General features: G+C 41.7%; 2 protein-coding genes across 5 annotated transcripts; one reads left to right on the top strand and one right to left on the bottom strand.

Moving 5' to 3' along the window:
- Positions 1-34,437: 34,437 nt before the first annotated feature.
- LOC131204944 (rho GTPase-activating protein 20-like) lies at positions 34,438-122,573 on the top strand. 4 transcript variants are annotated; one of them, XM_058196639.1, is made up of 15 exons: positions 34,438-34,765; positions 80,460-80,542; positions 92,131-92,301; positions 92,677-92,826; positions 95,117-95,158; positions 95,608-95,692; positions 96,660-96,737; positions 97,658-97,724; positions 100,521-100,709; positions 101,876-102,051; positions 102,574-102,735; positions 113,256-113,365; positions 114,084-114,273; positions 116,579-116,696; positions 117,636-122,572. In XM_058196639.1, exons 2-15 carry the CDS (start codon positions 80,463-80,465, stop codon positions 119,315-119,317), a joined length of 3,300 nt encoding a protein of 1,099 aa, XP_058052622.1. In that variant the 5' UTR covers positions 34,438-34,765; positions 80,460-80,462; the 3' UTR covers positions 119,318-122,572. The 4 variants fall into 4 exon arrangements, with proteins under 4 accessions (XP_058052622.1, XP_058052621.1, XP_058052623.1 ...); XM_058196638.1 differs by having other exon boundaries at positions 92,128-92,301; XM_058196640.1 differs by lacking the exon at positions 92,677-92,826 and having other exon boundaries at positions 92,128-92,301; positions 117,636-122,573.
- A 1,659-nt stretch (positions 122,574-124,232) lies between these two features.
- Positions 124,233-134,410, bottom strand: LOC131204948 (uncharacterized). Its single transcript, XM_058196658.1, has 2 exons — positions 132,682-134,410; positions 124,233-127,926 (listed from the first exon to the last, which is right to left on the bottom strand). The coding sequence occupies exon 2, from the start codon at positions 125,327-125,329 to the stop codon at positions 124,427-124,429; it is 903 nt and encodes a 300-aa protein (XP_058052641.1). The 5' UTR covers positions 125,330-127,926; positions 132,682-134,410; the 3' UTR covers positions 124,233-124,426.
- Between the last annotated feature and the right edge of the window lie 9,769 nt (positions 134,411-144,179).

Raw genomic sequence — 144,179 nt, 5'->3', positions numbered from 1 at the left:
ATTTATGACACCCATTTTGCTATCCAAAGTGACAACAGAAGTAATTGGATTGTGCAGAAGAAGAAGAGATCCATTTTGATTATTTGATGTTGGGACTAATTCAAGGACCTTTTGGAAGATGTTTGACAAATATTAACTGAGGAAGTTGTTGTTCTTTTGTATGACACAGTTGTTCTCTCCATTTTACAGCAAAACCAGGAAAGGACCTCTGAGCTAAGAAAGGCTGAGAAATGCCATGCAGCTCAAACTTGGGAGTTGGATCCCTGCCCAGAGCGGAATGAAGACTTTAATTCTTTCCTGGATGGATGGATGGATGGATGGATGGATGGATGGATGGGAAGGAGTTAACATGGGAGGGTTTTGGAATTCCAGAGATGCTAAGTAATTATTGGCAGTACATTATAAAAATAACATTTTCCATCTGTGCAAAAATTCAAACATGAGTTCTATTTATTAGTATTACCTGTTAAGACTATTTGAATTGAGTATTTTTCTTTTGCTTTTACTAAAAAGATAAATATTTGAAAGTGGTCTCTAAAGCTCAGGACTCAGCCCTGCTCAAGCCTTCCTCTTACACTTAGAGAAATGGGAGGGGTGGTGGTGGTGCTCTTTCCACTGGATGTGTTCAAGCAAAGGCAGGAATATCTCTGAAACGCTTGACTCTCTTCCGAAATGGCTCTGCATTCCTAGCCAGCATGGCCCTCCCCTTCTACAATCATAGCTTCCATATGGGAACAAGGGGCATCAGCCATTAGGACATCATTATGCAAATCACACAGAGAGTCAGTGGCATCAGCAACTAATGAAAATCATTTATGCCATGTGTGTGATACTGTCTTAAGGCTACGCATACCCAATTGCCTACTAACCCTTGGTGCCCTTCTCTGGATCCCCTCCAGCTGATCTGAATCTTTCTCCAAGGGTGCCATGGAGAAATAGCTCAGGCTGTTAGAGCCTACACAGTAGCCTGCAATTACTGCAGGTTCAAGCCCGGCCCAAGGTTGACTCAGCCTTCCATCCTTTATAAGGTAGGTAAAATGAGGACCCAGATTGTTGGGGGGGCAATAAGTTGACTTTGTAAAAATATACAAATAGAATGAGACTATTGCCTTATACACTGTAAGCCGCCCTGAGTCTTCGGAGAAGGGCGGGATATAAATGTAAACAAAAAAAACAAAAAAAACTGAACCCAGTGCTTTAAATAGAATCTGTGAAATGTCCGTTTTGTCTGTAGAAATTCTCAGTCATCCAGGTCATAGTTGTCCCAAAGGTGCTTTTTCAGGAGGCAACTGGACTTTCTTGTTTTTTCCTTTGAAGATGTTTCGCTTCTCATCCCAGAAGCTTCTTCAGCTATCAACTATCCTATCAGAGCTGAAGAAGCTTCTTGGATGAGAAGCAAAATGTCTTCAAAAGAAAAAACAAGAAAGTCTAGTAGCCTCCTGAAAAAGCACCTTTGGAATGTCCGTTTTGTCAAATCCCAATTTTCTCCTTGCTGCAGCCACAGCTGGCTGTGGAATTCTGGACATTGAAGTCCACATGTCTTAAGGCTACTGAGATTGAGAATCCTGCTGAAGTCACACTACTGATGACAATTCCAAGATTTTTTTCATACTAACTTGAGCCAAGCCGGAATGTCTCCATCCTAACTTTTCCTGTCTTTATCAGATCCTGGAGGAAATATAGAGGGGAAATGATCTATTTAACCCATGGCTTTCTTTTTTCTTTGGGAGGAGAAACTCCATTTCCTTCAGGGTTCTAGGGATTTAGTATTTATGTAAAACTCCACATGCTAAATTGACATGACTGCAAGGAGGATTCGTACAATTGTTCAAAACTCAAAAATTCTTTTTTAAAAATTCCAAGGTCTTCATATTCTGCAAGGGCACTGCTGATATTTCTGCTGTCACCTGCTGAGATTCAGAAGCAGAGGGAGTGGCCTGGCATGCCCCCTCTCCCTGCTAATTTCGGTAAGTATTCTGATTGAAAAGCCTTTGCCAACTTCTAAAAATGTATTTCTTGGCTTTGGCATTCCAGTGGCCACATTATTGCTGAAGTGAAGCAGAGAAATTCTCCCAGATTTTGGTACTTGGAGAAAGAATTTGCTTTGAGAATTTCTATCCATAGTTATGATACTTGGGGGGAAATTGTCTTGACTAAGGAGCGATGTCCCTCTGTCAGAGTTTGTTGCAGCACATACAGTCAGACACAATTAAATGAACTTCAGCAGGATTTGAATTACATAAGAAACTTCTTTATATACAATACCATACAGGAGAATTCAGCATACAATATCAGGAACATAGAAGCAATATTCATAGAAGCAAGTCATTACAGAGTAGAGAGATACAGAGGCTAATATATTGTACAGAGATTCTCATTACAGAGGCCAAACCAACTCTTATATACACTTCACCAAGTCTAAGCCATCCCCAGATTCCAAACTGTCTCTTATGGCCCCATACAAACAAATACTATGTTTCAGTTGCCAAACAGCCCTCATTGGCTGACCCAGTTGCCATGTCCTATTCCAGTTCATGAATATAATGTGACATCCTGCCATTATTTTGTCATTTTTTAAATAGTGATTTTATTGAGTGGTTCAGTGGCCTGGCAGAGAAGATCTTCCCCGCCCACTTGGAAGGTTGAGGGTTTAATCCTAGGTAGCTGAAGATGTTTCTCTCCCTGGGCGCACAGAAAAAAACATCTGCTGTAAACTCTTTGTCAGTGTTGGGAAGGGCATTCAGCTAGTAAACGGTTGACTCCACCCACTTACCCTGAATCTACCCCAAATAAAGGGATTGTGGGTTGTATAAAAGGAAAAAATAGTAATTTTATTAAAAATTACAATTAAAAAAATAAAAACTAATACAAATTAAAGAAAGAGAAAAAGAAAAAAAATGAAAGTTTTCAGTCCTGCTCAACAAAAATCCATTATGGGTTATCAGAGATAATAACATATTTTATTTTAATCTTGATCAACTTTGTATTCCTCCCTTTTACTTTTAACAGTCTTGATCTTTAGTCCCTTCAAGTAATGTTCTAGAATTTGATTTACTTTTATTTTTCCTTTGTTCTTTCTCATAAACTTCTTCAAAACTTTTGTAAATCCAATACTGTAATCTTTAGTTCCTTCTGATACCATCTAGTGTCCATGTTTCACTCTATCATGTTTTTAAGAGAATTAAAACAACAGCATTATGACTAATTCCAAAATCTTATTTTAAATTCATCTGAACTCCTAGTCCAAAGGTTCCTAATAACTAAAAAGCAGTTAACAAACAATATCCAAAAGTGAATAGAAAGTATGCAACTCAATGTCTTTTGAAGATACCAACCATGATTTTAGCAAGATGGTTCCTTGTCTCCCAGAGTTCTAAATCTGCTGGAAATGTGGTCTTCTCTTGATGAGCAATAGTCTGGAGAAATTATGGGTGATCTCAAGTTCTCTTTGTCCATAGAGGAAGTATAAAGAAGTGGTCTGCTCACCGGTTTCTCATTGCATTGAAGTTATCAGCTCCACTTTTAGCAAAGTCATATTTAGTTTGTCACTTCTTCCCCTGAAATCATCCCTGACATTATAATGTGAAAAGGTAATTGAGTGCCAACTCACAATGTAGACCATACCAGGAATCAACTCCATATGAATGTGAAGACTACTTTTATAGAGAGTGGTTGTCATGCCCCAGCTTATAATTTTTATATATACTATTGTTGTTCTCTAGCCCCATTTAGTGGCCAGAGGGGTAACTATCAATCTATATTGTTTTGAAGCTGACCCAGTCCCCTTACCTCTCAAAACAAATGCATGTTGGGAAGCCAGACTCCAATTTTCTTTGGCATTTGGAGGAGGCAGAAGCACCAGGAAGAATCCAGCCTAATCTGTGGCACATGTTCATCCGAGGACAAACCCACATCCCCCACCCCCACCACCGCACAGCATCACTGGTGAGATTTAGATTACTTGTATTTATTACTTGTTTTTTTATTTAAAAAGTTTTACAATAATTTTTTTTTTACAATTATCTCCCCCCTCCCCCCTCTCCCTTCCCCCCTCCCCCCGAGACTTCCCAGAGCAAAATACAGGGTGTAACATCTAACAAGCATACGCTAGAATACTACAAAAACCATAACCCACGATCTCTTCTCTCCCTTTGCTCCCTTAACTCCCCTTTTCCTTTTAAACAAATACACAAATACATTACATTTCCTACAATCACTCATAAACTCTTTGATACTTTTTGGTCTGATACTTATTTTGAATATAATCAATCCATTTTCTCCATTCTACTATATATCATTCTTGTGAATGATCTTTCAGGTACGCAGAAATTTTTGCCATTTCTGCTAAATTTGAAACTTTGAGTGTCCATTCTTCAATTGTAGGCAGTTCTTCTTTCTTCCAACGTTGCGCCACCAAAAGTCTCGCTGCTGATATTAAGTTCAATATTAATTTAGTCTCTATTACTGTACAATCCGTAATTATACCTAATAAAAACAGTTGTGGGGTAAACTTTATCTTCTTTATCAAAATATTCTGCATAATCCACCATATTTTAATCCAAACCGTTTGATTTTTTTACAAGTCCACCATATATGATAATAAGTAGCATCATCACAATCACATCTCCAACATTTAGGGTGCATATTTGGATACATACATGCCAGTTTTTTAGGGTCTAAATGCCATCTATAAAACATTTTGTAAAAATTTTCTCTTAAATTTTGTGCTTGAGTAAATTTAACATTCCTAACCCAAATTTTCTCCCATGTTTCCATCATTGTAGGTTGTTGAATATTTTGTGCCCATTTTATCATACAATCCTTAACTAATTCCATTTCTGAATCTATTGCTATCAATACATTGTATAACCTCTTAATATGCATTTGACCTTGATCTCTAATTTGTTTTACCAAATTTTCCTCAGTTAGCACAATACCAATTTTCTGGTCTATACTCTATCTAGATTGCAATTGTCCATACAGAAACCATGTATAATTGTTCCCTTCTTGTTTCAATATGTTCAAAGATTTCAATTGTAATTTACCCTTTTCTACAAAAAGAAGCTCTTTATAAGGAATCCTCTCTTGTTTTTGTTCTATATTTATATTCTCTATCGCATGTCTAGGGATTGCCCATATAGGTATCTTATAGTCTAACTTATATTGATACTTTTTCCAAACCCTTAAGAAAGCATTCCTAAGAATATGACTTTTAAAAATATTATCTATTTTCTTATCATATACTATCAGATAAGCATGCCATCCATATAACAAATCATAACCTTCTATATTCAAAATTCTTTCTTTTGTTAAATTAAACCAATCACTAATCAATGACAAAACAACTGTTTCATAATATAATTTCAAATTAGGCATTTTTAAACCCCCTCTCACATATATCCTGCATTATTTTTAACTTTATTCTCGGTTTTTTACCCATCCAAATAAAGTTGCTAATCCCTTTCTCCCACTCCTGCAAATTTACATCTTTTTTAAGTACTGGTATCATTTGAAACAAAAATAAAAACCTAGGCAAGACATTCATTTTTATTGCTGCTATTCTTCCCAGCAAAGATAATTGTAACTTCTTCCAATTCTCCATTTCCTTCTGTACCTTCTGCCACAACACCTCATAATTATTTTTATATAATTTCACATTTGAGGCTGTAATATATACTCCTAAGTATTTAACTTTTTTAACACTTTCATATCCTGTAACTCTTTCTAATTCTTCTTTTTGATGTATGTTCATATTTTTAGTTATCATCTTTGTCTTCTGTTGATTAACTTTAAAACCAGATACCTTACCATATTGATTAATTATCTCTTTTAAGTATATAGCTGACTGAATAGGTTGGGATAAAGTAACAACCAAGTCATCCGCAAACGCTCTTAATCTATAATCTTGCTGTTTAATTTTTATTCCCATTATTCGATTTGAACCATGTATTTTATTTAATAAAATTTCTAAAATTAATATAAACAATAGTGGAGACATGGGACATCCTTGCCTTGTTCCTTTTTCAATTCTAAAAGATTCTGTTAAACTACCATTAATTATTATTTGCGCTTTTTGTCTCTGATATATTGCTTTAATTGTTTGTATAAAATAGTCTCCAAACTGCATCCTTTCTATTACTTTAAATAAAAATTTCCAGTTCAATCTATCAAAAGCTTTCTCAGCATCCAAAAAAAAGAACGCTGCGGGACTTGGCTATTCCTTTCCAAATATTCCAATAGATCTACAATCTGTCTCATATTATATCTCATTTGGAATTGGTTCGGTTCTGCAACCCAACAAGAAAAACACAGACTTCAGAGGATAATTAGAACTGCAGAAAAAATAATTGCTACCAACTTGCCTTCCATTGAGGACCTGTATACTGCACGGATCAAGAAGAGGGCCGTGAAAATATTTGCAGATCCCTCGCATCCTGGACATAAACTGTTTCAACTCCTACCCTCAAAACGACGCTATAGAGCACTGCACACCAGAACAACTAGACACAAGAACAGTTTTTTCCCGAAGGCCATCACTCTGCTAAACAAATAATTCCCTCAACACTGTCAGACTATTTACTGAATCTGCACTACTATTAATCGTTTCATAGTTCCCATCACCAATCTCTTTCCACTTATGACTGTATGACTATAACTTGTTGCTGGCAATCCTTATGATTTACATTGATATATTGATCATCAATTGTGTTGTAAATGTTGTACCTTGATGAACGTATCTTTTCTTTTATGTACACTTTTATGCACCAAGACAAATTCCTTGTGTGTCCAATCACACTTGGCCAATAAAAATTCTATTCTATTCTATTTGTCTCCCTTTGATAAACCCTGATTGATCGTTTGACTCATGAATTGTTTGATTCATGACTGACATTAATCTATTTGCTAATATCTTAGCAAAAATCTTATAATCAGTATTTAAAAGCGATGTTGACCTATAATTTTCTGGTTTACAACAGTCTTATTCTTCCTTCGGTATCAGTGAAATAAAAGCCGTTCTCCATGATGGAGGCACTCCTCCTCCAGATTGAATTCTATTAAATAATTCCTTAAGCGGCTCTACCATTTCCTCTTGTAAATTTTTATAATAAACAGCTGTTAAGCCATCTGTACCTGGAGCTTTACCCATTTTCAACTCTTTAATTGCTAAAATTATTTCCTCTGTTATTATAAGTTGATTCAATTCCTCCCTTTGCTCATAAATACCTTCCTCTTGTAAATATCTATCTATATCTAGTATTTATTAATTGTTATGTTCAGCAGCAACTCAAAACTGCCTATCTTGTATTCGGTTCTCATTGTATGTATTCCTATTTTCCTCAGTTTCACCACATCCTATTCTTTAATAAAGCATCCAGATCTATGCCCATGGTCTGTTTTATTGGAGAATAGGTGAGTTTATCTGCATGTCGAGCTGCACATGGAGTAATGTGTAGTGATGACAGAAAAGTGGTTGTAATAACAGAATCCTGTAGATGTGATTGTGTATCTCCTGCTTCTTCTTATACTTCTTAATTAAGATGCCTGAGCCACTTCCAAATGTTATCTGTACATTCTCCATGTAACAAATGCTGCAGCCCCTTTTACCTAGGCAGTAGAACCTGCATATCTCTGCCAAGGTCATCTTCCTTACTCCTTACACTGAGGGTGCAGATAATGAAACAACCATTCCTCCAATGGTTGAAGCTTCCTTGGCTTGGTTTCTTTAAATGCAAGGAATGGACTTTACTAGAAATTCCTCCCTTTGGCCTTTTTCTGGCCTGCTCCCATCATCACTGCTAAGAGGGAAAGCCCTTCAGCGACATTCTTCAAGCATTTCTTCTTCTTTTCAAGGAATTGGGAGAAACTGTAGAATTTCTCTCTCCATAAATTAAGTGGAAAGCTTGGAAACATCATCAGTATTTGGCCTTGCTTGTTGTCAGTTGTAGCAATAGCTCTGGATTATGATTTTTATTTTATTATGTGTTATTTTTCAACAAATTCCTTTGAAAATATTCATTCAACAAGTGGTCTAGTCATTTCAAATAATTAAAAAAAGAATATACAGGAATTAACATGAAGGTATGCCTCCGTCAGGTCTATGGATGTTAAGAAGTCATCCTCTCAAATGCTCTCCAGGATGGACTGGAGAGATTACATCTTGAACCTCTTGTAAACGAGGTACTTGTTTAATTTTTTCAGGCTGAGAATTGCTCTGTACCCCGTCCCATCCCCCCCGAGGTCTTGGGAACCATAAATAGTATGCAATAGAAACCCTGTGCCTGTTGGTCCGCTGGGACTGGCTCGATGACTTGAATGTCCAACAGCTGTTGAATTGCAGTCTCCATGAGGTTCCTCTTTGTCCTGTCCTCTGGTACAGGGCAGCGTATAAAGAACCTTGGGGGTTTGGAGAGGAATTCAAGCCTGAGGCCTAGCTTCACTGTGCTTAGAACCCACGTGTCTGACATGGTTGCCTCCCCTTATTTTATTTATTTATTTTATTTATTTATTTTGTCATAACAAAATATGTAGGTATCATACAAAAAGATTATATAATATATAAACACATATATGAGTAAATATAAGGAGGTATAAGTATATATGTATATAGGAAGAAGGCTTGGAAACAGTGCTAGGAAATTGGCTTGGAAACAGTGGCTTGGAAACAGTGCTAGGCATCAGCCAATGGGAACTTTTGTCCTGGGGTCACTTGTAGCGTCGGAAAGGCCGCTCCCCAGAACCACGAAATGGTTTCTTGGCCTGGAACTGCTGTTTGGCTCTGTCTCGGAATCCGGCTTATCTGATTGCGGAAATCAGCTGAGCCAGAAAGAAGGAAATATAGGACAGGATAGGGCAGGAGCGGGTGGGCGGGACCAGCTGATCATTGGAACTACCGGTTCACTAGAACCGGTCCAAACCGGCAGCAGCCCACCACTGGGCTCAACCCCATCTGGCAACAGAAATGCCATTGTGGGGAGAACAGCTTGCAAAAATCCATGTAATGTGGACTCATCAAGTCTGATTATTCTCCATACTTTATGCAAATCTGTCACGTTCACTTTATTGAATGTCTTCTTGACATTCAATAAAGTGAACATGACAGATTTGCATAAAGTATGGAGAATAATCAGACTTGATGAGTTTGCAAAAGAGACCTTTGCTCATCTCTACTGTAGGCTTCCCAGGGGCTGCAGGGGCTCTGCGATACAAAGATTCCCCAGATATGGGCTGGGTGGGGGTCCACCCTCACTTGGGTTTCTCTCACTCTTCTTCAGGTGGTGAAGGTTGCAGGCACCAAGAGAAAGTGGCTCCAATCTTTTTGTTGTTGTTGAAGAGGTGGTCTTGGCTAAGCAAGGGGTTACTCAGTTTCTAAAAGTTCAGGAAGCCTTTCCCATTTCTGGGTGGGTGTGGGTGGGGGAGCGGTACATGGGGGGGGGTCCTCATACTGCATACTTTTAGCGGAAAAACGTTTCCTGAATCCTCCCTCCACTCAGCCTGTAGGGCTGGGCTCTGCTTCAGCCCCTGAGCTCATCAATGGAAAGGCCTGAGTGGCAGAGAAAGGATTGAGACCTGTTACTACATTGTAAATTTTGCACTTACTTTGACCTACTTTGGAGGATAAAAGGAGCTTCCACTTTTCCTAGGATTAAGATTTTTCCATGAGCAAGGAAGCTGCATTTCCTGCCCTGGCACAGCTTTCTGCATTTTTACCCTGTGAGGTTGGGATTCAGGAGGAAAACTGTGGAGTCTGAAAAGTAGCTCTGCTCTAAAGCTTGGTGGAAGGACTTAGCAAAGAGCAACCGGGACAAAAATGGAAGAAAGAAATGTCTTCTCAATTCGTAGATGCTAAACAAGCTGCTCCCTTTGCTAAAGTAGCACAAACCCACAGGTCTTATCTCAGAAAGTTTGATATTTACCTTTCTGGGAAGACACTGCTGAACATTCTAGAAGAAAGCAAAACAAAGATGTTTCAGAGGATAAAGTGCCCTTCATGGCCCAGTCCTTTCAGGGCTGAAGGGCAGCTTGGCCAAGACAGCTGGACTGAACAGGAGATCTCAGCCTAGCCTGCAGTTTTGCAGCCTGAACCAGTTCATTCCAAGACCCAGAAATAAATATTCTTTGAGCTGTTCTCTTTTGGGGAATGCAGTGCTATGCAAAGAGAGATTAAGAAAACAGAAGGAAATGCAGGTAGTCCTCGACATACAACAGTCGATTTAATGACTGTTCAAGATGACAATATCCCTGAAAAAAGTGAGCTATGACTGTATTTCACACTTATAACCGTTGCAGCATTCCTGTGGTCACGTGATCAAAATTCAGATGCTTGGCAGCTAACTCACATTTATGATGGTCAAGTGTCCCCGGGTCATGTGATCATTTTTTTGTCACTTTCTGACAAGCAAAGTCAATGGGGAAACCAGATTCACTAAACAATTGTGTTACTAACTTAAAGCTGCAGTGGTTCTCTTAACAACTGTGGCAAGAAAGTTCAAAAAATGGGGCAAAATTCACTTAACAAATGTCTCATTTAGGAACAAAATTTGGGGCTCAGCTGTGGTCATAAGTTGAGGAATACCTGTAATAAGCCAAGAACTAAAAGATCTGCTGGAGTGAAGCGATATATAAGCCATTGTAAGTAAAAAAGAATTAAGTGCATGAATAAGAAAATGAAAAGAAACCTAGATAAAACCAGCTGATGTTGAGGAGATTTATTTATTTAGTTAATTTAATTTATTTATTTTGTCAAACACAACAATATATGTAAGTATAAGCATGAAATAACTATACAAATTGAATACAACCAAAGGGAACATTAGGACAGGAATGGTAGGCACACTGGTCCTCTTATGCACGCCCCTTACAGACCTCTTAGGAATGGGGTGAGGTCAACAGTAAATAGTCTTTGGTTAAAGCTTTGGGGATTTTGGGATTAGACCACGGAGTCAGGTAGTGCATTCCAGGCATTAACAACTCTGTTACTGAAGTCATATTTTCTACAATCAAGATTGTAGCAGTTCACTTTAAGTTTAAATCTATTGTGTGCTCGTGTATTGTTGTGGTTGAAGCTGAAGTAGTCTTTGACAGGAAGGACATTGTAGCAGATGATTTTATGAGTTATACTCAGGTCATGCCGAAGGCGGCAGAGTTCTAAATTTGTAAACCCAGGATTTCAAGTCTGGTGGCATAAGGTATTTTGTTGTGATCAGAGGAGTGGAGGACTCTTTTTGTAAAATATTTCTAGACACACTCAATTGTATTAATGTCCGAAATGAAGTGTGGGTTCCAGACAGGCGAGCTGTAATCGAGAATTGGTCTAGCAAATGTTTTGTATGCTCTGGTTAGTAGTGTAATCTTTCCGGAGAAGAAGCTGTGCAAGATTAATTTTACAACTCTTAAAACCTTTTTGGCGATGTACTTGCGGTGGGCTTTGGCACTTAGATCATTTGATATGAAAACTCCAAGGTCTTTGATGGAGTGAGGGTCATCTACAAGGTCATGTCCATCAAGCTTGTATTTGGTGTTCTGATTCTTTTTTTCCAATGTGTAAGACAGAGCATTTGTTAGTTGAGATTTGGAGTTGCCAAATTTTTGACCATTCCGACAAGATCAAGGTCTTTTTGAAGGGTAACCGCATTGTTGATAGTGTTAAACAGTTTAACATCATCAGCAAAGAGAACACAATTACTTATAATATTGTCACAGAGGTCCTTAATGTATAATATGAAGAGTGTTGGTCCTAGAACGCTGCCTTGGGGGACACCGCTATTGACAGGAGCAGGATTTGATAGGTCACTGCCTATTTTGACCACTTGTTGCCTGTTTGACAGGAACGCAGCTATCCAATTATGGAGGGGTCTGGAGATGCCGTAGGATTTTAGTTTTAGAATTAGAATTAGAATTATTTTTTTATTGGCCAAGTGTGATTGGACACACAAGGAATTTGTCTTGGTGCATATGCTCTCAGTGTACATAAAAGAAAAGATACGTTCATCAAGGTACAACATTTACAACACAATTGATATCAATATATCAATATAAATCATAAGGATTGCCAGCAACAAGTTATAGTCATACAGTCATAAGTGGAAAGAGATTGGGATGGGAACTATGAAACGATTAATAGTAGTGCAGATTCAGTAAATAGTCTGACAGTGTTGAGGGAATTATTTGTTTAGCAGAATGATGGCCTTCGGGAAAAAACTGTTCTTGTGTCTAGTTGTTCTGGTGTGCAGTGCTCTATAGCATCGTTTTGAGGGTAGGAGTTGAAACAGTTTATGTCCAGGATGCGAGGGATCTGCAAATATTTTCACGGCCCTCTTCTTAATTCGTGCAGTATACAGGTCCTCAATGGAAGGCAGGTTGGTAGCAATTATTTTTTCTGCAGTTCTAATTATCCTCTGAAGTCTGTGTTTTTCTTGTTGGGTTGCAGAACCGAACCAGACAGTTATAGAGGTGCAAATGACAGACTCAATAATTCCTCTGTAGAATTGGATCAGCAGCTCCTTGGGCAGTTTGAGCTTACTGAGTTGGCGCAGAAAGAACATTCTTTGTTGTCCTTTTTTAATGATGTTTTTGATGTTAGAAGACATCATTTCTTTTAGAAGAAGTTTGTCATGTACCACTGAGTCAAAAGCTTTACAGAAGTCTATGTAAATTGCATCTATTGCTTTGCCCTGATCAAGATTTGCAGTGAAGAAGCTGTAGATTACAGGATAATTTTTTTCTGAAACCAAATTGTTTATTAGAGAGTAGGTTGTTTGTTTCAAGGTGGAGGGTGATGGATTGGTTGATGATTGATTCCATTGCTTTGCAGGTGACGCAGCATAAAGAAATTGGTCTGTAATTTTCAACTAGGCTGGAGTCTCCTTTTTTGAAGACAGGGATGACCGTGGCTAGTGACCATAGTTTGGGAAGGGAGCTGGTCCTGAAAGGTTTTTCAAAGATTATGCTTAGGGGTTTTGCTATAACAGTAGAAAGCTTTTTTAAGAAGTATGCACATAGACCATCAGGTCCAATAGATAGAGATGGTTCCAGTCTGCGAAGTGCCTTTTCAACATTATCTTCTGTGAAATCTATTTGTGTTAGATCTTTGTAATCATTGTTGGTACGACTGGGGAATGTTGGATATGAGTCATTACTGTTAACAAAGACTGAGCTGAAGAATATGTTAAAAAGGTTTGCTTTAACTGTTTCATCATTGCATTCTTTACCGTTAGATCCTTTTAGGGGTGGGATGGATCTCGAGTCTTTAAGTTTGTTGTTTACAAAACTATAGAAAGCGCGATTGGATTTTGTGCACAGAAGGTTTTTCTTCTTGTTTGATGTGGTAATTGGTGCATTCAATCCTTATTTGGTGGCATATATTTTTGTAGCGGTTTTTAAAGTTGGCTACATAGCCAGTTTTGTTTTTTCGCCAGAGGAATTTTTTTTGGATTGGAGCTTTTTTATTGAAATGGGTAATTTGTTTTTCCTGATTTTGTTGGTGATTTGTGGTATGTATAGATTAATGACTCTATTGGCTTCAAGTAGGAAAACACTATAGTGGTCTTCAGCAGTGATACAGTTAGAGAATAGAATTTGCCAGTCAAGAGATGAGAGGCTGGTGTCTATAAGATCATAGTTGGCTTTTTTGAAATTGTAGTTTGGTATACCATTATTATGGAGATTTTTGTAAGGGCGTATATTGAGACAAAAGTCTATCATGCTGTAGTCACTGTTGGAAAAGGGTTCTTTTATTTGTAGTTCATAAATTGAGTTTGCGTTGTTGCAGAAGATGAGGTCAAGGCAAATGAGTCTTGTGTTGTTAGTTACTAGCTGATCAAGACCTAGATTTGTAACAGCATTGTACAGGGTAGTATGGATGAGTTCAGTTGTACATTCGTTTGTTTTCCAATTAATAAGAGGTAGGTTGAGGTCACCCAGGTAGATGAGAGTGTAAGAGTAAGAAGCAGCCCATGTTAGCAGTGTGGTTAATTTGTTCGCATGTGCGATGTCGTAGTTCAGGGCTCTGTAGCATAGCAAGAAGCGAAGTGTGATGTTAAAGGACAGTTCGCAGATAATAGTTTCTGGAAGAGCGAGTTTATGTGCAACTTGAATATTTTTTAGATTCAGTGACTTTTTTTAAAAGATAGCCATTGCACCTCCCCTGCGGGTTTTGCGATCCGACCAGAAAATATGATATTCTCTTTCTGAAATGATGGAATCAGGGAGGGATGAGTTCAGCCATGTTTTGCGGACAAATATAATGTCGAATGTACCAGTTATTTAACAAAAGGAGAAATTCAGGCATTTTGTTTACAATGCTTCTTGCATTTATCAGTTTGCATTTAAGTTCAGCAGTGGCTGGTATAGAGGAAATAAGGGGCATGCATACCTAGTTTGGGATGACAGCTGGTTGAAAGTTCTGTACGATGGAGGGTTGGATGTTTTGGGTGATGGAGGGTTGGATGTTGGGCAATTGATTGTAGGTTTTTTTTTTTATGCAGTCAGCACAGTAGTCAATGTATAGGTTGGATTCGCCTTCATCTTGCCGTAGTTTGAGTTCTGTGCAGAGTTCGCGGGAGTGGATCCGTTGCAGAAATGATAGATCAGGCCGTGATTGAAGTTTGCTGTGGTAGGGGCTGGTTCTGGCAACTGAATTTATAGCATAAATGAACTTTCGTTTGCTGGTCTCATTTATGCAGATGACTCTACAGAATCTAAGCACCACTGAGCCATCACTGTTTTTGTATTCTGGTCCATCTCTGGAGACTTCGATTATTTCGTCAGGGGAGATGGTGTGTGTATTATAGTTTTTAATGATGAAAAATGGGGGTCGGCCCCGAGGCGCCTCACTTGTGGGGTGCTGCAGGGGTCGATTCTCTCGCCCCTTCTGTTCAACATCTATATGAAGCCGCTGGGTGAGATCATCAGTGGCTTCGGTGTGAGGTACCAGCTGTACGCTGATGACACCCAGCTGTACTTTTCCACACCGGGCCACCCCAACGAAGCTATCGAAGTGCTGTCCAGGTGTTTGGAGGCCGTACGGGTCTGGATGGGGAGAAACAGGCTCAAGCTCAATCCCTCCAAGACAGAGTGGCTGTGGATGCCGGCATCCCGGTACAGTCAGCTGAGTCCACGGCTGACTGTTGGGGGCAAGTCACTGGCCCCGATGGAGAGGGTGCGCAACTTGGGCGCCCTCCTGGATGAACGGCTGTCTTTTGAAGATCATTTGACGGCCGTCTCCAGGAGAGCTTTCTACCAGGTTCGCCTGGTGCGCCAGTTGCGCCCCGTTCTAGACCGGGATGCCTTATGCACGGTCACTCACACCCTCGTGACGTCTCGTCTGGATTACTGCAATGCTCTCTACATGGGGCTCCCCTTGAGGGGCATCCGGAGGCTTCAGTTGGTCCAGAATGCGGCTGCGCGGGTGATAGAGGGAGCCCCTCGTGGCTCCCATGTGACACCTATCCTGCGCAGACTGCACTGGCTACCTGTGGCCTTCCGGGTGCGCTTCAAGGTTTTGGTAACCATCTTTAAAGCGCTCCATGGCATAGGGCCGGGCTACTTACGGGACCGCCTACTGCTACCGAATACCTCTCACCGACCCGTGCGCTCTCACAGAGAGGGACTCCTCAGGGTGCCGTCAGCTAGGCAGTGCCATCTGGCGACACCCAGGGGAAGGGCCTTCTCTGTGGGGGCTCCCACCCTCTGGAACGAACTCCCCCCAGGACTTCGTCAACTTCCGGACCTCCGAACCTTCTGTCGCGAGATTAAAACGCATTTATTCATCTGCGCAGGACTGGATTAGATTTTAAATTTATACTGGTTTTAAATGGGTTTTATTATTTATATTGCTTTTTAATAATTCGGCCATGTAGAATAAGTTTTTTAACTGTTATTTTAGTCTGTATTTATATGTGCTTTTTTACCTGCCTGTGAACCGCCCTGAGTCCCTTGGGAGATAGGGCGGTATATAAATGTGATAAAATAAAATAAATAAAATAAATAAAAGATTCCCTCTCCCTCTCTAGGCCTGGATCTCTGGCTCCATCCAACCACCATCGCCCTCCTCTCAACCCTTTCACTCAACTTCTATGAAAGCTATTTTTTGTTTGTTTTTCAATTTAATTCTCTCTCACTTCTCGAAGTATTTCTTCTTGCTGTGCATTCATCTTTGAAAGCCTGTTCGTCCAGCCCCACTCAGTCCTCTTCGGGCTGCCGCACATGCGTTCAGGAAGGTCTCCAATGGTGAAGTTAATGAGCCCTACGAAACAGCTGCACGAGCTGAATTGGCACTATTTGAAGTGACATTGCTATGGAAAAAAGGGTAATTGGTTGGATACAAATAGGTAATTAATTTTTAAAAAACAAACAAACATGTTTTTTATAATGTAAATGTATAATAGTACAGGTAGTCCTTAACTTACAGCAGTTCATTTAGTGACCGTTTGAAGTTACAACAGCACTAGAAAAAGTGACTTATGACCATTTTTCACTTACAACTGTTGCAGCATCCCCATGGTCACGTGATCAAAATTCAGACTCTTGGCCACTGGCTCGTATTTATGATGGTTGCAGTGTCCCAGGGTCATGTGATCTCCTTTTGCGACCTTCTGACAAGCAAGGTCAGTGGGGAAGCCAGATCCACCTAACCGTGTTTCTAACTAAACACCTGCAGTGATTCCAGAGGTGGGTTTCAGCAGGTTCTGACCAGTTCTGGAGAACCGGTAGTGGAAATTTTGAGTAGTTTGGAGAACTGGTAGTAAAAATTCCGACTGGTCCTGCCCCCATCTATTCTCTGCCTCTCGAGTCCCAGATGATCAGGAGGAAATGAGGATTTTGCAGTAACCTTCCCTTGGAGTGAGGGGGGAATGGAGTTTTTACAGTATCCTTCCCCTGCCACGCCCAAGCCACGCCCACCAAGCCATGCCAGGCCCATCAAGCCACACCCACAGAACTGGTAGTAAAGAATTTTGAAACGCACCACTGAGTGATTCACTTAAGAACTGCAGTAAGAAAGGTTATAAAATATGGCAAAACTCATTTAACAACTATTTCCCTTAGCAATGGTGATTTTGGGCTCAACTGTGGCTGTAAGTCAAGGCCTATCTATAAAAGAAAGAAATCCCATATCTGAAGCGTGTCCTGCTTCCTTCAAAATGTGCCTCTTCTTGGGTGAACTCTCTTCCTTTTCCACATTTTGCACACATAAGGTCTGAAGCCCAAAGCCACAACTGCACAAGCGTTTCCCTCAGCCACCCTGGGGGCTAGCCTAGCACAAACTGAATTTTGGCTCTCATTAAACACAACCTGGTATCGATTTTTCAGTTGCTTTATTTGAATTTGTACTAATCCTAACCTATACCCACTTCTTAAATCCCCCTGTACCTGACCTTCGCTTCCGCGAAATGAAGTGACCAGAATTCTGCTCTTGCTCACAACCACACTTGCCTTTTCCTTTTCCTTTTGACAAACCTTCATTCTTCACAACAGAACACATATAATATCTTTTCTACTAGCAGATGCCTGCTTCTTAAATTTTTTCCATGTGTTCTCCCGTCTTAAGTAAATATCACCTACTTTCTCTATATTTTTCTCCATGTATAATGTGCAATTATGCAGTCCATTTCACTGTTTAAAGCCTACCAATTTGGTCTTTGATACATTAGCTTTCAGATCCATGCAATTTATTGATGATATAAAAATCCCTGCAAAATTCATATTTGCAATCAACACATTCCTGGTTATCCCACAAGCCTTCTTCATACATTTACCCATATACACATTAAACATCTATTTTTACTCACTGCTCCGTTTTGAATCATTTGCTAAGCACACAATTTAGTTTTTTCATGTAACATTCTTAACTCAGAAATTATCCTTCAACTACATGTTCTCATAAGATATTCAACAATTCAATCCTATGCACTTTATCCACCCCTTCAGGAGAACGGTGTGGTCCTACGGTGGCCAAATAATCAGAAGGAATCTGCAAGCCTCTTTTCCAACTAACAGATTTTATTAAAAGCAGAAACTTGCATCAGATGTTTGCTGTAAATATTATTTGGCTGGCACTCACATTGCAGCCCAACCAGGGGTGAAATGCTTCCGGTTCACACTGGATCGCCTGATCCGGTAGCGATGGTGGCGGGTGGTTCGGAGAACCGATAGCAAAAATCCCTGACCCGCCCCCCCGCCCCAGCTGAGCTGCACGATCATCAGAGGGTTTTTTTTTACTTTTAAAAGCATTTTTTCTTCTGCTGAAAAAAAGCTTTTAAAAGTAAAAAAAAAAAACAACTCTGATGATTGCATGGCTTAGCTGGGTGCTAGCCAAAAAACGGGGGGGAGTCCGTTTTTTCTCCCAGCAGGCTCCCTGAAGCCTACTGGGAGGAAAAACGGCCTCCCCCACCCCCCGTTTTTTGGTGTGGCTAGCAGGCTCCCTGAAGCTTGAAGCCTGCTGGGAGGAAAAATGGACTCCACTCCCTCCATTTTTTGGTGTGGCTAGCAGGCTTCAGCAGGTAAGCTGGGAAGAAAAACGGGGTGTGTGGGGGGATCGTTTTTGAGAGAGAAAGAGAGAGAGAGAAAGGAGGGAGGGAGGCAGGGAAGAAAGGAAGGAAGGAGGAGAGGAAGGAAGGGGTACTGTCGTGTCCCACTCCTCCACTGACGGCCGGGTCAGGGAAATCCGAATCAGGCGTGCCTCTGCAGCTCTGCCAAAGTCCTAGCAAAGTCCTCAGGGCAGGCAGGAGACCAGAAAGTGACTTCAGCAAGATATGTTTAGACTTTGCCTGGCTCAGAGAATGCCAGAAAGCAGATCCTTTATATAGGCCATGGGGTGTGGCTCCATGACTCAGCACTTATCCAGGCCTGCCCCTCCCTTCCTTCTGTTGCCTCCGCCTATCAAGTCTTCTGACGCGAGGGTCACTCCAGTCGGCAGCTGTTGGTAATTGACCTCCCTCAGGCTCACATGCTGTGGAGGAGGGGGAGGGGTCTAGTTGCTCCGTTTGCCTGGGCATGGAGCCAGAGCTGGGGGCTGGAGGCATTTCTTCCTCTTCAGCCTGTCTGGGCATGGAGCCAGGGCTGGGGCCAGGAGGCATACTAGAACATTCCTCCGTGTTCGGAAGCAGATAAGAAGACCCCAGCTGAGGTGAGTTCGGACGAGACACAACAGGTACAAACCTGGCACTAGATGTAGCTTCAGAGGATAATCCAGGGCTGGAAGGGACCTGGAGGTCATCTAGTCCAGGGGTCTCCAACCTCGGTCACTTTAAGACTTGTGGACTTCAACTCCCAGAATTCCACAAGTCTTAAAGTGGCCAAGGTTGAAGACCTTTGATCTAGTCCAACCTGCTCCAGCAGGACATTGTTAGTGAGTTTCTGTCTTTTTATCCCCCAGTCACATAGCCACACCCACCCAGTCACATGACACCCCCCAAGCCATGCCCCCAAGCCACGCCCATAGAACCGGTAGCAAAAAAAAATTAGATTTTCCCCCCGAGCCCAACCCAACATTAATAATCCACATGTTTAAAACTGCAGTCCCATACAAGCTCCAGTAGGAGAAAAGTCCATTCAAGGAGTTGAGGACAGCTGCAATTCTTAAAACCTCCTGCCTTCAAATAAAATTTCTTAGAAAAAGGCTATCTCCTTGTGATTTTGCCATGAGATGAATCAAGATGTCATTCTGTCAGACTGCCCACAGTTTGAATCCCCAGATAAAAATGATCCTTGTCTCCATTTGTTAAGAGAAGTATAGTTTTATTAGAGATCAAACTATTTAATACCACCAATAATACTTCTATCCTTCAAGAAGATCTCGACTTAATTTCCGATTGGTCTAAAACTTGGCAACTCCAAATCTCAACCAGCAAATGCTCAGTCTTACATATTGGAAAAAAGAACCCTAATATCAAGTACAAACCTGATGGACATTACCTAACTGATGACCCCCACCCTGTCAAAGATCTTGGAGTTTTCATATCTAATGATCTTAGTGCCAAAGCTCACTGCAACTACATAGCGAAAAAAGCCTAAGAGTTGTAAACCTAATTTTACGCAGCTTCTTTTCTAAAAACTCTACACTACTAACTAGAGCATACAAAACATTTGCCAGACCTATTCTTGAATACAGCTCATCCGTCTGGAACCCATACCACATCTCTGACATAAATACAATAGAAAGAGTCCAGAAATATTTTACTAGAAGAGTTCTTCACTCCTCCGAAAACAACAAAATAACTTATACCAACAGACTTGAAATCCTGGGATTAGAAAACTTACAACTCTGCACTACATCCTACAACATCTTGAGTCTCCAAAGACCTATGCAAGGGTCCTTTTTGTAGACTTTAGTTCAGCATTCAATACCATCATTCCAGACATTCTCCTAACTAAGCTAAACCAGCTACAGGTACCGGAACCGGCTTGTAAGTGGATCACAAGCTTCCTAACAAACAGGAAGCAGCAGGTGAAGCTAAGCAAGATCACATCAAATACCTGTACAATTAGCACAGGGGCCCCCCAAGGCTGTGTGCTCTCCCCACTTCTCTTCTCTCTGTATACCAATGACTGCATCTCCAATGATCCATCTGTTAAGCTACTGAAGTTCACAGATGACACAACAGTGATTGGTCTCATTCGAGACAATGACGAATCCGCATATAGACGAGAGGTCGAACGATTAGCCTTGTGGTGCAACCAAAACAATCTGGAACTGAACACACTCAAAACCGTAGAAATGGTGGTAGACTTTAGGAAAAACCCTTCCATATTTCCACCTCTCACAATACTTGACAACACAGTATCAACAGTAGAAACCTTCAAATTTCTGGGTTCTATCATATCGCAAGATCTCAAATGGACAGCTAACATCAAAAACATCATTAAAAAAGGACAACAAAGAATGTTCTTTCTGCGCCAACTCAGTAACCTCAAACTGCCCAAGGAGCTGCTGATCCAATTCTACAGAGGAATTATTGAGTCTGTCATTTGCACCTCTATAACTGTCTGGTTCGGTTCTGCAACCCAACAAGAAAAACACAGACTTCAGAGGATAATTAGAACTGCAGAAAAAATAATTGCTACCAACTTGCCTTCCATTGAGGACCTGTATACTGCGAATCAAGAAGAGGGCCGTGAAAATATTTGCAGATCCCTCGCATCCTGGACATAAACTGTTTCAACTCCTACCCTCAAAAGCAGCTATAGAGCACTGCACACCAGAACAACTAGACACAAGAACAGTTTTTCCCCGAAGGCCATCACTCTGCTAAACAAATAATTCCCTCAACACTGTCAGACTATTTACTGAATCTGCACTACTATTAATCGTTTCATAGTTCCCATCGCCAATCTCTTTCCACTTATGACTGTATGACTATAACTTGTTGCTGGCAATCCTTATGATTTACATTGATATATTGATCATCAATTGTGTTGTAAATGTTGTACCTTGATGAACGTATCTTTTCTTTTATGTACACTGAGAGCATCTGCACCAAGACAAATTCCTTGTGTGTCCAATCACACTTGGCCAATAAAAAAAAAATTCTATTCTATTCTATTCTATTCTATTCTAACTCCGTCGACTTCGACATGACCTGTGTTTAACACACAAAATCATCTATTGCAATATTTATTTATTTATTTAATTAATTAATTAATTAATTAATTAAACTTTTATACTGCCCTTCTCCCGAAGGACTCAGGGCGGTGTACAGCCTGCATTAAAACAATTTATATACACCCTAAAATAACAATTAAAAAACTTATTCCATAAAGGCCGAAATTAAAACCGTCCAAATTGACCATATAAAATACCCAATAAAATACAATTAAAATTAAATATCCTTCCTATAAAAGACTACTTCAGCTTCAATCGCAATATTACAAGAGCAAAAAATAGATTCAAGCTAAATGTCAACCGCTTCAAACTTGATTGCAGAAAATATGACTTCTGTAACAGAGTTGTTAATGCTTGGAACTCATTACCTGACTCCACAGTCTCTACTCAAAATCCCAAAATCTTCAACCAAAAACTGTCGACTATTGACCTCACCCCATTCCTAAGAGGGCTATAAGGGGCGTGCATAAGAGCACAAAAGTGCCTACCGTTCCTGTCCTATTGTTCCCTTCTTCATATCAAATTGATATAGTTGATGCATATTTTTATACATATATGTATATTTTCTTCAAAATATGTTGTTTTATCTATGACAATTGTTTGTGTATTCTGTTGTGACAAAAGAAATTAAAAAAAAAAGTATACTGCAGTATTGCAAAGCTGAGAATCGCACTCCAAAATCCCTAAATTCTACATTTTCCTCCCTTAGCTGTTTCTCTCTTTTTTTAAAGAATTTTTTTTATTAAATAAATATTAAAAACATTGGACACAATGTGACCATCCTGGTCTTGTCATATCCATACATATTTTTAACATAACAACAAATATAATTACTATTTAACATACATTGCTACTTTGCTCTTATAAACATATCCCTTGTCCTCATTTACATATTTGTCTAAATATTATCCAGTATCAATTCTACAAATCAGTTTTACAGGCTGCTATGTTTCTCATAGCCATCCCAATGCAACCAATGCAACCTCAGGCAAATTGTTTTCTCAACTGTCAGTCCACATGTAGTTTGGTCTATGGCTCCCTCCTTCTTCCATCTGAGTGACCTTGAGGCAGCATCTCGAGGAGATACAGCACTTATTTTCATTTCCTGAAGCAGGCCCCCTTCATTCCCACTCCCCACGGTTCATGGCAGCCTGTCACTGCATAGCAGCGAAGCACAAGCAAATCCCAGATGGCAGCTGATACATACAATCATGGTGTTTTTTCTCATTTTCATACCTTTCTCCATAACCAAAAAGACCCTACAAAAGTTTGGCCTCCACACTTTGGCCTGGCAAAGAGGCGGTTCACTTCCTCCACCCTTTCAAAGGCCTCCCCTGCCATCTGTGCCTTTGCTCACGGTCCTTTCCCTTTGCGGGGGGACGGACAAAAAGGGCCACAGAGACAGTGAGTTGTCAGGCATAGATGTCAATCTTGCACCAGTTAAACAAGTCATACAATATTCCATCAGTAAAGCATATCTGTACCTTAGCATGTTTCATGTTCATCACGGGCACTTGTAGCAATTCCATAGTTTCAACACTCCCTCCTCAATTTATGACTTCCTTTTCAGCCAGGCTCTCTTGGACACGAATGCTCCACTCTTTGATGTATTACGTACTATGAAATCCGTCCAGCAATCCTTCACTTCAATTTCATCTCAAATAATTTCATCACTTTTATTTTTATTTCCATGTACCTTACTGCTTTGTTTAGCCCTCTTCATTCAGTTCCAAAATATTTTTTTTTATTTCTATCAAAATCACTCTGCAATTCCTCTGCTACTTCTAAGTCTTTTTTTTTTTAATTGAAAAAGTTTTAAGGAACAAAAACCTTTTCCCCCCTTTTCCCCCCCTCCCTCCCAGAAACCCCCCTTCCCCCCTCCCTTTCCCCCCCCCCCCCGGCTTCCCAGGTCAATCACAAGGTATTGTTATACATAAACCAAACATAGAGTAAAATTTTCCCTTCTAATCCAATTAACCTCATCCAAATCTTTTCATCTCCCAACCCCCTCCCCATTACATAAAATAATACTTCCTAATTATTCAAAGGCAATCTGGTCGTCTGGCGACGCCCAGGGGAAGAACCTTCTCTGTGGGGGCTCCCACCCTCTGGAACGAACTACCCCCCGGACTCCGTCAGCTTCCGGACCTTCGGACCTTCCGCCGCGGGCTTAAAACATACTTATTTAATTGTGCAGGACTGAGCTAGATTTTAAATTTGGTTTTAATTGGGTTTTAATTGGATGTTTTAATTAACGGGCTTTTTGATTAAGTTTTTTAACTGTTTTTATACTGTATTTATATGTTTTTAAATGCCTGTGAACCGCCCTGAGTCCTTCGGGAGATAGGGCGGTATATAAATATGATTAAATAAATAAAAATAAAAAAATAAATAAATCTGGTATTTCTTAATCTGATATCTGTTTTGTAGATAATCAATCCATTTTTTCCATTCAATTAAATATCTTTCCTGTGTATTGTCTTTCAAAAAAGCTGAGATTTTAGCCATCTCAGCCAAATTAATGACTTTCAATATCCATTCTTCTATTGTAGGTACCTCTTCTTTCTTTCAGTGTTGTCCAATCAACAGTCTTGCTGCTGTTATTAAATTCAGAATCAATTTAGTCTCAATCCCTGTACAATCCGTTATAATTCCCAAAAGGAAAAATTGCGGCAGGAACTTTATCTTCTTCTTCAGTACATTTTGAATAATCCACCAAATTCTTATCCAAAAGGCCTTAATTTTCTTGCAAGTCCACCAAATATGAAAATATGTAGCATCATCACAATCACACCTCCAACATTTCGCTTGGATATCAGGATACATACATGATAATTTTTTGGGATCTAAGTGCCATCTATAAAACATCTTATAAAAATTTTCCCTTAAATTCTGTGCTTGTGTAAACTTAACATTTCTAACCCAGATTTTCTCCCATGTTTCCAACATTATTGGTTCCTGAATATTCTGTGCCCATTTTATCATACAGTCCTTTACCAAATCCTTTTCCGAATCTATTTCAAGCAACACATTATACAATCTCTTTATATGCTCCTGGGTCTGATTTCTAATTTGCTTTATTAAATTTTCCTCCCTTTGCATTATACCAATTTTTTGATCTTCTTTCCATCTAGCACTTATTTGCCCATATTGAAACCAAGTATAATTCCTCCCTTCTTCATTTAATACCTGTAATGATTTTAATTGCAATCTACCTCCTTCAGCATACAAAAGTTCTTTATAAGTAATCATTTCCTGTTTCTGTTCTATATTTATATTCTCTATTGCATGTCTGGGGCTCGCCCATATAGGAATCTTGTAGTCTAATTTATAAGAATATTTTTCCAGACCATAAAGAGCACTTTTGAACACATGATTCTTAAAAGCCCTATCCACTTTTTTTTCATAAAATAAATACGCATGCCATCCATATAACAAGTCATAACCTTCTATGTTCAAAATTCTTTCCTCCGTTAAATTAAACCAATCACTTATTACTGAAAGGGCTACTGCTTCATAATATAGTTTAAAATTAGGCATTTTAAAGCCACCTGTATTATTTTCATTTTAACCCTTGCCTTTTTACCTTGCCATATAAATTTATTAATCCCAATCTGCTACTTCTAAGTCTTAAATATTCCTAGATCTCTTTAATTACATTAAATAAGGGCGGGTTTCCAAATGGCTGGTAGGATGTCACCACCGCACATCCACCCAGAAAGCAGACCCAAACCCACACTGATCATGAAGCACGACCAAGGACCAGAAGCCAGACCGCAGCTGCAACATTAGCCATTTCAAACCCCTCCAATCCATACATGCAGCAGACTGACACCCACTATGAAGATGTAGCACCACCACAAAGCCAAACAACAGCTATGCAGCTCACCAGCTCAAATCCCCCTGCAACACAGACTAAATTGAGCACAACCAAGCCCCCACCCAAACAGGACACACCCCCAGCCAATCAGAGCACAAAAACTTCCATCCAATCAGAACACAGCCAAGCTCCCACCCAATCAGTTCAAACCCCACTAGCAGTTAAAAGGAAGAAACAGCTGCGATCACATTGCTCCCAGAAGCACGAAGCTGAAGCCTGAAGATGACGAATGAGACTTCGTCGAAACGTCGCCAAGACACTTCCAATTTTACGCGGGAGAAAACCCGAATAACCAAAGACCTACATACAAACACCCGCGAAAACCTCAGAAAACATATATATATACACACACACACACACACACACACACACACACACACACACACACACACATATACATACACACATATATATATGTATATATATATATGAAGAAGAAGAAAAAGAAAAACAATAGGACAGGAACGGTAGGCACGTTTGTGCTCTTATGCACGCCCCTTATGGTCCTTTTTTGTTAGCTGTCAGTGCCGTGACTTTATCCTGCCTCTCATTTTGTGGAATAACCATGAGGAACAAAACCATCCAGGTTTTCACATCTGAATAAGTAACTTCAAGAAGAAAAAGAAGAGACATTTCTCATTCAGTGGCATTCATGGTTTCTTTTCAGATTTTATGTATTTATTTACATCCTGCTTTTATTGTTTTATAAGTAATTCAAAATGGTGAACATACCTAATACTCTTTCCTTCCACTGTTTTCCCCAAGCAACTATGTGAGGTGGGCTGGACTGAGAGCAATTGGCCCAAAGTCACCCAGCTATCTTTCCTGCCTAAAGCCAGACTAGAATCACCGTCTCCCAATTTCTAGCATGGGGCCTTCACTTGCTCTAATATGTATTCATTCATAGAACTGTTTACTGAAAGAAAGTCAGAGTGACTAACTAAGACTTCTATACGTAGGCGGGTGATTGGGGTTCCAGGCAGCCAGTCTGCGGTGGGGGGATGGGTTAGCCAAGGAGATTATTAGGAGAACTGCATAGGGGAAGCGATGCAGAGGATAAAGGACTCAGCCTAACTTCCAGATCTCCCACTTGCTACTGAGTGAAGGCTGAATGAAGGTCAAAAAGAAAGAAATGTTGAGTGGTGAATCAGTGGACAATGACCGGAAATGCCTTGTGCTGTGCATAAGAGGTAGGGACTCAGAGAAAACGGTGGGGAGGGGAGAGGATGTGTGTGCAATGCAGGAAGTGATGGGCAGGGTGACTGAGGAGGCAGCTTTGGGGGTGGTAGGGCAAATCCATGGGCACCTGAGAGCCTGAGAGAGGAGGAGGAGGTGGAGGAGATACAAGAGGCAAAGGGGTCAGGTCTGGGAAGAGTCATGCTCAGCTTTTCACAGCCTCCTCTGATGAATTTTGAACTAATAAAAAAAGTTTCTGTTTTTGCTACTTAAAGCTGAATCTATCTGGATGTCAGCATTCCAAGAAAAAAAAAATCCCAACTCCAAGTAAAAATTCTGAAGCAAGCATGTTTCAAAGTTCTATTTACTAGGATAGGTAAACTGGCACATCTGGGAAAACCCGAATCTGAGAGGTCTGGGTTTTCTCTCAGTAAATCAACCCGCCCCCAAAAACCATCCCCTCACACTTCAGTTGATCACATGCTCCAATCACCAACCATCCCATCTCGAGACATCACTTCGACCATTCCTTCCCCAGATGCAGGATCGGTCTGACCTTGACCGACAGGAAGACTGCTATTATGTCTAAAGACAACCCCTCTACTAAATCTTCCCTCCTACTTTTCCGCACATGAGAAGATGGCAGCACAAAAGCTTCCAGCCTAATATAGCATCCAAAGCTGACAGGCATCCCTCTGATCTCTGATTTTTTTTGCAGAAAAAAAAACACCCTGAAAAATAAAACAGACAAAACACAAAAGATGGGGTTAACACCTTTTACATAACTTCTTAACCCCCTCCCCCCTCCAGGAGGACCCTTAGGTCCTCAGGGAATTTATCATGAAATTGCTAGAGTAATTTACTAGATTTACTAGTAATTTACTAGTAATTTACTAGAGTATCAGCATTCACATCCCAACTCTTCACCCACGTAGCTTCAGATAATGGGTACCCTTTCCAGTGTACCAAATACTGTAAACGACCCCTGTATAGTCTAGAGTCAAGGATTTTCTTAACTTCATAATGAGTCTCCCCTTGTACTATCAAAGGTGGGGAGTAGCTGGTAAGGCCCTTAAGTTAGATCCTCTTGCTGGTTTCAATAAGCTACTGTGAAAAACTGGGTTCACTTTCCCTAATATTCGAAGGAGGCTAAATTGGACAGTCACTGGGTTAATCACTTTCACTATAGGGCAGTCCAAACTTCTTGCTAGATAATCTCAATTTTAGGTATTTGGTTGACAAATACACCTTATCTCCTATTCAGAAAGGTGGTTGGAGAGACTGGCGTTTGTCGGCCTGAGCCTTGTATTTTTTCGCAGACTCAGCTAAAGCTTTCTTAGTATTCTCCCAACCAGGGGTGAAATCCAGCAGGTTCTGACAGGGTCTGGAGAATCGGTAGCAGAAATTTTGAGTAGTTCGGAGAACCAGCAAATACCACCTCTGACTGGCCCCCGAGTGAGGTGGGAATGGAGATTTTGCAATATCCTTCCCCAAGCCACACCCACCAAGCCACACCATGCCCACCAAGCCACACCTACAGAATCAGTAGTAAAAAAAATTGGATTTCACCACTGCTCCCAACCCTTTTTTTAATGAGGTCATCTATTCTGTTAGGGACATGGAAGTGGGTGGCTCTCTAGGCAACTCAGGCATTGGCACAAAATCTATGCCCGTAGTTCTTTGAAAAGGAGTCAATCCAGTACTGCTGTGTACTGCATTATTATAAGCCACTTTTGCGAACGGTAATAACTCTGCCTAGTTTTCTTGTTGATAATTTATATAACATCTAATGTATTGTTCCACCATGGTGTTCAATTTTTCAGTGGATCCATTAGTCGATGGGTGGAAAGCTGAGCTAAGCCCCTGGGACGACCCAATGCACCGCAGGAATTCCTTCCAGAATTTAGCAGTAAACTGAACCCCGCGATCTGATATTATCCTCCCTGGAACCTCATGTAGTCTGTAGATATGCTTTATGAAAAGTTTTGCCAGCTTCTTGGCTGAGGTAGTCTTGCAAGCAGTGAAGTGTGCTTGTTTGGAGAATAAATCAATGACAGTCCAAATCACCTTGTTCCCTCCACTGTCAGGGAGTTCGACTATGAAGTCCATTGCAATCTCCTTCCAGGGCTTTGTGGGTTCGGCCACGGTCTGGAGAAGCCCAGGGGGCTTCCGTGATCTGGACTTCATGGTGGTGCGGGTGGCGCAGCTTTTAACATAGTCCTCTATATTGACTTTCATCCTTGGCCACCAGAATTGTCTTCTAGTCAAATGGAGAGTTTTTAAAAATCCAAAGTGGCCCCCTAGTCAAGAATCATGACTCCACTGTAGCACCCTGAATCGCATGCCGTTGGGCACATAAATCTTACTCCTTTCCAAGCCAATCCCTCTCTTAGGGTTAGGTCCGCCTGGTTCTCCTCAAACCAGGCGTCGGTTGAGAGTGCCGCTTTTAGCTCTGCTGTCAACTTGTCTTCAGGGACGTTGGAACCACGGTGCGTTTGCGCTCTAGTGGTTGCTTGGACCACTGGTTGGGTTTCAGAGATCATGGTGTGAATTACATCTTCCTATCGGCTGTCAAACTGGGGCTTCCTGAACAAAGCATCAGCTAATAGGTTCCCCCCACCCCCCCGGAATGTAATTCAGGTTGAAGTTAAAGCGTTTGAAATACTGAGCCCACCGAACCTGCTTGGGGGAAACCTTCTGAGAGGTCTTCAGTGCCTCGAGGTTTTGTGGTAAGTCCACACTTCGAAAGGCTGCTTAACCCCCTCTAGGAAGTGTCTCCAGGATAGGAGAGCCCATTGCACCACAAAAGCCTCCTTCTCCCATACCGCCCATCTGCACTCCATGTCCGTTAATTTTTTCTATATGTAAGCACATAGCATTAGTTCGTTTTGGGCGTTCCTTTGCATTAGAATAGCCGCCACCACCACATCACTAGTGTCAGCCTGGAGTACAAATAGTTTATTTGGGTCAGGGTGCTGGAGGATTGGCTTCACTGCAAATAGGCGTTTTAATTGCTCAAAGGATTTTTGACAGTCCATTGTCCAAGCTAGGGGTTGGCTAGGTTTGGCTTGGTGGGACACGGACTGGTTTTTAGTAATTCCGTCAAGGGGAGAGCAACCTTGGTGAAGGAAGGGATGAATTGCTGGTAAAAAATTGCAAACCCCAGGAAGCTTTGAAGTTGCTTACGTGTTCATGGGGGTTGTCAGTCTAGCACCACCTTCACCTTCCCCGGATCCATTTCAATTCCTTGATTTGACACCCTGTAGCCCAGGTAGTCCATGCACTCCTTATGGAACTTGCATTTTGAGAGCTTTGCATAAAGTTTAGCACTAGGAGTTTTTTCAGTACTTGCCTGACTAATTTGATATGCTCTTCCATATTTTTGCTGAATATAAGAATATCGTCCATATTGCTTGCATATTAGACAGATGTATTAACCTCTAAGCCAGGCTGAAAGCAAGCCCTGGTTCGAATCCCAGAAGGGTATGGCTAGCTGATGAGAACTATATAGCTTGAAATAGATCTATACTAGTCTCCCTTTATTTCTTTGTCAGTAAGTATAAATTTAACATAAAATAGTTTGTCGTGTAAGCGACTGGCTGTGAGGGCTCCTGGATTGGGGCTGAAAGGCAAAAGGGAAGTAGTATGCTCCCTCCTATATTTGGGTAGACTAGGTTGTTTTGATAGGAAAAAACCCCCTTAATACATTATATACATACATACATACATACATACATACATACATACATACATACATACATACATTGATCCAGACAATATGCTGTTCACTAAGCACTTATGTATGAAATGTGAAAATATAGAAATTGTTAAAAAATGATAATAAAAGAAATGTAATCCAACCACTTCATTCCACTTTAGTGCCAGGTTGAGATTAATCCTTTTATTTATTTAAAGCATTTAAATAAAGTCCTCGGAGAAGGGCGGTATAAAAATATGAAAAATAAATAAATAAATAAATAAAAATTTCCTCTAAAAATACAATGATTAAAAAGTAACCACAAAAGACAGGTCATATTAGGAAAAAATAACAGAAAAAGAAAAGGAACAAAATAAAAGGATAATTGTAATAAATGTAATAATTGTAACACGTAAGCAACTTCATGCAACCATGAACACGTAAGCAACTTCAAAGCTTCCTGGGGTTTGCAATTTTTTACCAGCAATTCATTACAATTATTACAATTAATAATTAATTCAAAAAGAAAAAAAGCATAAAATGAACTTTTTAAAAAGTGAAGACACAGTAGTAAATAGAAACAAAATGAGGACCCGGATTGTTGGGGGCAATATGCTGACTCTGTAAACCGCTTAGAGAGGGCTGTAAAGCACAGTGAAGTGGTATATAAGTCTAAGTGTTGTTGTTATTGCTATTAGGTTGTGCACACAAAACCATACCCTCCCCCACCTGCTGTACCCCCACTGCTGGTCCATGGAGCCGGAAAGGTTGGGGACAGCAGCTACAGACACCTAAGAGGCCAGAGCCATCAGGTCTGCAGCCACCATAAGAGCCAATGCAGTCCTAGGCTGCATTAAGAGAGGAATAGAAACAAGATCACATGAACTATTAGTACCACTTAATAATGCATTGATAGAATAGAATAGAATTTTTTATTGGCCAAGAGTGATTGGACACACACTTGGAATACTACATTCAGTTCTGGTTGCCACAATATAAAAAACATGTTGAGACTTTGGAAAGAGTGCAGAGAAGAGCAACAAAGATGATTTAGGGGTCTGGAGGCTAAAACATCTGAAGTATGGTTGCAGGAACTGGGTATGTCTAGTCTAGTGAAAAGAAGACCTAGCGGTGACATGATAGCAGTGTTCCAATATTTGAGGGGCTGTGATAAAGAAGAGGGGGTCAGCCAGAAGGCACAACAAGAAGCAATGGATGGAAACTAATCAAGGAGAAATCCAACTTAGAATTAAGGAGAAATTTCCTGAAAATGAGAACAACTGACTACTGGAATGACTTGCCTCCAGCCGTTGTAGATACTCCATAACTGAAAGTTCTTAACTGGACCAGACAGACATTTGTCTGAAATGGTATAGGATATGTTGCTTGAACAGGGGGGTGTACTAGAAGATCTCCAAGGTCCCCTCTAAGTCTCTCCCTGGTGCCTCATTTTTCAGTCTTTCCTATTAGACCATGCCCTGCTTAGCTTTGGCTCTAGGCTCTAGACTCTAGACGCAGTTCTTAGTGCTGCCAATCGTTGGACAGTCATTGGTGTTGAAAAATAAATACACTGAGGTGATTTCATTGGAGCATCCTGACACGAAACATTTCACATGGCAGGAACCACAGTGTGTCCCATTTGAGGAGAGTTATCCCTCCTAAAACTTTTGATTCATTTTTTTTCTTCTGGGTCAAAGCTTCTGGAAACAATCACCGAACAAGAAGAAAACAACTTCTGTCTCCAAGTGAGCCTGTGAAGTCTGCTAGGCTGGCTCAGCTTTGCTACCTATTAACACCTACATTCTTCCTTCATACCTGATTTATGTTATCATATCAAATCAGATAGCGTTCTCTGGAGAGAGTCAATATGACCCAGCAGTTATTGTCAGTCCTGCTATTTTTGGTTTGTTCCATTCCATGTAAAACTTTCCTCTGAGAAAGGAAGCTAAACCCTGCTACTAGAGTCTGAGTTTGAGCTACAGGTTGTGTCTATAAATGGGGATGCGGTTTCCCTGTTCTCTGAATCTGGCACCCTGTGACCCAGTGCAATTCTGATATATTCATTTACTCCAGAGTATTGTTTGAAATCTGGATTCAGTCCTGGATAAAGAAGTTTAGCTGATGTTTTTAAAAAACAAAACATAAGATGAAACTTGAAATTATTTGAAATTTGTGGCTCTCTGAATTTTGCAATGCAGTTTGCCTATTGATGTAAAGCTCTATTTGGGAAATGTCTGGACAAAGTTTATATGTTTGTAAACATAATGAGCAGTCTTGTCTTCTATTACGAATATTATTTTCCAAGGTCAGGATTTTAAGCAAAATTGCAAATGAAAACATACTTCTTTGCACCAGAATATGTAGACATTTGCTGTTTGCCAGGGCAACATACCAGGCAAAAATTGGCAACCAGGCTGACTGGATGTCTGTGCCATTTTCTTCCCTAGGGGCATTTACAAGGGCTATAAAAAAAAGAATTCAAGATAATGGCCACAACTGCCCAATTGAAGAAGACTGGGATCATGCAGACACAGGGATCATCTTAACTATTTTGACCCCAACCATGAACCCCCTTTCTCTGCCAACACCTCCCCCACCTGGTGCCCTTGCTGGCTGTTATAGTGCTGGTCTGCTTGAAGGACCTTCTGGCATTTCCACAGCTTTTAATGGAGTGAGACACACAGCCAAGTGGGTAAAGGGGAAAAGAAAGGGAAGTAAGTTGGAGAAGAAGCCAAGAACTGATGGACTAGAAAACATTTCTTTCGGGCCTACAAACACAGCCAACCCCAAATAGCATGAAGCAGGTGGGATACAGAGCCACTCTTTTGAAGACAGCAAAATCCACATTTGGACAGAGAGGACGGCTGATTTGAAAGAGGGATCCAAGAGGCCATCTATATCAAAACTGAGCAGCCCTCTCTCAACAGGGGAAGAGGGATACAACATCATTTATCTCCAGTCTACAACACAGTCCTTTCAGCAGTTCCAAGAAGGCTCCACACCCATTTGAACCATTCAAGTGACCTGAGGGCAAAGGCAAACCTCCAAGTCACCTCAACGACCCTCTAAAAGGATGCAAATGATCAGCTGTCTGCAAGGAGTATAAATCCTTCCGTTCCCCACCATCCAGTCAGAGCTGAAGAAGCTTCTTGGATGAGAAGCCAAATGTCTTCAAAGAAAAACAAGAAAGTTGCCTCTTGAAAAAGCATCTTTGGGTCCTACATGATGTGGACATTGAGCTGCCAAGTGACATCATGGTTAGGATGTTGGACTAGAGCTGGAGAGACCCTTGTTCAGTCTACCTTCAGCTGCCAAAAGCTTCCTGGTCAATGACTGCCTGATAACCCTACCTCATAGGATTAATGTGGAGAAAAAACAGAGCAGGAGAGCAGGATTGAATTTTGGGGAGAAGTAGCACATTGTTACAAATACGCTGCTGATAAAATTGGGCTGTGTCTTCAATCTCTGCATCTTAGTCAAAGTACTGTATTCAAGTAAGGATTTTTGTTTTACAAAAGCTACAGCAAATGCACAGTAACAAAACAACCATGGTTCAAGCCTCTTTCTTAGTAACAGAGTTTGTGCTATTAAAAACCTATTTTCAACTCCAGTTTGGTTCATTTCCTATTTCTGGGGCCTTCCCAGTCATTCCAGCCTCTCTAGCTGTTGTAAGATCTGGGCCTGATGCTCAAGGTCTGGCCCTGGCCTATGTGGCCCCTTTCGCACACAGAAAGACTCCTGTCCTTCTCCAGTCCCTCTTGAGGTTTCTGGAGCTGCTTTAGCACAGCTCCAAGCAATTTCCTGGCTCTCCTCTCCTCTCCCCTCTCCCTTCCCTTCCTCCTCTCCTTCCTCTTTCCCTGCCCGGTGCCTCCTCCATGCAAAATTCTTGCTGCAGCCTCCCCACGTCCAGCCTTTGCACACTCATTTTGTAGGGGAAAACTGTCTTCGTCCCGAGCAATCGGTGGGGCTTCCAGAATAAAGCCCGGGGCAGCTTGCTTAGAGTAAAACTCCTTATTTAGGCAACATGGGGAGGAGCTGCTCGGCTGGTACACCCACAGCTCCTTCCTCTCCTGGCTGATAGGGGGGGAAAAGTCGGCAGGCGAGGAGAAGTTCCTCCAGTCACTCGGTTCTCCAGCTTGGGGCCTGAAGTCCAGCTGACGCTCTGCCTGCATTCCTGTCCGGGGATTTACGGGGTCATCCGGAGAGCTGGAACGGGAGGCGCTTCCCCCCGGGGCTGGGCTCCTCTTTCCCTCTGGGTAGAGGCCAGGAGGCTGAGGGTAGTAACATGCTGGCGGCAGAAGTCCCAACGGCCATCCCCCAGGATGACTTCCCTGCAGACAGCTAGCCTGCCACAAGGGCACCGCAAGGAGGGTGTGAGAGCCTGGCTTCTTTTCTCCCGTAGGTGTGGAGCAAGGTAAGGACCTGGTCAAGGTGGGAGCCTCGTTCTCCTCCCGAGAGGCAGAAGCCGCTTCTCCCCTCTGTCTGGAGCCGCAAGCTCTGTCCCGCCTGGAGGGCCGTTCTGCATTCCTTCCTCCACGTTTCATTTTTTCCAGCTAGTTTTTCTTCTCTTCTGTTTATCACTGGTGTGCTTGTTCTTAGACAACTCCTGCGGAGGATCCACTAAAAGCCCTGTTCATTTTCTAGGGTTGATTGGACCTCCAAATTTTGGAGTTTGTAGCTGCTTCCTACAAGCTCTTTGGTGCCCCTATTTTTCCATCCCCTCTTCCTGATTTCACTTTCAGTGCTAGCTGGACAGTGAATGCTCAACAGGCTGGTCTCTGGAGAGGCTACATCTAAACACACAAGATATGTGCCAAGAGTATTTGCTACATGCAAGCATTAGTGCGCTGTTCCCCAGTTGTATGAGGCAGCACTGGTTGGAGAAATGAATAAGAGCAGTGTTTCTCAACCTGGGCCACTTGAAGATGTGTGGATTTCAACTCCCAGAATTCCCCAGACAGCACTCATCTGACATATTGTCAATAAACTGCCAATTGTGGTGAATAAAAAGATATGTAGGAAGCTATCAGGTCAAAGAGCAATGCCAGGGAAGGACCTGGAAGCTGTTCAAGAATAGAGAAGCAATCACATATGTCTAATGGTGGCTATCTGACCATGCTGGGTGGGCATTTCTAGGAACTGTGGACCAGCACAACCCTTGGTCTGAGAAAACCCTGAGATGTGCACTGTGACATGACCCCCGAGGCCATTCTGCTCTGCCTGTTTCTCCTGCAACTCATGTATAGGTATAGGCAGATGCTCGGGGGGGGGGAGTAAATATTATGAGTAAGATTAGATTAGATTAACAGAGTTGGAAGGGACCTTGTAGGTCATCTAGTCTAACCCCCTGTCCAAGCAGGACACCCTACACCATTTCTGATAAATGGCAGTCCAATTTTTTCTTGAAAGTTTCAAGTGATGAAGCTCCCACAACCTCCGAAGGCAAGCTGTTCCATTGGTTGATTGTTCTCACTGTCAGAAAGTTCCTCCTCATTTCTAGGTTGAATCTCTCCTGGTCACTTTCCATCCATTATTCCTTGTCTGGCCTTCAGGTGCTTTGGAAAACAGCTTGACCTGCTCCTCTCTGTGGCAGTCTCTCAAATATTGGAACACTGCTATCATGTCTCCCCTGGTCCTTCTCTTCACTAGACTAGCCTGTAATTACCTAGTTCCTGTAACCGTTCTTCATATGTTTTAGTCTCCAGTCCCCTAATCAACCTGGTTGCTCTTTTCTGCACTTTTTCTAGAGTCTCAACATCTTTTTTATAGTGTGGCGAACAAAATTGGATGCAGTATTCTAGGTGTGGTCTTACTAAGGCTTTATAGAGTGGTATTAGTATCTCACTGGATCTTGATTGTATCCCTCTGTTAATATAGTTTAGGATTGCATTGGCTTTTTTGGCTGCCACTACACATTGCTATTTCATATTTAGCTGGTTGTCCACTAAGACTCCCAAGATCCCTCTCACAGTTACTGCCATTAAGCCTAGTTTCACCCAGTCTATATGTGTACTTTTGGTTTTTCTTGCCTAAGTGTAAGACTTTACTTTTCTCCACATTGAATTTCATTTTGTTAGATAGGGCCCAGTGTTCAAGTCTGTCCAGATCCATTTGGATCTTGAGCCTATCTTCTAGGGAGTTAGCTATTCCTGCCAGCCTAGTATCATCTGCAGATTTGGTAAGTTCCCCTTCTATTCTCTCATCTAATTTATGAAGATATTGAAGAGTCCTAAGATAGAACTTTGTGATACCCCACTGCTTACTTCGCTCCATCTAGAGGTAGATTCATTAAGAACTACTCATTGAGTGCAGTTTGTCAGCCAGTTACGAGTCCATCTGATGGTGATGCTATCTATCCCACTTTTTTCTAGCTCACCAAGAAATAGGTTGTGGTCTATTTTATTGAATGCCTTGCTGAAGTCTAAGTATATTATATCCACAGCATTTCACTGGTCTACTAATTTAGTCACTATGTTCAGGAATGAAATACAATTGTTTTGGCATGGTCTGTTTTTAACAAACCCGTGCTGACTGCTAGTTATTACTTTACTCATTTCTAGATGTTGGCAGATCTGGTTTTTTTAAAAATTATCTTTTCCAGTATCTTCCTAGCTATTGATGTTAGGCTGATTGGTCTGTAGTTTCCTGGGTCTGTTTTTTTCTTTTTTTCCTTTTTTGAAGATGGGAACCACATCAGATTTTTTCCAGTCCTCTGGTAGTTCCCAGGTGCTCCAGGATTTTTGAAAGATGTGGTGCAGTGGTTCTGAGATGACATCTGTGAGCTCCTTTAGAACTCTGGGATGTAATCCGTCAGGTCCCGGTGATTTGTATTCATCACGATCAGACAGATGTTCTCTTACTATTTTTTTGCTTATTTTAACTTTTATTTCTAATCTGTCTTTTACAGTTATGTTTTTGGTAGGTTGGGCTATAGTTTCTTTTTGCGTGAAGACCGATGCAAAGAATAAGTTAAGCAGCTCTGCTTTCTCTCTGTTGCCTGTGACTTCCTTGCCCTCTTCTCTCTTTAGTGGACCGACTGTTTCCTTGATTTTTTTCTTGATATTTCTTTTTTGAAAGATGAATCCCTTACCAAATCTGCTCAAGTCAAAAGTAATCCTTTTCAATCTCCTGGATCTGATGTCCTAGATGCGATGTATGTCACTTTATGCAATTCAGCAGATCCAGTATGGGACTTTGGGAAGAAGGTCTTATCAGAAATAAGCAACTAATCTGTCAAAAAGGCTCAGGAATACCTGCATCAAGTTAAGTTTTCCCTGTTTGATATTGGAGTAATTCACACCATAGCCATGCTTTGAAGAGACGTTTGATGCTCGTGCCTTTAGAGCAGATCACGATCCGGTCTTGTGAAACGTTCGCCTACTGTTCTTAGAGATCCAGGGAAGACAAAATCTGGCCAGGGATTTTTTTTTTCCCCACTAGAAAAGACTGCAACCATGCCATTTTCCCAGTAGACCCAATAGGCCAACGAGTCATCAGGTCCTCTCTGCTTAAAAGATGCCACAGCTGCTGAGTGGCCTTGGGTGCAAGCAGCAGCAGGCCTGGCAGCCCCCCAGGGCCCACCAGTTTCTTCCCAGAAAGCTCATCATTTCCAGACCTCACTCTGCCTTCTTGTTTCCAAGAAATTGTCCTGTCAAACCTATCTGAACATTACAGGGCCTCTGTGGCTCAGACTGGTAAGACAGTCTGTTATTAACAGCAGTTGCTTGCAATTACTGCAGGTTCAAGCCCCACTAGGCCCAAGGTTGACTCAGCCTTCCATCCTTTATAAGGTAGGTAAAATGAGGACCCAGATTGTTGGGGGGCAATAAGTTGACTTTATATATAATATACAAATGGATGAAGACTATTGCTTGACATAGTGTAAGCCGCCCTGAGTCTTCGGAGAAGGGCGGGATATAAATGCAAATAAAAAAAAATTTATAGAGGTTTCCATCAGTCTTGACACCTTATATTTAAGGCTGTCAGATTTTTAGACTGTCTGGAGGGAAATATTCCTGGGGAGGGGGAGATTATTTTACAATGGTTATACCCTTCTTGTCAGGCCATGTCTAGAAGGTGTTAACCTATGGTGTCCCACAGGGTTTCAGGTTCTCTGCCTGTGCTGTTCAGCATGTACATGAAACAGCTTTTCAGCATTCATCTTCTCATTCTTGAGCGTCTTTTTAAAATAATGCAAAAATTATCAGGTGATGTGCAACCTTTGCTATCAAGAAGTTCCCCCAGCTTGTTTGGAAATGTAAAAATTATGGGGGATGCTGGTCAGTAGGCTTTTATTCATGTATTTGAGCAGATTGGCCAATGGCTAATGGGGCAAGAGGACATCTGTTGAAACAAAACTACAATATGATAAAATAGTAAAATACTCTACGTTTATCAGATAGTTTCCATGCTTTTTAAACTACAGGTAGTCCTTAACTTACAACAGTTCATTTAGTGACCATTCAAAGTTACAATGGCACTGAAAAGAAGTGACTTATGACTGTTTTTCAGTTATGAGGGGCCAGAATAATATTATTAGGGGCCGGAATAGCTCAGGCTGTTAGAGCCTGTTATTAGAACACAGTAGCCTGCAATTACTGCAGGTTCAAGTCCGGTCCAAGGTTGACTCAGCCTTCCATCCTTTATAAGGTAGGTAAAATGAGGACCCAGATTGTTGGGGGGGGCAATAAGTTGACTTTGTAAATATACAAATAGAATGAGACTATTGCCTTATACACTGTAAGCCGCCCTGAGTCTTCGGAGAAGGGCGGGATATAAATGTAAAAAAAAAAAAAAAAAAAGACCTTTGCAGCATCTCCATGGTCACGTGACCAAAATTCAGATGGTTGAAAACTGACTCATACTTATGACCGTTGCTGTGTCCCAAGGTCACGTGATCCCCTTTTGTGACCTTCTGACAAGCAAAGCCAGATTCACTTAACAACCGGGTTACTTACTTATCAACTGCAGTGATTCACTTAACAACTGTAGCAAAAGGGTTGTAAAATGGGACAAATCTCACTTAACAAATGTCTTACTTAACAACAGAGATTTTGGGCTCTATTTTGGTCATAAGTCGAGGAGTACTCAGAACTTGCAGGCAGGCAGGCAGGCAAGGAGAGAATGACAGCAGAGAAAGAGGTTACTCTCAAGGAAACCTGCCCCACCCCAAAATGGCCACGTTCCATTCATGCCTCATTTAACATCTCCAGCATCTGTCAACTATGGCAAAGGTTGAAAAAGACACAACAACCTCAAAGATGCCTTCAATTTTCAATTAACTTCCTCACTTCCTGTTCCAGATTATCAACTCATGGACCTCAAACCAATGGACACCCCCCACCACTGCCCCATCCTGCAGATCCCTTTCTCAAGGCTCTGAGGGTCCCCCATTCAGAGCTTTCCATAGAAATCTTTTCCCAATGTGTCTCCACCAAGAGACACAGGCCAAGCAGAAAGGGGGCCACTCCGCCGTGCATACACTTTGCCAGATAAATGACAACTGAAATCTTCATAATAGTACCTTGGGGGTGGGGGTGGGTGGGAGGTGTGTCTCTGCAGGCACCAGTAGCATCCTTGGGCAGAGATAAGTGAGGGCTTTCTAAGTGCTGGAAGCGGAGGAATATTGTATGGGCTCCTACAGCAAAATGTGTCCAACTCAAGGGTTTCTGACTTTCTCGAGCTGGGGGCACATTTGGAATTTTAACAACATATTTTTGAGAGCACTTTCCAAAAAAGGATTGTCATAGTAAATATGGTTGGCTGTAACACATGCATCCCCCTCCCAACTTGGGGTCCAAGTGCCCTAAAAGAGGACAAAGGTAGCTGCGCTGGGACACTTTGGACAATCAAAAAGTGCCGAACTTTTATAAAACAAAGTGCAGACAGGACTGGAATAATATTTTTTTACATAAAAAGTGTTTTTTAACTTTATACAAAAGTTGAAGTCCAGAATCTATTTACATGGAATGACAACTTCAAAACTTGGTCAGAAATGTGCATTTTAATCATAGCCTACGTTTGTATGTCACACTTAGCTTGGTTACTGAATATAGCCCATTTCTAAGTTCACACAATACATAAAATTATAATGTAACCAAACAAGATGGATTCCAACCATAAGCTGAGCCAAAGAAGCCAAGATGAAATTGAAGAGGGCTGAGTGTCTGGGGCAAATGAAGCTGGTGAGCTTTAGAGTATTTGAGCATCTTGTGTGAGCCTAGACAGTGGGCTGACATCTGCTCCTCTCTTAACAGTTTTCTTTCCCTATAAAGAAGACATCTGTTGTCCCCTTGTTCCCAGGTTGGTTAGGCATTTCAGATTTCTCTTGGTGGTGTGTTTGAGCCATGCTTGGTGGTTAAATGGTCTGTGTGTGTTTGTGTGTTCTCTTGCTTAGTTCTAAATTGGATCTCCCTTTGATAGATTTCCATCCGTTACTTCTTGACCTGCCTTCAGATGCTTTGGAGACTAGGTTGACCCTCCCCCTCTTCTTTGTGACAGTCCCTTACATATTGGGAACACCACTATCATGTCACCCCTATGCCTTCTCTTTGTTAGACTAGACACTCCCAGTTCTTGCAACCTCTCTTCATATGTTTTAGCCTTCAGCCCGCTAATCATCTTTGTTGCTCTTCTCTGTACTCTTTCTAGAATCTCAGCTTCTTTTTTGTACCATGCTGCCCAGAACGCTCTGGTTGCAGAGAGAGTCTCTCCCCATCTCTCCTCAGCCTTTCCAAAAAGGCCTGGGGGGAGGGGGGGGAGGAGATTTTGGTAATCAGGTTGAAGCTTGGGAAGCCAAGGGGGCTGTGGCCAGCTGGGCAGAAGGAAAATGACAGTCCTGCCCAAACTACCCTGCTGTCTCTTTCAGTGAGGATTTCACTGCAATGTTCTTTCCCTTTGGAAAAAAGACAAAAACAAATTTCCTTTAGCATCAGAGAGGATGACTTTCTAACGCTGGGAGAAATTTTATCACAGCCCAACACAGTTAATTCAACTGAAACTTAGTCCAAAAGGCAAATGTAAATAGCTTGTCTAAGGGTCAAGGTACACAAAATGCTAAGTGGCTTCTTAAATTTCATAACTGGGATTCTTCTCCACCACAGCAATAATTTAAAAGGCTGTTTTAAGAGAAACTTGAGACACACTTTTCATTTTCAGATTTATAAGCTGTTTGATGTGAAGGCTCACTATTTGTTGAATTTGGAGCATTTATCACTTCCCAACTTCTCAGAACCTCACTGAGGCCGGGCTCCGTGATTCTATAGAGCCATGGCCTCATTCTTCTTCATCCTCCTTTCGCCACTCACAAATGGCATTTGCAGTCCTTGTAAATAGGTTTTGATCAGAAGTGCCAGCAGCAGGAACAAAGGCAGGGCGATGGCCGGCAGCTTTGAGCCTGCTTAAAAAACACGGTCTGCCTGCAGCTTTAAGAGAATGAAGGCAACGTGTTTTAAGTAAAACTTCTTCCTGTAAATTGTATGCTGGCAAACTGAGGCGTTCTCTATTTGAGGCCTTCTATGGGGAAGCCATGCCATCAACTGCCGATGGCTTTACGAGCTGTGTGGGATGCTTGCTTTATGTAAAAACTGGGGGTCTTTATTGGAAAAGGCAGGCAGAGCTGAGAAGATAATTTCTGGTTTACTGGAGGGAAAGCTCTGAGTTTTTACACCTGGGGCACGCTCGCCAAAGGGCACCACACACGATGCGACCACGCATTCACCATAGAGACACTTCATGGTGATTTATGAAGATTCCTAAGAATTTGGGGCAGGAAGGGAACCCCTCTTAGGCTGCCTCTCCCTGTAGTGTTTCCACGGGCTTGTGACCAGGTAGTTCTGATAGCAGCATCTCTCTCCAGTTCTCCTACTCAGTTCTCCTACTCAAGGGCAACATCAGCTCATGCTGAAGTATCTCTGAGCATGCTGAAGTATCTCTGAGCAGACCACGAGGAGATGCCCAAAGTGTAATGACCAGAATTGGCTGCTTCAAAGTTGGATAAAGGCTCAACGCCATGTTCTGAATCAGAAGGAGGGCATCGAGGAGAAAACCCGCTCCCCAGTCCCCGATCTCTTCAGAAATTTACAAGCACAAGAGACTCACTATTCTCTTGAGGCTGAAAACCGCCTTGCACTTTCTCCAAAGCTTTTGTCTCCTAAGAAAGTGGTTTCTGTTTTTCTACTTTCTGGGTGCTGGTTTTTTTGTTTTTTGTTTTAATTTTAATTCTCTCTTGCTGAAGGTGCTTGCATTCTTGGAGGCAGAGAAGGCTGCTTTTTCTGGTGAGGTTTTGTTCTTTCTGTCCCTTTGTGGATGGCTCCCCCCCCACCTTTCCAAGTGGAAATGTCCCCAGGAGGAGCTGCTGGCTGAAGTCCCCCCTATGGAATTGAATGGAAGTGGAGACAACGGGAGGTCACAGAGAGGGAAAACTGGGCAAGAAAGCGCCCATGGTGATGCAGGAAGTTTAATTGGGCAATGAGGAAGGGGCTGACTAACTCACAGGTAGACCAGGTAAAAATGGGACTGTAGAGGAGCGTCTGCAGGGGGAGTCCAAAAAGTCAAGATGGTGCCTGCAACCAGATCATCAAAGCTCTGGTCTTGCAATACACATTAAAAACCAGTCTGGCTTTTGTTGGAATGATTGCAGGTGCCATCTCGATTTTTTTTTTTTGACACCCTCTGTGGATGCTCTGGGTTTACAGCCCCATTTTTACTTAATCTAGTATCTGAGTTAAACACCTGTGAATGTCCCCAGTCTGGTATCTCAGATTCTTTGTCTTGTAGGAACTAGCCATCATTCTGCCAGCTTGTGTGGAGGCGGCCATTGCATTCAGTTCCACTCTGATCTCTCTTTTTTTGGCCGTAGATGAACAGTTGCGCTTGGCTAGCATCTGGTTTGGTGTGTTGGGAAAATGCGGCCTCTCTCTCTCTTCCACCTTCAGTGCAGCCAAGCCTCGTGTCACCACAGCAGTGTCTGCCTGATGCTCCAGATTGCCCCCTAGGGAGCTTGTAATGAGAAGAAAATGGATTCACAAACTGCATCCTGTGCCCTTCCGTGTTTTTGCCCATTCTCTTGAAGAGCAGGGATTGTAGTCTGACCTCCTTACACAAAGAAGACTTGCTAGCCCAGGGAAGTCACCAGTCCTTTGCAAACTTTAGTTGGAAATAAATAACTCTATAGTGCTGACAAATGTCTGGGAAACTTTGTGAGCTCAAAATAATCTGATCTTCCAAAAACAGACAGGGTGGGGTTACGTTTGCATCCAGCATCAAGAGACCAAGAAAACAGGATGTTTTTTTCTCCTATGATAGAACTTATTTGTTCTGTTCCTCACTGAAATGTCGAGCGAGGACCAGCGTTTTGCTTTCGGAGCTGCCAGAAAATGTTTAGAAAAAGAAGAGAGCAAAGAGATTTAAAAAAAACAAAAACCAAGAAACCATGGAAGAGAAAGTAACAGAGAGATTTTGATTTCTGTAAACTAAGAGTAGGTGGGGCTACTCTGACCTCTTAGATATGGTGAACTTCAACTCCCATAATCCCCAGCTACCACGGCCAGGCCAGGTTTTCTGACAGATTATGGGCGTTCAGACTAGAGAAGACTATTTTTAACAATAATTATAGGGGACTTTGGATACATTCAAAATTATGAGGTTTCTCATGGGAGAGCAATACTAGCAGAATGGGAGAATGGAAATCGCATTCAATAACCAAGAAAAATAAACAGACCATTAACGGAGCCCACCCGGAAAAGTCGCCAACCGTCTCAGGACAGAAGCGATGATGACATGTTGTTTTTGATTCTGTCTCGATGCTGCCCTTCAAAGGTGCTGCGACTGGAAAGAGACCACTGGCTGGAAAGGTTTCATCTGACATGTGCAGCTGGTGGCCCATGAAGACAAAGCTCACCTGTCAGTTGTGCCTCGGGGGCCCCAGAAGCCAATGGCAGCTTTCCATGATCTGCTTCTGGCAGGACATCACAAGTAGCCTTGAGGAAACGTTGTAGGGGGTGTTTCTGTAGGCATTTGATTTCTTGGAAACATTCAGTCCCCTTTGAGCATAGGAGGAACTCCATCGGGAATGTTCTAGTTTTTACAGAAGCACCTAGATAGCAACTCTAAAAATAACTAGAAAGGAAATAAAATCACCTGTGAGTCTGCCTAAGTAGCATTTTCCAATCTACTAGCCCTCTGTTGGGAAGGCCCCCCATTTCCTGGGCTGGAACTGTTGGTGGAGGCTCATCCCTCCAGGCATCGTGTGGGTCTCATGCAGTTTCTCTTGAGCCAGAGAGCAAATTCCCCCGGGACACAAATAGGAAGGAGCCTTTATTTTATGTTGATTCTCTGCTGAAGGCAAAAACCAGCTCTCTTTAAAATGTTTTTAAACTTTTTTTAAAGAATCTTTAATCAGTGAAATGACTTACCTCCTGAAGTTGTGGGTGTTTCATCACTGAGGTTTTTAAGAAGAGTTTTGACTCTGTAGTGACAGAGGGTCTCCTGCTTGAATAGAGGGTTGGACTGGAAGACCTCCAAGATCCCTTCCAACTCTGTTGTTCTCTTCTGTTCTGCTGCCACCCTTGCTCTGCTTTGTGTATCAGCTGAAACTAGGTTTATGTCCAGAGACATACTTAGCATTAGGCTCTTAAAGCAAGTTGCAGCCCATGTTTGTGAAGTCACACGGACACTCACACTGGATTAAGAGCTCCCTGCCTCTATATTGAACCAAGAAAGGAGGAAAAATGTCTTCTTTATACATGCCACCAGGTCTGAGTTTGCATAAACTGCCTCATGGTATTCTGACTTTGGGCAAGCTGGCACAGCTTTTCTTCTCTGCTCAGTCAACCTTTCAGGAGTTCCTGCGGTTGGATATTGGTGGTAAGCGCTGTTTACCACAGGTTGGGCTCCAGAAGGACAAACAAGTGGCAACAATATAGTAGTAGTAGTAGCAGCCATGAAGACCCAACATTAAAATTGAAAGAGGGGAGAAACAATTTATATCCTCTTATCATGTTTTCTCCTGTTCCTTCTTGGCTGAAAGGGTAGGAATATGGGTGGGAGGGAGGGGTCTCCATTTTGGCAGGCAGGTAATGCAACTAAAGTGGCCTTTTGTGGCAACAAGACTGCAAGTGGTCAGGTAGCCTCTTTCCCCCAATTCCACCACTGCTTCTTTGAAAACTACGTAGCACATTGGCAGTGGGTAGACGCACGTTGCTTATAAAGCATAAAGGAATTAATGTTCTGCTCTAATGGAAACCAGATGAAGAATATGCCTGGCCAAAAGTGCCTTTCTCCTGCCAAACTGCAGATGAAGTGATTCAATCAGCAGGAAAACGTTGCCAAAACTGAAACTCTGACCACGCCATTCTTGGGAGGAGATGCAGGAGCTCCAGGAGATCACTGGAGATGGTGGGGGTGGGGAGGGGGAGACAAGGAAGCGCCATTAAGAAATGAGTGAGGTCTCCAGTTGGGCCTGGCTAGATTTTGCCAACGAGAAGGGAGCAGGAGAAAACATGCTGGATGTTGTTGGGCACCCTTAAGCTCCTATCCATTTCTGACTTTTAAAAAAAGGAATTTTAGCATGCACAGTGGGGAGCGGGAGAGGGAGCAGGACCCTTGGGATGTCTTCTACAACTGCATCAGGACAGGACAAGAGTCTGATCCTTTAGGGCACCTTGTGGACCTTGTAAACTAAACCTACGCCTAGACCTATACCAAAGCAAACTCCTTAATAGTCTTGATCAGATAGGGCTGCGCAAATGGAAGTCCACAAGGAAACCCCTCTCCCCCAAAAAGTCTTCAAATGATCCCATTGGCTTCTAAATTCTTAGTAGTTCAAAAGCCAATTTTATTTTTATTGCGTTTGATGCAATTCCAAATTCTTAGCTGTGTTTGGGCCATACATTCCATTCGAAAAGTTGTCCATCCCTATAAATGAAACAATTAAGCCCAGTGTTTATTAGGTGGAGAATATCTGCTTTTCCTCCTGTATAAACTCTCTGATGGTGGCTGCTCACTATGTAATCCAGTGTCTGACGAGGAGTCCGACTGTCACATTCGGGGGAGAATCCTCTGCTCCATTTAAATAGGGAGTCTGGCGGGAGTCTGGAGTCTAAAACCTGCTAATTTTTGTGTCAGATCAAGTGTATTTTTTCCTGAATCTGGATGTTTGACAGTCCAGTTTCCTTTCCACTGGGATTTTACATCAAAGTTAGCATTATGCAGTTGCTGTGCCAATATTCATGGGGGGGTTCCTGGGTTTAAGCCTTCTAATTGATAAGTCTGGCATACCGGAGTGTGCTGGCAGTTTGGGTTACACTCTGCGAAGTGCATCTGGTCATTGTCAGGATGGTGGGGCAACAGGGATCGGTATGGGGAGATAGCAGGTTGGCCTGCTCTTGATGCACCACTTATGATCCCTCATTCAGTCCGGTTCAATTGCATAAATGGCCTACGTATCAATATACAGAACACTTATTCTATTCTTACGAATCAACATATTTTAAAATGTAACCTATAACTAATATATAATTTATCCTTCAAACCTTACAAAATTGATCACATATTTCTGTCATACGTGTACCATAATATTATGTGCTGCTTCTATATAATTTTATTACTGTTATCCATGCACTCTTTGCCATATGCTAAATAAATAATAAATGAAATAATATATAAGTAATCACTAGAGCAAGTACAACTGCACACTAATGTTTTGCTGTACAAATCCTTAGAAACTGTTTGTACAAAGTGCTTCCTTTTTTGCTAAATTGAGATGCTGAGAAGAATGTCCTTACGGCACTTGGATCTCTCTTCTGCCTTTTCAAACTGGTAGGCATTGCCCTTGCTATTTCCACCTTATCCCAGTTAGAGAAACTGGTCTGGGCAACCACAACTAAGCCCCAATCGCCCCCTGAACTTCCATGACTGAAAATGGACTTGGAGGTGATGCTCCTCGATCCTAACCCAACCCCCTCAATGGAGCCTTGCATCTCAAGCAGCGGATGTGCTAAAATGCTGCTCCTGAAATCCTTGAGATTCCTCAGCAATTTCTCAGAGCTTCTTGATGAGATCATTATTAAAGCTGCTTCACTAGTAGAATGTTCCCCTTCCCCAGCAGTCGTGTGCTTATAGAATTTGAGGCCAACCTTCCCCGTTATAATCCTTTCTGGATATATTGGATGTCCACTCCTATCATCCCCCACCAACATGCCCGACATAGGCAAAGAGCACCCATGCAGGAAACCAACTTCTGATCTGGAAGCTTCCTAGAGTAGTGATCTGTCTTTGGGTTATTTTTTCATAAAGCTTCTAGTATCTGATCCGACCACTAGATCTTAGCAATAGATGGAAAGACACATTGAAGATTTGTGCTCAGAGGAATCAAAAGATGTTGCTTTAAAGGCACTGAAGAATGCGCTAAGCTCTTGGCTGCTACATGGAAAATGCTCATTCTTTTTTTTTTTTTATTGAAAGAGTTTTAAAAAACAAAAACATTTTTCCCCCTTTTTCCCCCCTCCCTCCCAAAAAAAACCCTTCCCCCCTCCCTCTCCCCCCCCCCGGCTTCCCAGGTCAATCACAAGGTATTGTTGTACATAAACCAAACATAGAATAAAATTTTCCCTTCCAATCCAAGTAACCACATCCAAAGCTTTTCATCTCCCGACCCCTCCCATTACATAAAATAACTTTCTAATTATTCAAAGGCAATCTGATATTTCTTAATCTGATATCTGTTTTGTAGATAATCAATCCATTTTTCCATTCAATTAAATATCTTTCCTGCGTATTGTCTTTTAAAAAGCTGAGATTTTAGCCATCTCAGCCAAATTAATAACTTTCAATATCCATTCTTCTATTGTAGGTATCTCTTCTTTCTTCCAGTATTGTCCAATCAACAGTCTTGCTGCTGTTATTAAATTCAGAATCAATTTAGTCTCAATCCCTGTACAATCCGTTATAATTCCCAAAAGGAAAAATTGTGGCAGGAACTTTATCTTCTTCTTCAGTACATTTTGAATAATCCACCAAATTCTTATCCAAAAGACCTTAATTTTCTTGCAAGTCCACCAAATATGAAAATATGTAGCGTCATCACAATCACACCTCCAACATTTCGCTTGGATATTAGGATACATACATGATAATTTTTGGGATCTAAGTGCCATCTATAAAACATCTTATAAAATTTTCCTTAAATTCTGTGCTTGTGTAAACTTAACATTTCTAACCCAAATTTTCTCCCATGTTTCCAACATTATTGGTTCCTGAATATTCTGTGCCCATTTTATCATACAATCCTTTACCAAATCCTTTTCCGAATCTATTTCAAGCAACACATTATACAATCTCTTTATATGCTCCTGGGTCTGATTTCTAATTTGCTTTATTAAATTTTCCTCCCTTTGCATTATACCAATTTTTTGATCTTCTTTCCATCTAGCACTTATTTGCCCATATTGAAACCAAGTATAATTCCTCCCTTCTTCATTTAATACCTGTAATGATTTTAATTGCAATCTACCTCCTTCAGCATACAAAAGTTCTTTATAAGTAATCATTTCTTGTTTCTGTTCTATATTTATATTCTCTATTGCATGTCTGGGGCTCGCCCATATAGGAATCTTGTAATCTAATTTATAGGAATATTTTTTCCAGACCTGCAAAAGAGCACTTTTGAACACATGATTCTTAAAAGCCCTATCCACTTTTTTTTCATAAAATAAATACGCATGCCATCCATATAACAAGTCATAACCTTCTATATTCAAAATTCTTTCCTCCGTTAAATTAAACCAGTCACTTATTACTGAAAGGGCTACTGCTTCATAATATAGTTTAAAGTTAGGCATTCTTAAACCACCTCTTTCCCGTGAGTCCTGTATTATTTTCATTTTAACCCTCGCCTTTTTACCCTGCCATATAAATTTGTTAATCCCAATCTGCCAATCTTCCAAATTTTTATCCTTTTTAATTATTGGTATCATCTGGAACAGAAACAAAAATCTAGGTAACACATTCATTTTAATAGCCGCAATCCTTCCCAATAGCGATAACTGCAATTTTTTCCAGACACTCATATCATTCTGAACTTTTTGCCATAGCAAATCATAATTATTCTTATAAAGTTTCTTGTTCGATGAGCTAATATAAACCCCTAAGTATTTACCGTATATACTCGAATATAAGCCGATCCGAGTATAAGCCGAGGTCCCCAATTTTACCCCAAAAACTGGGGTAAACTGGGGACTCGAGTATAAGCCGAGGGTGGGAAATGAGGCACCTACCGGTTGGGGAAAGCCTCCCTCCCTCAGCTGAGAAGGCTGGCGGCTCCCCCGCCCCGCCCTCTCACTGCACCGGCAGGGCTTCCGTCCGGTAAAATGTGAAAAAAACAAAAAAAAAACTCGAGTATAAGCCGTATATACTCGAGTATAAGCCGAGGGGCTTAAAAAAAAAAAAAAACCTCGAGTATAAGCCGTATAGACCCGAGTATAAGCCGAGGGGACGTTTTTCAGCACAAAAAACGTGCTGAAAAACTCGGCTTATACTCGAGTATATACGGTAACCTTTTTTACTACCTCAAATCCTGTCATTTCCTCTAATTTTTGTTTCTGTTGTATAGACATATTTTTAATTATCACTTTTGTTTTATTCTGATTTATTTTAAATCCTGATACCTTTCCATATTTATCAATTACTTCCAACAAAAATCTACTTGAATTTATAGGATTTGTTAAAGTAACCACTACATCATCTGCAAAAGCTCTAACTTTATACTCATATTGTCTAATCTTAATTCCCTCTATTTTCGTTAATTCTCGTATTTTATCTAATAATGGTTCCAGAGTCAAAACAAACAATAATGGTGATAAGGGACATCCCTGTCTCGTTCCTTTCGCAATCTTAATAACTTCTGTCAAGCTACCATTTATTATAATCTGTGCTGTTTGCTCTCCATAAATCGCTTTAATTATTCTAACAAAACAATCTCCAAATTGCATTTTCTCTATTAATTTAAATAAAAAATCCCAATGCAATCGATCAAAGGCTTTCTCTGCATCCAAAAAAATAAGTGCTGCTGAAGTATTCTTCTTTTCCAAATATTCCAATATATTAATAATCTGTCTAACATTATTCCTCATCTGCCTCCCTTTTATAAAACCAGATTGATCAGTATGAATTCTTTGTTGTAAAACTAACATTAATCTATTTGCTATTATTTTTACAAAAATCTTATAATCATTATTTAAAAGTGAAATCGGCCTGTAGTTACCGGGTTTAGAGCAATCTTGCTCCTCTTTTGGTATCAGTGAAATAAAAGATGTTTTCCATGACGGGGATATTCCCACTCCTAATTGTATCTGATTAAATAATTCTTTAAGTGGGCCTAATATTTCATCCTGTGTTTTTTTATAATAAGTTGCTGTAAGACCATCTGTACCAGGGGTTTTCCCCATTCTCCACTATTTCTCCAGTAGCTATCGGCCGATTCAGCTCCTCCCTCTGTTCTAATGTTAGAATATTAACCTTATAATCTTTCAAATAATCATAAATGTCCCTATTCAATATTTTGTCTTTTGCATATAGTGCAGTGTAAAATTCTGAGAATGCCTTTTTAATTTTATCCTGTTGATATATCTCTTTACCTTTATATTCTATTTTTTGTATGACACGTGCTTTCTGTTTTTTCCTTAAGTTATATGCCAACCATCTCCCAGGTTTATTTGCATTACAAAAGGTATTATGTTTAGCATATTGTATATTCGTTGCCACCTGGTCTGCCATTAACATATTAAATTGACTCTGTAATATTTTTATAGCCTCTTTAAGTTTGTGATCTTGTGGGTTTTGAATTAATAACTGTTGCTTCCTTTGAATTTCTTCTTCCAAGTACCTACGCTGCCTTTGTTTATTATTCCTTTGCCTATTATCCAAATAAATCAATATCCCTCTAATAAATGCTTTGCTCGCCTCCCACACAGTTCCTATACAGTTGTACATATTAAAATCAAAAAATTCTTTCAACTGTTTCTTACAATAATTTACATTATCCTCATATCTAAACAGATTTTCATTCAACCTCCATGTTCTACCACCTTTTTCCCCTTGTAATAATTCCATCCATACTGGGCTATGGTCAGTTAAACACCTCGGAAATATCTTCATTTTCTTCACCCTAGAAAGCAAGTCATTAGAAATTAAAATAAAATTAATATGTGAGAAAGATTGATGCCTATCGGAAAAAAAAGTAAAATCTCTCTCATCTGGATTCCGTAACCTCCATATATCTCTAAACTCAAAGTCTTCCATCATTTCAAAAAAGGATTTTGGTAATTTTGCATGTATAGGTATCTTCTTGGAGGAGGTTCTCTTATCCCTTCTTGTATCAATTACTCCATTCCAGTCTCCTAATAAAATAAACGAACTATAATCCCAGAGGGTCAACCTCTCATGTAACATTTTGTAAAACTTTTCTTGTTGCTGATTAGGTGCATAAATACCTATCAGCAAAGTCTTTTTTGCATCTATCACCAGTTCAATAGCAATAAATCTTCCTTGAATATCTGCCTCAATTAACTTAGCTGGTATATCCTTCCTGATATATACAACAATTCCATGCTTCTTTTCCAAAGCTGATGCAACAAAATGGTTACCCAATTTTGAATTAATTAAATATTTTTGGTCTGATAATTTTATATGTGTCTCTTGCAAACAAATCACATCATTTTTAAATTGTTTCAAGTAGTGAAATATTTTCCTTCTTTTCTGAGCTGAATTCAAGCCATTAACATTCCATGACAAGATTCTATTTGCCATTACTGGCCTCCTGAAGCTTTGAAGCAGACAACGGAAGCTCCTCCTCCGGTATCTTCCGTCTAGCTCCTCCCACAGCTTCCATACTGGGATCCTGACTTTTACTTTGAGACTGTTGCTCTTCTTTACGCTTAAGAGCTCCTCTTGTCACCCTTTGCTCTTGTGGTTCCTCTGATACTGGCAGCAATGAAGGCTTTTGGATCACCACGCCTTCTTGAATCTCTTGAAGTTTTTCTATCACTTCTATTTCGACTTTCAAAACTGTAGAAAGAAAATCCTTTGCCTTTAAAACAGTGTCAATTCTATATCTCCTTCCTTGATAGAATACTGTCAGTCCAACTGGCACCTCCCATCTGAATTGAATCTGATGTTTTTTAAGTTCTTGTGTAAAAAAACCAAATTCCTTCCTATCTCTTAACATCTTTGAAGGAATCTCTTTCAACACCTTCAGCTCCTGTTCTCCAATTTTTAAAGTTGTCTGATATGAAACTTGCAGAATCTGATTTCTCATAGTCCTTTTCACAAAATAAACCACAATGTCCCGAGGAAGCTTTCTCTGTCTTGCAATCCAGGAATTAACTCTATATATTTTATCAATTTGGTAAGCTACCTCTTGGGGGTCCACTTCAATAAATTCAGCCAATGCTTCTGATATAATTTTTCTTAAGTCTTCTCCTCGCTCTTCTTGCATACCACGGATTCTAAGAGCTCCTTCCATAAGTTTATATTGTAATATCACAACCTGATCTTCATTTTGATCCATTTTTTTCTGAACACCTTTCATTTTGTCTTCTAAATGCTTATTTGACTGAGAGATCTGTTGCATTTCCTCTTCCAATCCTCAATTTTTACTCAGTCCTTGAACTGCCATGAGAATATCTTCTCTTATTTTTGCATTAAAATTCTCCATCATTTCTTTTTGCCTATCTTCAGAAAGTTTTAATTGTACTTTCAATATATCCTCAAGACTTGGTTCAGATCCCCTTCTTCCAGAAGGCTTTAAAGGTTTAGCTGCCATTCTGTCTTCAAAAGAATCAGGAATTTAAACTTAACAACTTTCCTTCCCTCCTTTCAGTATAAAAAAACTCCATTTGTAACAATCCACAAATAACGCTACTTTATCGTACTAAAAAATTTTACTTTCACTTTCAGACGCCATTTTAAAAGTCAATTAATCAAAGACAAAGAAAGGTTTCAGGTTTCAGAAAGGGAGTCGGTATACTTGCCGTGCTGATTCTACATCAAAGATCGAACGCTTGTGAAATTCCCGTCTGCTTAGAAAATCAATCAATTTAATAAGTCCTTTTGAGCAGAAATGACCCCCTACTCCTTTTTCCTGGAAAAAAAAACAGGAGCGTGTTTGAAGTTGGAGATAGTGGAATTCGGTGGGACCATAAATCCAGGAAAATTCGCTCTTAAGAGCAAACCCCCTGTCAGGTCTGCCACTTTTCCACAACTCTGCATAACCCCCTTTTTCCCAAAGGGTATGCTAAGCTCAGTGAACAGTGATTTTTTCTGTTTCACTGACTTTTACAATCTTCTAACACGGAGTGCTCTGTTAGAGCACCCGGCAGGAGCGGTGACGTCACTGGAGCCTCAAAAATGCTCATTCTTCAAACCTCAGCCTGAGGAAATGCTTGGCTTTGTTTGTTTTAAACCATTTCCTTGAATTGGATTCTGGCAAAATCACTTCACAATTGACCTTGGTCTGAAGATGAAGTTTTACACACACAAAATGCAGCTCACTTTCCTTCCTAAATTTCGACCCTCTCAGAGCCATCCCAGGAGGGCCAAAAGAGTTGAGATGGAATTGATGATTGTATGATGGAAGCCCCCCTTGAACTAAGAGGATGGAGCTTCACAGCTGCAGCTACTATCATGAATTTTCTGAGCCTTCTGTGGACATTCCTGCACAGTCTCTTCTCCCCCGATCCCCTTGCATGGACATCTGTATACATTTGTGCACACCTGGTTGTCCTACCTGGTAACTTTTATAGGCTATCAAATTGAAGTGTTGTTCCTTCTTTGACAGCAGAACAGCCCAGACTCTGGGCATAATGTTCAGAAACAACTCCCATGAATGTAGACCAAGCACCTGTTGCATTCTTTAGAAAATTCCACTAGGAACCTGCCTCTCAACATTCTGATGTGAAATATTTCCCAGACTTTTATTAAATGTAGAAATGTCTGCAAAATACACTGATTCTCAAATTGCCTTCATTTTGGAGGACAATCATAGAGCAAAGTTACAGCTCAGTTGTCAGCATGCTGGATACAATCCATAGCAAAGATTGGAAAAGAACTTTCTTTGCCTTGGACCTTAGAGACTCCTTCCATCCAAGTAGACAGTGCTGGGGTACTGGGATAACAACATTGCAAGGTGCTAATCTCTACTGCTCTAAGTGATATTGTGAATTGCTGGAACATCATAAGAGCCTGTTCTGACTATGTCAAATGGATCATCTTTGCCAGAGCTGCTCTTGCTCCTGCTGGCCTGATGGACCAGCAAGTTCTCTTCTGCTGCCTCTCCAGGACTTGCCCCACCTGTACCCTTATATGAAAAAGGCCACAGTGTGCTGGATTGTAAAGGGGATGTTTGTGAGGGCTCCTCCTTGCTCACCTTTGCATTGAACAAGCCTAGGAAAGCTTCTCTTCCTCTCTGAGAACTAAAAAGACATTCTCTTCTTTGAAAACAGGTTCTCTTTCTTTAGAATGGTAAGCAAAATAAGCTAAATTCTCCCTCAAGTCCCACTCAACCCTGGAAACTGTTTGAAGATGCCCATCTCAGGGCTCTTCAAGAATGTTTCTCTGACTTCCCTTGGCTCCACCCTGCTTAGCTTTTGACCAGGTCAATCATAATTGCTTTAGGAGCTACCATTTTCTTTAGGTAAAACTCTTCCAAGTTAAGTTTGACTGTATTTAATTCTTCCATGTAATTTCTTGGTGGTAACGAAGCAGCAGCTGGCCATTGCTTTCTTCCAATGTGTTTTGACTTTGCAGTCTTCCTTATAGATCTGGGATTTTCTGCTGATCTCCCATCAAAATACTGATTTCTTCAGACGCTGCTCACTTTAGGTGAGACAAGGTTGGTGAGGGGTGCCGCTTGAGCATTGGAGTGGTCCCCAAAACTAATCCTCAGACACATCTTTTCCTTCTTTCAAACAGAAGGTTGCTTCACTCAGAGAAGACACTATATTTTATACTTCATGGTTAGTTTCTACCCAGGCTGTAATCCCAACAAGAGGTCAGATAAAATCACATAATAAATAAACACAATCTTGTAACGAGCATTCAAAGGGGTTTAGGGTCAGGAGAGTTTTACTGGCAGAGGGATTTATGCAACATGCCCAACTACAAATAAACTGATTTCATTTGTCTGGGTTACTTTGCATATCCAACTATGTCATTCATTTACGAGTCCGTGTTATTACACCAAACCAGAACACTAGGTTAGTCAATTAAACAGCAGTTCAGTTATCTACCGGTTAGTATGCTGTGCACAAAACAGTCAAAATGTCATTAAATAGTGTTTCCAGAAGAACTGAAGCATTCATTACCTGCTCTACATTTCATTAGAATCTAGCTTTTTTTTCTCCTTTAGTGCTACAGAAACTGCAGGATGACTTAGCTCAGTGATTGTTTTACTAAAATGAATATTGCCAGTAGTTGATATTATCGAATAGTTTCAGATGAAGGAAAAGAAGCAGAGTGATAACCTACCTACACTGTGGATCTTGGAAATATATATTTCTATTGTCCCAGTCATGTGCTGACTTGATTCATAAACCAGCTCATATTAATGAAAAGCAATGAACGAACGAACGAATGAATGAATCATGGAGTATATGAAAATGCTTTCTTGCAGTCAATATTTTCTTATAAGTGTTAGATGTGAATATTCCAACCAATTAGAATGGAAAAACAACCTTCACAACTCTGAATTGGTGTATCTTCCTCAGCTTAATTGCTGCTTTGTGATGTAGAAGGAAGAAGTGTGGGGGGGGACAATTTCTGTAGAATCAAGACTTTGATTCTAACCCAATAACCAAAATTGTTAATCGATTCAAGTTAGAAGAAACTCCCATGGAATCAGCTAGCTTTTCCAAAGAGATCTGCGTTTTCCAGATCCAACCAAGCTTGCGTATCAGCCATGCAGTTGGCAGCCACATTTTCCACTCTGTTGGGGCATCTGAAACCAGTTGTGTACAACGTTTCCCATGCATAATCCATTGTTCCAAGGTCACACTCACCACTGGAGGTTTTTATGAAGACCAGATGTTGCCCCGTTGCATAACAATGGCCCCTTGAGAACAGCTATTGGGAAATATAGTTACATTAAAGAAAACATAATTAGGAAGGAAGGAGGTTTTTATACATTATATTATATTAATTATATCATATCATATCATATCATATTTATTACATTACATTACATTACAATTCTATACTATGCTATGCTATGCTATGCTATGCTATGCTATGCTATGCTATGCTATACTATACTATACTATACTATACTATACTATACTATACTATACTATACTATACTATACTATACTATACTATACTATACTACACTATACTATATTATATTATTAATATAGAACTCAGGGTCTCCTAGTGTTAGCTGCTTAATAGCTTAAACCACTGGACCAAGCTAGCTTGTACACTAAGAATGACAGGGTGATTGATGTCATTGTAACAAATCTGTTTGCAACTTTCTTTGAATGAGCTTTTTTCATGGACTCTCATGGACTTTAGCTGTTTTATCCTTTCTTTTTCTTTGAGACATTTGGTTTTTTAAAAGCTTGATATTTGGCAATGATTATATCACCAACCCTCTAAAAATTATTTAGTAAGTGGCCAAATTCTTCTTAGCAATCTCAGCTTCCTAGGTTTTGCTAGACCTCCTTAGTTTTCTTCTTATGTCCAAGTCAGAAAAGATTGGGGTGGGGGGAAGAGAGGCCAGATTGAGACCAGCTAGAATTTGCAGAGAGGATGAGCCTTCACTCCTCTTGTTCTGGGACAGAGAACTGGTGGATAAATTCCTTTAAAAGTGCAGGCATCTTTAAATAATTAAAGATAAAATAACGTTTCTGGTCACCTTATTAAGTGAGACATAATATCTTGCTGGTGATTTGCAACCTTCCCTGCCAGCTTCTTTTCTTTGCTTATCAGAAGTCAGCTGGGAAGGTGGCAAATAGTGATTGTGTGACCCTGGGAGACTGCAAAATTTGTAAATGCCAGCTAGTTGCCAAACTCTTGGATCATGATCATGTGATTGCGGGGACGGTCATAAGTGCAAGGACCAGTCATAAGTCCCTTTTTTTAATGCTGTTGTAACTTCAAATAGTCACTAAACAAATGGCTGTCGATCCAGGACTCCCTATAATGTGTTCCTTGAAAATTCACCACCTGATTTCAATGAGATGGATGGTGCAAAGGAGAAGGAGAAATAATGGGGAGTGGGGGGGAGGGTGTGCGGCTGTCGAGGGAGGGCACTTGCTGTCCTTGCTTGCACTTTGGACACAATTCTCTTGGGCACAGCAGGTCCATCATCTGGGCAAAGAGTGTGATGGCAGAGACATGAAAAGCAATGAATCCCATCATGAGTCAGAATGAAGTTAGGGCTGAAAAATGCCCCCTGGATCAGAAGACCACTCTCCTAATTAAATTTTATGGTATTTAGTCTGAAATTAACTGACTTTGAAGACCTTTCTGGAACAAAAGGGGAAACAGAAATCCAGGCACAAAAACTAATTTAAAACAACAATAATCCATATTTGCATGGTGTGCCACCCAGTCTTTGCAGACAAAGTGTTTGATTGCATATCTGCTGATTCTGGAAAAAGTTTGTCAGACATTTTTGGTTTGTTCTTTTTGGGTGTTTTGGAAATCTGTCGCTGTCTCTTTTGCATTGTTTTATTAAATGAGAATGTCATGATCTTACATGATCTGGAATCAGTATCTTATTCCGGATAGAAAGGCAGCACCAGGGTTACGGACTCCATTTTGTTTTGCACCAGAAGCCCAAGGGTTGCCGTTTGGAGCCAGAGGTGAACATTGTTGGTGACCCTGGCTCCTCTATTACGAGCAAACATCTCCCACCCAGGGGAAAATTTGGCTGCTGGAAAGGCCCTTCATTAATTCAGAGGTATCCCCCCCCACCCCGGGGCAACCCATGCTCTTAGCTCCTCTCTTGCATGAGAGACGGAAGGTCTCAGCACTTGCTGTGAGGCACTGAGTAGCCTGTGGTTGACTGAAACTTTCCTCTCTTTGTTGGCCTCCTTGGGAGAAGATCCCTGGACCCTGGCTTCCTTTTTCTTCAGCTATCATGAAACCCACCTCTTAAGGTCCGTATCTGAAGATCAGCTTTTCTCCTTTCAGAAATTCTAAGGATAATGTTGGTATCCTAAGCAAAGGAATAATGTTGGGTGCTCCCTGAGAGAGATCTTGTGGCATTTTGAAGCCTCAGATACTGATGGCCTTGGCTTTCATGGACCACAACTAAGTCTTTTAGAAGCAAGTTGAGTGTCCGTATATCTTCTTAAGGATATGGGGGGGGGGGCAGAGAGTCAGTGAGGGAAAAAATGCTAACTCTACACTTATTATGTTTGATAAGCTACAATCCACAAAATCTTATGGTATAATATAATATAACAACAGAGTTGGAAGGGACTTTGGAGGCCTTCTAGTCCAACCCCCTGCCCAGGCAGGAAACCCTACACCATCTCAGTCAGATGGTTATCCAACATTTTCTTAAACATTTCCAGTGTTGGAGCATTCACAACTTCTGCAGGCAAGTCGTTCCATTTATTAATTGTTCTAACTGTCAGGAAATTTCTCCTTAGTTCTAAGTTGCTTCTCTCCTTGATCAGTTTCCACCCATTGCTTCTTGTTCTACCCTCAGGTGCTTTGGAGAACAGCCCGACTCCCTCTTCTTTGTGGCAGCCCCTGAGATATTGGAACACTGCTATCATGTCTCCCCTAGTCCTTCTTTTTATTAAACTTGACATACCGAGTTCCTGCAATCATTCTTCATATGTTTTAGCCTCCAGTCCCCTAATCATCTTTGTTGCTCTTCTCTGCACTCTTTCTAGAGTCTCAGCATCTTTTTTACATCGTGGCGACCAAAACTGAATGCAGTATTCCAAGTGTGGCCTTACCAAGGCATTATAAAGTGGCACTAACACTTCACGTGATCTTGATTCTATCCCTCTGTTTATGCATCCCAGAATTGTGTTGGCTTTTTTAGCAGCTGCTGCACACTGCTGGCTCATATCTAAATGGTTGTCCACTAGGACTTCAAGATCCCTCTCACAGGTACTACTATTGAGTAAGGTACCACATATATGGGCGAGGTCATCAGTGGTTTTGGGGTGAGTTATCATCTGTACGCTGACGATACGCAGCTGTACTTTTCCACCCCGGACCACCCCAACGAAGCTGTCGAAGTGCTGTCCCGGTGTTTGGAAGCCGTACGGGTCTGGATGGGGAGAAACAGACTCAAGCTCAATCCCTCCAAGACGGAGTGGCTGTGGATGCCGGCACCCCGGTTCAGTCAGCTGCAGCTGCAGCTGGCTGTGAAGCGAGTTATTGGCCCCAACGGAGAGGGTGCGCAACTTGGGAGTCCTCTTGGATGGGCGGCTGTCGTTTGACGATCATTTGGCGGCCGTCTCCAAGAGGGCCTTCCACCAAGTTCGCTTGGTGCGCCAGTTGCGCCCCTTCCTTGACCGGGATGCCTTATGCACGGTCACTCATGCCCTCGTAACTTCCCGCCTGGATTATTGCAATGCTCTCTACATGGGGCTGCCCTTGAAGTGCACCCGGAGGCTGCAGTTAGTCCAGAATGCAGCTGCGGGTAATAGTGGGAGCAACTCGTTGCTCCCATGTAACACCACTCCTGCCCAGTCTGCACTGGCTTCCTGTGGTCTTCCGGTGCGCTTTTAAGATTTTGGTCACCACCTTTAAAGCGCTCCATGGCTTAGGACCCGGTACTTACGGGACCGCCTGCTGTTACCGTTGCCTCCCACCGACCAGACGCTCTCACAGAGGGCGTTCTCAGGGTGCCGTCCGCCAAACAATGTCGGCTGGCGGCCCCCAGGAGTAGGGCCTTCTCTGTGGGAGCTCCCACGCTCTGGAATGAGCTTCCCCCTGGTTTACGTCAAGTACCTGATCTTCGGACCTTTCGCCGTGAGCTGAAAACGCACTTATTTATTCAAGCGGGACTGGCTTAAAATTTTATTGGGTTAAAATTTTATTGGGTTATTTATATTTTAATATTTTAATTCGTTTTAAATTTGGCCATTTTATAATATGCTTGTTTTAATTTCTTTTAATATTGATATTATGATTTTTTACTTGGCTGTACACCGCCCTGAGTCCTTCGGGAGAAGGGCGGTATAGAAATTGAATAAAATAAATAAATAAATAAATAAATACGGTACCTGTGCATTATTTTTTTTTTGCCTAAATGTAGAACCTTACTTTTTTCACTGTTGAATTTCATTTTGTTAGATAGCGCCCAATGTTCAAGTCTGTCAAGATCTTTCTGTAACTTGAGCCTATCTTCTGGAGTGTTGGCTATTCCTGCCAGCTTGCTGTCATCTGCAAATTTGATGAGTACCCCATCTATCCCCTCGTCCAAGTCATTGATGAAGATGTTGAAGAGTACTGGGCCTAAAACAGAGCCTTGGGGTACTCCACTGCATACTTCCCTCCATATGGATGTAGTTCCGTTGAGGACTACACATTGAGTGCAGTTGGTCAGCCAGTTACGAATCCAACTGGTGGTGGTGCTGTCTAACCCCCATTTTTCTACTTTATCTAGTAGTAGGTTATGGTCTACTTTATCAAATGCTTTACTGAAGTCCAAGTAAATTATATTGACAGCATTCCTCTGGTCTACTAGTTTTGTCACTTTGTCAAAGAATGCAATAAGATTAGTTTGGCATGATCTGTTTTTGACAAACCCATGTTGGCTTTTGGTTATTACTTTGTTTGCTTCTAGGTGTTCAGTGATTTGTTGCTTGATTATCTTTTCCAGAATCTTCCCCGGTATTGAGGTCAGGCTGATAGATCTGTAGTTTCCTGGATCTGATTTTTTTCCTTTTTTGAAGATGGGAACTACATCAGCTCTTTTCCAGTCCTCTGGCAGCTTCCCTGTGCTCCAGGATCTTTGAAAGATATAATTCAGTGATTGAGATCACGTCTGCCAGTTCCTTCAGAACCTTGTGATGTAATCCATCCGGTCCTGGTGATTTGAACTCGTCTAGGGTAGACAGGTGTTCACTTACCATTTTCTTCCCTATTTTAAATTGTGTTTCTAATCTGTTTTTTGTGGTCTGTTTTTGATAGGTTGGATTGTTTTTTCCTTTTGTGTAAAGACAGATGTAAAAAATGAGTTAAGTAGATCTGCTTTCTCCCTGTTGCTTGTCATTTTCTTGCCACTTTCTCCCAGCAATGGGCCAATTGTTTCCTTGATTTTTTTCTTGTTTTTAACATGTTGGAAGAAGCTTTTTTTGTTATTTTTTACTTTTGTCGCTAGCCTTTGTTCATTGTGAGCCTTAGCTTTCCTCACTTCATCTTTACAGGCTCAGGCTATTTGGTGATATTCTGCCTTAGTTATTTGCCCCTCTTTCCACTTTTTATATTTGTCCTTTTTGTCTTTCAATTTGTCAAATAGTTCTTTATGCATCCATGCTGGTTTCTTTCTTATTATTTTTCTTCTTCATTGGTATTGTGCTAGACTGCGCTTTATAATCTCACTTTTCAAAATTTCCCAAGCTTCTTGAGTTGTTTTCCCCCTGAGGATCTCATCCATTGAATCCTTCTCAAGCTCTCTCTAAGTTTATTGAAATTAGCTCTCTTAAAGTCCAAGACTCTAGTTTGACTTTGTTCAACTACTTGTATTTGCTTAATGTCGAATTCCAATATTGCGTGGTCACTTGCCCCCAAAGTTCCTGTAGCTTCAACACCTTCTATCATTTCATCTCTGTTAGTGAGAATTAAGTCCAGTATGGCTGATCCCCTTGTTGCCTTCTCTACTTTTTGGGAAACAAAGTTGTCTGCTAGGTTTGTTAGGAACCTGTTGGATCTTCCACTTGGTGCAGAGTTTGTTTCTCAGTTGATGTCAGGGTAGTTAAAATCCCCATTACTACTGTGATGTGCTTCCTACATACCTTAGTTAGCTGACTAGCAAAAAGTTCATCTACTTCCTCTGTTTGGTTGGGTGGCCTATAGTATAGACCTATGGCGATATCGTTTTCACCTCTTTATATTGACCCAAATACATTCAAGATGATTTTCATCATTGTTGTGCTCTATTTCTGTAGAGATGTAGTTATTTCTTATATATAGTGCAACTCCACCTCCTCTTTTATTTGGTCTATTTCTTTTAAATAATTTATATCCTCTAGCTGTATGTTCCATTTGTCAGTTTCATCCCACCAAGTTTCCGTAATGGCAACAATATCATATCTGCCCTCATTTACTTGAATTTCTAATTCACCCTGTTTATTCCTCATACTCTGTGCATTGGTGTATAGACATTTGAGTCCATTTGGATTGACCTTGTGTTTACTGTCTACATAACCTGTGTTGTGCCTGACTGCCCCTACTTTCTTGCCACCTGTTGGTTTAGTGCACATGGTATGGCACTCACTGTTAAATGCTTGGTTTTGCTTGATAGCAGGGCTGATAGTCTTACCCACACAGACATCTATGTTACATGCACTGATAACCCTTTTAGTTTTCGATTGCTGGGGACAGAAATTTTCTGTATCAATTAATTCTCTGTCCCCACTGTTCAGTTTAAATGTTTATCCAGAAAATCTGTGAATTTATTGCTAAGTAACTCAGTCCCTTTCTTTGATGGATGCAATCCATCTCTTTTGTACAGTTTTTCATTGGACCAGTTGCAGACATCGTGACTAATAAAACCAAAGCCTTCCCTTTTACACCACTCCTTTAGCCACACATTAAACTCCACTACATGCTGGCCTTTACCTTTTTGTTCCTTATGTACTGGTAAAACCTCTGAAAAGATAAGCCTACAACCTATACTATTAAGTTCATACCCCAAGCTCTGGAATTCTGCACAGAAAGTACATCCTTTTGGGACAGATCATTTGTGCCAAGATGTATAATAGTATCAACATCAGAATCCTTACTGGCATTCTTGACTATCTTAAGAATACGCCTCTTGTCTCTGCTGGCAGTAGCACCAGGTAGACACCTGACCTCTTTCAAAACCTCCATATCCTTTCCTAAATTTACATCCCTTACAATTGAATCACCAGTCAGAAGGTGGCTTCTCTTTTTGGATACCATGCTCTTCTTGTGTGACCAATCTGTAATACTTGATACACATTTTTCCAAAGTAAGTTCTTCATCTCGGACCATAATCCCTTGATTGTTTGAATTATCAGTATCACAACTACCTTGATCTGTCGCTTTAGTGTTCCTGTTAAGGTCAGCAAGGGCACTATATCTGTTATACTGGGACACTGTAAAAGCTTTGTGTTTATGGTTCACAGCTCTCACCCTGCCAGATCCCATGGTTGTCCATACTGCCCTTTTCCTGCAGGATCTTTGTGGTAGAGGGGGCTAATGGCACAGCAGCTGGAATGGCTGAATTGGGCACCTAATTTCCGCTTAGAGAGCATAGATTAGAGATTATAGATAGGTAATCTGTCCACGTATAATGTCCACGTATAATTAAGATTCTTTTTTGTCTGTTAGTTTTCATTGCCGTTGACTAACAGCCAAACCTTGGAAACAAGAAAACAAAAATGTATTAAATCAAGCACCAAATGGCTCAGTTGTTGGCAGACAAGTTCCTGTCCTCTTTTTTGAGAACATTTAAAATAACCTGAAACCCTGCCTTTGTTTGGACGGAAGCAAGAAACCTTTTTCCAACACAGAATGTCCTTCAGACATCATTTAGTACTTTCAGATCCTGTATATTTTCAAAAATATTTGGAATTGGTGTATCACCAGAAAAGCAAAAATAAAAATATCCACTGAATTCAAATCACAAATGTTTGCCAGCCTATAGTGTAGCCTGCGCCTGTTTCGTTGGTCGCTAGGTGTTTCTTTTCTTGACCATGACAGCAATAACACAGCATGATAACAAACGGGCACTGCGCCAAGACCTGAGAAAGTGTGGTCAGCCCTGTCCTACGATGAGCGCCCTCCCCTTGCCCACCTCACCTTCCACTTTAACACAGGTGGCAAGTGCCCGCATGGAAGTCCGAAGCAAAAGTCTACGGGACCGTCTACTGCCGGCTTCTATCTCCCATCGTCCAGTGCGTTCCCACAGAGAGGGACTCCTCAGGGTGCCGTCAGCCAAACAGTGTCGACTGGCGGCCCCCAGGGGGAGGGCCTTCTCTGTGGGGGCTCCGACCCTGTGGAACGAACTTCCCCTCGGACTTCGACTACTACCTGACCTTAGGACCTTTCACCGCGAACTTAAAACCTATTTATTTCGTATGGCTGGACTAGCTTGATTTTTATCCTTAAATTTATCCTTAAATCCTTAATTGAATTCGATGGGCTTTTAAATTTTTGTAATTTTATGGGGGTTTAAGTTATTTTAATATTTGGGCTAATTTAAATCAGTTTTTTAAGGGTTGTTTTAATTATTATGTATATCTGTTTTTTATCTGCCTGTTCACCGCCCTGAGTCCTTCGGGAGAAGGGCGGTATACAAATTAAAATATTCATTCATATTCAAAAGAGGCCCCAACAAATGCAGGCATGAAAATTGCCCAGTTGGACTCGGAGGCTCCATTGATCGTGCACGATGGCGTTTGTCGATCTTAAAGCTAGACCCTGAATCTGCAGGAATAACTCTAGGAAGGTATAGAGGGTAGCTCTGATAAACATTTCGACTCTTTTTTTTTTTCCATTTGAAACTGGATTTCTACCACAACCTGAGTTCTCCCTTCTGTCTGCTTCTGTTAAGTTCATTTAACATATCTAATAGTCCAAGGAGAAGCCAAGGCCTGAATGCTCCATGGAAAATATAATAATAAAGATGACATTTTCAAAAGAGTCACTTGGACCAGAGAAAGGAATCTGAGGAGACCCTGGAAGTGCCCAGTTTTTGTGGTGGTGGGATTTCTAATATCAGCATCCTCTTGCATGAAATCAGCCTGGAGATAGACAGTAAGGGAAAACGTAATTAGGAATATAATTTTCAAATGGTTTTTAAATCTTGTTCTGTTTCCAAAACAGCAAAAACAGAGGAAACAGATAATTCCCAAAATTTTCTTTTTCAATAATCCATAGGACAGTTAAGAAAAATGTTTACATATTGCTGCCCAGTATGGCCTCCCCAAGATAATTTTCAAAACTGCCAAGTGTTAATTTTCGTTAAAGACTTTTTAAATAATTCCTGTTTATTTCACTGACTTCTAATGCACAAGCATCATGAGAAGGTGCCCCCTCCTTAAAAGCTATGCAAAAACCAGAGATTAAAACACTAACAGGAAACATGTTGACTAATGTTATCTCCTGGCAGCTTTTTTTTTTTTTAAGTTTCATTCATTGTTTTACATTTGGCTTTAGATTATTTTGGCTCCCTGTGTTTGCAGTCAGGCTTTCTTTTCAGAAGTTATTTTTTGAGAGCACAGACCCTCTTGATGGAGATCTAATGGATCTCCCTAAGGTGTGGCTAGATGCCATGTTCCTGAGCACTTCCAATAATTCTCTTGGGATTCACTGATGCTCTGTTGTCCCATAAAACTATAGCAAAGCCCGAAAGCAACTATTGGTGGCTGTATGGGGGCTTTTAAACAGGTTTGACCCTTGCCTGTGGTGGGGAAGATAGGCCAACTGAGCTCCATCAATATATAAAGCATCACTGATGAATAAAGCAAATTTGAAGGAGAACCTCTTCCAGTGTCTTTGGCTGGTGATTTTGAGATTCCCTTAGTTGCGGGGATGGAGGAGGTAGATCTGCATTGGGTCACACATTCTCAGATCATGTTGAAATTTTTCTGGTTTCTCTCACTTCCCAATCTGATAAAGGACTGTAGGAGGAATTTCATCATAATATACAGTATTCTCTTGGAATTCAGTAGAAATGTAGAAAGCTAGAGACATATTTTCTCTCTTTCATTTTCTTTCTTTCTTTCTTTCTTTCTTTCTTTCTTTCTTTCTTTCTTTCTTTCTTTCTTTCTTCTCTCTCTCTCTCACACTCATTTATTCACTCACTCACTCACCCACTCACTCCTGCTTGCACATATACAGACTCCTTACCTCGTCACTAAATAAATCCAAGAATACTCCATTTCACTTCCAAAAATTTCACCAACATTCTTCTCTGCTTTGATGGAAATTCCAAAAGCAAATAAATTATTTCATTTAATCAAACAGACTAGACTAGAAGAAAAACATCCAGAGCATAACTTGTGACCGAGTGGGCCAGATGTCAAATCAATCCTTCAAGCACAAAGTAGATCACCCTGCTAGAGATCCTGCAAAGGATCCTTCAAATGAATCAAAGATGTGGATGACCCTTTGGGGGAAAAAGGAAGAGTCTTGATCTGTATGCAAGAACCAAGCCTTAGCTGGGTGCTTGTCCATATTTTCAAGAGCACCGAGCCAGGATTAACCATTTTGGCACCTGCATCATCGGTCTTCTTCCTTTTTCTGGTCCAGGAAAAGCAACGATCTGGTAAACTGAAGTCAGTATCCCAAATCTGATCTGTCACATTGTCTGAAATTAACTCTGGAGGGAGCGCCCACAGGGAATCACCTTTTGGCTATCTTTTACATGATTGTGTATGATCACTGCCTGTAGACAAGATGTAGAGAAACCATAGGATCTCAAAATCTTGTGGCGTCTTAAAGTTTAGCATACTTACTGTCGCATCAGCTTCTGCATCCAAAGCATGCCACAGGATGCCACAATGTTTCTCACAGGGCTGCTCCTTCTGAATGGCCACCTCACTGCCAGCATTCAGAGCCAGTGGCATGATTGACCATGGTTGCCATCTTGCCATACCAGACTAGGCATCCTCCAGCTTTGGGGATTCTCCTTGGTTTGTCTCCACGAGCCCAGAGTCCCTCCCTTGAGGGTACAGATGGGGTCCTTGCCACAGTGATGAAATTTTGGACCGCTTACCCCCCACCCACCCCACCCCAGTCTTGCTCCCAGGGTATTAATGTGCACCCCCGGAGCCCCGTGACTGAAGGAGGCTTTGGTACATACAAAGCATGATCCTAATCTCAGTTAGAATAACTGAATCCTAATTCTGGGCAAGCTCATGGGAAAAGTAACAAAAAGCAGATTTTCACTTGACGTCTGTTTTACTCCATCGTGCCAGACAGAAACTGTCCCTGGTGCAGAGAGGGGCAGGTGAGTTGGGGTGTTTTGCGCTCTGTCTTCAGTTAATGGTCTGGATAATAACACTGGAGCCTCTGCCAAGCTCGTGGCCAAGTAGGAATCCTGGCCCCTTTGCTGAGCCAAGCTGATAGTGTCAGGCCATACATGGGTTTGAAACGCAGCTCTCGGACTCTCAGGTTTCGCTGTGCCAAGAAACACAACGCTGAAACTGGCAGCTCTGGGATGACTAATGCACAAACACAGTGCAGTGTTGCAAGTTTTCAAGCACTTTCTGAGTGTGTTTGAGTAAATGTGGATCTGTCACCAAGGCAACAAGACACAGCAAGAGGACCTGCAACCCCCTACCCCCATCCCATGCCCGTGAGAAGATCTGGGAATGTGAACCGAGAGAACATCCTGCAGAGCAATGGTTCCACTCCTGATTCGGTCATGGCGATTATGAAACGAGGGGACCTAATCGATGGAGACATCTTATCCAGCCTGTAGGGTTCCTTCCTGTCGCTGGCCCAAAAGCCCAGAACATTGTTCACAGGCAAATATTGTCTAGGTGGACAGCAAATATTTCTAAACAATGTTCTGCACTAGAATTCAGAGTGCTAATTTATAGTACTGTATCTACTTCAGCAGATCCTCCCCTGCCAACGAGAAGCTCAAAAAACAAGCCCCAAAAGGGCAAAGATGGAACATGAGCCTGTCTAGGACTTTCCTATCTAATTGTACCCATGAGATGTCATTTACAGCTCAGTCCTACCACCAAAATAGTGCTGAAAATAGAGCATGCCGATAACTGTAGTCTTGGCATGTTGCAGGAATGTTTGATCTGCCTGTTCAGCTTATGGGCCTTTGGTGCTTGCTCTAACCAGCTCTCTTCTCTTATTTTATTTTTTAAATTTATTTATTTTGTCACAATAGTATATATAAGCATAAGCATGAAAATAACTATATAATATATAAGCATATATATAAGCATAAGTATGTAATAACTATATTAACTGGATATAATGAAAGGAAACAATAGGACAGGAACGGTAGGCATGTTTGTGCTCTTATCCACGCCCTTTACAGACCTCTTAGGAATGGGGTGAGGTCAATAGTAGACAGTTTTTGGTTAAAGCTTTTAGGAGTTGGAGAGGAGACCACTGAGTCAGGTAGTGTATTCCAAGCATTAACAACTCTGTTACTGAAGTCATATTTTCTGCAATCAAGATTGAAGCGGTTGACATTAAGTTTGAATCTGTTGTTTGCTCTTGTATTGTTGTGATTGAAGCTGAAGTAGTCTTCAACAGGAAGGACATTGCAATAGATGATTCTATGAGTTAAACACAGGTCCTGTCGAAGGCGGCGGAGTTCTAAGTTTTCTAAACCCAAGATTTCAAGTCTGGTGGTTGTATTCAGAGGAGTGGAGAACTCTTCTTGTAAAATATTTTTAAAATATTAAAATATTTATTTTACATAATATTTAAATATTTAAATATTTATTTTACATATTTTAAAATATTTATGTAAAATAAAATATTCTAAAGTTTCTAAAGAAAAATTCCCAGGACTGGAAAACAAGCAGGAATTACTCCCGCAATCAGCATCGGGTTCTAAAGCTTTCAAACATTGCGTGGATTCGGTGAGAAAATCACATTTGATTGAGTTCATTTGGAAATATGAGCCAGCAGCGTGCAGCAGCTGCCAAAAAAGCCAACACAGTTCTAGGCTGCATAAACAGAGGGATGGAATCAAGATCATGTGAGGTGTTAATACCACTTTATAATGCCTTGGTAAGGCCACACTTGGAATATTGCATCCAGTTTTGGTCGCCACAATGTAAAAAAGATGTCGAGACTCTAGAAAGAGTGCAGAGAAGAGCAACAAAGATGATTAGGGGACTGGAGGCTAAAACATGAAGAACGGTTGCAGGAACTGGATATGTCTAGTTCAGGGGCCAACAATCTTAAACACTCAAAGAGCCACAAAGGTCTTTACCGGAAGCCCCCCCATTCAATTCTGAAGCCGTCTGGAAGTCCGATTCCCCCACCATAGAGTGTCCTCCTAGCATGGCATCCTTTTTCCTCTACCTGTCCTAATTGAGAGCCCTATCAGTTATGGACCTGACTGGCAACAGAGAGCCACATCAGAGGGATGAAAGAGCCACATGCGGCTCCAGAGCTGCAGGTTGCTGACCCCTGGTCTAGTTTAATGAAAAGAAGGACTAGAGGAGACATGATAGCAGTGTTCCAATATCTCAGGGGCTGCCACAAAGAAGAGGGAGTCAAGCTATTCTCCAAAGCATCTGAGGACAGGACAAGAAGCAATGGGTGGAAACTAATCAAGGAAAGAAGCAGCTTAGAACTAAGGAGAAATTTCCTGACAGTTAGAACAATTAATCAGTGGAACAACTTGCCTCCAGAAGTTGTGAATGTGTCGTGTCCCACTCCTTCACTGACGGCCGGGTCAGGGAAATCCGAATCAGGCGTGCCTCTGCAGCTCTGCCAAAGTCCTAGCAAAGTTCTCAAGGCAGGCAGGAGACCAGAAAGTGACTTCAGCAAGATATGTTAGACTTTGCCTGACTCAGAGAATGCCAGAAAGCAGATCCTTTATATAGGCCATGGGGTGTGGCTCCATGACTCAGCACTTATCCAGGCCTGCCCCTCCCTTCCTTCTGTCGCCGCCGCCTATCAATTCTTCTGAAGCGAGGGTCACTCCAGTCAGCAGCTGTTGGTAATTGACCTCCCTCAGGCTCACATGCTGTGGGGGAGGGGGAGGGGTCTAGTTGCTCCGTTTGCCTGGGCATGGAGCCAGAGCTGGGGGCTGGAGGTGCTTCTTCCTCCTCAGCCTGTCTGGGCATGGAGCCAGGGCTGGGGCCGGGAGGCATACTAGGACATTCCTCAGCGTTCGGAAGCAGATAAGAAGGCCCCGGCTGCGGTGAAAGCGGGCAAGACACAACAGAATGTTCCAACATTGGAGGCTTTTAAGAAGAGACTGGACAGCCACTTGCTGTTTTCTGTAGGAAACGGGTCCAAATATCTCTTTGAGTGTTTAAGGTTGTAGACCCCTGCTAGCCAATGGAGTTTCTGTTACAGTTTTGCACTTTTTAAGTCTTTTGCGCATTTAAACCGTTTTTAAAGTCCTCAAGAATAATTACATTTTAAAATCTTGGACTTATTTGTATACAAAAGCATGTTGGATCCCTTTGTCAGATATTTAGCAGGCTTTATCTTGCCATCCTACACATTGTGATTGCATATCTTATTTAATTTATTAAAACACATGGGAGACAAAATATTTGCTAAAATTGCATTCTAATTTGCATGGATCTTCAGTGGGAGGCAATCTCAATAGAAGTAATTTTAGCCTTCGTATGAAGTTGATTTCTCGGCCTGGTCTACCTATCAGGGATGGCATCTGCTATCCTTCACTGAAGATCTTCAAAAACGGTTGGGTAGCTAGCTACTCAAAATATTCTAGCAGATCATTTCCTGAGCAGGTGGTTGGACTAGATGATAGCTGAGGTTAGAATATTAGAATCAGAACAGCGCTGAGGCACAAACTAGAAAACTATTGTAATTTAATGGGTTGGCAGGAGTTGTATGTTACTGATGGTTCTAAAGGGTGGAAGAATAGGGATCAAAGGCAGCTCCCAGGGAGTTTCTCCCAGGCTTTTGAGAGCAAGGTGAGAAAAGGACCTCCCGAGTCTTCCCAGGAGCCTAGTTTTGCCTGGCAAATGAGTTCTTACAATTGTTGTTCTCACTCAGCATTCATGGAATCAATTTCCAGCTAATGAGCAAAGTAAACTTCCTGCAAACCAATGCAGGGCAGCAGATTGTGTATGAAGCTTCCCCAGAGTTGCTTCTCTGATGGTTCACAGGATACAGCTTCTTTATGGTGGTGGTGTTGTTTTTTTAATTAATTTATTTATTTTGTCACAACATTATATACAGGAACATATATTGAAAGGAAACAATAGGACAGGAACGGTAGGCACTTTTGTGCACTTATGCATGCCCCTTATAGTCCTCTTAGGAATGGGGTGAGGTCAATAGTAGACAGTTTTTGGTTAAAGCTTTTAGGAGTTGGAGAGGAGACCACTGAGTCAGGTAGTGTATTCCAAGCATTAACAACTCTGTTACTGAAGTCATATTTTCTGCAATCAAGATTGAAGCGGTTGACATTAAGTTTGAATCTGTTGTTTGCTCTTGTATTGTTGTGATTGAAGTTGAAGAAGTCTTTAACAGGAAGCACATTGCAATAGATGATTCTGTGTGTTAAAAACAGGTCTTGTCAGAGTCGGCGGAGTTCTAAATTCTCTAATCCCAGGATTTCAAGGATTTCAAGGACAATATGCATGTTAGGACATGCATATTGCCCCTTCTCCACACACAGCCTTTGTCAGACCTCTCCCAGCTTGGGCATTCAGGAAAGAAAGACCCGCAACTCTGTTTGTAGTGGAAGGTATCCTTTCACTGAAGCCAAGTGCTTACAACGTAGCAAAGCCAGATCTGAGGATTTCCCGCTTAGTCCCGGTAAATTTCCTTTCTCCCAAACCAGCCCCCCTTGGTCATTTTTGTGATGTCCAGTAAGGTTCAAATTAAATATTTTGGTAACAGTTCCACATTTTGGCGCCTCTTTGGACGGATGTTCTGCATTCCATTTCCAGGCTTGTGTCCTTGGATCTCTCAACCTCTGTTCCAGGCTGGCACCTCTGGTTCTTCTCATCCTGTCATTCCCCCTCCCCCCTTTATGGCAGGATGTCATTGAAGGGAAACAGGGCTGAAGTGATGCAATGGCAGCCCTGACAGCCTTCCAGTTTTAGAGGGCCAACGGTTTGGATCCAAACCAAGCCATGCTGACTGGAATCACTGCAGTGGAGCTTCAGTTTGTGATGACTTATCCACTCATCCCAGCATGACTTTTTGAATTGAGAAAAATTAGGATGCAGGTCAGAGATAGAAAGCCTGCATATACTGGAGTTTATGCACATTAGCTTCTGTATAGATGGGCCCTCATACATACACATGGTTACAGTGGGAGTTGCTTGGGTAAGGGGCACAGCAGGTCAGTTTCTGACCTCACCATCCATGTCTGATCCATCTAGAGGCCAGGCTCAACTCTAAAAGTTAGGAAATAAAACATATCCTCCCTTCTTCCAGAAATAAATATATCAGATCTTCCTTGGACAGAGCTTCCGTCCTTTGCTCCTCTGTTCCCGACCGTGAGCTATTCCTTGCTCAAGCCATGCAGTGTTTCCCTAAATAGTAAGAGGTCAGAAGAGCTGCTAAGAGAAGTGACTTAGCCCCAGTGGCAAGAAGGTCTGCACAGGAAAACAAACCCTCATTGGGGAGCAGAAGTTGGGGCCCCAACACAGGCTCCAGGCCATGCCTAGCATGAAACGAAGAAGCGTCTACTTGGGTTTGTAAGTGTTTGTACTCGGGCAAAGTCACTGCGAAGACTTTCTGCAGTGAAGGCCAACAGCTGCTAAAGCTATCAGATGAACGGAAAAGTTTGACATTATTGAATCAAAGTGTGTAAGATGTCAACTCAAGATAGTGAAAGCTATACCATATCTAACATTTTATGCACCTCTCCTGTCCAATCAAAGTCACATTCAAAATATGGACCGGTCCTACGTCTTCATTCCCGGAAGACTTTTTCACAATAGCTGCTTCCATGGGGGCACCATTCCTGGCTCTTCTGCTCTGAGGGAATGCTAGTTGGCCATCCACCCTCAGTGCTGACCAGCGTTTTTCTCTTGCCAAGTTCTAAGGGGTGATTTTCTCCTTCATTGCTCTTCACTGAGTGATGCACCACCTTAAAATGCTTTTCATGATTGTTTTAGGGCACTGTTTCTTTTGTTTCTTTGACCCTCACTGCTTACAGATTTTAAAACAGCACAGCTGCAAACATTGACATATAACTTGCTATTTAAAAATGATGTTCCCAATATGGAGAATAACAGGATTTTAAGTGAGGTTACTTTTAACAGAATAAGAGAGTTGGAACAGTGCTTGGGATTCAGATTTTAGGCAACCCCCTGCTCAAGTAGGAGACTCTCTACCATTCCAGACAAGTGGCTGTCCAGTCTCTTCTTAAAGGAGGACCCACAGCTTCTGAAGGCAAGCTATTCCACTGGTTAATTGTTCTCACTGTCAAGAAATTTCTCTTTAGTTCCAGGTTGCTTCTCTCCTTGATTAGTTTTAAGTAGGCATAGTCACCTATTTGATTAGTAAATCTAATAATTCCGATTGTAGGGCAGTTGTAGTTGTGCATTTCAATCTGTCCACAGGGGAGACTGAGTCCCATTTTTTAAAAAAAATAATTTTTATTGAAGAAATTTTTAACTTGAGGAAAAAATAAAAAATTGGTCCATCCAGAACCACTTTGATGAGATGGGGGAACTATACAAATATGATAAAGATTAAAGAAAAATAATAAGTAGTGAAAAAAGAAAATTAAACAGAAATAGAAAAGAAAAAGAAAGTTTAAAAAGAAGTGACTTGCAATCTTCTTAACAGTGATGATAGATATATTTATATTTTGCCTTCTCTCTCCTTTTTTCCATACGTTACCTTTCTAATCTTCAAATTCATATATCACAAATTCATTTTTCTTTTTTTTCAGCAAAAAGTCCATAAAGGATTTCCAATAACTGGAAAGTTATAGGAAGTTAGAAACAATTGTTGAGCTTTTGCTAATCAAACCAGATAACGTTGCCATCTCCACTACTGCTGTCATTTTCACCAACCCTTCACCAGCCCGTGGGCATTTCAGATTCTTTCCATTTTTTTGTGCATATAATAGTCTTGCAGCAATAATAGCAATACCACTTAGACTTATATACTGCTTCACAGTGCTTTCCAGCCCTCTCTAAGCGGTTTACAGAGTCAGCATATTGCCCCCAACAATCTGGATCCTCATTTTACCCACCTTGGACGGATGGAAGGCTGAATCAACCTTGATTTTACACAATTTACTGTTAAAATAGTTCTATCTTTTTCACCAACCTTTCCTCCATTGTGACTAGTTCAGCGCTGGTCTATTTTTGATCATAAAATGCAGTGGTGGGTTTCAAAAATTTCTGTGGGTGTGGTTTGGTGGGCATGGCATGGCTTGGTGGGTATGGAAGGAAAAGGATACTGTAAAATCTCCATGCCCTCTCCAATCCAGGGGAAATCCTCATTTCCTCCCGATCAGCTGGGACTTGGGAGGCAGAGAATAGATGGGGGTGGAGCCAGTCAGAATTCTCCGAACTACTCAAAATTTTCGCTACCAGTTCTCCAAAACTGGTCAGAACCTGCTGAAACCCATCTCTGATATAATGGTCTTGCAGTAATAGCTATTTATGAAAATAATTGTCCAGGCTCTTTTCTGTCCATTAATCCCATTAAGAAAAGTTCTGGTTTCAGTTGGATGTTGAACTTTAAAATTCTTTGTATGAAAAATTGTGGCTTTTTCACAAGTCTACTAGGCACGATAAAATGATGCTTCTTGCGGCCATAATAAACCTGAAACACCTTTATATATTTTAGACAATTTTTCTGAAGTCATATACCAATAATACATAATTTTATAAAAATTCTTAACATAATGTAAATTTCACCGCTTTTAACTACAAATTTTCCTTCTGTTCCAAAGTTGTGTCCAAAGTTCTTAGCCCATTTTATCCTCCAGTCAGACATTTGTTTTGTTTCAAAAGGTTACACATTTTACCAATTACATGTTCATCATTTGTATATAGTTGAACATGAAAGTCTTTGTCTGTGGCTTAATTCCAAGTATCCTATTATCTATCTTAAATCTTTCTCTTAACTGCATATGAAAACCATTGAAAACTAAATTCTGTGTTTTAAATTCCTTTGCAGCTAGTTGCTCTCGATTTTATCTTTCATTCTCCATGTTCCTATTCTAACAACTCTCAATAAGCTCTAAGAGTTGTAAACCTAATTTTGCGTAGCTTCTTTTCCAAAAACACCACACTACTAACCAGAGCATATAAAACATTTGCTAGACCAATTCTAGAATACAGCTCGCCTGTTTGGAACCCTCACCACATCTCTGACATCAATACAATTGAACGTGTCCAGAAATATTTACAAGAGTTCTCCATTCCTCTGAAAACAATAAAATACCTTATCCCACCAGACTTGAAATCCTAGGCTTAGAAAACTTGGAACTCCGTCGCCTTCGACAAGACCTAAGTTTAACTCACAGAATCATCTATTGTAATGTCCTTCCTGTCAAAGACTACTTCAGCTTTAATTGCAATAATACAAGAGCAACCAATAGATTTAAACTTAATGTCAACCGCTTTAATCTAGATTGCAGAAAATATGACTTCTGTAACAGAATCATCAGTGCTTGGAATACTTTACCTGACTCTGTGGTCTCTTCTCATAATCCTAAAAGCTTTAACCAAAAACTTTCTACTATTGACCTCACCCCATTCCTAAGAGGACCATAAGGGGCGTGCCTAAGCGCACAAACGTGCCTACCGTTCCTGTATATATGCTTATACCTCCTTATATTTACTCATATATGTGTGTCGTGTCCCACTCCTCCGCTGACAGCTGGGTCAGGGAAATCCGAATCAGGCTTGCCTCTGCAGCTCTGCCCAAAGTCCTAGCAAAGTCCTCAGAGCAGGCAGGAGACCAGTAAGTGACTTCAGCAAGATAAGTTCGACTTTTGCCTGACTCAGAGACTGCCAGAAAGTAGATCCTTTATATAGGCCATGGGGTGTGGCTCCATGACTCAGCACTCATTAAGGCCTGCCCCTCCCTTCCCTCTGTTGCCTCCGCCTCTCCAATCTTCTGATGCGAGGGTCACTCCAATCAGCTGTTGGTAATAAACCCTCCTCAGGCTCACATGCTGTGGAGGAGGGGGAGGGGTCTAGCTGCTCCGTTTGCCTGGGCATGGAGTCAGGGCTGGGGCCGGGAGATTCTCCTTCTTCTGCAGTTTGTGTGGGCATGGAGCCAGGACTTGGGCCGGGAGGCATACATTCCTCAGTGTTCGGGAGCAGGTAAGAAGGCCCCGGCTGCTCTGAGGGCGGGCAAGACACAACAATGTGTTTATATACTATATAATCTTTTTTGTATGATACCTACATATATTGTTGTGACAAAATTAATTAATTAATTAATTAATTAAAAAAAAGTTAACTATTTCTCTTTATTTGCCGTTTCTTTCCTATAAAATCCTTCTTATGCTAAGGCCCACGAGGCATTTTTGAGCACCGTTTATATCTATGCCACTGGAGTCCCATGCTGATCAGCTGATGCACTCACCATGCCCTGCTCGGTGCATTGCCCTCCACCTTCCTGTGGCTACAATTGCAAGAGGAATTCTTGCTGAGGGGTATTAGCCAGATGGGCACTTTGGTTTGCCATAGGGAATGGCACTCTGGGGGTTGCCTGGAGGGATCTGCTTGGCCCCTGGAAAAGGATGCCTCGGTACTCTGTCCCCCTCCTCAGCTCCTGCACCCCCCTCCATGTAATGGAGATGATTTGAGGTGAAGGAAGAGATTTAATGATAGAGCAGTGGTCACCAACTGGTGGTCCGTGGACCACTGGTCGTGCGCGAGAAAATTTTGGTGGTCCGCAGAAAAATTATTTGCATTTTTTATATTGCACTAAAGCAGAAGTCATCAAACTACAGCCCCTGGGACAGATACATGCAATGAACATTTGTGTTGCTGAAAAGAGTCTCCCCCTTTGGGGTCTTTTTCTGCAGGTCAGAGGGGGGGGAGAAATTCTGACCTGGGGTCTGCTTTAGCCTCCTGGTGTGGGGCTTTGGCGAAGGCTGCAGGGAAGCGCCGCTGGTGGCAAAGATAAGAGGGCCTTGTTCCAGTGGGACTGCATCATGACCTGGAACTGGCTGACCATCTCAGCCCACTGAGCCTCCAGGTGCCTTTACCTGGCCTTGCGCTCCCGCAGGTCTTCCCTCTGCTGGAAAGCCTATGTTTGTAGTCCTCAGTGAGCTGCTTCTGCTGAGCCTCCTTCTCGTTCAGATCCAATTTGAACTGAGCCAGCTGTTTTGCCAACTCTTTCTCATGGTGGCTGCTTAGCTCCAACAACAGCTTCCTGTTGGGGCCCTAAGGAGCCAGGCGGGCAGGTGAGGAGTGGCTGGGAGGGTGGGGTGAGTAAAGGCTGGCGAGGCATCCCTTGACATGAGTGACATCGAGTTGGCCACACCCACCCAGTCACATGACCACCTAACCACACCCAGCCAACCAGTCATTAGGCAGATCATATTAATGGTCCACGAGATTTAAAATTGTGAATTTAGTGGTCCCTGAGGTCCGAAAGGTTGGTGACCGCTGTGCTAGAGTGTCATGCCAGGATTTGTGCCATGACTTAGTCACATTTAAAAGTTTTTTCCTGAGTTTTCAGAGAGGGGAGAAGGTTCTGGCCTTTTTATATGAAATTGGGGACAGGATGAGGTAGTAGCTGAATGTTCATTGGCTGGAAAGGTTTGGCCAGGAAAGGGGCTTTGGGACCAAAGACAGTCAGTTTTTTGCAACTTCCCTATGCAGAAATGCCTGCAGCCTTGAAGTGAGAAGGGCCATGTGAGCCATCAGGGCTTTTCTGTGCTGAAACAGGAATATTTGGGACAGAAAATGGAATTGCCCTTGGCTTAGTCAGCTCACATATCAAGGCAGGTAAAATGAACTGCTAAATTGCACAACTGGGTAGAAAATTTGGGGGGTTTTCCCAGCTTGTTGTGTTTTATTACCATAGCACAATTTGAAAACGGAGAGAATGAGAGGGTTTTTTAAAGTGCCCTCAATGCAGAAATAAAAGATGTAACTAAACAAAATATGTATCCTTCTGTCTGGGAATGTAAACACGCAGTTTTTCAGTGTGGTCTACTAATTAAACCACTGAATGTGGTAGTTGAGGAATCAGCTTTCCAGAAAGCAATTAAGGAAAGCTGAGAACTTGTAAATTAGGGGGAAGCATCACTGATGCTAACCCAAAATGACTCTGCAAGTGGAAATGTCAAGTAAGAAAAAAAAAAAGTGCGGTCAGTTGCCATCCAGGCCTCCCCCCAGCCCCCACACCCCTGTCCAGGCCTGCAAACCGTTGGCCCAGCTATTTGCTCTTTTTTTCTTCTTTCCTTTCTGCACCCACTGAAATGAGTGCAGAAGCGACATGGGAATTTCAGACGAGAATCAATATTTTTACACCAAGCTGAATGAAGGGCCCTTAATTAATGGTAGGGAGCCATGAGCCACAAAGCCTCCTACGTGCAGCTGCTCACCCAGAGGGTTACATGGAATCCCTTGTCTGGGAGCCAAGATTCTCCTCGTTCCATCGGATCTTCCTCATACCCAAGCTCTTGCTAACACCAGACAAAATGATCACAGGTTCTGAGTGCCGTAGCCTAAATTCAAGTTGTAGCTCTCCTCGGCCCATCCTGGAGCCCTGCTGGATTCTGGCCTGGTTTGTCATGGCAACGGGGTTCCCAACTCCCCACCCCATTTTCCCAAAGTGAACCTTCATCCCCTGTCTCTGGCTAGCTGCACTCAATGTGTCATCCTTAATGGAACCACATCTGCATGGAGGGAAGTAAGCAGCAGTGAACCCCAAGGTTCTGTTTAGGTCCATTGCTCTTCAACATCTTCATCAATGATTTAGATGAGGGCATAAAGGAGAATTCATCAAATTTGCAGATGACACCAAGCTGGTAGGAATTGCCAACACCCCAGAACATAAGCTCAAGATTCAGATGAATCAAGTCTTCAAGTCTTTGAACGCTGGGCCCTATCTAACAAAATGAAATTCAATGTAGGGAAAAGTAAGGTTTTACACTTAGGCAAGAAAACCAAATGCACAGGAATAGATTTGGTGAAACTTGGCTCAATAGCAATAACTGTGAGAAGGATCTTGGAGTCGTAGAGGGCAATCATTTAAATATGAGCCAACAATGTGCAGGATAAGAAGCAATGGACGGAAGATAATCAAAGAAGAAACCAAGAACTAAGGAGAAATTTACTGACAGAACAGTTAACCCGTGGAATGGTTGCTTTCAAAAATTGTAGGTGCTCCAACACTGGAGGTTTTTAAGAAGAGATTGAACATATATTTGTCTGAAATGGTACAGGGCTTCCTGCTTGAGCAGGGGTTGGACTAGAAGACCTCCAAAGTCCCTTCCAATTCTGTTACTATTTTTCTCTCTGGGTCCTTTCCAAATGTTTCTGCCCATGATTATCTATGTTTTCTGATTCCCCGTGGGTGGCATTTCAACTTTAGGTGAGGGTGTGGGTTTTCTGCAGAAATTTTTCTGCCTCTAGTTTTATAAAAGATGCTAGTCAAACCAGGATGCCCTCTTTTTGTGTTGGGCATCAGGACATGAGCTGAGCCACCTACTGACAGGGGGCACCAGGATGGGGAAGAGAAGTGCCAGTTGTGGCTTGCCAGTGAAATGGTGCTTTGCTGTTCCAAGAAGACCTATTTGGTCTTCTTCACAGGCTTGCTCCTTGTACCCTCTCAAGGACCCTACCCAGGAACAGTGAGATCTGGTTCCCACCAAGCCAGCCCTCATGCAATCTGACCCAGTTCCTTCCCTCAGACTTTCATTGCATGCTACCCACTCTTTCTTCACCTGTTTTTGTGTAGACTTTCTACCAATTGTCCATTGTGGGAGTACAAGTGATGGTTCTTTGGCTTGAACACCTTCCCTGACAGTCACTGCACATAGACAGCTTGCACCTTAAGGAGCTCCTGAAGTTGCATCTTCTCTCTTACAATGCAGCATTCTAAGCATTAAATTTCCGAATTGGACCATCCCCTTGTTCTTGGAATTACTCTCTGTCCTATTCTTTTCCTTTTAGTGCAGTTCCGCATGCTGGCTGGAGAATTCTGGGAGTTTAAGCCCACATATCTTAAAATTGCCGTGGTTGGGAAACATCAATGTAGCTCATCCTGCACCATGACCGCTTGCTCACCCACCCTGTCATTTTCTCCGACAGAAAATGAAACCCGTTGTTCAAAGGAGACGCTCAACTTCAGCTGCCCTCAGCAAAGCACTTGGCAAATCTAAACATCGGTCCAGGTAAGAGACGTGGATGCAAACCCTTTATTGTCCCACAACCAGGGTGGGGGTGGGGGTAGGCGGCGGCAGAGCTGCTGGGAGGTGACAAGGGAAATGGTGGGTAGAGGTCTGTCATAGGTAGGGCTGGGGCTCTTACCTTAATCTGGCAGTTGGGCTGGTCCGTAACCATAATAAAGATTTATTGATTGCAATTGGAGGGAAGAGGAGTTTGGAAGGGTATGTTTTGTCTGTGAACTCTTTCAAGGCTGTTTCAGCCAGCCCACCCAAGGGCTCTATAGTCTGTGAGTGTCCTAATGGAAATGGCAGAAAAGCCTGCCGCCATTTTGGGGGAATAGAAGTCAGGGGCTCCCCAAAGAATATTTGGGGTCGTCCTATATAATCCTGGGCTTTCCGTAGTGGACCTAGAAACTGATGGGATTATAAACAGCATGTTGTGATCCATGGTGGCGGTGTGATGTCAAGTGATATTGCCCTCGTGCAATCTTGGGTTTCTCTGCTTTTCTGTTTTCTTTTTCATATTTCATTTTAGTGTTGCCCGGAATGATTTTTGTGAGATGAGCAGCTATATAAATCTGCTAAATAAATAAATAAAAATTTCCCTCCAGACCAGTGGTGCAACATTTATATTTTAAATGGAATGGAAATTGAGGGCTGGGGAAATCATTGAGGGGCAATCATTCCTTCCTGCTGTAGCTCTGAGCCAGTGATGGATTCTCACCTGTGCATCTGTACCCTTCTTACCTGCAGGATCATTCAAAGTTCTTTCAAGAGGCTTTGCATCTTCACAATATCCAAAAAAGGATCAGCAAATTCTGACCATGTTATGAATTAAATGGGCACCACCAGGAAATCCTTCACTGGGGGGGGGGGGGAACCAACTCCAGAGAAAAGCAGTAGCAGAGTATTTCTATGAGATTGTCAAGAAAGAGTATCTCCTCTTAGCACTTTGAAAATTCTCCCGGATTGGGAAAAAAACTCTATCTGTAGAATAGAATAGAATTTTTTATTGGCCAAGTGTGATTGGACACACAAGGAATTTGTCTTGGTGCATATGCTCTCAGTGTACATAAAAGAAAAGATACGTTCATCAAGGTACAACATTTACAACACAATTGATGATCAATATATCAATATAAATCATAAGGATTGCCAGCAACAAGTTATAGTCATACAGTCATAAGTGGAAAGAGTAGTGAGGTTAAAATCAATTGGATTGAGATGGGCAGTTACAGCAACTGAATAGACAGACAATAGATCGATGAAGGCTTCACTCACACTTCCTTCTGTAGTTCTTAAAACCCTTAATGCTCGTGGAAAATTTATGTGCTTCATAATGCCGTGATGGAGTGGGCTGCAGCTCACAAAACGTTTGCCTCATAATACAATTTGTTAATTGGAAAAAGTGCAATTGACTCCTGATTTTGAATCGCCACAGACTAACCCCACTCCCTTCCTTCAGTCAGCAGCACTGAAGGTGGCCAATATTTTATGGATGTCTCTGTGTGCTTGGAACCTTCATTCTCATGGATCTTGCATTTTACATCAAAGAGATTCAGGGCATTTCATTAAAACAAGGGCAGGTATTTGGCCAAATGAGATCAGTTTAGAAAACAGCTTGTTACCAGCAGGAGAGGACTAAACTTTGGTACCTTCAATCTCCAAGAAAAGTGGCACAATTTTAGAATAGGGTATATTTTAAAAGGGAGCTACTGAACAAAGTACAGGTCAGGTTTTACTGTTATTTCCAGTTCTCATTAAGAAATAAAAAAAACCCCGAATAACTTGATTGTGGATCCTGAGAAGAATTAATTCAATTGATTCAGCCAGCAGATTGAACTGCCTTGGTTCCCTTGTTCCTTTTCAATGGTGGATAGAAGCCAGCAAGCATCTGGATTCATAGAAGTCCATTGAATGGGCCACAGGGACCTTTCCTCCACCAACCTCTCGGATTCCTAGTAAAATCCAGGTCATCTTTCAAGTCATGTTGAAAAAAGGACTCATTTTGACAGAGCAGAGCCAATGGGAAGGTGCCGTCCATAGAATCCACCCGGAGAGAGGAAGTAGAAATGAGCTGCCCTTCCTCTTGCAGAGCCCCAGGTCTAAAAGAGTCACAGGCATTTCCTCTCTGGCTCAAAAGATGCATTGATCCTATTCAAATGACTCCTAGGAGCATGAACCACTTCCACTTCCTCTCCTCGCTTTTTCTGTTGATATCTGAAGTTGCCCCAGAAATTACAGTCAGCACCATATTTATTACTGTACAATCCTACAAAGGTCACTAGAACAGCTCTAAAGGAAAAGGCGTATCCCCAGTGTTTGGGGTGTGCTTCTTCCTCTGAAATTCTTTAGATGTTTCCATGGTGGGTAAGATATGGTGGAATGTCAAGGTCTGGCTATTTTTCGAACATGCCTTTAGCCGTTTTGACATGTTGCATTCAAAAGTGGTGGAAACCAGATTCACCCAACATTTCACGTGTGATAATATCCTCCTCTAAAGATTTCTTTTTAAGATGTGACAAGAAATGCAGAATGGAACCGTTATTGTTTAACTTCTCCCCTCACCGATAACAGCAGAACTAAGCTCAATGTAAAAACCAAGGAGAGCATATGTCACCCAACTGTTGCCCTCTCTTTCTATTGGCTAGCTTTTATCCTAAAATAAAGATGTTGCAGGCATGGAAAATTATCCTTAAAACTTGCATTCGTTTAGGTCTTAGTTGAGTCCTTAAAACAGTGGTTCCCAACCTTTTCTTGTTTGAGGCACCCTTGGAAAGCCTTTCAAAAGTTCCCGGCACCCTTATAAGGAAATAGATATTTAAAATCTCCGTAGCTTTTTTATTATTATTTATTTATTTGTTTCATTTCGAGAGTTTGCATGCAACAACACCTTATACTCCTAGATGATATGAGAATACTGTTTACACTGATTCTGCCTTAATAAAAAAAATAGTATTACGATACAAATATGTAATTGTGACAAGTTTTACTGTAGTTGCACAATGTATTCAAGTACACTATGATACAAGACAAACACACAAATAGACCACAGTGCACCATGCATGTATACTCAGTGTGAAACTTGTGATTGATGCTTGGAACACAAACTCTTGATATCAGGTCTTATTGTTGACAATGCCACCCGCATATCGTCCTCAAGTGAAAGAAGCCTATTTCTTTGTTTCGATTTTATTGTAGCCATGGCAGAAAATGCCTGCTCGCACAGATACGATGTGGAGAAGGGCAAAAGTAGAGAAATAGCTTTCTGACCCAAATTAGGGTATTCCCCCAATGTTGCATGCCAAAAAGCTGCCAGTGTCTTGTCACTCTTCTCAAATTTGACTTTCAGTGTTGAATCAGCAGACATATCAAGAAATTCGTCACGTTCTATTGCCGTGAAGTCCAGCTCTTCAGCCATGTCAGCCAGTTCGAAGGGTGATACAATCCATTCTAGTTTTTCTGTAGACAGCGATGGAAAATACTTATCAACTGCTTCTCTCAGCTGTTCCAAGTGATTAAGAATCAGATTTTTTACAGTTCCAAAGCCGTTATATCCTGCTTGTTGAAGAGAAGGGAAGTTTGACACATCGTCTCTCTGAACAGCCGACTTCCATGATTTCAGCTTTCTCTTTCTCTTCAGCTTTCTCTGAAAACCATCTTGTTAACTGATGTTACAATTCCCTCAAGTCTTCCTTGCATTGAGAGATTTAGTTCATTCAGCTTCATGAAAATGTCTGCCAAATATGACAGCTTCAAACACCAAGTATGATTTTCAAGCAGCTTTATGAATATATCATGTCTCTCCTCTCGGAAAAACGCTTCTAATTCTTCTTTGAGTTCAAGAACGCGGTTCAGTACACGACCTCTTGATAACCACCTTATGTCAGTATGCAAAATCAGTGAAATATGATTCGCACCCATTTCTTGACACATCTTTTGAAAAACTCTATTTTGCAGTGGCCTGGATTTGATTAAATTAACCATCTTGACAGCCTGGTTTAAAACCTCAGTTAACTCTTCTCCACACGTCTTGGCTACTAAAGCCTCTCTGTGTAGGAAGCAGTGAGTTGTAGTTATAGATGGATTTTCTTTCAATGCCCTGGTGATGAAGCCTTTGTACTTCCCTATCATCGACGGTGCACCATCAGTACATATGCCACAACAGTAATTCCATGAAAGACCATGTTCAGTGAGGTACAATTTACAGATGCAAAGATATCCTCTCCAGTAGTTGTAGTCTGTAACTCTTTGCAAAACATAAACTGTTCCACAATATCCTTGTCAATGAATTTGCAAAACCCAAGCAGTTGGCATTTTCCAGCTATGTCAGTACTCTCATCTACCTGCAATGCGAATTTTCTTTTCGATTTTATCTGCTTCACAACTTCTTCATTAATATCTGTTGACATTTCAGATATCCTACGGCTGATTGTGTTGTTGGAAAGAGGTACTTTCGAAATCTGTTCCTGGGCTTCTTTGCCAAGCATTGTTTCTACAATTATGTTGCATGCAGGGCCAATGATTTCTTCACCAGTTGTATGAGGCTTCATTTTCTTTGCTATCAGCTCTGCTACTCTGAAGGAAGTTTCAAGAGCAGTGTCAGCTACTGTTACCTTCTTGACCATTTTAGTAGCCGCCTTACTTTGCCCTTCTAACATACGAAAAAAATATGCTATGTCCTTCTGTGACACAAAAGGGTGTTTGCTATTGAGGTGCCGCTTGAGCTTACTAGGTACCATGGCCTCATTGCTGAGTGTAGCTCCACAAACTAAACACACAGGACACGGATTATCTTCATCATTGGTTGAAGTAAAACCATATGCTAAATAGGCATCAATATATGTCCTTTTCTTCGAGAGAGATGCGTGTTTCCCCTTTTCGCAATTTGATTCAGATGGAGCAGGAACACCTTCAGTGTTTGACTTCGAAGCAGTACCAATACTGGAAGCCACCATTTGGTCTGGAGATTCATCTGCCTGTACTTTTCGCCTCACTACGAACTTATCCATCCTTCTAAAAAATAAAAAAATAAAATAAAAAACCTATAAAAACCCCATTAAAATATGTTAAAACCTTTTATCTTAGGCTAGTCCTGCACGCTGAAACAATAGTTTCAGTGGATAACTGCTGAGCAAAACCCCCAAAGACAAAACTACCCTGTTCCAAAGCAAATAAACCGAGTGAGAGTGAGTCACAAACCAAGTGCAGAGCCCAGTTCCCTTCAGCAAAATAAGAGAAGCGCTTTATGAGCTAGTAGCGGTTCACATTAAGCTTAAATCTATTGTGTGCTCGTGTACCTGCACGTTTTAAAATACCTGCACGTTTTAAAACTTTGAGAGATAAACTTCAGCATTTAAAAATCCCTAATTAATCAGTTTTCTTCAAATTCCTTTCTGTAAGCTTGTAGCCATTAAGCTGCTGTTACCCTCTTATTTTGGAATAGTGAAGTTGGCTGCTTCAATTTGTTTTTGTTTTTAAAGTGCCATGTGGAATTACACTGGTGAGAAGTATGAATGAGAATGCTGATGGATCAATCAAACCGCACTGCTTTCTTTTGTATAAGCAATGGTAAGTAAAGCATAGAAAATATAATAGATGATAAGCAAAGGAGAGTTAAGTGAAAAGAAAAAGAAGTCTCACTAAATCTAGTCTACACGAACACTGTTCACTAACCTTATAGTAACTTTTTATTCATTCAACCCCTGCCTTGTTTCCACTTCAATCATACTATTTCATACATTGTTCTGTAAACCTGTCATTACAGAGCTCCTTATACATACATTTATGCGTAAATACATTAAAACAAGTAAGAATTAAAGAGAATACAGAATAAAAAACAATATCTGTAAATTAGGATAACTTTCCTTGGCACTCTCTAAGCTTGATTATTTGCTTGAAGAAATTTCATTACCTGGCTAGGTAACATATCTATGCTAGTCATGGTGGCTTTGATGCCTTTTTATATACAATAACTTGCCCTACCAATGTTGGTGGATATGTGGTTTTCTCCTTAATATTTCTTTGAATATTTCTCCTTAATATTTCTATTGTTTTCTGCTTGGTTGTTTGGTGTTAATCCCTGCTTATCTGTGTGCTGACAGCTAGAGAAGATGTGATCTTTTTGTTTCCTTAGTTTTTTTAATTGTCTCTTTTGCATGTAAATGTGTGGCCATCCTACACCAAGCTAAATCCGAAAACTAGGGAATTCTTGGAAGCTTTGCATTCAAACAAATCAGCCATCAGTAGACAAATAAACTGCATTTAAACAATTGCACATTCAAATCATTTTGGACTACTGAACTTTTCTTGGCAGCTGTTTTCAGAAGTAACTTGGCAATTCTACTTCTTTTCTAATTCTAATTCTACCTCTTCTAGGGACAAGAGAAGTGACTGGCCAAGGTCACCAATTTGGCTTTGTGCCCAAGGCAGGACTAGAATTAAACGTCTCTTGGTTTCTAGTTGATGACTTAATAATCATACCAAACTGGCTTCACGTAGATGCTTTCACATTACAGCATAAACTCATTAGTTTTAAACCTTTTGCCTTTCTTTCCCTGCCCCCCCAACGCAACCCCCACCAATCTGCCTTCAATCTCAAGAGTGCGTCAAAACAGAGATCTCAAGTCCATGTGGGCTGAATGCTGCTCAAACCAATGACTCCCCACCAGCAGGAATGAATGGGAGCCGAGTGAAAGGGTTTGTTTTAATTCTATAACTCGGCGGATCGCAAAGGCATGATAAAATCAGCTTGGTATTCCGAAAGTAATCACAGACACAAACTCTAGGAAAGGGGAAAAAAACACCCTTTCTTCCACAGTTCTGAAAAGGAACCGAAAAAAACTTCTTGCCATCCCCGATCCCCCAATAATCCCTCCAACCCCAGCCCCTTCCTCTCTCCTAAGGATTTAACGGCGACAAGCGCGAAAGGGGGAAATCGCGTCCACACTGCAGAACCGAGTCCTCTTTACCCTTCCTGCCTGCCTGCCTCCCAGCGGTCCCGAAGCTCCGAAGCTCCTCCCAGCGAAGTAGACGAGCGCAGGCCGGCGACTGAAGGCGTCCTCGGGAATGGAAAAGCGGCGAGCGAGAGAGCTTCCGAGAGAGGCTGGGTTGTTTTGTTTGCTCGGCGGATCAGCAAATCAGCAATCCCGGGAGGGCTTTCCAGGCTTTTCAACAGGTGGAGCCACCCTTTTGTGAAAAGGAGGTGACCGAGAACGAGAAATTTCCCCGAAATTTTGGCGGCACCCTCAAAAGATCTCACGGCACCCCTTAGTGCCGCGGCACACCGGTTGGGAACCACTGCCTTAAAACGACTGTTAGGAAAACCTTTTCCCAGGCAGCTTAAGTGAAAATGTTTTTTCTGGAGTCCATAAGGATAGACAAAATATGGAACAAAGTTATAATTTTGCTGAATGAAAATATAACCACCCAATTCTGTGGGCTAGAAATCTGGCAGAAGTCCTTGGTTGGGACAGCAGCGTAAACAAATAGTGGACAGTGACGTCCACGGCTCCCTGGCTGGACCTGCTTGAAGAGGAGCCAGCAGCTTCAACAATATGCCACCATTGGCTAAGTTAAATAAACTTATGAAATCACCAGGTTTGCCAATTGCCAATTGTGGTGTGGGTGTGTTGGCTGGAATTTTCCCTGGGTTGCTGGGGGGCAGGGGAGGGGGAATTCTGTAGTGAAGTTACAGCAGCGTTGATCTCAGCTGTCTATACACACACATACCAATTCACGTAGGGGACAGGTGGCTTCTGTGATGCTTTGAAAGCCTGCTGGGCCACTCTGGTCCTATGCTGCGAACTGGGAGGGTGCATTTCCAGCTCAGCTCCTAGTATTTCCATGGTAGGGTTTTAAAACAGGGCAGGTTTGTGAGCATCATAAATGAACAAGTCAATTAATAGAAACCAGCGTCGGTTAGTTAACAGATCATGCCATACAAAACATATTGCTTCCTTTCACAAAGTGACTAAACTAGTGGATCGAGGAGATGCTGTGGATATTATATATTTAGATCTCAGTAAGGCATGTGACAAAATATACTACAATGTATTTCTTGGTAAGATAGAAATCTGTCGGTTAGATAGCATCACAGCCAGATGAATCCGCAACTGGCCGACCAACCACACTCAGCAGGTCCTTCCTCAAGGGAACCACATCTACCTGGAGGGAAGTGAACAGTGGGGATCCCAAGGTTCTGCTTTGGGCCCAGGGCTCTTACATGTCTTCCTCAATGATCTGGATGAGACGATAGAAGGGAAGCTCATCAAATTTGCAGATGATACCAGGCTGGGGGGATTTGCTAACACTTTGGAAGACAGACTCCATATTTGAAGGATCTTGACAGACTTGTTGTTCAAGTACTGCTTTATACTGCATTAGTGAGGCCACACTTGAAATATTACATCCAATTCTGATCACCATGTAGAAAAAGTGCAGAGAAGAGCAACAAACATGATTAGGGGACTGACAGCTAAACTGTATGATGAATGGCTAAGGAAATTAGGTGTGCCCAACCTAATGAAGAGAATAAGGAGTGGTGACATGATAGCCATCTTCCCATATTTGAAAGGCTATTACAGAGAAGAGGGGTCAACCGATTCTCCAAAGCACAAGAGGGCAGGACAAGAAGTAATGGATAGAAGCTCATTAAAGAGAAATCCAACCTAGAACTAAGGAGAAATTTCTTAACGATGGAAGCAAATAATCAGTGAAACAGTTTGCCTCCTGAAGTTGTGGGTGTTCCATCACTACAGGTTTTCAAGGAAAGATTGGAAACCATTTGTCCAGGATGGCATAAGGGCTCCCGCCTTGGGCAGGTGGTTGGACTAGAAGACCTCCAAGGTCCCTTCCAACCCTATGATTCTACAATTCTAAGAGAACTCTCTTTCCCATAGACAGGAAAGTTTGCCTCGTTCTGTTTCCCAGTAATAGAGCTTAAGGCAACTGTTATTTTTTCCAGCCCAATTACAGCTTGAAATTATAGGGTATAACCAGGGAACTTTTACACACTTCGTGGTCTGTAGAAGTGAAGACAAATCCTGTAGTTGCACATGAAGGACTGTGGAAGGCAATGCGAAAACTTTTTTGTCTCCACAGTTACTACTTGGGATGCATATTTTGCATTCCTGCAATCTTGCAAACCTCTCAAGACAGCAACCAGCTTTCACTGTCAGCATGTGCCGTCTATTTCAGATGTTACCCCAGCAGTGAGCCATTATGGGGAACTTAGAACCAATCCAAAGTGAAGATAACAGTAACACCAATAGCATAAAAATTTTCACAGGATTGCACCTTAATGTTAATTATGCAGTTTGAATGATTAACATATCAGACAGGGCTGACTCAGTAGAATCATCAAGCAATAAAAATCAGCAAATTTGGCAAAGAGAAAAGCTGAAATTCTCCCTCTATGTGCCTGATTGTCCATTCACACTTATTTGTGACATTTCTTTGCTAGCTTAATCTTGGATCCCTGGAGGGTTTCTTGGTTTCTTTGAGCTTGGCACAAAGACCACTCAGGCACTGCTGCCTTTTGCCTTTCAACTCTACCCGCCCAATTCATTTTCTGTTTTAAGGCAGAATGACCATCACATCACACAGAGATTTCCCTTCTAGCCACAAAAAGATGATGGATAAATAAAGAACATACAGTTATCATAGCTGTTTCCCAAAATGCCCTCATAAATAATCTTTCCTGACAGTATTTTACTGAAATAAATATTGCTTTAAGCCAAGTTAAAGGCTCAGCTGATGTTCATTTAGAACCAAACAATCTTTTAGAAGCGCTTTTCATTCCACGCTTGGCATCCCTGGTTTGGGGAAACAGCTTGCACAGCTTTCAGGCAACTTCATGAAGTTCTTGAATTGCCAATTATGGAAAAAAAAAGATGTTTTGCTTTCAGGCTTGCCCCTAATTTCTCAAGCAGGAGACCCAAATCCTTGGCGTTATTTGGAGGCCCTTCAAAGGCTCCAGGAAGCAAAAGGCAAGTGGTGGAGCCCCGTGCTTGGTCACTTTAGGCTTCCCTTCACCCCTTCAGGGCAGGCCAAGCCAAGAAACAGGCCCAGTGAGGATCCTCTCTCTTGTTGTGGGGCATTACAGCACAATCCTCACTGCTTATCTACCCCATCTGACCTTAATCAAAATCCAGATGGGGTTCCTTTGAGGCTCTTTCTCATACGCTCCTCTTTCGGAGGACTGCAAGCTCATTCTTTCGCTGTCCTCAAGGTTGTCACTCCTTGCAATAGGTTCTCCTCCCATGTGCACACATTCACACATTTAAAAAAATCCCAGGGGGAAAACAGTGATGGCGGCAGCTCTGCCCAGCCCTCCCTGTTCAGCTGCCTGAGTTCTCTAGCCGAGATGTGTTGGCTGAAGACTTCTCAGGGTTGATATTTGGTATAACTGGGGGCCCATCCTGGCAAAAGCAGAACTGCAATATTTGCCTCCAAACTTCCATACTGAAGTAGAGAACTGCGGTGGGATGGTGGCCTGCCCCTCCGGCACTGTCCTTTGGCCTCCTCTCCCCTGATCTGGCCATGCCCATCAGCTTCATGGGGTCAAACAGAGTCAGATCTTAGCTGTGGAACTTGATGGAGATTTGACCGAGAGGGAAGGGAGAGACAAGAAGGGGTCAGGAAGGATCAAACAGATTCAGGCAGTTATATTTCATGCCACGTATGTACAATATGATGCTTCAACCTCCATAATTCCCAACCAACGAGGCAAATTGGGTCAATCTAAAGATTCCGTGGAAATAGCTCTGATTTGTGGGGGACAGAAAGAGGGAAAGAGGAAAAGAAAACGATGGGAGTCTCACCTGCCATTATCTGGCAGCAAAATACCAAATGAAAGCAATGCATTTTTCTAGAGACTGAGGACAAATGAAGTAACAGCTGTATTAAATGTTCAATAATTTGAACATAATATTTCAGTTTAATTTTTTTAAAGAAATGTATATTTTAAAAATCTCTCTCCAAATTGTTATATACACTGAAGCTCTTTGCCCTGTGAAAATATGTAATTGCTGGCATCATAAAGATTACAACCTGTGTTCCAGAAGGAGAACTTTGATTTTCATGTTTAATCTGCACACGCATGCACACACATGTGTCACTGAGTTGGGTAGCCATAGCAATCTGAATTAGTAGAAATAAGTAAAGGAATAAATAGTGGACAATATCTAATGGACAATATCTAATTATCTATCCAGAGGAAGCCAAGAGGTTGTTATGCACATCATGACACATATGATGCCACTTCCCACTCTAGAGCCCCCCCCGCCAATAACTCCCCCTACAACAAGAGGAGAAACTGGCAAATGAATTTAAGAATAGCGAAGGGCAGGTTTGGAGGAAGAATAAAAAAATCTACTTGCTTCAATGGGGCTTCATCAGGCAATTGAAGTCAAGGGAAGGCTCTTCTTGAAAATAATAATACTTGCTGAAGATAAAACTGGACTGTAGTATAAATTAATCTTCTTCAGGGATTGCTTAAAGCAGAATGATTAAAATGTACTTTCCTGAATGGTGACAGTAGTAAGCCCAGTATTAATATCATCCCAATTCATGTCCTGCTCTCTTTCCAGCAGGGAAATTATTTTGTCATCCTCACACGGAGATAATGGATTACCAGCTGGAGCTTTCAGCAACCCAAATTCCATCTTCATCTTGGACGAGCGGGTCCAGCTTTCTCTGGGCTTGCAAACCCAAGAGAGGCATTTGTTCCTCTTCAGCAACATGCTAATTGTTGCCAAATCCAAGTAAGTGTGAGTGTCTGTTGGATTCACCAGCTAATTCTCTTTGCTATTATCAAATGCTGGGTTCATACAACATATGAGTACCAAAACAAACCCACCACGTTAAGCCTTGGTGTGAGGCTGAGCCCTGCTTTCTGATTTGTAACCATGAGTTAAGGCGAATGAAGCCAATTAGGATTTATTTCAGAAAGCAAATCATGGCACGGGACTTGAGTGTGTGAGCTGCTTAACGAGCATGTCACTTTAGGTGAGAGAGTGTGTCCGTGACTCTGTTGAAGAGTTCTTGGTTGTCTGCAGAAGGAGACAGATCAGGTACACTAGCTGTGATCTCTGAGTTCTGTGAATATGCTGAAGAGAAATCTCTGGCTTGTCATACAGGTCCTCTTCTAGCTTGAAACTGAAGAAAAAAGTCCATCTGAGTGAAGTATGGACCGGATCCTGCCTTAGTGAAGTGTCAGAGAAGAAAATTAGCCCAGACACATCTTTTGTGATTGGCTGGCCAACTGTAAATTATGTCGTCACTTTCAGGTAAGGTCCATATACCCATCTCTTTGAAGGGACCACCGTGGCAAGAGATGAACTCAACCAGTCTGCTCTGCCCTCATCAACAAGTGGTGCCTTCCTGCTTATGACAAGGGCAAAGTTGCAACTGAGGAGATGGGGAGAAAAGGGGGGATTCCATACACACAATCCTCACCCAAACAACTCCAATTCCTATACACCAGATACACCTGCTTAGCTTTGTAGGAAACAGAAGCAGTTTCAAGGGTAACTGAGAAAAATAGCTGTGGGTAGAATTCATGGCATCTTCTTCTGACAGCCACCTCAACACTGGTACCCTCCAAACTGCTCGCCTCGTCCTATTGGCAAAGAAGAAAGGTCCAACACCCCTGGAGAGCACAACGCTGGGGATAACAGAGGCTGCCCTTTTCCTAGGGTTGTTTGTGCTGCCTTAAGAGGCAGAATGAGAAGATGATTGATGGTCTCTGCAGATCTTTCCTTAAACTCCTAACTCCTCAGATCCCCGGACAACACAGAGATTTTTCATTTGTGCCTTCTGTCCAAGGAATCAAGAAGACCATAGATTATTTATCACATATATTTCCTACTGTTTCACAAACAAGTTGCAACTAATCAATCAGGAATCGGGACAGTAAACAAAAACTACTAAAAGCCCTGATTATGATTATAGCTATAAAATTGTGATACACTGATACTTGGATAAAACGACCATATCATGTGTTTTATCTTCCTTTAAAATCTGTCGGATGTTTTATCACACCAGAATTTTCCAAATCCAATTTTTCATCTATATTTTTATTGAAGATTCTGGCAGATCCCGTGTCTTCAGCCAGTAAATTGTGTTTATCCAACCCAAATCAATGGCATCAATGCAGAAGGAATTTGCGCATTAATTCAGCGGTGTGAGAGTCTCCCCATGAACAGACAGAGGGAAGGCCTGAGCTGAGACTCCCACTTCAGAGCCTGCAAAAGAGGCTTCCTACATTCAGCTGCACCCGGCGGGGTGTCGCACTGGCCCTTGGCAGCCAAGAACGCCACAGACAGGAGTTCCAGGCCTGCAGTCTTGCAAGTGCTGAGCTGGCAGGACCTCTGTACCCAAACCTTCAGGCTCTGGTTTTGCAGCATCTGTTTATGCGCAGCTTGAAACGGACACCGTTTCCCCCACGTCACTGAAGTTGCCTGCCAGGCTTCTAGGAATTGTGCAACAGAGGAAAAGGGGGAGGGGAGTAAAAGCTAAAGCCTGAATGCAACTCTGCGTTGGAGCAGAGCTTTCCCAAACTTCCCAGACGCAGGCCAGGAAACCCGGCTCAGCCAAACCGTGTGCAGGGATGGACGTTCACAGGAGATAAAGTGATAATCACTAGTCCTCGACTTATGACCACAATGGAGCCCCAAATTTATGTTGCTAAGTGAGACATTTGTTAAGTGAGTTTTGCCCCATTTTACAACCTTTCTTGCCACAGATGTTAAGCCAATCATTGCAGTTGTTCAGTTAATAACACGGTTGTTAAGTGAATCTGGCTTCCCCATTGACTTTGCTTGTCAGAAGGTTGCAAAAGGGGATCACGTGACCCCAGGACAGTGTGACCACCAGAAATATGAGTCACATGACGATGGGGATGCTGCAATGGTCTTAAATTTGAAAAATGGTCATATTACTTTTTTTGGTGCTGTTTAACTTCCAATGGTCACTAAATGAACTGTTGTAAGTGGAGGACTACCTGTAGAACAGCCCTGAATAGGATGCGAGCGAAGGAAGAGTTGTGGGTAATTAAGCATGAACGCCCACAGTTGATCATTTTTTCCTAGCTATATTTGATTGTGAAGGGACAACATATTGGTCAGTGCATATTAAATACAGAGATGCGTTCTATGTATCCTCTTACGATTGCAGTACATCTGTATGTCCACCCATATGCACAGACCATATTACACTCTCACCCTCTTTAAAACAATTTCAACATATTGTTCTTTATAATCCCTCTTTACAATCAGTTGATTCTCTCATGCAAAGTTCTTCCTTTTGCTCATCCTGTCTGTACATCAGCCTGGATGTTAACGACCAATGGCTGGTTAATTAAAAGGATCCGCCTTTCCCTGCTTGCTGAGGGGGAGCCTGTGCACCCACCCACCCAGGCCAGGAAAGACGTCGGATGCCTCAAGGGTTTCCTCCTTGGCAGAAGTGGAACCAAGAGCCGTATCATACCTAAGATTTGGGGGTTTGCAGATTAATATAGTAAAGTTGACAAAAGCTATGTGATGCCCTCCTGCTGCAATGTTTTTTCTTTATTTCCAGCTCTTCGGAAGTGAAGGAAAGATGGCTGTCCATGCTGCTCTGGTATGAGATGTCTTCTTCCTTCTTTTCTGCTCTGTGTTTGTTACTGCATCCTGATGGAGGGCAGGAAGGCCCTGTGCCAGTGAGCCAAGAATATGAGTTTAGAGGCAGGAGATTCCCATTTCAGCAGAGATGAAAGGATACCTAGATTGTGAAAATGGGGAAGGCCAGCTTCATTTTATGATATACTTGCTCCTTCCACCCCACCCAATAGTGGCTTTCACCATTTTAGTCCATTCTGGGCATTCATGAGGTGGGACATCACCTTGGGCCAATCCTCATCTTCATGTAATGGAATTCCAATGAAATCTCTGTGGGAGTTCCAAAATTCCTAGACAGAGGAATGGTAAGATTCCCCAGAGGATTTTAAATGGTCTTTTTCTACTCAAATTAATACAATTATTCTGTGCAGCACAACATTTCTGGACTCACCATCAATATTTGAATTACAGGCATATCTATGAAATGAAGCAGACTGAGTATGCCAAAAGTTTGCCTATGCAGATTTTGGTAACGGACAGGGAGAAAAGCTCTTCTGTGAGTAATAAAGAAATCGTTTTTGTTGTTGTTGTTGTTGTTGTTGTTGTTGTTGTTGTTGTTAAAAGCTGAAAAAAACTCTGCAATTTAAACTAATGAGCAAGGGGATCCAAGCCTCCAAAATAACATCAATAGGTGGAGAATTTCTTTTAGCCAAAATTCAATTGTCTTTCCATTATTAAAAAGAGTTAAACATATTTGAAAAATCAGGGAATTTAAATTCAATCCCTGCTTCCATGTCAAGAGTGATACTTTAGGATCACGGTAAATGCATTGGACTTTTTTGTTTATTTGTTTTTTTAAGAACTTGGGCAGAAGAAAAATGTTAATACCAAGTTTTTGTTAATGACATCTTCAAAATCATTCTACAACTGCAAGAAGAAATTGGATGCGGCCAAAGCTACAAGATCAGATTTTGCAAGCAGTCATGTTGTCTTCTGATGCTCCATGGAAACAAAAGTTGAACTTTGAAGAAGAGGATAAGAAGAGTACTGACATTTTTGAATGTTGATATTGGAGAAGACTCCTGGAAATATTGTGGATAGCCAAGAAATAGGTGCATGGATTATCTGACAAATCAAACCAGAATTCTCACTTGAGGCACAAATGTCCAGATTCAAATTATCCTGCACAGCTGCAAAGATCCAGCTCCCTAGAGAAAGCTTTGATGCTGGGAAAGATGGAAGAAAAGAGCAAAGAAGATCTGATATATTAATGGTTTCTGAAGTTTCCAGAGTGCAATCTAAAGCTATTTATTGCTATAACCAAGGGTTTCCTCAAAATAGGTATTGCTAATTTGCAAGTCCTTTGGAATTCAGAGTTGGAATATCATAATATGACAAATTAGTAATCTTACATGTTAAAGAATGTTGCTATAAATATGTTTCATATGATGGTATTAATTCATTCAAATATTCTTTTTCAGACAGGAGTAGGTATTATTAAGATGTATATTTGTTTTATTCAGAACACGGCATTAAGCATCTCCAACATGGAAACCGCTGACGATATTATCAAAAAGGCCACAGAACAGTTGGGGGTTCCTGTAAGTATAAGTGTAACATGCAGTCAAAAATGGTTCAGTGATCTTGGTGGGGAGGGGAACGGCTCCCGTTTTTCCTTGGAGAGAGACTACAGATCCAGCTGTCCAGTTGGGCTCCTACTTAGCCTATGAAGCAAGCCAGCAGAAGTAGAGAAAGTGTTGAAGTATTTTCATTAAAATCTGCTTTGCAAAATCCCTAAGCGCTGGATACTTCACAAAGAAACAGACGGTTGTCCTGCATAAATCGTAACATAATTTATTAAAGTAACTTGTGCACAAGCTATTATTCACAAGTATTGTCCTGTGTGGCCATCTTTGGCCTGGCCTGGCTGAGCTAATGGCTGGTCAAATGTTCTGTTTGAGGACAGCTGGGAAGTTCTTTTCTTGAGAGGGCCACTGTAAGGAAGTGTCTAGTCATGCAAACAGGTGACCTATTTGCATGTCGGAATGCCGTAGTGCCTCATGGGGATCTAGGCTGTATTACTTAGGAGCATAACTAAGTTGCACAGTCCATGAGATGATCTTCACCAGGCGGATCATGAATAGCTGCTGTCCCAAAAGCCTCTTCCAAATTGTCCTTTACACAGCTATGAGAAGACGGAGTTGCAAGCTATATTTATCGTTGTTTGGCTATACGAGTGTGTATATGTGTAAGTTTGTGTAAAATTAAAGAGTGATTCACTGACCCAGTTGTTTGGACTTGTATCTTCCCAACTGTTAGTCTTGCCCTCTCCTGCACTTTCCCTTTCCTTCCAAGGTCAGCACTTGGTTGCTTTACATGAGATTTATAATCCTGAGTTTCCTGATCCCCCCTCCCACCTTCCAGGCATGGCCTCTTATTCTTCTTTCTACTGTTTTGCATCCAATTGCTCTCCTCTTTCTACAACTTGATCTTCACTATTCTTCTATCTTTCCATTCATAGGGGAGACCAAGTGACTATCACCTCTGGGTAATCTCAGGAAGGGACAATCCTGCATACCCTCTGATTGGTAAGAACTCTTCCTTTCTTGAAGGGAGATGGGAGTGGGGAGAACATTTGCAGCTGCAGCTGGGATTGGTGGTTCACCTTAGCCGAGTGGGGTAGAAGATCTTTTCTGTGTTGTTCTAGCCAAAAAGCCTTCTTGTTAGTGCAATAAAATCACACACACACACTCTCACACAGTACTATAGACAAGGGGTAGAGAATATGTGTCCCTTCAGATGCTTTTGAACCACCTCCTGTGAATCAGTCCCAGCCAGCAGGCCAGAGAGATATGGTCCTGATGGTATAACAACACCTGGGGTATCTAGTGCAACTTTGAGCCTCATTTTGGATTGAAGCTAAGTGAGAAGAAGTCAAAAAGCTTTTCCTGTTGAAATGGAGGACAGGCCAAGAGGGGAATGACCTCTTCCATAGGACTCTTTCTCAGAATTCCTAAAGGCTGTTTCATAACTGCGAAAGGACTATAATTGGGACTATGACCTCTGGAGCCGAAACAGGTGAGAAGAACCCTATTGTCAAAAAAAAACCCCAATGTTGTCTCTGCAGACCAATGTGGGCCTTTCTCTTCAAAGCAGCCCCTGTGGTGCAGACAACCAGGGATCCCATCTCAGCTGCCTGCAGTGGGAGTCCTTGCTGTGGGCCCAAAGGGAGCCTCATGAACTGGAACTCAAATGGTGCAGGATTTGGAGCGGGGTGGAAGCCTTGAGGTAGGGGGTCTACACAGGAAGGGTCACTCTGGTGGGTAACTGCCTGTGATAACCCGGGGTGTGGCATGAAAACAATACAGGCAGAGAACAGGTCTAACTCCCCTTTATTGCTCCAACTTTGCCCCCAAACGTCCCCACGTTTACTACAAGTCCTGGAGCAAAGCTCCCACATGTACCTTCAGCAGCCTCTGGCTACGAGTAGTCCAGTAAGCAAGGTTAGCCAAACAGTAACCAGGGCCAGCAGTCCAATAATCCAGGTTTAGTCAAACAGTAACCTGGCCAGCAGTGCAGTAATCCAGGTTAGCCAAACAGTAACCAGAGCAAGAAGTTCAGTGAAGCAGGCAAACCAGGCAAGCTCCACAAGACAGAGCACAGTAATCTCCAGGCCTTGGCAAGTGCACACAAGGCTCCACAGATTCAACACTTGTTCCCAACAAATGCCCCTCCCACCGGCACCTCCTTACATCTCAGTCCCCAGGTGTGCCTTGTGAAGGGGGGCGGGGCATTCTCCTCCCTTGTAGCTGGCTCAATCTGTGTTGGTCTTGCCTTCTCTCTTCTCTCCATGCTCTAGGATCAGGAGGGGGTGGTCCTTGCTCTTCGCCTGAGCTCAGTCTCTCCTGCTCCTCCCTGTCTGCAGGCCTTACTAATCCTGAAAAGCCTTGCCCGGACTGACTTTGCCCTTCCCCAGTTGCCTCCAAGGCCAATGGAACCACCCTCTCGATCTCTGTGTCGGCTCTTGTTCCAGCTCATCTTCCCTCACAGATTCAGACTGCGATGGGGGCATGACACCGCCCTGTCTTTATGTAGACCAGACCTTCACAGAGCCGGCATAAGTTTACGGAAGAGAAGAGCCGCCCCTGCCGCTTTGTGGACTCCTTGGCCATTCTTTGGAACGCCTGACTGCGGTTCCCAGGAATTTGCTTCATCAGCAGAGGCAAATTCTTCTTGATATGGGTCTCAGTTGTGACCCCTTGTACCACCACTAAGCCCCAGGGCTGTCCCCCAAGGGGTGGGGGGTGGGTGTTAAACAAAATTCAGGACGGTGCCATGACTGCACAGTCAAGCTCCTGCCCCTTTTATACACTCCTCACCCTGCTGAGACCTTTTCTCCAGTGGAGTGGAAGAAGCCCAGCATCTCCCATTGAGACAATTACAGCCCAATAAGACTACAACAAAAACATTGTTTGTGCCCTTTAAGATTTACCCCTCTTACATTTCAATCTCCACATCCCATTGCAGAGCCCTGTGATGACATTGCTAAGCCCCAGGGGTCCACGGACGACTGGTTGAGAACCCCTGCGGTGGGGAATTGGGTTGGTACCGGGGTGGCATTGGCAGGCATGCCTCTGTGCTCTCCTCTGCATTGGAGCCCAGAAGCTGGTATATATTCCTGTTGTTGGGTGTCTGGCAGCGTCCTTTTTAACAAGAAAGGAGCAATTTCCTGTCTTCGCACTGCCTTTTCCTTCAAGGGTTGTGAATATGAATATCTTCCCTTTCTTAAAGTCAGGATATTTGGGGCAGCTTCTCGGAAGTGGATGTGTGGTGGAGGGTTTTTGCAAGGGGATAATGGGACTTCATCTATTTGTGACGCAAATAATTGTTTGCTTTTCCAACCACACATCCTTATCAGGAAAGTCCTGCTGTCAAGGAAAGTTTTTTCCCCCCCTTTAGCTTCAGTCTGATCTCATTTCCTTGCTCAACAGCTGGACTACAGCTGGCTTGAGTCACTTGTCATTCTGCAGATATTCATACTCAGTCAGGGAGTCCTCTGGGCAATTCAGGATGGGATAACTCAGTTTGTGGCAGGTTAAAGTGAATGGGGTCAAACCAATGATAAAATCGGACCTCTGAGGACCTGACTTGATTTGACCAGTAACTGATGGGCCTTCCTGGGCTCATCGGTTGGATCTCCTTCCCCTGGGCATTGGACATTGGGGGGTTGGGGGGAAGGTGATGTCTAGACTCAGCCTCCTTCAGTCATATGGACCAGAATCCCAGTGGGTCAATTCTTGTGCTGCTTTTTATTTCCCAAACTTAAACCTTGCCAGGCCTCTTTGCCTTCAGCAGATGATGCAACCGGTCTGTTTTTGCCACAGGACATGAGCATCCCTTCAGCATTATCCTGGGTTGCCTCCGAGGCTCCGTGAACCAGATGCGAGGCCCCAGCAACGGCCTGCTGCTTCCTGAGGAGTATGAAACATCACTGTTGGACCAGCTGCCCATGGACCGGCGGTGCCAGTTCATCCTGAAGCCCAAACCCCAGGCTCCGGTGCAGTTGCGGAGAGGTAAGATCTCACTTGCTGGGAAGAAGGGTGAGGTCTCCTGTTATAATGTGGCCCAGGCCTATGTAAAAATTCAGAGCCTCAGAGTGAAGCACCCATGCTCAACACACTCCCACAGTCACTTTAAGGCCATTTTCTCAACATGGGTGCGAAACCTTGTTCACTTTGCCAGCGTCCCACTGGAAGCCATGGCTGTCTGCATCAAGACAACCTGGGAAAGCCATCCAAGCAGCCCTATAGACCCTGGAGAGCTGGGCTGCCTAACCCTTCGCAGAGGCTGCCTGGCCATTACTGGCCTCTTCGAGCCTCTTTGGCCACACAATGCTTCCTGGGACTGTGGTCTAATCAGGCTGAGGTGGATATCACCATCCCTGCCCTATCAGCTAATGATTTTTCAGAAGAAATGGGATTTCTCCAGCAGGCCAAATCCAGGGAAAAACTGGGATTCTGACTGTTGTTTGTCAATTCTATACTGTCCGAAGGGCAGAGCAGCCCAACTGCTCCACGGCTGAAGCCTCCAATTACTCCCCTCTTCTGGTCCCAAATCAGCAAGCCTCATTTCTTTCTGTGGGGTGGGGCGGAGTAGGGAGAGCAGGAAAACTCCACCTCCAGGTACAACAAAATGTTCATCAGGCTGTAGGGAAAACTGAGGGTTTCTTGGCTCAGGGCCACTTTTCCATTCAAGTTCAACCCTCTTGCTGTCCTGCTGGTTTTAGCTCTCCAGAAAACGGCTCAGCGTTTGATTGCAAGTTCTTTGATATTCTTACCTTGATTACAAAGGGGGATGGAATGAAATCCAATTAAATAAAAAGACTGCAGGATGCTCTTGTGGTGAAGATGCTCTGACATGGAACTTCCTCGACAGCTTTTAACAGTTGTTCTTTCTCAGTACAACCCAGCAGGCAGGGTTGTTATTGTGGGTAGAAAATGAGAAGTGATCCCCGGGTACACTGCCTTGAACTAACAGAGAGAAAAATGGGACAATAAATAGGATAAAACTGCAGTAATGCATCACATTCATCAGCCAAGAAATCTACCATCCAGGTCTTCATAAGCAGCCTTTAATGGCTTCGGTTGTTCCTTTTTGACCACCGGCCTTCTTGACCAGGAGGTATCCTGAAATGCAAGGCCGTTTGACCACTTGCACCCGTGTCCCTTTGTGCTCTCAGCCCCTTTGCAGAAACATTTCAAGCGGAAGAAGTCCCTGATCGACTGGGCTCTTCGGCGAAGTGTCAGCACCCCGACGGGCAGTCCTGCCTCTCAGTCCCCAACCAACCCCCGAAAACTCTTTGGCTTGTCCTTAACATCGGTCTGTCCTGACGGAACTCTTCCCAAACCCATCATGGTAAGATGTGCTTCTCGGCTTACCTACCAGAGTTTGGGTTTGAGGCGGCTATGTTTGTATGAAAACTTCAACACAACCAAGTTCTCCCATCTCTATAATGACATGTGGAGGGGAAGATGTGGGAGGGGTGGGGGGGAGAGGCCAGTGTTCTTCTTGTAGTCCCAGCATGGAGGGGGCTTCGCCCTTGAGGTTGCCTGAGTAGAGACCAAATCTCAACTGAAGACATGGACAGAGCAGTCTGGGTGCCTCCATCCCAGATCCTACTGCAAAGGGAGGGGAGACTAAGAGTTGCCTCTCTTCTTTCTTCCCATCTTCTGGGAGAAGCAAACAGCACCAGTGTCATTTGGCTCTTGCTTTCTCCAGTTTTCATTAACTGGATTTCTTAGATAAACCCTTAGAGCAGAGTTTCTCAACCTCAACCACTTTAAGATGTGTGGACTTCAACTTCCAAAATTCCCCAACCAGCAGAGCACAATCATTTTAGAGAAGTGACAGTGTGATCTTTGCCTTCACCACCTGCAGGACATTTTGTATCTGCTCTACCACGAAGGTCCTTCCACACGGGGCATCTTCAGGCGCTCTGCCAATGCCAAAAATTGCAAGGAGCTGAAAGAGAAGCTCAACTCAGGCGACGATGTCCAAGTGGATGGTGAATCTGTCTTCGTGGCGGCAGCAATCATTACGGTAAAGTGGGTCACCACAGAAGTCAGTTAAGAGTGATGTGGGAATTCAGAGTTCATGGAAAGCTGGTTCCTGTCATTCCTAACCCATAAATAAAAAACAAAAGATGGATTTTGATTAAAGTAAATGCTTTAAGGCAAAGGTGGATGTTCATTGCTTTGAGCAAATAGAAGAATTTCAAAGAAATATTTCTGTAAGACTAGAAATATGTATTATCCCAGAAATGCTGAAATGAAGGTAGAAGATTGATACACAACCCAAAAGCAACAGGGAAGATACACCACTTCTGGATGTGGGTTCTGAACTGAGGAGTTGCCAAAGAACAAAAGATCTTTAAGTAGAGCAGCTCAGAGCCTCTTAAAAATCCTTTTAAAAAGATTCTAAGCTCCAATGGACACAATTTCTACTCTAGTCACTAGATGACAAGTAACCTTTTGTCGGCCTGCTCTCGCTGCAGTCATCTGAGCTTAGCTGAAGCTTTTTAGAGCAAAGGAGCTCACGTTTGGACACTGACATGCCAGATTTCAGCTGTTCTCAGTCCAGCTCCTGGAAGCAAAGTCTTGAGATACACGAGGCAAAAAATAGGGCAGGAATGGCTGGGAACCACAGCAGGGCTGAAGAGTTCATGTGACTTTATTCTGACATGGAGGGGACATGGAAGGTGAGGGTGGGTGAAGGAAGAGCCCAGGGAATGATCTTCTCAGGAGGGTAGAAGAACAAAAGGAGTCCTGGAGATTCCAATTACATAATGGATTGGCCTGCCTCCAGAAGTTGTGGGTGCATTATCATTGGAAGTTTTCTTTTTTATATATTATCCTTTTTATTGGTTTATAGTACAAAATACAAAAGCAAATAATAGGAAAAATAGGGGAGGAAAGAGAAAAGTATAGAAAAGAAGGGAAAAAGAAAGAAAAGGCACTGACTTCCAGCTCCCTTCGGTGCAGTAGAATAGGACAGTAACATCAAACCTCAACTTTTTACTTTTACGTAATAGTATAAACTAGCCATTTCTATAACAACAGATTTATCTAATCAGTAAAACCCAAAATCAAAGTTTCATTTCTTCTACCTCAAGTATGAAGTCCAGAAGCGGTTTCCAAGTAGAAACAAAAATAATTGAGTTTTTGTCTTTGATCAAAGCAGTCAGTTTAGCCATCTCTGCTGACTCCATCAGCCTTTGTCCTTTGTGGGGATTGAAGCGTCCTCCCATTTTTGTCATAAAGTACCGGTAATCTTGTTGAGGTCAACATACATAACATCAAAGTTCCTAATTTTTTTTTCCAAGTCTTTTTCCATTAAACCCAAGAAAAAAGTTTATGGTTTTATCCTTATATTCACTTTAAGAATCTTCTGTATTAAAATATGAATGCTACTCCAGTATTTCTTTGCTTTGTCACATGTCCACCACAAATGATATACATCTTTACATTTGTATTTCCAACATTCATGTGAAATTCCTTTATAATCTAAAGACCTGCCTCAGCTATCTTCTCAGGAAAGCATTACTCTTGGAAAAAAATGGTATTTCAGAAGGATCTTTTACTGAGAGAAATGATTCCAGAGACGTCAGGCGGAATCTGAAGATTCCCTTGTGAAGCATTAAGCTAATTTCCCCTCTTCAACCCCCACCCAGTGCCCTATGTCCACCAGTAGCCAATATGATGCTGCAAAGGTGTTTTGAGAACTCTGAGGTGGGATGGTGATAACAGGTCATCCTGAGCCCCTTGGCCTTGGGAAGGAATCCACCCTGAGGTCCCAGTCGCCCTCCCTGATTCCCATGTGGTTACAGCAAAAGCCAGAGCATTCAAAGCAATCAACCCCAAGAAGCCTTCCGCCTCCCTTTTGGAATGGCAGCGTTCCGACAGGAACCTGACATATACATTCTCAGTAGCTTATCTGGCATTAAATGATACATCATCTTACAACATTTTTCTTTTATATTGTAGTTTAATGGAAATTTTAAACCTTTCTGCCACATATTCTCCCATTGTTCAAGCTTTACATTGTACCCAAAGTTTCTTGCCCACTGAATCACACAATGCTTTACGTGTTCACTTTCCAGATTTAAACTCAATAACGAATTGTAGACCCTAGCAATAATATATCCATCACTACCCCAGAGTAGGGTTTCCAATTCATTTTTAACAAAGTCAAATCCATAGCTCTTTTTGTCTAATTTAAATCTTTCTTTCAGTTGTAAATATATAAACCAGTCATGTCCTTCTGATTCCAACTTTTCCTTAGACTTGAGGATGGGATCACCAAAATTAAAAGATATTATTTCGTCATAAGTCTATCAGTCCGGCTTCACCAGCATTACTTTTCTAAAAAAAGCTTCCTGGGGGGACACCCAAAGAGAAATCTTCTTAGAAAACCTTGTTTTATATTTTTTCCAAACTCTTAGAATGGCTCATCCAACAAAGTGATTGTAGAAATCAACATTTACTTTAAACCTGTCATACCATAAATAACAATGCTATCTGAATCTTAATTAATTCATGACCTTCTAAACAGCCTCTTATTCTTTTTTTTTTTTTTTTTTATAAAAAAGTTTTATTTTTACAATCTTATCAAATAATTCATCCAATGTACAGTTATATACAATTAGTCGGGCCTGCCCAGTCACCACCCCCCTTTTTAACCTTCTTCCCTCTTCTACCTTCTTTTACTTTCCAAACCTTCCTCTCCTTCTCTTATCTACCTCCTCTCCTCCCTCCACCCTACACTCTTCTCCCTCTTCTACCCCTCTTCCTTCCTCTTCTCCTCTTTCCTACCTCCTACTCTCTCTTTTTTCCCTCCCCACCGTTCTAAAATGGCAACTGGTCAGACCCGACCCTACATTAATTATATTTATACATCTTCAATAATCCCTGTACATTAACCATCACTCCATCACTAACCTCAACCCCCAATTCCCTTCCCTTACCCCCACCCCACCCCGACTTCCCAGAACAAAATGCAGGGTATCAAAACTAACAATCATAATCTAAAATAATTCCTAAATTATAATCTCTAGTCTCTCCACGCTTATTCACACTCTCAATTCCCCTCTCCTTCAAAAATATATCTAATACAAATTATTTCCTAAATTTACTCATATGCTATTTGATATTTTTTTATCTGATACTTATTTTGAATATAATCAATCCACATTTTCCATTCTAAAATATATTTTTCTTGTGTATAGTCTTTCAAGTAAGCAGAGATTTTTGCCATTTCTGCCAGATTTGATACTTTAAGAGTCCATTCTTCAATTGTAGGTAATTCTTCTTTCTTCCAATATTGAGCAATCAAAAGTCTTGCGGCTGTTATTAAGTTCAGAATCAATTTAGTCTCTATAGCTGTACAATCCATAATTATTCCTAGTAAAAAAAACTGCGGGGTAAACTTAATCTTCTTTTTCAAAATATTCTGCATGATCCACCATACTTTAATCCAAAATGCTTTAACTTTTTTGCAAGTCCACCATATATGATAATAAGTAGCATCTTCACAATCACATCTCCAGCATTTAGCCTGTACATTAGGATACATACATGACAATTTTTTGGGGTCTAAATGCCATCTATAAAACATCTTATAAAAATTTTCTCTCATATTTTGCGCTTGTGTAAATTTAACATTCCTCACCCAAATTCTTTCCCAAGTTTCCAACATTATTGGTTGCTGAAAATTTTGTGCCCACTTAATCATACAATCCTTAACCAAATCAGTCTCTGAATCTATTTCTACTAATACATTATACAACCTCTTAATATGCTGTTGACCTTGATCTCTCATTTGTTTTAACAAATTATCCTCAATTTGCTTAACACCTATTTTTTGATCTCATTTCCATCTAGCTTGTAGTTGTCCATATTGGAACCATGTATAATTTTTCCCTTCTTCCCCCATCTTTTCTCTAGATTTTAATTGTAACTCCCCCTTTTCCATACAAAGAAGTTCTTTATAAGTAACTACCTCCATCTTTTGATATATATTTATATTTTCTATCATGTGTCTCGGTTTGCCCATATTGGAATGTTTCCATCTAATTTGTATTGATATTTCCTCCAAACCCTCAATAATGCATTTCTAATTATATTATTTTTAAATATTTTATCAACTTTCTTATCATATAATAAATAGGCATGCCACCCATATAACAAACCATAACCTTCTATATTCAGAACTCTTTCCTCAGTTAAATTAATCCAATCAGTAATTAATGATAAAACAACTGCTTCATAATACAATTTTAAATTAGGCATTTTAAGACCCCCTTTCCTTATATCCTGCATTACTTTTAATTTTATTCTTGGTTTTTGCCCATCCATACAAATTTACTAATCCCTTTTGCCATTCCTGTAATTTAATATCATTCTTAAACACCGGTATCATTTGAAACAAAACAAAACCTGGGCAAAACATTCATTTTATAGCCGCTATTCTTCCCAGCAAAGATAGTTGTAACTTCTTCCAACTCTCCATTTCTTTCCATACCTTCTGCCACAATACCTCATAATTATTTTTGTATAATTTAACATTTGAAGCTGTAATATATATTCCTAAATATTTAACCTTTTTAACGATTTCAAAACCTGAAGTTCTTTCTAACTCTTCTTTTTGTTGTATATTCATATTTTTAGTTATCATCTTTGTCTTTTGCTGATTCACCTTAAATCCAGATACTTTACCATACTGACCAATTATATCTTTTAAACCAGTTACTGAGTATATTGGTTGAGATACAGTAACAACCAGGTCATCTGCAAAAGCTCTTAATCTATAATCTTGATGTTTAACTCTAATTCCCTTTATTCGATCGGAACCACGTATGTTATTCAGAAGAATTTCTAAAGTTAAAATAAAAAGTAATGGGGACAAGGGACATCCCTGTCTCGTCCCTTTCTCAATTTTAAAAGTTTCTGTTAACCCACCATTTACTATTATTTGTGCTGTTTGCTTCTGATATATTGCTTTAATTGCACGAATAAAATAATCCCCAAATTGCATTTTTTCTATTACTTTAAACAAAAACTGCCAATCCAATCTATCAAAAGCTTTTCAGCATCCAAAAAGGAATGCCGCTGATACTTGGTTGTTTCGTTCCAAATATTCAAGTAAATTTACGATTTGCCTCACATTATATCTCATCTGCCTACCCTTAATAAATCCTGACTGATCATTATGAATTATTTGATTCATCACTGGCATTAATCTATTAGCCAATATCTTGGTAAATATCTTGTAATCAGTATTTAAAAGTGATATAGGCCTATAATTCTCTGCTTTAATACCATCTCGATCTTCCTTCGGTATTAACGAAATAAAGGCTGTCCTCCATGAAGGGGGAACATCTCCTCCCATTTGAATTTTATTAAATAACTCTTTAAGTGGTTCAACCATCTCATTTTGTAAATTTTATAATAAACAGCTGTTAAACCATCTGTTCCTGGTGCTTTACCGATTTTAAGTTGTTTAATTGCTAAGAAAATTTCCTCTGAAGTAATTAATTGATTCAATTCTTCTCTTTGATTTTCTGTAAGCTCACAAATATTTTGTTGTTGTAAATATCTTTCTATCTCTGTATCATCAACCATATCCCTAGAATATAACTTACTATAATACTCTAAAAATGCTTTTTTAATCAAGTTCTTTTGATAAACTTCCTTACCCCTATATTCTATTTTATCAATCGTTCGTGATTTCTGTTTTTTCCTTATTAAATAGGCAAGCCATCTTCCTGGCTTATTGGCATTATTAAACGTATTATGTTTTACATATTGTAAATTAATTGCTACTTGATCTGCCATCAACATATTAAACTGACCTCTCAATATATTTATTGATTCTTTTATTTTACTATTTCCTGGGCTATTTATCAATAATTGTTCTTTCTTTTTAATTTCCTCTTCCAGTTCCTTTTTCTTTTTCTGCAATTTATTTTTGTATTTAATATTCATTTGTATAAGATTTCCTCTCATATAAGCCTTACTGGAGTCCCAAATCATCTCTATAGATGTCTCTTTTTTCATATTCATAATAAAAAATTCTTTCATTTGTTTATTACATTCATTTACATTTTGTTCATATTTAAACAAATTCTCATTCAACCTCCATGATCTCCTAGCCTCCTTTTCCCGATCAAATTCAGTCCAAACTGGACTATGATCAGATAATGTTCTTGAACAAATCTTCGTCTTCTTCACTCTAGAATACAAGTCATTAGTAATCAAAATAAAATCAATCCTCGAAAATGATTGGTGCCTATCAGAAAAGAAGGTAAAATCCCTCTCTTCTGTATTATGTTCTCTCCAAATATCTCTTAATTCCAAGTCCTCCATCATATCAAAAAAAGCCTTTGGTAATTTCGCCCGGCTTGATATCTTCCTTAAGCTTTTTTTGTCTTTTTGAGTATCCAACACACCATTCCAATCACCCATTAATATATATGATTTATAATCCCAAAATACTATTCTTTTATGTAAAAACTTGAAAAAATTTTCTTGTTGTTGATTTGGAGCATAAACTCCTATTAATAATGTCTTCTTTCCCTCCAACAAGAGTTCAATAGCAATGTATCTTCCTTGCTTATCCACCTCAATTAATTTTGCTGATATATCCTTCTTTATATATATAACTAAACCATTTTTTTCTCCAAAGAGGAGGCAACAAAATGTACTCCCAGTTTTGAATTTATCAAATATTTCTGGTCTAAAGATCTAATATGTGTTTCTTGTAAACAAGTAATGTCATTTTTAAATTGTTTCAAATAGTGAAATACTTTCCTTCTCTTCTGCGGTGAATTCAAACCATTAACATTCCAAGATAATAGTTTAATTGCCATTATCGGCCAAAGGAAACTTTTGGAACACTAGCCGTAAATCACATTTTGCTTTAGGCCTTGCTCCTCCCACTGTTTCCGTTGTAGTAGTTGCCAGTTGTTGTTGTGCCTTCATCTCTTGTTCCTTGCGTTTAGCAGCAGCTCTTGTCAGCCTTTGTTCTTTTGAATCTGGACCCGTCATAGGTATTTCCAACACTTGTAATAAATCTTCTTCCATCCCAATCTGTTCTTGAACCTGCTTCACTTCTCTTTCCTTCACTTCAGTCTCCTTTCTTCTAGCATCCAGTGGAGAAAGACTTCCAACTTTTAATGCCTCAACATAAAATTCTCTCGCTTTTCCAACTGTATTGAGACGATGTACTTTCCCTGCATAATATACTATTATACCAGTTGGAATATCCCATCTATATTCAATCTGACGTTTTTTAAGTTCATTCACCAGGAAGGCAAATTCCTTTCTAGCTCTTAACATTTTTGGTGGAATTTCCTTTAATATTAAAATATCCTGACCAGCAATCTGAATCTTCTCCCCCTTATATGAGGCTTGCAAAATCTGATTTCTCACTGTTCTATTTGTAAAATAAATAACAACATCCCTTGGCAACTTTTTTTGCCTTGCTATCCAAGAATTCACACGATATATTTTATCAATTTGATAAGCCACATCTGCTGGACGAGCTGCTAATATCTCAGCAAATACTTCAGAAAAAAATTCCCTTAAATCCTCTTCTTTATTCTCTTTCAGACCACGAATTCTTAGAGCAAATTCCATATTTCTGTATTGTATCAAAACTATTTCATCCTCTGTCTTTTCCATTTTACTTTGAAATTCAGCCATTTTATTTTCTAATTTTAAATTACATTGCTTAATTACTTCAACCTCCTCTTCTAATAAAATCACATTCGTTGCCAAACTTTGTACTGCCATTGCAAATCCTTCTTTAACTTCTTTATTTCCCACTTGAATTTCTGATATCTGCTCTTTCATTTCAGACATCTCATCAGTTATAACTTTAAATTTTTCTTCTATAAAGCCTTTTAAGTTCTCTTGTAACGCCTCTAAATTCAATGTTCTAGTCTCTGCTGTATGAGCTGGAGAGGCACCAGCTGATAAAGTTCCAGAGCTCTTTGTTACAGTAGACTTTAATTGTTTGGCTGCCATCTTCTATAAAATTATTTATTTATTTATTTCCAACTTAATATTCACTTTAAATCTTCTTAACTTCTAAAAAACACAGTCTTTTAAAGCAGTATTTAAAAAATCTCCCTAGATTCTATCAGCAGGCAGCAAAGAGTTAAAGCAGCAAGTAACATGCAAATTACCAACTGCAGAGGCACACGCTGAAAGTATCACTTTCGCTTTCCACTCGTTAACTTGTTAACAATTCGCCTCCATTTTCTTGCTGTTTTCAAGCTTGTTACAAAGTATCAAGCTTGGCTACTTGCTTAAAGTTCTCCCACTTTCGTTCTGTCCGGTATAATCCTTTATTGTCCAAAATAAATCTCGGCGTTTGGTCGTGGTGATTGGTTCCGCCAAAGCAGAAGAATCCTCGGATCTGGAGCACTTCGGGTTACTGGAGGGAACTTAACCCTTCAAACCCCTTTTTTCTCAGGGGCTTTAGGGAAATTCAACCTCTGCCCTCAGCTCACCCCTTCTCCTTCTCCCGAAGAAGGGGTTTTCCGAACCGCTGGACAGCAGATTTAAGCTGTCCTAGCGATTCCACATAATCCAGAGGTTGGTGATCGTAAAGATCACCGCCATCACCTACGGTGCCAAACCGGAAGTCGGGTATCTAAACAGCCTCTTATTCTGAAGATTCACCCACTCTTTTAGCCAGACCAGACAACAAGCATCGAAATACAGTTTCAAGTCTGGTAAACCCCCTCTTTCCTTAACATTTTGCAGTAGTTTATATCTAATTCTTGGTTTTTCCCTTGCCATATAAACTTTGGAATATCCCTCTGCCATTGTTTAAAGGGAGTGTCGGTTGCAAATATTGGTAACGTCTGAAACAAAAACAAAAAACCCAGCTTTGGTAAGACATTCATCTTCATTACAGAAATTCTACCCAATAATGTTAAGTGCAATTTATCCCATCTTAATAAGCAGGGGTAGGATTCAAAATTTTTTACTACCAGTTCTGTGGGCATGGCTTGGTGGGCGTGGCATGGTTTGGTCAGCATGGCTTGGTGGGCATGGTAGGGGAAGGATACTGTAAAATCTCCATTCCCACCCCTCTCCAGGAGAAGGATACTGCAAAATCCCCATTTCCTCCCGATCAGCTGGGACTCGGGAAGCCGAGAATAGATGGGGGTGGGACCAGTCAGAGGTGGTATTTACCGGTTCTCCGAACTACTCAAAATTTCTGCTACCAGTTCTCCAGAACTGATCAGAACCTGCAGAATACCACTTCTGTTAATAAGTCGATTGTAATATCATTCCAGAGAGGCACATAATTATTTTGAAACAGTTTAATGTTTGTGTTTGTCAATATAACCCCCAAATATTTCACCTTTTTCTCAACCCTAAAGACAAACTTTTTAGTCAATGTATCACCATCCCGTGAGATGATATTCTTGTTTTCTGTTTATTTTAAAACCCCAAACTCATTTAATTTCTTCATCAAATACCATTGGAGGTTTTCAAGAAGAGATTGGGTAACCTTTGTCTGAAATGGTGTAGGATCTTCTGCCACGAGCAGGGATTTGGACTAAAAAATCTCCAGGGTCCCTTCCAACCTTTTCCTTCTAGGCTCTATGTTGAATGAGGCTGACAGAGGACCTGAAGTAAGAGGTAGCCATCCCAAGGAAAGAATTTTACCAAGTCCAATGGGGCCCAAGGGTCTGGTGCTTCAGCCTTCCAGGATCCTAGCCCATTGGAAAGATGCTGCCTGCAGCAGTAAGGAACACTGGTCCAACAGCTGCCTTGTTGGTACCTGCATGGCACATGGGCTAACGAGTTGCACAGCTCTGAAAAGGTTCTTTTCTCTCAGCAAAGAAGGGTGAAGCAGAAGAGGATGGGCAGAGCAATTAGAGGTAGGAGGGCTCCCTTCCTCAGAAAATCAGTTTCTGCTCCAATATGGGGACAGAGAGATACCTTTGTTGAATACTTTATTTGGCGAAGTGTGGTTGGACACACAAGGAATTTATCTCCAGTGCAGAAGCTCTCAATGTAAATGCAAAGCAACAGAATTATAATGACAACAGCAATAACAACAAAAATAATAATAATACCAATAAGAGTGGGGGCAGTAAAGAAGATGAATAATAATATTACAGCCATACTACATGGATAAATAAACATAGACATTAGACAACATTGTGAGAATTAGATGTTGAGCAGAGTGATGGCACAAGAGAAAAAACTGTGTCTAGTTGTCTTGGCATGCAATGCCCTATAGTGGGATCCTGAGGGAAGAAGCTGAAACAGTTTACGTCCAGGATTTGAAGGGTCTGTAGACATTTTCGCAGCCATCCTCCTATCCTCCTCCTGACCCAATGAACAGGTCTTCTATAGAAGGCGGGCTGGCTGCAATTGTTTTTTCTGCAGTCTTAACTATCTGCTGGAGTCCTGTTTGGTTGCTGCCACTGATTCCTGGAGGCTCAATTGATAAAAGTGCTTTCAAAGAAAACTCAAAGCTAACTTGGTGATTGTGTGACTAACTAAGCTACTCTACGTATCTGTATTTAAATTTAGGACTTTCTACGAAATATACCTGACAGTATTCTGTCCTCAGACATGCACAATCTATGGATGGAAGCCATGGATAAAGAAAGCCGAGCTCAAAAGATTGAAGCCATCCAGAGGTGGGTGGTGCTTTCTCTCACAATCTTTGGCTTCAGCTACATATTGTGGGGGATGGATGCCTGTGTGAGGCTGGGCTCCACAAGCCCAGGGCATCATGTGCATGGAGCTGTTCAGAGCATGTGTATTTCACTGCTTGGGAAGGTGCTCAGGGAGGTCATATGACACGTAACCTTTGGCAACCTGGGAGCTGTCCAGTGCCACTGCACAATGTCTTCAGCATCCCTCCGCAGCTTCATGCTGGCCGGAGCTGCTAAGAGCTGAGGTTGAGCAACCAGAGATTCCACTTCCCAAGTCAAGTCATGAACCTCACAAGGTCTCCGTGGTCTGTGCCTTTCACTTTTCTACAGCTCAAGACACATTTCCATTTCCATGTGCCTGCTTGTTTTGCATCCGTCAGTTCAGCCAATCAGTCGTCAGAAGGAAGGAAAGCCCCTCTTCTGCCACTGTGCAGGAACTCTCTTCCTGATCACAGAGTGGTGGCTTTTTCTCTCTACCAGCAGGAGGGACAGTACAGCCTTCCCGAGTTTTTCTCTTGGTATCCAGGTTCCTAGAATTCTCCCCAGCAGTCCAGTTTCTCCTGGAGGTTCCCAGGCGGGAGAGGCTCCCTACTTCAGTCCCCGCACCCAAGCAGTTTTGCTTGAGGAGTATCTATGCCAAGGCCACCCTGAGCACACAGGATTCTTAAATGGTTCTTCTTGGTCTTTTTTCTTTGGGTAGCTTAGTGAAGCAGCTTCCGGAGGCCAACCTCCTTTTGCTCAGGCACCTGTTTGGAGTCTTGCACCATATTGAGCAGAATGCGGTGGAGAATCAGATGAATGCCTTCAACCTGGCTCTTTGCATCGCCCCCAACATGTTGTGGCTTCCCAGTCCCACTGGACCCGAGGAGGAAAGCAAGGCAACCAAGAAGGTGATCTCATCTGTTCTTAAATCTGCTCTTCCCAAGAGTCACTCGATCCCAAAGGACAAGGGCTTTTCCTCTCCGCTAATATGTCTTTCCTCCTCCATAGCCCACCGAGCAAGCCTTGAGCAGGTGGGGGTTTGGGACAGAAAAATTGGGGGGGGAGGCAGTTGTTGAAGGCCACTCTGCATTTAAACAACTTCAGCATGTTCAAAGTTGACATTGTGCTTTGGGCTTTTTTCCCAAAGAGCCCAGAGAGCAAATTGCATGGTGAAAATCTGATTTGCCCAACCTGCAGCCCAGGCAGGCTGAGCCATGAGTGGCCCCTTCAGACCATCCTGGCCATCGGTGGGAATGGCTAGAAATGAAGGGAAATGGACTTCAGCCCATCTGAACCTCAACAGTTTGGGCAAGGCTAGAGTCAGTCTGGCATTAGGGCTGATACATTATTTATTTTTATTTATTTATTTTATTTTTCATATTTATATACCGCCCTATCTCCCTAGGGACTCAGGGCGGTTCACAGGCAATTAAAATACATATAAATACAGACTAAAACAACGATTAAAAAACTTATTCTATAGCCAAATTATTAAAAAACAGTATAAATAATAAAAACCCATTAAAACCAGTAAATTTAAAATCTAATCCAGTCCCGTGCAGATGAATAAGTGTGTTTTAAGCTCGCGACGGAAGGTTCGGAGGTCCGGAAGTTGACGAAGTCCTGGAGGGAGTTCGTTCCAGAGGGTGGGAGCCCCCACAGAGAAGGCCCTTCCCCTGGGTGTCGCCAGACGGCACTGCCTAGCTGACGGCACCCTGAGGAGTCCCTCTCTGTGAGAGCGCACGGGTCGGTGAGAGGTATTCGGTAGCAGCAGGCGGTCCCGTAAATAGCCCAGCCCTATGCCATGGAGCGTTTTAAAGATTGTCACCAACACCTTGAAGCGCACCCGGAAAGCCACAGGTAGCCAGTGCAGTCTGCGCAGGATAGGTGTCATGCGGGAGCCACGAGGGGCTCCTTCTATCACCCGTGCAGCCGCATTCTGGACTAACTGAAGCCTCCGGATGCCCCTCAAGGGGAGCCCCATGTAGAGAGCATTGCAGTAATCCAGACGAGACATCACGAGGGCGTGAGTGACCGTGCATAAGGCATCCCGGTCTAGAAAGGGGCGCAACTGGCACACCAGGCAAACCTGGTGGAAAGCTCTCCTGGAGACGGCCGTCAAATGGTCTTCAAAAGACAGCCGTTCATCCAGGAGAACGCCCAGGTTGCGCACCCTCTCCATCGGGGCCAATGACTCACCCCCAACAGTCAGCCAAGGACTCAGCTGACTGTACCGGGATGCCGGCATCCACAGCCACTCTGTCTTGGAAGGATTGAGCTTGAGCCTGTTTCTCCCCATCCAGACCCGTACGGCTTCCAAACACCGGGACAGCACTTCGATAGCTTCATTGGGGTGGCCCAGTGTGGAAAAGTACAGCTGGGTGTCATCAGCATACAGCTGGTACCTCACACCGAAGCCACTGATGATCTCACCCAGCGGCTTCATATAGATGTTGAACAGAAGGGGCGAGAGAATCGACCCCTGCGGCACCCCACAAGTGAGGCGCCTCGGGGCCGTCCTCTGCCCCCCTGTCAACACCGTCTGCGACCGGTCGGAGAGATAGGAGGAGAACCACCGATAAACGGTGCCTCCCACTCCCAATCCCTCCAACCGGCGCAGCAGGATACCATGGTCGATGGTATCGAAAGCCGCTGAGAGGTCTAATAGGACCAGGGCAGAGGAACAACCCCTATCCCTGGCCCTCCAGAGATCATCCACCAACGCGACCAAAGCCGTCTCCGTGCTGTAGCCGGGCCGGAAACCGGACTGGAACGGGTCTAGATAGACAGTTTCATCCAGGTGCAGGGGAAACTGATATGCCACCATACTCTCTACAACCTTCGCCGCGAAGCGAAGGTTGGAGACCGGACGATAATTACCTAAGACAGCCGGGTCCAGGGAGGGCCTCTTGAGGAGGGGCCTCACCACCGCCTCTTTCAAGGCGGCCGGAAAGACTCCCTCCAACAAGGAAGCACTCGTTAGGGATTGGACTAGAAGACCTCCAAGGTCCCTTCCAATTCTGCTATTCTGTTAGGTCCTGTTTCCCATTTACATTCAACCTGCATAAATCTGGATTGTTAGATAAGGGAAAATTGACCAAACAACCTGGCCTAGCCTGTTATGCAAACCGGGCCGTTGTCTTCCTCGGTGCTCCTAATGCGACATCCAAAGCCGCTTCTCCCATTCTGACCTGGGACTGTTCCTTTTGGTAGGTGGCCATGTTGGTGCAATTCCTAATCGAAAACTCTGCTGAAATTTTTGGAGGAGACATTGCTTCCCTGTTCCAGAAGCCAGAGAAGAAGAAGTCCCGAAGTGTGGATGACTTGCTAGGTAAGATGGTTGCTAGAGTATTAATTCATTTTGTCTTTTCCAGGTACACAAAGATGTGGGCCACATTTAACAGCATTAACAAGAGCAGGGCCAATTGCAGAGGGAATTTGAAAAAATCAAAGAAGGCGCTACAACTGCATGATTGAAACCTTGTCCTCTTTTTATGTGCATTGCATGGTCAGTACATGTGGAAAGAGGGTGGGGAGTCAGCCATGAGCTTGCAGCTACCACCTTGACTTTTGCCACACACACACACACACACACACACACACACACACACACACACACAGAGGGACAACTCTAAACAAGAGTCTTTCAAATGTCTCATATTCTTAGAACCTGGTTCTTCCTCATTATATACCCTCATTAAAACTTTTTGATGAAAAGAAGAGAAACTGCAGATGGCCTGCCCTAAAAATAGTATTCAAAATTAAAATCAGGCATATCCATAAGCAGCACTCTAAATTCATCAAGAAATGAATCAAAAATTCTTCTTATTAAGCATCAACCAATCAGAAGCAGGAGAAAAGTTTTATTCAATCAAATTATCGTACCACTAAAGGCATCCTCATCTGATCATGACTGCAGTGACTAGGAGAAGAGAAGGACCAAAGAGGAAATGGCCCCTTTCTGGCTGGGTTGCATCTTTTATTGTTGAATTTGTATCTGCTTCTCAACAAGATGCAGTCACACCACTGGAAATGTTCTTAGGCCATCTTGTCTGTGAAAACTTCTTTTAAAATAAATTTCTTGAAATGTATTTCTTAGTAATGTACTTTACCAACTTATTTAGTAGAGTTTTAAAATCTGCTAACCCTCCACACAATATCAGAGAGATAATATGGGGTGGTGGAGGAGGGACACTTGGACAGGCTTAGGCAACAAATGCTCCGATAGATACCATCTTCTGTCCTTCAACATTCTTTCTTCACTCTGCAGTTCAGCACAACGATTCCTCGGATGAGATGGAATATGCTACCTCTTACCAAGAAAGAGGCCAACAACGTTATGGGCTTGAAGGAGACAATGGCCTGTTCAGCCCATCTGGAGGGCTGATTCTCAGTGAGGAACAAGAAGACTGGGATTTGTTCAGTGAGATCACTGCTTGCTACCAGAATAAAGCCAGGAAAAACGCAAGTACTGACAGTTATGACCTCCTTGAAGAAGAAAGTTCCTTCTGCTCTCTCGGTTCCATCAGTTCCCTCAGCCCTGCAAGGAACCGATGCTCCTCGGAGCCCAGTGTTTGCTTGAGCTCTCAGTTCCCTGCCCAGGACCACGAGCCAGTGGCCCGCCAATCCAGTTGTGACGCCACCATCATGCATAGCCATGGCAATTACATCCATAGGCTCAAGCAGTTGCAGCTGGAGAGTCAGAAGCTCATTGATGAAGGTTTGAGCCCCGGGTTGAGCAGAGCAAGGCAAAACTTCTGGAGGTCACCTCTGTGCAGCCACGTGGCAAAGAAGGTCAGCACTGAGAAAACAAGTCTGTCCAACCGGTCCAGCTTCTCCAGCCTGTCCTCCACCACCACTTCTCCCTCAGCTTCCTCCTTAAGCTCCCTAGACAGTGCCTTCTCCTATTGCTCTGAGTCCTCTGCCTTCAGCCCCATGGATGTCTTGAGCCTGCCCTTCATGTTTGGTACTTCCACCAGGCTCCATGCTTTGTCCCCCAAAGAGCCTAAGAAGCCCTTGAAAGGATTGCACAAGTCCTTTACTCCTCCTTTGCCCCAAGGCCCTGGCAATATGGACTCTTGCCGTGACAGTGTCAGGCAAGTGGAGGATGAAGAGAAAAGCCATGGCAGAGACGAGGGGCAGGCTTTCATGTCCCTTAGGATGACTGGAAATCTAGGAAATGAGGACAACTTGGAAAAAAACCAGCAAGAGTCGCAGTTCACCAAGATGCCCTCTCTGGTTCTTGGGAGACACAGTTCTGAAGACCCTGACCGCAGGCATCATATTCCTGCTCCAGTGAACCAGTATGTACAGAGGGAGAAATCTGTGAAGCACCTAGAGGTCAAACGTGCAGAACCTGCTCTTCACGGTCAAGAGAGTTTGAAGCGCACCAAGATAACAGTGTACATGGCCCCCAAAGAGCGAAGTCCAAGGGATTCCCCAGTGGTGGCAGAGGAAGCAGTTGTGACTGTGAGCAACCAGGGTACCAGCTCAGATGGAAAACACAGTAGCAGTGAAGGCACTTCCAAGAGCCTACCAACTGTACGGGTTCATATTCCCCAGACAGTCTTTTACGGACAAAACACTCCTTTGGTACTCCATTCCATTTCAAGGAGGTACCACCAAGGATCTATGGGCCATTCGTCACAGGAGAAGCTTCCACAAAGGGCCGCTCTGGCAGAAGACCCAGGGCAGCTGCTGACACATCTGGAAGAGAAGCCCAGCCAGGATGGCAGTGGCACTTTCCACTTCTTTCTCCCAGCTTCCATTCGCAACACAGTCCGGGAATACTTCAGCCAGGACAATCCCAAAGACTTTGCCCCAACAGGAGCAGAAATGGTGGAGAAGGAACTGATCCGGGGTAGAGTCGAGTGGCTTAGAAGCCAGTCCTGCCCCAGTGTCCAAGCTGAGGAGCACAACAGCTTCATGTTGGCAGAGGAGACCTTTGTTTAATGGCCCACACCTGGTGGGAGGGCGGGGTGGGTGAAGGTCTCGGTAAAATAGGGGATGGGAAGAATCTCACGGCTGCCTCAGCTGGCCCACATGCAGGACCTTCAAGCAGCAGGAGCTTTTCCTGCCCAGGACAAAGAACAGGAAGTGTGTCCCTCTGAGGCAGCGTTTGTCTAGCACAATTTCCAGTGTGTTGCTTGTAACTGAAGCGGTTGTACATTTTCCAGCTATACCTCATGGAGAGATGAGCAGGAAGGAAGGAGAAAAAATACACAAAAAATGTTCAGTTTGGTTCAAAAGTCACACCAAATCTAATAATGAAGTAATGATTTTGCCGTTCTAGAGTTTTCACAATTTTGTTTTGCTTTTTTTGAAAGCACATTGAAAACTGCCACATATCTGTTATTCATTATTAACAATAGTTTGTTTCTTAGATGCATCACATGGAAATCCAAAAGTTTTAGCTGCTATTCCGTTCTCCTCCTTCTTCCCAGTTTAGGCTTTCATTCTCTGCCTTTGCTTGAAGTTTCAGCTTTGTCCCTAGATCTGTGTGTGCACAGGCCCACCCCTTTGCATGGGTGACTTAAGCCTGCTGTTCTAGCATTGGCAAAACCTGGCACAAGCCCTTGAGATGAAGGGTTAGGCTCCAGATGCAGCCAAGCGTGGATCATCCCAAACCCACTGAGGAAAATGTCAGGAAAACCTTTGCTGTACAGATGTATGAAATGACTGCCAAGAATGGCCGTTTCCCTGCTTTGCATTCTGGCAGATTCTCCGATTTCAAATCACCCAGTTCAAGACTCATGTGAGGTTGCCCATCACAATTGTTCCTCCTGCCTCAGATTGCAAGGCCTCTTCATGGCTTGTGAAGGCAGAAGGAAAGCACAGTTGTCAGCGGTCAACAGAGTAGGATGTTTGAGATTCTGGGTTGTTCTCATTCAACAGTGAAGTTGTAGATGGAAGTCTTTATCACACTGTTAAAACTGAGAATGTTTTAGTTTTGCACAATGTAGACTTGGACGGCTACAGGAATGAGTCAAGAAAGTCAAGGGGTCAATCATGGCTCTGCAATCAAAGCCCAGTTCTGAGTAAAAGCAAGGTGGGCTTTCATCACACATTGTGGCCACCATCTTGACTTTTTTGACCGCTCAGAGTTCACCTTCCTCCCATTACTATTTCCAGGTTACTGTTAGCTTAATTGGCAGGCAGTCCATCCCTCCAGAGATGTTGAGATGTCTAGAACTCCAAAAGCTGAAATTTGGGGAGGGGTCCCCCCAGGACCTTCACAGGTTTACAGAAAGGAGACCAGGATGGCTAGTGGAAAAGAGTGTGGGGCGAAAGAAAGAAAAGGCAGTCAAGTTAATAGAAGGAGAGGCTGGAAGTAAAAATTGCAGAAACAGAGAAAGGTGGAAAGGTTGTGGATTAAGATTTTCTCAGAATTATTAAAGGTTGGGTTATGTATGTATGTATGTATGTATGTATGTATGTATGTATGTATGTATATAAATTGTTTTTGTCCTGTTGCTGAGAGAAATGCAAGGGAATCAATGGAATTGATATTCGCACAACATACACACACAGATTATGTAGCAGAAATAGTTGGATTATGGCAAAACCCTCATTGGAAAAAAAATTAAAGGCATTTTTATTTGCCCCTAATAGTTGTGGACTAATCTTAAATATCTTTCATTTGCAAGCCAGGTAGGGCGTCCACAGGATTAGGTGCCTAAAAGAAGTTGAGATGGCAGCTGCGATCACACAGTCAAAATCTCATTCCTTTTTTATGTGTCACACGTGCAACACAAGGGAGGAAAGGCTTTGATCATTCGGGCACAACCGCAGTCTTGATTGTCTTTTTGTCCCCTGCTGAATAAGGTAGCAGTTTGGGTTATATGAAGAACTTCTGTTTTTTTAAAAGCTGATTAAAACCCATTACATTTCTCCTCTTTGAAACTGGAAGAAGAACAAATCCCTATAAATCTGTTTTTATTCATGTCTCTCCTTCCTAAGTTGGTTGGTTGTTGTGATTGGAAGATGAGCTATAAAGCCTCCACAGCCTCTTGCACATCAGCTCCTTAAAGAGGCCATCTTTCTTTCATGACATTTCTAAGCTATTGTTGTAAATATTTAAATAAAAGAAATACAGTTTTATTTGCCAAAATTCTGACTCAAATTTTTCTCAATTCATATCCCTCAAAGCAGAACCCTTAATCAGCAAGGCTAACATATCTTTTCTTTTATGTACACTGAGAGCATATGAACCAAGACAAATTCCTTGTGTCCAATCATATTTGGCCAATAAAAAATTCCTATTCTATTCTATTCTATTCTATTCTATTCTATTCTATTCTATTCTATTCTATTCTATTCTATTCTATTCTATTCAGCCTATAGTTCAGCAACTCATCCAGCAGTGTGCTGCAGCTGCCAGAAGAGCCAATGTAGTCTTAGGCTTCATCAACAGAGGGAGAGAATCAAGATCAGGTGAAATGTTAGCCCTGCTTTGTATTGCTTTGGTAAGACCTCTTTTGGAATACAGTGTCCAGTACTGTTCACCACAATACAAAAAAGACTCTGGGACCCCAGAAAGCATGCAGAGAAGAGCAACAGAGATGATCAAGGGTCTGAAGGCTGAATCATATATTGAATGGGAGCTCTATCAAAGGATCAGGGGTGGCATGATAGTTGTCTTCAGGTACTTGAGAGTCAGTCACAGAGGAAAGTGGGGGTCCACTTATTCTCCAAAGCACCCAAGGGCAGGACAAGAAACAACAGGTTTCTTGGCAATGTTGGACTTCAATTCCCAGAAGTCCCTGGTTGGCTTTGCTACATAGTTCGGAGTCAGTTACCTTGCTTCTATACTGTCCTAGGGAGGCCATGCTTGGAATCCTGCATACAGTTCTGGTCACCACGATACAAAAAGGATTCTGAGACTCTAGAAAAAGTGCAGAGAAGAGCAACAAAGATAAGATGTCTGGAGGCTACGTCATATGACGCACGGTTGAAGAAACTGTCTGACCAGCCTATCAAGAAGAAAGGGGATATGATAGCAGTCTTTCAGTACTTTAAGGGCTGTCACAGAGAAGGGCAGGACGTCAACCTATTCCCCAAAGCACCCGAGGGAAGAACAAGAAGAGATGGAAGATCATTAAAGAGAGATCCAACTGACAAACGCGTCAAAATTACATTACTCATAACAGCTTTTCCTACATCAGTATCTCTTATCCTATTTGTCTTTGTGTGTTTTATATTTTTTTTGTTTTTGTGTATTGTGCTTTTTTTTGTATTGTGTATTTTAACTTTTGGAAATTCAATAAATATTATTTTTTTAAAAGAGAGAGAGAGATCCAACTAGAAGTAGGGAGTAATTTTCTGATCATGAGAACAATTAACCAAGGGAACAGCTTGACTCCCCGAGTTGTGGATGTTCCATCACTGGAGGTTTTCAGAAATAGACTGGACAACTATTTGACCAGGGTGGTATAAGGTCCTCTGCAGCTGGTTAGACTAGAAGACCTCCAAGGTCCCTTCCAGCCCTATAATTCTATGTTCCATGTTTGCTTTGTCCACCAGGGAATTCTAAGAGTTGAAAGCCCTTCTTAAATCTCTCTTGGTAAGGTTGAGACACAGTGGCCTACAGGAACATCAAATACCTTCCTATTCATGCCCACCATTCCAGTTTAGCTAAAACAAATTTGTTAGAGTCCCAGGGAGATGTGGTGATGGAGGGCATCATTCTGAGGCCACCAGGGATGGCACACAGATCCAGAAGAAGAAAGAAACGGATGTGAATGTCTTGTGTGGGCCCAGATGTGGATGGGGAAATGGGGAGGCCACTGCAGACTCATAAAATCCAGGGCCTTTTTCTTCACACTTTTGGAGTCCTTAAGCTGGGTACTACTCAGATCAGGTCTTCTCTGATGCAGAGGAGAATTTCTATTTTCAAATATTTGTTGTTGCAGGAAGCTGGAACAGAAACACGAGCAAAAATTTTGGGAAACTTCATTGGTTCTTTGCATTTGGTGGAAGGCGGGAATTTAGAAGGGACTTTGGGGAAACTGAGGGCTATGCCTGTTAAATACAGTTGGTGATAAGGAAAAGTGGCCTTTGTGGTATCTCAAACTGAGGCCAAAGACCTGAAATCCTCCTGAATGCTGATCGGGCTTTGGTTCCATCCATGGAAAGGTTTTTCTTTCTTTCTTTTTGCCACAATGAATGGCAGTTTCACTCAGCCGGGAGCCACTTATTTCTTAGTCCTTATTTGGACGTGTTTTTGCTTTGAGCTTTGGAAAGAGAAAGATTGACTTGGCACGAAATCTTGTTCCACCGGACTGGATTCCTTGAGGGCTTGAGAGAGCGAGAGGGCAGGCAAGGGAAGAAGGAAGGCTGGCGGATTGGCCCTGGTGATACAGACCAAGAGACGACCTGCTCCTCATAAACTGGCAGCACTCTGTGGCTATCGGCTATGCAATGCTCTGGCCTTTGATTGGCTGCAACCCTTTTGGCCCTGGGATACTGGGGAAAAGGACCAGCTGCCCAGCCAAAGTCCCACTGTTGCTAGGATGAAGTCATGTCCTACCTGACTTCTGCCTCAGCGAAACTAAGTTTGCCTCTTGGAGCCCAATTAGATGTGTTGCTTTCAGCTGGCCCAGAAAACCGCAGCCACCCCAAGCTTGCCTGCTGTCTTAATAGGGCTGGTTTGTCCCGCTTTCAGGCATCACTTTGGCAGCCCTATTCTGCTGTTTTTTATTTATTTATCTTTGTCAATCATATATAAGATAACAGGTAAAAATATAAACATAATTCGGATACATGAAAAAAGTAAAACGGAATATTAGGACAGGGATGGTAGGCATGCAGGTACACTTATGCAAGCCCCCTTACAGACCTCTTAGGAATTTTTATTTATTTATTTATTTATTTATTTGATTTTTATACCGCCCTTCTCCCGAAGGACTCAGGGCGGTGTACAGGCAGAATAAAACAAGCAATACAAAATACAATTAAAATGCAATTTAAAAAACTTATTAAATTAGCCTGAGAATTAAAAAAATTACCTTACACTAAAAACCCCATTTAAAATTAATAAAAATTTACCATTTAAAATTCAATTCAAGCCAGCTCCGCGCGAATAAAAAGGTGTGTCTTCAGTTCGCGGCGGAAAGTCCGAAGGTCAGGTATTTGGCGTAAGCCTGGGGGAAGCTCGTTCCAGAGTGTGGGAGCCCCCACAGAGAAGGCCCTTCCCCTGGGGGCCGCCAGCCGACATTGTTTGGCGGACGGCACCCTGAGAAGTCCCTCTCTGTGAGAGCGTACGGGTCGGTGGGAGGCATGTGGTAACAGCAGGCGGTCCCGTAAGTACCCGGGCCCTAAGCCATGGAGCGCTTTAAAGATCGTAACCAACACCTTAAAGTGCACCCGGAAGGCCACAGGTAGCCAGTGCAGTCTGCGCAGGAGCGGTGTTACATGGGAGCTACGCGGAGCTCCCTCTATCACCCGCGCAGCTGCATTCTGGACTAACTGAAGCCTCCGAGTGCACTTCAGGGGGAGCCCCATGTAGAGAGCATTACAATAATCCAAGCGAGAGGTAACGAGCGCATGAGTGACTGTGCACAAGGCATCCCGATCAAGGAAGGGGCGCAACTGCCGAACCAGGCGAACCTGGTGGAAGGCCCTCCTGGAGACGGCCGTCAAATGATCTTCAAACGACAGCCGATCATCCAGGAGGACACCCAAGTTGCGCACCCTGTCCCTTGGGGCCAATAACTCGCCTCCAACAGTCAACTGCGGCTGCAGTTGACTGAATCGAGATGCCGGCATCCACAGCCACTCCGTCTTGGAGGGATTAAGCTTGAGCCTGTTTCTCCCCATCCAGACCCGTACGGCTTCCAAACACCGGGACAGCACTTCAACAACTTCATTGGGGTGGCCCGGGGTGGAAAAGTACAGCTGGGTGTCATCAGCGTACTGTTGATATCTCACCCCGAAGCCACTGATGATCTCACCCAACGGCTTCATGTAGATGTTGAACAGCAGGGGCGAGAGAATCGACCCCTGCGGGACCCCACAAGTGAGGCACCTCGCGGCCGACCTCTGCCCCCCTGTCAACACCGTCTGCGACCGGTCGGAGAGATAGGAGGAGAACCACCGATACACGGTGCCTCCCACTCCCAGTCCCCCCAACCGGCGCAGCAAGATACCATGGTCGATGGGGTGAGGTCAACAGTAGACAGTTTAAGCTTAAAGTTTTGGGGGTTTGGGGAAGTAACTACAGAGTCAGGTAGTGCATTCCAGGCATTGACTACTCTGTTACTGAAGTCATATTTTCTGCAATCGAGTTTGGAGCGCTTTACCTTGAGTTTGTATCTATTATTTGCTCATGTATTGTTGTGGTTGAAGCTGAAGTAGTCATTGACAGGTAGGACATTGTGGTAGATAATTTTATATACTATATTATCCTTAGGTCAGACTCAAGTCGGTGTAGTTCTACGTTGTCTAAGCCCAAAATTTGGAGTCTGGTGGCATAAGGTATTTTATTGTGAGCAGAGGAGTGGAGGACTCTTCTTGTGAAATATCTCTGGACTGTCTTGATTGTATTTATGTCCGATATGCAGTGCGGGTTCTAGAAAGATGAGCTGTATTCAAGAACTGGTATAGCGAGGCATGGCCAACGTTGCGAACAAGGTGGTTGCACACCCCAACAGCTCCAGGGTGTGCGCCGAAATCCCCCCCCCCCGATATGGGGGTCCGTTCTGGACCATAGCTGCTCTGAAGGAGCAGCGAAGAATGGGGGAGCCGCCAGAGCAAACGGGGAGATTGCAAACTTCCTGCAGCTCCGGTCCTTGTCTCCCGACCCAGCGGGAGGAGGAAATGCAGCTGCCATCAGCTGCTACAAAGTCGGGCAGGAGGATGAAGCACAAATAGAAACAGATTATTGAAGACGGGTGAGTTGTCACCAGCTCACGAAGAAACTTTATTTTAAAATTGGCACAAGCTTTGGAAAAACATTTCCAAAGGGCTTCTCTGGGAAGGGCTGGGAAGTGGCTCACCGGGCTAATGCAGCCTGTTATTAACACACAGCTGCCTGCAATTACAATTACTGCAGGCTCGAGTCCCACCAGGCCCAAGGTTGACTCAGCCTTCCATCCTTTATAAGGTAGGTAAAATGAGGACCCAGATTGTTGGGGGGGGGCAATAAGTTGACTTTGTATAATACAAATATACAAATAGGATGAGACTATTGCCTTACACAATGTAAGCTGCCCTGAGTCTTCGGAGAAGGGCAGGATATAAATTCAAATTTTAAAAAAAAACAAAAAAAAACCCCATTGAATTAGTGGCTAAATGTACTGGAAAGTGAAAACGGAAAGAATTAATTTAAAGAATTCCGAAATTCTGATAAGAGAGGGCTTGGAACTCAAGTTAAGAGCCCTACTTAAATAAGAAAGGAAAACAAATAACCTCTAATTAAGCAATTGTTTTGAAATCCCTGGAAGTCTTGATGGACTATTTAGGATACAAAAGAAATAAGAAAAAGGAGTTAAAGGGAATGTATTGGCTTTAATGGAACACCTCAAATCCTTTTACCCTCTGCAATTTGGGATTAGAAGAAACTTTTATTATTATAAGATTTTGAAAAAGAAAAACAAGCAGAGACAAAGGGAAGGCGTGGTTTATTACAACAGAAATAAAATGGACACTGTGTTAATTGTGACTGTGATTCAAAAAAGTTATTTAAAGAGAGAGGAAAAATGAAAGGACTTCCGGTGGCTCAGCTCTCTTCGACGGACGCCTGAAAGGCACCCGCGCTGGGATTTTGTAAAAAGCCGGCGAAAACAGCGAATATCAGCTGTTCGCCGGCTGAAAGTACTTTCCCCGGGTAAAGGGGAAAGGAAAGAGCAGAGGAGGGATAGGAAGAACTCCCTTTTTCGATTTGAAAGCGGGGAACTCGAAGGGGAAAGTTCCTGTTCTGTTTCCCTCCCCCAATACTCCCAACAAAGAGTCAGTCAAAGGCCTTCTTTTCTAGTTTATTTACATAGATAAATGTTCTGGCCACGTCTACCCACGCGCCTGCCAAGTCTCTGGAGATAACTAGGAAATTATAGATAGGGCCAAAGTTACTTACTAAGATATTCTTCTCTCCATTGAAACTGTTTGCCTGCGCAAATTCACTGCTTTGTCCAAGACAAAAAGCCAGGAAGTTCCGCCTCCTGCTTTTATAGTCTCTGTAGGTGTCATTGCGTGACTCATCATTCTCTGACTTTGTCCCAACACCTCCTCTGCTGCGCGCGCCAGTCACGTCTGCGCAGTCTTGCATCAAGCCAAAATTGTTCTTGGGGCGTTGCCAAATCAGAAGAAGGCCCGGGAGAATCAGGCCTTGCCGGCCCCTCCTCCTCCCTTTGGGTGGGTGCCAGGGAGGGAGAGGGCCCAGGAGAAGCAGGCCTTGCCAGGTCTTCTTCCTCCTCACTTTTTGAATCATCCGAGTCCAGGAGTCCGAGTCCAGGAACCTGGGTCACAACAGTTCCCTGGAAATCCCTCTGCAGCAGCTCCAGACCCAGCGTGTCTCTGCTTCGGCAGAAAGAGAAGAAAGCGACCATCTCTGCTTCAAATGATTGCTATGGATTTTAATAAGCAGACGGAACAAACACAAGAGATCAGTCATTTAAATTGCAAGTATTAAATCTGACTTCTATTTTTTTTAAAACTTTTTTTCGCTTACAATCAACATTGAAACAAAATGGCACTCGTTAGTTGCTGAGAACCGAAAGTGAATGGAAACTCTATCGTATTGTGCTGGACTGTAAACAGAGCAGACTGGATTTTTGCTTATTTTTAATTTTTTTCTTTTTTTCTTTGGATTTAAACAGACTGCTGGATTACTTCAGTTTGTTTAGGTATTTGAGAAGGGGACTCTCAGTAAGAATTTGGCCATGAAGGTTTTTTCAGAAGAATGGATTTGTGACAGGAATATAGAGAGAAAATGTATGTAATTATCCAAAAATATGAATTGATAAAAAATTGGGATGTTTTGGATGAGAGTTTGGAGGAAACTAATCAGTCCAATCAGTACTTGGAAAATGGAGTAGAGGAGATACAAGCAAAAGTGGATAAAAATGAAGATATGATCGTGAACAAACAAGATGATGTAAAGAGGCTTTTTAAAAAAGATTTAGATGAAACACCTGAATTTGCGTTACAAGAGGTTGTTTCCTGAACCGACAAAATACACAGGGCTAATGCTTTACAACAGTTTTCCTTCCGGATTGATGGAATATATGGTAGTAATTTGTGGATTGCTGGACAAAAGGAACCATTAGGAGATATTGTGATTTATTTATTTATTTATTTATTTTATTTAATCAAATTTTTATACCGCCCTATCTCCCGAAGGACTCAGGGCGGTTTACAGCCTGATAAAACACAAAAATAAATACAAGATAAAAACACTATTAAGAAAGTTATTGAATTAGGTCAAATTTAAAATTATAATTAAAATAATAAAAACCCCATTAAAAACGAAATTTAAAATTAAAATTCTAATCCAATCCTGCACAAATAAATAGATGTGTCTTAAGCTCGCGGCGAAAGGTTTGAAGGTCAGGAAGTTGACGGAGTCCTGGGGGAAGTTCATTCCAGAGGGTGGGAGCCCTCACAGAGAAGGCTCTTCCCCTGGGTGCACTGCCTGGCGGACGGCACCCTAAGGAGTCCTTCCCTGTGAGAGCGTACGGGTCAGTGGGAGGCAATCGGTGGCAGTAGACGGTGCCGTAAGTAACCTGGCCCTATGCCATGGAGCGCTTTAAAGATAGTTACCAAAACCTTGAAGCGCACCCAAAAGGCCACAGGTAGCCAGTGCAGCCTGCGCAGGAGTGGTGTCACACGGGAGCCACGAGGGGCTCCCTCTATCACCCGCGCAGCTGCATTCTGGACTAACTGGAGCCTCCGGGTGCTCTTCAAGGGGAGCCCCATGTAGAGAGCATTGCAGTAATCCAAGTGAGAGGTCACGAGAGCATGAGTGACCGCCTACTGCTACCGAATACCTCTCACCGACCCGTGCGCTCTCACAGAGAGGGACTCCTCAGGGTGCCGTCAGCTAGGCAGTGCCGTCAGAGGTCAACTTCCGGACCTCCGAACCTTTCGTCGCGAGCTTAAAACACACTTATTCATTTGCGCAGGACTGGATTAGTTTTTAAATTTATATTGGTTTTAAATGGGTTTTTATTATTTATATTGCTTTTTAATTCGGCTTTGTAGAATAAGTTTTTTAAATGTGGTTTTAGTGTGTATTTATATGTCTTTTACTTGCCTGTGAACCGCCCTGAGTCCCTCGGGAGATAGGGCGGTATATAAATGTGATTAATAAATAAATAAATAAATAAATAATAAAATCCCAGTCTAGGAAGGGGCGCAACTGGCAAACCAGGCGAACCTGGTAAAAAGCTCTCCTGGAGATGGCCGTCAAATGGTCTTCAAAGGACAGCCGTCCATCCAGGAGAACGCCCAAGTTGCGCACCCTTTCCATTGGGGCCAATGATTCGCCCCCAACAGTCAGCCGCGGCTGCAACTGACTGTACCGGGGTGCTGGCATCCACAGCCACTCTGTCTTGGAGGGTTGACTTTTTAAAAGGAGTAATGAAGGAAAGACAGAGACTAATGCATCAAAAAAACCGGCAAGAGACAAAAGTATTATTCTTGAAAGAAGTTTTTTTTTGAAATATTAACAGATAAAAATATTAGCGTTCCTGAAAGACTATATGCAAGAAAGATCTGGAAGAAATGGGTTGATTATATGTTTGATATATATCTCAAAAGACTAGATATTTGGAATTATATTGGATTTTTCTTTTCTTTTCTCTTAAGCTTGTGTACTAAGAAAAATGATGATGGTCAGAGGAGGAAGGACTAAAGTTGAATAGAGATTGTAATTTGCTGTACCGAAATTATGTAATGTGTTTTACTGAATTGTAAATAGAATACTTTTGAAAGACTTTATGTAAGAAAGATTTTGGGGGGGGGATGGGTTGATTATATAGTTTATAGAAGTTACAAGGGAGATATTCTCTGAATTGGATTGGATTTTTAAGCATTATCTGGTTTTAAATACTTTAGGATTAATCTGCTATATTGAATATATTTTATCAATGTTAATTGTTATTTCTTGAAGGGTTTTGGTTATGTAAGGGGGAAGTCAGAGCCAGAGAGGAAAAATTTGTATAATTGTTTTGGAATAATTTAGCTTATGTTTGTTTTTGAACTATACCTTATGGGTGTTTTGGGAAAAGGAAAATTTAGTGAATGATTGTTTTTTGAACTATACCTTGTGTTTGTTCTGGGAAGTCGGGGGGTGGTGGAGGAGGGTGGTTTTGGAGGGAGGGGGGAGGGGATGGAGTGGGGGGAAGGGGAAAAAGGGGGGGTAAAAATTTTTGTAAAAACTTTTTCAATAAAAAAAAAAGATAGAGGAAAAATGAAAGAAAGAAATTGTCTTTGTGAGCCTAAGATAACTCCAGTGTGATTTTAAGACACAGTTAAGAAAAGATTTTGGACTAGAAAATTGGATTTTTATGATCTAAAACATCTAAGAATAAGAAAAAACTTAATTGTCACCTAAAATGGCTACTTAGTTATTTGCAGTTTGTAATTGTATCAAAGAGTGACATCTAAAGGCAGAGGAAGAAAGTAAGAGTCGAATAGCTTTTGTATTATTTTATTTTATTTTATTTATTTATTTTTGTCATTTATTTATTTATTTTATTATTATTATGACTATTCCCACGAAGATGGATATGTTGGTGTGATCACACGACAGTTTTAAGAAAGGATCTTGGATGGCTGCCCTTAGACTAAAGAACTAAGTAGAGAATTTCGTTATTCAAGAAAGAATACAAGTGACAATTATGGAATAAAAGACTGGACCTAAAATATTCAAGAATAAGAAGAAATTTAATCGTAATTCAAAATGGTTATTTTGTTATTTTGTTGTTTGTGATTAATGATTTCTAGAGACAGGAAGATTGCAAGAATCGAATAATCTTTGTGATTTCAGGACTATTCCCTAGAAGATTGATATGCTGGTGTGATCGCACATTTTTAAGAAAGGACCCTGAATGGCTGTTCTCAGATTTATATTAAGGAATTAAACAGAAAACTTTAATATTTTTGTAAAAATACAAGTGACAATTATAGAAAAATTACTAATGATGTTTTGGGGAATGGAGGAAAGGACTATAGAACAAAATGGGGAAAGAGGGAAATGAGTTTTAAAGAATTTATGTAGAGGAAAAAGGTTATCTCTTTGCTTTCAAGACTATGTAAGGGAATTAAAATGATTAGTGATAAAAACCTCCAAGGGTACAGTTGAATACAATGAAGGAAATTACTGGGAGAAATAAGAAGTATTTATCCCTTTTAATTTTAAGTTTTTTGTTGTTGTTGTTTTACTGAGAATTGATTTTATGGAAACTTTTTAAGCATATGTTATTTAGAGGCAGAGGAAGATGACAAGAGGGAGTAGACTTTGTGAGTTCAGGACTACTCCTAAGTAAGGTGGAAATGTTTATGTGATCGCTGGGCAGCTTCAAGAAAGGGTTTTTAAACGGACTGACCTCTGATAAAAAGTAATATAGAAATATGTTCAGATTTGCGAAATTCAAGAAGTTTATAGAAGAATTATTAATGATGTTTTGGGGAATTAAAACATGGGGACTAGACTTCATTTAAATACTGTTCAGAATGGGATGGAATAGAATTTTTTTTATTAGATATGTGCAAACAATAATTAATTTTAAGAAGGAAAAGAAAATATACTTTATAGAATACAATGGGAGGGGTGAAATTTGAAATATGTTTTGAAATATGTACTGTACCTGACTGATAATCTGTTCACAATGATTTTTTTATTATTATTATGTTTATAAAAAATAAAAAACTTTTTGCAAAAAAAAAAAAGAATTGATATAGCAAATGTTTTGTATACTCTAGTTAGTAGTATAATATTACCAGAGAAGAAGCTATGCAAGTTTAGGTTAACAACTCTTAGTGCCTTTTTGGCAATGTTGTTACAGTGGGCTCTGGCACTTAGATCTTTAAAAATGAGTACTCCAAGATCCTTGGAGTACTCATTTCTGAATGGCAGAATATCCAGAACCCAGAAAGGACCAAGAGAGTCAAGGTGAAGCATGATGGATGCCAGCAGCAGCTTCCATTGCCCAAGTCAGGGACAGCTTTCCTCAGAACACGATGCTGCAGGCAGGAATGTGATTGACAAGCATGAGGTCAAGGGTGACTATCTACTAGGGACATAACCTAAGGAGACTATTTCGGGAGGACATACTGGATTAGTGTAAAGTTTCCCCTCTAACGAATCAAGATTATACCTTGTTGTAACACCATTGACTTGATTGACATGTTGGGTAGTAGGTTATTTCAAATTTTCACAGAATTCAGTAGAAGCTGATATCATACTGTAAGTTGAAAAATGGATTATTAGTATTAATGCTATCCCCTGCTCCTTTTAACTTTTTAACTTGTACATTCATGACCTGCCTGAAACCATTTCTCAGAAAGTTGTTTATGCCAATGATATCAATTTCACAGCCCAAAGAACCAATTCCAGTGATGCAGAGGACATCCCTTCTCAAGATCTCCAGAAGCTGGTGGACTCCTTCAAAACATGGCACTGCCAACCAAGCCTTACGAAAACAGAAGTAGCCACATTCTACCTCAGCAACGGGTATGCAAATTACCAGCCTTCAGTGAAGTCCCAGAACCATATTTTACAATGCAATAGCTCTCTGAAGTACCTGGGGACAACACTGGATAGATCACTAACCTTCCGGCAACACCTGGAAAAAAATAGCTGCAAAATTGCAAAGCTGCAACAATTTACTGAACAGACTGGCTGGAACAACCTGGGGTTTTGATGCCAACACCCTACAATCAAGAGCCTTGATGAATCACAGATGAATCTTGTGCCAGTATATGGTGCCCACCCCCAAATGCTCGCTGTCCAACTCCACCAGACAGTGCATATCATCTGTGGTACATTGCATCTCCCTCCTGTGCACTGGTGACCAGCCATATCATACCACCTACTTTAGAAGATAGCAAGCTCTTGTTTGGCTTTGGTCAACGATGCTGAACAACAAGGCCCTCCCTATTCCCCAGGACCAGTATTGGCAAACCTTTTCAGCACCAAGTGCCGAAACAGGAGCCCGCTGGAAACAGGAAAACCAGATGATCTTCCAGTTTCTGGCATGTGCATCAACCACCTGGTCTTCTGGTTTCTGGCGTGCACGTGTGTGCGAACACCAGCTGTCTGGTGTGCATGCACCAGCTCCACCTGACCTTTTGGGAGCCTTGCGCCTCCCTGCCCAACCCCCTGCTGGCCTCCCTGGTCCCTGTTGGGGTGGCGGAACATCCCCACCGACAACCCGGTTCTGCAGCCCCAGAAAAAGAGAAAAATTTGGACGGGGAATGCCACCTTCCTCCACTGGAAAGCCAGAGCCCCTTCCTGGCCTCAGAGGTGAAGGGCATTGGCATTCCCAGGGCTCAGCTTGGGAGGCCAGCAGGAGGGAGAGCTTTGCCCCAAGTCTGGCCGCAATGAAGCGCCTCCCGCAGCCTGCCACTGAGAACAAACCAGCTCAACCTCCCCCCGCAGCAGCAGGAGGAGCAGGTAGTGCGGCCAGCCGACCAGCCAGCAAATGCTACCTCGCTGCACCGTGCACCCAAGCTGGCCAGGTGCTCCAGACCATGGACGTGAATCGTTGCCATGGGCTGGAGGGCTGGGTCTGCGCAAGAAGCCTGCTCAGGCGGGGAGGGAGGGAAGCCCCGGCCCGCCTGTCCTGGCTGGCAGCTCTGCTCCCCTTGCTCTTTTGGGTTCCAGTGTGCAGGAGCGCCAGAAACCAAAAGAGCAGCCGCCGGGAAGATGATCTTCCAGGATCCGGCCAGCATGCACATGTGCACTGGGCAGCTGCTCTTTCAGTTTCTGGTGTTCCTGCACGCATGAAGACCAGCGTGAAGATTTTAGAACTAAAGGAGGCTTTGGTCTACTCTACTATCAGGCAGCAGCAGTATCATGATTCAAAGAGTGGGTTAATTTAAAAAATAGAAGAATATTAACGATCGAGGGACATGATCTACAGAGGGGCTGGCACACCTTCATTTGGGAGGAGAAGAACAAAGCCCACAAATACTTCCAGAGACATCAGGTGAGAGAGGCTCTGTTAGATATTTGGATGAAAATCAAAACAAATTTTGATACAAAAATCCCCAGATGGATATCAACTATGGAAGCATTGGTCTACTTTAATTTAATTGATTTAAATAAAATAGTAACTTATAAAGAGCTGTTAGATGGGCAAGGGAAACTTAAATCAAATCAGAAATTGATAACACAAGGAATTAAAATAGACTGGTGGTCTTACCTACAGATCCAAACAAAATACAAAAAAGATTCAGAACAATACGGTTTTCAAAATGAGCAACAAGAAATGGATAAAATATTAACTGGGACTGATGAAAAAATGATCACCAAAACGTATAACTGCCTCCTCAAATTCAAAATAGAGGAGAAAACTGTGAAAGAAACTATGATAATTTGGGCAAAATTTTTTGGGTATAATATAGAATTAGAGCATTGGATAAAGTAGGGGGACCAAATTATAAAATGACAATGTTGGCCGCTTACAAGGAGAACATTTATAAAATGTTTTATAGATGGCATTTACCCCCAGCGAGATTGGCCAAGATGTTTCCTAATAGCCCACCAAACTGATGGAAATATAATCACCAGCAGGGGACATACTACCCCATATGGTGGACATGTCCCAAAGCAAGAGACTACTGGTTAAAAATTAAAAAGTGGTTGGAGGAAATTACTGAACTAAAAATTGACATGAAACCAGAGTTACTTCTTTTGGGGATTATAAAAGGAAATTTGAGTAAAGAAATTCAATATCTCATGCTCCACATAATCACCACTGCCAGAATATCATTCGCCCAAAATTGGAAGCAACAACATGTTCCATCAAACACAATGATTATAAAAAAGGTGCTAGAATGTGCAGAATTAGTCAAGTTAACGATGGAAAGGAAACAGTATATATATTATGAGACATGGAATAGGTGGCATAATTGGCTGGAAAAGAAGTCTAAAATTAATGTATAGTGAATGTTAAGATAATATAACAAAAAAAATGTATTTAATGTGTAGTAGATAGATATAGTGTATATATTATATAAATAAGTACCTAAGTAATAAGAATGCATATGTATACCATTCGCCGAAGGATAATGTTGAAATTATGAAAAATTCCAAAAACGGAAAGCTATAAAAGTGTAATTATGATTTTAAAGATGAAAAATGTTGAATTAAAAAAAAAAGAAGACCAGCTGGCCAGAACGCCGGAACCTGGAAGAGCAACGGGTGATGGCTCGCATGCCTGGAGAGATGGCTCTGCATGCCACTTCTAGCATACGTGCCGTAGGTTCGCCATCGCGGCCCAGGACAATGCACAGCCCATCACAAGATTGAAATTCCTAGGCTAGCTTGGAAAACAGCTATTCACTTAACCTCCCAAGAATCCCTGGAGGGAGCAATGGTCCAAGGTACCATCTCATGGACTGACCATTAGTGATCCCTCTACTAAATCACCAGGTTTTGACCTGCCTCACTCTATCTGGATGAAATTGAACAGAATTAGGTACGGTACTGGAAGAAGTGCCTCTGCCCTGTAGCGGGGATGGAAAAATTCCCCTGGTTGTGATTGTGATGCTGATATGCAAACTATTAAACATATTGTGCACAATTACTTAGGGAGTGCGTTCTCTGGTTCCCTAGACCTGCATGAGGCAACATCAGAGGCGAATGCCTGGATAAAAAATTATCATGCAACTTACAACTTCTCCACTGTAAAAACATATGGACTACAAATCTTGATCAAGGCAAAACAATAGATGCAATCTACATAGACTTCTGCAAAGCTTTTGACTCAGTAGTACACGATAAACTTCTCCTAAAACTAAAATCCTATGGCATTTAAGGACCCCTTCACAAATGGATATCTGCTTTTCTGTCTAACAGACAACAAGTGGTCAAAATTGGCAATGCTCTATCAAACCCTGTTCCTGTCAAGAGTGGCGTTCCTCAAGGCAGCGTCCTTGGACCAACTCTCTTCATACTATACATTAATGATCTTTGTGACCATATCTCAAGTAATTGTGTTCTCTTTACTAACGATGTTAAACTATTTAACACCACTGATAATACATCTATCATTCAAAAAGACCTTGATACTTCTGGAAGTATTTGGTTAATTGGTTAACTCTTCTCAGTGTCAGAAAATTTCTCCTTAGTTCTAGGAGCAGGGATTGTTGGTCCAGGAAAAGATGTAACTGCCACACAATCAACAGTTGCACAAAGGTCCTCCTGGCCACAACCGCCACCTCTTCTCTAACAGGAGTTATGAGGCCAGGAGAACCCCCAGATTATGTCCTGGGTCTGTCTGGGAGACACAAGCCACCAGGCTGATGTATTACAAAGTACCCTAAATTTAGAAAGTAGCATTTTGATAAATTCACCAAAGAAGAAGAAAAATACTGAAAAATATTATCATGTCAAAATGGCACAAGTTAGATTTGTAGAAGTGCTTAATGTCCTCTCTACTGTTGAATTTAGAAGTTTGCCCATATTTGGGGATGTTGACCCTGCCGCAACTAGCTCCAGTAAACAAAATGTCAATCCTGCATGATATCAGCACAATGGGCTGATATTTGTTCAGATAGTTATAAAACTTCCTAGAACAACTTCAGCTATGAAAATATGAATTTTGATGGAGATCAGAACTGGAGTGATTTTTGAATGGCAGAGTGATGAATGGCTATTAAAACCATCAATCACAACAGGGTCACACAAGGCACCTCCGCCCAGTTTAAATTCTGAAAAGAGAAGGAATTGAGGGAGGATTTGGGTGGGGGGGAAAGGAAGGTCAGAAGAAACTGCAGTTCTGAGCTGAAGCAAAGCTCCATTGTTCGGATGTTTATAGATCAGGATTTGTCAACCACGGCCACTTCAGTTTATATAGATTTCAATGTATCAATAATGTTGAACCATCAATAATGGTACTACATCTACATGGAGGGGAATAAGCACTGGGGTACCCCAAGGTTCTGTTTTAGGCCCAGTACTCTGAAATATCTTCATAAATGACTTAGAGAGGGGATCGAAGGGGAATTCAAGAAATTTGCAGATGACACGAAGTTGGCAGGAATAGCCAATTGCAAAGACAGATTTGACAGACTTGAACACTGGGCCCTAACTAAAAAAATGGATTTTTATTTATTTATTTTTTTATTTTGTCACATTTTTTTATTTTGTCACAACGACCGTCTCCAGGACAGCTTTTTATCAGGTTCACCTGATTCGCCAGTTGCGCCACTTCCTGGACCGGGATGCCCTATGCACGGTCACTCATGCTCTCGTGACCTCTCGCTTGGACTATTGCAATGCTCTCTACATGGGGCTCCCCATGAAGAGCACCCGGAGACTCCAGTTAGTCCCGAATGCAGCTGCGCGGGTGATAGAGGGAGCGGTTCGGAGCTCCCATGTAACACCCATCCTGCGCAGACTGCACTGGCTGCCTGTTGTCTTCCGGGTGCGCTTCAAGGTATTGGTGACTACCTTCAAAGCGCTCCATGGCTTAGGACCAGGATATTTACGGGACCGTCTACTGACATCTTCTATCTCCCAGCGACCAGTGCGTTCTCACAGAGAGGGACTCCTTAGGGTGCCGTCAGCCAAGCAATGTCGACTGGTGGCCCCCAGGGGGAGGGCCTTCTCTGTGGGGGCTCCTACCTTATGGAACGAACTTCCCCCTGGACTTCGTCAACTATCCGACCTTCGGACCTTTCGCCGCAAACTTAAAACCTATTTATTCCGTCTAGCTGGACTGGCTTGATGTTAAATTTTTAATTTGCTTTTATGGGTTTTAAATTTTGTAAATTTTATAGGGTGTTATTGTATTTTAAATTTTGGCCAATTGAATAAGTTTTTTAAGGGATTGTTCTTAATATTTTATGTGCTGTTCTTTTTGTATTTTATTCTGGCTGTGCACCGCCCTGAGTCCTTCGGGAGAAGGGCGGTATACAAATTAAAATATTATTATTATTATTAGTAGTAGTAGTATATATAGGCATAAGCATGAAGTAACTATGTAATATATAAGCATATATATGAGTATAAGTATGTAATAACTATATAAATTGGATATAATGAAAGGAAACAGTAGGACAGGAACGGTAGGCACGTTAGTGCTCTTATGCACGCCCTTAAAGATCTCTTAGGAATGGGGTGAGGTCAACAGTAGACAGTTTTTGGTTAAAGCTTTGAGGATTTTGGGAAGAGACCACAGAGTCAGGTAGTGTATTCCAAGTATTAACAACTCTGTTACTGAAGTCATATTTTCTGCAATCAAGGTTGGAGCGGTTCACATTAAGTTTAAATATTTAAGTTTAAATATAAGTTTAAATATAGAGCAAAGTAAGGTTTACACTTAGACTAAAAAAAAATCAAATGAACAAGTACAGATTATGTAAAGCATGGCTCAATAACAATAACTATGAGAGGGATCTTGGAGTTATGAGAAAACAGTGCTCAGCAGCCAAAAAAAACCTGATGCAATCCTTGGTTGCATAAACAGAAGGATAGAATAAAGACCATGTGAAATATTTGTACCACTTTATAAAATCTTAGAACACATCTGGAATACTGCATCCAATTTTGATCACCACATTATATAAAAGGTATTTAGACTTTGGAAAGAGTGCAGAGAAGAGCAACTAAGACGATTAAGGGTCTGGAGACTAAAACTTATGAAGAACAGTTGCAGAAAATGGATATGAATGGGTAGAGAAAAAAAGGACTAGGGTTGACATGCTGCCAGAAAGAAGAGGGAGTTAACCTGTTCTCCAAAGCACGGGAATGCACTATCTTCTGTGAGTACAATTAATCAATGGAATGGCTTGCCTTCACAAGGCTTTTAAGAAGAGACTGGACAGGCGCTTATTTGGAAAAGTACAGACTTTTCTGCTCAAGCAGGGGGTTGGACTAGAAGACCTCCAATGTCCCTTCCAACTCTGTATTTTGTAAGCTGAAGTCCATGCTGGCTGAAGAATCCTGGGAGTTGAAGTCTTAAAGTTGTGAAACACTGTAATATATATAAAACCTTAGGGAATACAAGAATATTGGAATATTTGGAAAAGAAGAATACTTCAGCGGCACTTATTTTTTTGGATGCAGAGAAAGCCTTTGATCGATTGCATTGGGATTTTTTATTTAAATTAATAGAGAAAATGCAATTTGGAGACTGTTTTATTAGAATAATTAAAGCGATTTATGGAGAGCAAACAGCACAGATTATAGTAAATGGTAGTTTGACAGAAGTTATTAAGATTGCGAAAGGAACAAGACAGGGATGTCCCTTATCACCATTATTGTTTGTTTTGACTCTGGAACCATTATTAGATAAAATACGAGAATTAATGAAAATAGAGGGAATTAAGATTAGACAATATGAGTACAAAGTTAGAGCTTTTGCAGATGATGTAGTGGTTACGTTAACGAATCCTATAAATTCAAGTAGATTTTTGTTGGAAGTAATTGATAAATATGGAAAGGTATCAGGATTTAAAATAAATCAGAATAAAACAAAAGTGATAATTAAAAATATGTCTATACAACAGAAACAAAAACTAGAGGAAATGACAGGATTTGAGGTAGTAAAAAAGGTTAAATATTTAGGGGTCTATATTAGCTCATCGAACAAGAAACTTTATAAGAATAATTATGACTTGCTATGGCAAAAAGTTCAGAATGATATGAGTGGCTGGAAGAAATTGCAGTTATCCCTATTGGGAAGGATTGCGGCTATTAAAATGAATGTGTTACCTAGATTTTGTTTCTGTTCCAGATGATACCTATAATTAAAAAGGATAAAAATTTGGAAGATTGGCAGAGTGGGATTAATAAATTTATATGGCAGGGTAAAAAGGCGAGGTTAAAATGAAAATAATACAGGATTCACGGGAAAGAGGTGGTTTAAGAATGCCTAACTTTAAACTATATTATGAAGCAGTAACCCTTTCAGTAATAAGTGACTGGTTTAACTTAACAGAGGAAAGAATTTTGAATATAGAAGGTTATGACTTGTTATATGGATGGCATGCGTTCTTATTTTATGGAAAAAAGTGGATAGGGCTTTTAAGAATCATGTGTTGAGAAGTGCTCTTTATGGTCTGGAATAAATATTCCTATAAATTAGATTACAAGATTCCTATATGGGCGAGCCCTAGACATGCAATAGAGAATATAAATATAGAACAGAAACAGGAAATGATTACATATAAAGAACTTTTGTATGCTGAAGGAGGTAGATTGCAATTAAAATCATTACAGGTATTAAATGAAGAAGGAGGAATTATACTTGGTTTCAATATGGGCAAATAAGTGCTAGATGGAAAGAAGATCAAAAATTGGTATAATGCAAAGGAGGAAAATTTAATAAAGCAAATTAGAAATCAGACCCAGGAGCATATAAAGAGATTGTATAATGTGTTGCTTGAAATAGATTCGGAAAAGGATTTGGTAAAGGATTGTATGATAAAATGGGCACAGAATATTCAGGAACCAATAATGTTGGAAACATGGGAGAAAATCTGGGTTAGAAATGTTAAGTTTACACAAGCACAGAATTTAAGGAAAATTTTTATAAGATGTTTTATAGATGGCACTTAGATCCCAAAAAATTATCATGTATGTATCCTAATATCCAAGCGAAATGTTGGAGGTGTGATTGTGATGATGCTACATATTTTCATATTTGGTGGACTTGCAAGAAAATTAAGGTCTTTTGGATAAGAATTTGGTGGATTATTCAAAATGTACTGAAGAAGAAGATAAAGTTCCTGCCACAATTTTTCCTTTTGGGAATTATAACGGATTGTACAGGGATTGAGACTAAATTGATTTTGAACTTAATAACAGCAGCAAGACTGTTGATTGGACAATACTGGAAGAAGAAGAGATACCTACAATAGAAGAATGGATATTGAAAGTCATTAATTTGGCTGAGATGGCTAAAATCTCAGCGTTTTAAAAGACAATACGCAGGAAAGATATTTAATTGAATGGAAAAAATGGATTGATTATCTACAAAACAGATATCAGATTAAGAAATATCAGATTGCCTTTGAATAATTAGAAAGTTATTTTATGTAATGGGGAGGGGGTTGGGAGACGAAAAGCTTTGGATGTGGTTATTTGGATTGGAAGGGAAAATTTTATTCTATGTTTGGTTTATGTATAACTTTACCTTGTGATTGACCCGGGAAGCCGGGGGGTGGGGGAGGGAGGGGGGTGTTTTGTTTTTGTTTTTTGTTTTTTTGGGAGGGAGGGGGAAAAAAGGGGGAAAAATGTTTTTGTTTTTTTATAAAACTCTTTCAATAAAAAAAAAAAAAAAAAGAATAGGAAGCCTATACAGATATTGTACAACCCAGGTAAAATTATTTGTAAAACTTAATTCTGTTCCTTGCTTAAACAACATATCTTCAGTATCTGTCAGACTGTCTCTGATTATATTTAGGAAAGAAAACACCTTGACTTCATTTGAAAATAAAGAAAAGTACTTTTACTAAATACATCTGGACTATAGCCGTGTAAAGTTGAATCTGAGCCAAAATATGGCTAACATCCCATATCCACTCGTTAGTCCCTCCTTCCCCCAAAAGGTTAGGCAGGGCTGGGCCAATGCCAGCTCCCTCTCCCCCCCTGTAATCTTCTTCCGAAGGTCTCCAGCTGCTTATCATGTCAGGAATGCAGGTTTCGTTGAAAAGCCCGCGCATCTGGCTTCAAGTTGATTCAAACCTTTCCTCCCCCCCCCTTCTTCACTTTATGTCAGACGACACTCTTAAAGGGCCCTGTTCCTTTTTACCTGAATAGGATAGTAATACATTTTAAGTCCATGAGCTATTCTACATTAAACATAACGACATTGCAATCTAACTACTGAATACAAATTGCACACATAGAACACAAATAGAGTGAAGATTGGAGTGGAGGCTGACATTATCTTCCCATCCTTGGCTTTCTGCCCAAAATTGCCCAGACCCAGGCTTATCATTAGAGCTGCCCATCTTGCCAGTGAACAGAACGTAGAAGTCAGAGCAGCTGATAAGGAAGGCTGACTGAGACCGAAGGGATATTCCAGCCTGGATGATTTTGCCACGTGTTCAGGTTGGCTCAGCACCAGGAAAGTAAGTGCAAGTTATCCTAGTGGAATATTCTGTGCCTGAGAACACTTCCCTCATGCAAACAGTATCCAGTATTTGTAAATCTGATTCCCTTTGCAATTTGAAGGACTACTCTAGAGTATTTATTTATTTATTTATTTTTCAAATTTATATACCGCCCTATCTCCCTAAGGACTCAGGGCGGTTCACAGGCAGTTAAAATACATATAAATACAGATTAAAAAACAATTAAAAAACTTATTCTATTGCCCGAAATTTAAAATAGTATAAATAATAAAACCCCTTAAAACCCATAACTTTAAAATCTAATCCAGTCCCGCGCAGATAAATAAGTGTGTTTTAAGCTCGCGACGAAAGGTATGTCATAGTTCCGAGCAATGAACCCAATTGAATCAGGACTCGAAAGCTCCATTCAGGCTTGAATGAGTACATTGTATTGGCACTTAGAAAGGTGAAGCTAGCTCTGGGAAATTCCCACGCTTCAGAGTAATAAAACAAATAGAAATTTCCCACCCCCCTCTGGTGTCTTGGGTCACATTATCCAATCAGTCCAGTGGGATCTTCCTCCTCGGTCTCAGATGTTCGTTGCGGTGACCTTGATTCACATGCTGCGTCTAGTGGATGTTTTGTCTAGTGGACTCAGGCACCACATTCCAGTCCTTTCTAACTCCCCCCTCCCCCCAAGAGTGGCAACTAAGAAACCAAGTGAAAAATATGGCTAACATCCCATATCCACTCGTTAGTCCTCCTTCCCCAAAAGGTTAGGCAGGGCTGGGCCAATGCCAGCTCCCTCTCCCCTGTAATCTTCTTCCGAAGGTCTCCAGCTGCTTATCATGTCAGGAATGCAGGTTTCGTTGAAAAGCCCGCGCATCTGGCTTCAAGTTGATTCAAACCTTTCCTCCCCCCCCCTTCTTCACTTTATGTCAGACGACACTCTTAAAGGGCCCTGTTCCTTTTTACCTGAATAGGATAGTAATACATTTTAAGTCCATGAGCTATTCTACATTAAACATAACGACATTGCAATCTAACTACTGAATACAAATTGCACACATAGAACACAAATAGAGTGAAGATTGGAGTGGAGGCTGACATTATCTTCCCATCCTTGGCTTTCTGCCCAAAATTGCCCAGACCCAGGCTTATCATTAGAGCTGCCCATCTTGCCAGTGAACAGAACGTAGAAGTCAGAGCAGCTGATAAGGAAGGCTGACTGAGACCGAAGGGATATTCCAGCCTGGATGATTTTGCCACGTGTTCAGGTTGGCTCAGCACCAGGAAAGTAAGTGCAAGTTATCCTAGTGGAATATTCTGTGCCTGAGAACACTTCCCTCATGCAAACAGTATCCAGTATTTGTAAATCTGATTCCCTTTGCAATTTGAAGGACTACTCTAGAGTATTTATTTATTTATTTATTTTTCAAATTTATATACCGCCCTATCTCCCTAAGGACTCAGGGCGGTTCACAGGCAGTTAAAATACATATAAATACAGATTAAAAACAATTAAAAAACTTATTCTATTGCCCGAAATTTAAAATAGTATAAATAATAAAACCCCTTAAAACCC

The sequence above is a fragment of the Ahaetulla prasina genome, chromosome 11, assembly GCF_028640845.1.
Source record: "Ahaetulla prasina isolate Xishuangbanna chromosome 11, ASM2864084v1, whole genome shotgun sequence".
NCBI lineage: Eukaryota > Metazoa > Chordata > Lepidosauria > Squamata > Colubridae > Ahaetulla > Ahaetulla prasina.
This window is presented reverse-complemented; position numbering and strand designations above follow the sequence as displayed.

Bases quoted from the DNA above. Each gene is read 5' to 3' on its own strand.
- LOC131204944 (XM_058196638.1), top strand. From the start codon at position 80,463: ATGAAACCCGTTGTTCAAAGGAGACGCTCAACTTCAGCTGCCCTCAGC. The intron at 80,543-92,127 runs GTAAGAGACGTG...CTCTCTTTCCAG, and splicing joins AAATCTAAACATCGGTCCAG to CAGGGAAATTATTTTGTCAT. The intron at 95,159-95,607 runs GTATGAGATGTC...TTTGAATTACAG, and splicing joins TGGCTGTCCATGCTGCTCTG to GCATATCTATGAAATGAAGC.
- LOC131204948 (XM_058196658.1), bottom strand. From the start codon at position 125,329: ATGAAGCCGTTGGGTGAGATCATCAGTGGCTTCGGGGTGAGATATCAA.